At 45.5% G+C, this 139,678-nt stretch overlaps 12 protein-coding genes and 1 long non-coding RNA gene across 20 annotated transcripts in view; 7 read left to right on the top strand and 6 right to left on the bottom strand.

The window, feature by feature from the left end:
* The first annotated feature begins 27,305 nt into the window (after nt 1–27,305).
* LOC6597671 lies at nt 27,306–43,763 on the top strand. Its single transcript, XR_003409162.1, has 3 exons — nt 27,306–27,325; nt 32,900–33,053; nt 43,647–43,763. It is a non-coding gene; the product is annotated as an uncharacterized LOC6597671 (long non-coding RNA).
* Nucleotides 33,360–33,936, bottom strand: LOC6597670 (RING-box protein 1). The gene has a single exon (XM_026993094.1). It carries the CDS (start codon nt 33,908–33,910, stop codon nt 33,458–33,460), a length of 453 nt encoding a protein of 150 aa, XP_026848895.1. The 5' UTR covers nt 33,911–33,936; the 3' UTR covers nt 33,360–33,457.
* A 309-nt stretch (nt 43,764–44,072) lies between the features above and the next one.
* On the top strand, nt 44,073–48,437 carry LOC6597669. Its single transcript, XM_026993155.1, has 2 exons — nt 44,073–45,606; nt 46,706–48,437. Exons 1-2 carry the CDS (start codon nt 44,073–44,075, stop codon nt 47,914–47,916), a joined length of 2,745 nt encoding a protein of 914 aa, XP_026848956.1. The 3' UTR covers nt 47,917–48,437.
* Nucleotides 48,438–56,900: 8,463 nt separating this feature from the next.
* Nucleotides 56,901–60,992, bottom strand: LOC6597667 (N-alpha-acetyltransferase 16, NatA auxiliary subunit). The gene is made up of 6 exons (XM_002022808.2): nt 60,810–60,992; nt 59,973–60,461; nt 59,101–59,888; nt 58,501–58,928; nt 57,775–58,427; nt 56,901–57,705 (listed from the first exon to the last, which is right to left on the bottom strand). The coding sequence occupies exons 1-6, from the start codon at nt 60,864–60,866 to the stop codon at nt 57,448–57,450; spliced, it is 2,673 nt and encodes an 890-aa protein (XP_002022844.1). The 5' UTR covers nt 60,867–60,992; the 3' UTR covers nt 56,901–57,447.
* A 633-nt stretch (nt 60,993–61,625) lies between these two features.
* On the top strand, nt 61,626–62,186 carry LOC6597666 (28S ribosomal protein S14, mitochondrial). The gene is made up of 2 exons (XM_002022807.2): nt 61,626–61,720; nt 61,783–62,186. The coding sequence occupies exons 1-2, from the start codon at nt 61,658–61,660 to the stop codon at nt 62,104–62,106; spliced, it is 387 nt and encodes a 128-aa protein (XP_002022843.1). The 5' UTR covers nt 61,626–61,657; the 3' UTR covers nt 62,107–62,186.
* Nucleotides 62,187–62,949: 763 nt separating this feature from the next.
* LOC6597664 (probable ATP-dependent RNA helicase DHX34) lies at nt 62,950–66,957 on the top strand. Its single transcript, XM_026993085.1, has 7 exons — nt 62,950–63,545; nt 63,603–64,139; nt 64,203–64,573; nt 64,648–64,845; nt 64,965–65,881; nt 65,940–66,172; nt 66,240–66,957. The coding sequence occupies exons 1-7, from the start codon at nt 62,993–62,995 to the stop codon at nt 66,797–66,799; spliced, it is 3,369 nt and encodes a 1,122-aa protein (XP_026848886.1). The 5' UTR covers nt 62,950–62,992; the 3' UTR covers nt 66,800–66,957.
* A 510-nt stretch (nt 66,958–67,467) lies between these two features.
* On the bottom strand, nt 67,468–73,258 carry LOC6597663 (5'-3' exoribonuclease 1). The gene is made up of 13 exons (XM_026993154.1): nt 73,120–73,258; nt 71,955–73,049; nt 71,566–71,880; nt 71,042–71,506; nt 70,715–70,983; nt 70,323–70,642; nt 69,373–70,266; nt 69,142–69,303; nt 68,498–68,670; nt 67,925–68,437; nt 67,767–67,868; nt 67,613–67,708; nt 67,468–67,536 (listed from the first exon to the last, which is right to left on the bottom strand). The coding sequence occupies exons 1-13, from the start codon at nt 73,192–73,194 to the stop codon at nt 67,468–67,470; spliced, it is 4,548 nt and encodes a 1,515-aa protein (XP_026848955.1). The 5' UTR covers nt 73,195–73,258.
* A 398-nt stretch (nt 73,259–73,656) lies between these two features.
* LOC6597662 (NADH dehydrogenase [ubiquinone] iron-sulfur protein 4, mitochondrial) lies at nt 73,657–74,418 on the top strand. Its single transcript, XM_002022803.2, has 3 exons — nt 73,657–73,733; nt 73,800–74,117; nt 74,178–74,418. The coding sequence occupies exons 1-3, from the start codon at nt 73,687–73,689 to the stop codon at nt 74,356–74,358; spliced, it is 546 nt and encodes a 181-aa protein (XP_002022839.1). The 5' UTR covers nt 73,657–73,686; the 3' UTR covers nt 74,359–74,418.
* A 475-nt stretch (nt 74,419–74,893) lies between these two features.
* LOC6597684 (protein kish) lies at nt 74,894–75,394 on the bottom strand. Its single transcript, XM_026993072.1, has 3 exons — nt 75,363–75,394; nt 75,193–75,302; nt 74,894–75,133 (listed from the first exon to the last, which is right to left on the bottom strand). Exons 1-3 carry the CDS (start codon nt 75,363–75,365, stop codon nt 75,028–75,030), a joined length of 219 nt encoding a protein of 72 aa, XP_026848873.1. The 5' UTR covers nt 75,366–75,394; the 3' UTR covers nt 74,894–75,027.
* Nucleotides 75,395–77,025: 1,631 nt separating this feature from the next.
* On the top strand, nt 77,026–103,256 carry LOC6597682 (6-phosphofructo-2-kinase/fructose-2,6-bisphosphatase 1). 4 transcript variants are annotated; one of them, XM_002022800.2, is made up of 6 exons: nt 77,026–77,192; nt 94,656–95,004; nt 95,074–95,150; nt 96,067–96,272; nt 96,328–100,155; nt 101,335–103,256. In XM_002022800.2, the coding sequence occupies exons 2-6, from the start codon at nt 94,820–94,822 to the stop codon at nt 102,598–102,600; spliced, it is 5,562 nt and encodes a 1,853-aa protein (XP_002022836.2). In that variant the 5' UTR covers nt 77,026–77,192; nt 94,656–94,819; the 3' UTR covers nt 102,601–103,256. The 4 variants fall into 4 exon arrangements, with proteins under 4 accessions (XP_002022836.2, XP_026848872.1, XP_026848871.1 ...); XM_026993071.1 differs by lacking the exons at nt 94,656–95,004; nt 95,074–95,150; nt 96,067–96,272; nt 96,328–100,155; nt 101,335–103,256 and adding an exon at nt 89,803–91,958 and having other exon boundaries at nt 77,174–77,192; XM_026993070.1 differs by lacking the exons at nt 77,026–77,192; nt 94,656–95,004; nt 95,074–95,150; ... (1 more) ...; nt 96,328–100,155; nt 101,335–103,256 and adding exons at nt 87,708–87,762; nt 89,803–91,958.
* Nucleotides 103,257–105,043: 1,787 nt separating this feature from the next.
* LOC6597681 (probable isocitrate dehydrogenase [NAD] subunit alpha, mitochondrial) lies at nt 105,044–110,821 on the bottom strand. Of its 2 annotated transcripts, XM_026993089.1 has the most exons (6): nt 110,742–110,812; nt 110,390–110,476; nt 109,613–109,780; nt 106,435–106,829; nt 106,242–106,377; nt 105,044–106,171 (listed from the first exon to the last, which is right to left on the bottom strand). In XM_026993089.1, the coding sequence occupies exons 1-6, from the start codon at nt 110,766–110,768 to the stop codon at nt 105,833–105,835; spliced, it is 1,152 nt and encodes a 383-aa protein (XP_026848890.1). In that variant the 5' UTR covers nt 110,769–110,812; the 3' UTR covers nt 105,044–105,832. The 2 variants fall into 2 exon arrangements, with proteins under 2 accessions (XP_026848890.1, XP_026848891.1); XM_026993090.1 differs by lacking the exon at nt 110,390–110,476 and having other exon boundaries at nt 110,742–110,821.
* Nucleotides 110,822–112,114: 1,293 nt separating this feature from the next.
* LOC6597680 (REST corepressor) lies at nt 112,115–119,916 on the top strand. Of its 3 annotated transcripts, XM_026993074.1 has the most exons (11): nt 112,115–112,559; nt 112,906–113,214; nt 113,292–113,339; nt 113,394–113,528; nt 113,737–113,951; nt 114,029–114,202; nt 116,793–117,190; nt 117,488–117,707; nt 118,158–118,352; nt 118,423–119,115; nt 119,185–119,916. In XM_026993074.1, exons 2-11 carry the CDS (start codon nt 113,001–113,003, stop codon nt 119,251–119,253), a joined length of 2,361 nt encoding a protein of 786 aa, XP_026848875.1. In that variant the 5' UTR covers nt 112,115–112,559; nt 112,906–113,000; the 3' UTR covers nt 119,254–119,916. The 3 variants fall into 3 exon arrangements, with proteins under 3 accessions (XP_026848875.1, XP_026848876.1, XP_026848877.1); XM_026993075.1 differs by lacking the exons at nt 116,793–117,190; nt 117,488–117,707 and having other exon boundaries at nt 112,119–112,559; XM_026993076.1 differs by lacking the exons at nt 116,793–117,190; nt 117,488–117,707; nt 118,158–118,352; nt 118,423–119,115; nt 119,185–119,916 and adding an exon at nt 114,801–115,798 and having other exon boundaries at nt 112,119–112,559.
* Nucleotides 119,917–124,541: 4,625 nt separating this feature from the next.
* The window catches only part of LOC6597678 (ALX homeobox protein 1), a 20,537-nt gene continuing 5,400 nt past the window's right edge, over nt 124,542–139,678 (bottom strand). Inside the window, exons 2-6 of one of the 2 annotated variants that reach the window (XM_026993105.1) lie at nt 137,251–137,429; nt 135,448–135,555; nt 125,588–125,764; nt 125,413–125,518; nt 124,542–124,765 (exon numbers count right to left, since the gene is read on the bottom strand). In XM_026993105.1, the coding sequence (XP_026848906.1) occupies nt 124,659–124,765; nt 125,413–125,518; nt 125,588–125,764; nt 135,448–135,555; nt 137,251–137,429 (677 nt within the window). In that variant the 3' untranslated portion in view covers nt 124,542–124,658. The remainder of the gene's footprint in view (nt 124,766–125,412; nt 125,519–125,587; nt 125,765–135,447; nt 135,556–137,250; nt 137,430–139,678) is intronic. The other variant, XM_026993106.1, reaches the window with a different exon arrangement.

Genomic DNA, 139,678 nt, shown 5'->3' with positions numbered 1-139,678 from the left:
GTAGATTCGATTGAGAACTTGATAAATATAGCAAATACATATGCTTTGAAAGAAAGATGTAGGGATTTGATAGCATTAGAGTTAGATATGACACGAGAGCACGACGAGTCAGTTGGCCTAGAACGATTCAAAGGCGATAGGGGTCTAGAATCCAAGACGAAGTGAGTGCCAGGTGCTTGCCGACTGCGTTCAAGGGCAGGCGGGCAAGCGGGGATTCGTCACGAGCGCAACAGATCGAGAGAGCGAGGCTTCGTCAAGCGCGAGGCTACGTCAAGCGCGAGGCTTCGTCAAAGGCGCGACAAATCGAGAGAGCGAGGCTTCGTCAGGAGCGCATCAGTTCGAGACAGCGAGGCTTCGTCAAGCGCAAGGCTTCGTCAAGGGCGCGACAGTTCGTCAGAGCGAGGCTTCGTCAAGCGCAAGGCTTCGTCAAGAGCGCGACTGTTCGTCAGAGCGAGGCTTCGTCAAGCGCAAGGCTTCGTCAAGAGCGCAACAGTTCGAGACAGCGAGGCTTCGTCAAGAGCGAGAGCAAAGGCGTAGGAAAGAGAGAAAGACGCGAGTCAAAGACAAGAGATTGAACGGCGGCTGCATGGGCTGCTGCCGTCCCGTGTATCGGAAAAAGCTCGCCAACGATCCGTTAGACACAAACTGAACGCCCGAACGGCACAAGTATCGTATTTCTATCGTTTTGTCGGATTAAGTCTCGCATTTGACTCGTTTCGTGCCCAAAACAAACAATAATAGGATTTATACGCTACTGCTGCACCACTGGCTATAATCTAAGGATTCTTGGCTAACATTGGGGCTGCATACAGTACAGTTTTTTCGACGGTTAGCACGCCCGTAATTATTTGCCAGAAAACTGCCTTACTTTTACGAGTATGTATCTGTATCTGTCAGGGGGTACATGGGAAGAAATGCGATAGCAGGAAATACAATTAATATTTATTGCCTCACACATGTGCCACGACATATGGATATGCATATGTATGTGTGGGTTTTTGTGTGTGTGTAAACAACCAATCCGATCGCTCCTTTCCAGGAAACCGCGAAGCAGCCACGAGGACACACAATTGAAAGAGGAACAGCGAGAATAGAGGGAAACTTGGTCGAATGCAACTCTGGGCAGAGAATCCACTCGAGAGCGAAAGTTCTCGACCATTGAGTGGATGCTGCGGTCGACTCCTGCATCCCTCCATGACATGGCACTGTGAAAAACTTTGCTTTAATTAACAGCATATCGTTTCCCCAAAAAGCTCCGCCCTGCTCTGCACTTTAAGGGAGAAGTGTGAGTGCCCTTTAGAGGTTAAGACATAGCTCGAAATGTTGGTATCTATGCTTATGTACCTAGTACTATGTAAGTGTGCGTGACTGTACTTATGTTTGCCAGAGAATAATCATATGATAACGAAGTCATCGATCTGGGGCTCTAATCTGTGACCCCATCAGCCGCCCCTCTGATTGACACGTTTCAATAAATCATTCCAAATATTCATTCGCAGTGCATTCGGTTCATTCGTTTGTTCAATCTTTGAACTTTGGACACACACCGAAGCACGTGTGTGTGTGAGGGACCAGCCATTGATTATCCAGGCAAAGGGCATTCCCCAGCCACACCCCACAGCTCGATGTGGGCGCCCTCCTTCGTCCTTGGTCGTCGTCTTTCGGCCTCCTGTGGCTGGCAGTCAAGTCGCTCTATTATTAGTGGCATGCATAAATAAATTTATTGGCCACAACACAGCGCCGCAGTCCACTTTCTGCACACACACATGATAAATATTTATCCGCCATCCACCAAAGTGTTAATTATATGGGCGTGTTCGAGTGTGAATGGTTGCAAGTAGGTTTTTGCTATTTGCCACTGAGTCTGGAGTCGGGAGAGCTGGTGGCATAATGAATACCGACCCCAGCAGATGTTGGGCACCCATGCCTTTCCAGGAAACCTTGGCGCCTTCTGTGCCACCTGGACTTTAGTTTGTGGGAATTGCAATCGAGCCGTCTCGAATTAGGGGGAATACCAGAGATGCCAGAGTTACCAGATATGCCAGAGTTACCAGCGTTACGGTATGCGTTTCGAGTTCATAGAAAGGTCTAGTCCCGGGACGATTCCATTGAGAGAGGAAGGTCCTCCATGGAGAGAGCCCAACTGGAAGGAGGGAGTATCTTCCATGCGCTTAATGGCTGGTTTTATATCCCTAATTAACGTACGAGCTTTGCCCAGGAGAGAGGTCTAAAGGGGCCAACAAATTAAAACACAATTGAATGCACATTTCCATTTAATTTCCTACCAAATACGTATCAGTAGTATTTTGTAAATTAATTGATATTTGGCTTATTTCAACAATTGAATTATAATTCAATCAACTTTAATGTGAAAATTGATTGATATACATATGTATACATTTTTTTCACTATATTTCGAGTACTATTATTGCCTATGAGAAGAATAACACACTGATAGTTGCACTTAAATCTAATCCACGCCATGATTTTCACTTTTAAAGATAGAAAGTAACATCATTCGCCTTCGAATAACATTAAATTGTTGGTTAAAATAGGTGGCCAGCCCCCGCTGAATCGTCATAGCTTAAAGAGAGGGACTTTGAGGGAAAACTTTCATCAAGAATCCATCTTTCTTATGGGAGGAAATAGTATCAAAATATCAAAGAAAACTATCGAAAACCTGATAATAATATTCACCACAAAATGAACTTTCTATAAACTAAGAAAATAATATATTTGGACCGAAGTATCCTATAATACCATATCCATAATACCCTTAGCGATATCCCGATATCAAGCCTGACCGATCCCGATGCTCTAGTGCGATACGTCTGAAGGGATATGCATTCTACGATGGACAAGAGCACTGTTTAATAGAATACATTCAAGAATATTGTGTGGTCTGTATTCCACGTTCCATGTGCCTTATCTAAACGCCGCAACTGATACGATAGTTCAGGTATATCGATATATTAGAGATTAGCAAAAGGTGAGACCGTTTCTGCTGTTCCACTACCAGCTCCCAGTATGTGTTCCATGAAGCTATTATCTTGTTGTGGCTCCAAAAGGAATGGCTTCCCCTAACAGAGGAGTTTTTAGTGAAAATATCACAAAGTAGTAGACTCTACGGAGAGTTTACCACTGGTTTGAGCCCTATTTTTCCAATCGAATACGTTTAAGATTAGTACAAAGGGTTTTAGGGGCTTTGCTTTGTTTCAGGACTAGCTAGTCCTAGTGCCCAACTCCTCGCTTCACCGAAAGCGAACGTACTCCAGTTGCCTTTATGAATTCATAGCATAATTGACAGTTGTGACAAAGGTCACGTTACGGATCACGGAACAAGCAACACGGAGGGGGGGCATCGGAGCCGCACCAGGACACGGACACGGATACGGATACGGACACGGACACGGCCAGTACGGGAACAAACTAACACGCATATCGAGTACAGTCCGCGACCCAATGCTGCGCTGTATGAAAAGCAATCAAGGAGTCAAGGAGCCAGCCCGATGACTGTACAGCAGACACTCGGCTATCCCCGTGCCCACGAATGGGGCAGGTGGATGGGACAGGTTGAACGAGTTATTCGATGTTGCGGTATGGCGTGGCGTGTCGTTCCGGGCAGACCTTTGAACCCAACAGCGACTGGCTACGTCCATCATACATGACCTACATTCATACAAATTGAAGTGTGTGTGTGTGTGTGTGTGTGTGTGTAGCCCGCATACCGACCTGTCCGGTGGCATCTCTGATTAAAAGCAAAGAAAATAACGAATAGATTAAATTATTTTCTAATTTGCTTCCCATTTGATTGGCCCCGCTACATACTGAAATATATACCGAAATATATACCGAAATACATACCGAAATACATACCGAAGTCCTTTCAGTATGTGTGTTGAATATTAATTATGTTCTCCCGTTTCGTCTGTTTCGTTTCAGGTAGTTAATGACGCTTACTTACAGAATCATAATTGCTCGCCCTTCAGTCCCGCCTTCTGGTCTTCGACCTTCACCCACTCGTACGTGCTTCTGTGGGACTTCTTGGCTTCCACAGAAAGCCCAATTTGTCAGATGTGAGTGAATAATACTATAATTAATGCCCCTCCCACCCCCTCGATGCTGATTGGCAGTCAATGGCGGCGTAAATGCGGGTCAATGGGATAGATAGAGAGTGCTGGGAGGTCGGCCTAGTCGTCCGTAGTTGGCCCGGAAATGCCCTGAAAGCCAGCCAGTTCATTATCAGGGTAACACCCATTGGATACCTTAATACTCATCACAAAGAATTGGTTTTTTTTTTTCCAATTTAAATTTCAGTTCCCATTCGCACAAAATTCTATACAAATTCCCTCAGTGTTGAGGACTATGAAGAACTATTATGGAATTTATTGCTCGCTGGTGGGGGGATGTGCCCAGTGAAACGAGAGTGGCTCCAATTCCTAGACAATAGCTCTGAACGTGCCCAACATCAACATGTGTTTGCTCGCTCATTTGCTCCCCTACCCCCCATGTGACCGGGTATCTTGTATCTGGTATCTGGTATCTGGGTGTGGCCACAAAACAGTCGATCTAGCGGAAGACAACGGCTCTTTTTTTATACCATATGTAACATATGTTTTCGTAGGTGCATTCACACCATTTCCCCTCTCGTTGACTTCTTGTATCACAAAAATGTGTTTTTATTTATTGTTTCTGTGCTTTTCAGCTTACTCCTGTTTTAAGACCTTTTCATTGCTATTTTCATAAGAAAAATAATTTGATCCCATAAATTAATCAATTTTCTATTAGCTGGGCTAGTTTTTTTAAGCGCCATTTTATTGTATTATTTTTTCTTACATTTTTAAACGAAAAATGGTCTCTTAAATGTATTCCACAGACTATATATTAGAAATATTGAAATATTACAATACAATACTTTTTTGGTACAATTTTTTTTTTAATTAAAAAAGTAAAAAAAATCTTTTTGTATTTTTTTGTAAAAGTTAAGAATATTTAATAATATTAAAAAAAATATATATAGTCGTTGGAAAAACGTGCTTCTGTAAGACTTTCGTGGAGTGCATTTTTAAAACGTACAATAGACTCTGACTCTGAATAATTATTTGCTTTATTTATGGGTTAAAATATAAGTTTTTGTTTTTATTTATATTTTTTAAGATTGTTTTTATTTTTTGTTTTTATATATTTTTCTTAGGAACCGTTATTGTTTCAACTAAAAAGTTTTCAAATAAAAATTGCATTTTAACAATTATTTCCCAATTTGTATTAAAAAAAAAAACCATTAAAAATAACACTTATTTCTGTTTTTTTTTGTTTTAATAAAAAAGGGAAATAACATTTATTTTTTATTATTTCAATAAAAATAAAATCACAATTAAATATGATTTTTATTTGAAAACTTGTATTTTTAAAATTAAAAATAAAAATTAAATTGAAGGCACAAAGTGGTGTAGGATTCTTAATGTTCGTCCTTGAAGGACATGCGATATATCATAAGATCAAGCAGATCAAGAACCACTTGGTTCAAAGGTTCCAGAAAGGATATTAAATTTAACTCTTACAAAAACATACAAAAATATTTTTTTTTTAAACTATTTAATTAAAAAAAAAACATTCTACCAAAAAGTATTGTGTTGTATTATTTTAATATTTATATTTATATTAAATATTTGAGAGATTATGACTTTTCTTGGCACCCTTGGCACGAGTGAAGCGATATCCATAGATAAAAGATACGATAGTAAACTGAAACCAATTGCAATTCCAATTACCACTGGAGTTAGTCATCGAAACACGTTTGTAGATTTAGTTACGTGAATGGTGAACACCCCTGCCTCCTTAATGACCACGCTCGATTACGGAATTGCCATATTAGCCGACCTAATTGGATTGAGGCAACCCATTTGACCAGCCTCGACAGCCTTTGTGCATAGACTACAGAAATAATAGTCACTCATTCGTTTTCCTCTGGCCCTTATCAAGCACACTAATCCTTCCCCCAGGCCTTACACAATTGACTTTCCACAGAAAAGACACATCGCAGCACCTAATTTCGTTGCGCGATGCTCCGGTTTTCGCAAACTTTTGCGCTTACGATTTAGTACAAACCGATTTGGTTCTCTGGCCTTCTTTTTGGTTAGATCTCTTTGCAAAAGGACAGATTGATGGGGTATGCGGATGGCAAGCGCTTCTCTCTCAATTTTGTCATGACTCACGCGAGATGATTGCTTGACTTCTACATTATATGCATATTAAAATATAATGGCAATTAAAAGTGATTCCTGTTTATTGGCCTGCAGCCACACGGAAGGACAAAACAAAGCACAAGATGCACTGAAAGAAAATTGTGGAAACAGGTAGAATACTGCCAAATTGTCTACGGCTTTCGCTGCGAATTTCGGCTGAGTGGAGCTGCTTTCAATTCCATTATAACAATGCTGTTCGGGGGAAGGCCCATAAGGTACAGTTGTCCGTTGTCCAGTCCGGTTTCCTGGAGCTGCAGCCACATTTGGCCCCTGTCATAAATTATTTATCAGACTTCAAATGTCAAATTCCCTAAAAAGAAAACTCAGCAAGACGTTGGACTTTATTTACTGACGAAGCTGTTGTTGGCCTCTCATCAGAGCTCCATTCGGAAAATTGGCTGCCATTTCACAGTGAGCGAAGAGCGAAGAGCGAACAGCGAGACAACTTTGGCTGTCATTTAATGGCTTATTATTTAATGTAATTTTGTTAAATGTAATTACATTAAAATGCGTCCAAGTATCGTCTGTTTTGGCAGCCCTTCCACCGCTCCGAAACAAAAATGTTCTACCTTATGTTTTACACTAAAGAATGAGCCTTCAATTTAAAGTTATGTTCAGCTCTGGTGCTCTGGTGCTCTGTGGCTCTGGGCCCTCGAAAAACGTACATTACACTGCGTCTCGCCAGTTGATTGACAGCCTGCTCTTAGCGGTTTTTGGCCAAACTTTGTTTTGGGCTGGTATTTTGCTGTTGCCCAAAGCTAAATTCTGTCCATGTGGTCTGTCTACTCCTTTCAAACCCCAGCAAATCGGTGGGCCGATGATCGAAAGGAAAGCAATAATGGTAAACATTCGAAAAGTGTTCTAAGAGACTATTTAACGCACGAAAATCTATAAGAAAATCAAACCTTAGTTCTCCTGGCTGTCACGTTATGCTTTTGAAAATATTTATAAATAGCCCTTAAAAAACGTGTCCTGGCAACCATAAACATTCTTGCTATATTGAAAATAAAACAATCTATGGCACAAAAATTATTTCATATAAATCGGTAAAATGGTTAAAAAGATATAGCGGTTTGACTTTTGAATATTGAGCGGGACTGTACACTGTATGTGCCTAAAGTAACGGCCATGTTGTGGGCAAAGAAGTCGATGAGATGTACGGCTGTGGCTGTGATTTCTACGACTATTTAAATCAGAAAACCGAAATTGGATAATTTGAGGGGTGGACATCCCCCATTCCCCATCCCCCATCCCCATTCCGTTCTGGGAACTGGGAAAACAATTAACGACAAATAATTCAATTTGTTTACTGCCAAAAGCTGGATATAATTGCCTATTTCTTATAATGTTTGTATCTATTTTTCCCCGCCTCCGCTCTTAGGTCTTCTCCTCCTCCTCCATCGCTCTCCTCCTCCTCCTTCGCTCTCCTCCTTCGCTCTCCTCCTCCTCCTTCTCCACTTCTTCATTGTGAAGTCTAGGGGACTTTGTCCTCTCTGGTTTACAGTATTTGTTTATTCTGAAGTACGCCGTCAACCTCCTCGCGCCCACGTTCCAGCACCTACCCAAAGCCCCCTGCCCCCTGCCCCCCCTCTGGCCCCCCCTCTGCCCCCTTTGTGCCCCATCACCATTTAATGCGCTTCAACGCGTCTCCATTCGTGGATTTTATTTATTTTCATATAATTTTTTAGTAACTTTGACAGATTTATGCGTTGTTCTGGCGTAAATTATTGCATCTTTTGTTGCCTCAATCACCGGCCACCGTTTATCGTGCGGTTGGCTGCCTCCGAGCGAGCAGCTTAGGTGCAAGTGAAAATTAGCTGGAAAAACTTTTCCCTCTTGCCGCCGCACAAGATTGGATTGTGGGCGGGCTTAGGGACGGGGGGCAAACCATAAATTCCGTTCATTATACATGCCACATACAATACATAAGTACCGATATAGTGCTCCGATTTCACCCAGAACGCAACGATAATGGACATAATCGAGAGGGCTGGAAGATGGTGGATACCGAGAACTATCACCGGGGCATTATGGTCCTTGTGGCATCCTTGGATGTACGATCTGTAAACGATGAATTTCGCCCAGGTGAAGGCTAGGTTTTAGGCCAAACTCCGGCGAATAGACCTACCTCTCCACCCAGCCATAATCATTAGAGCCATATTAGACTAAGATATGCCTCATTCAATAAATAAATATCGCTCCCATATGACACCATTGTTCTTTAGCCCACAGCGAAATCGAGTGTGGGCCTTTTAAGATACAAGCCAGAATATCACCTGAAATTTTGTTACAAAAAAAAAAAAAAAACAGCAGTGGTCTTTGGTCTGTACAACATGTTTTGTGCATTTACTCGTATATGAAATATTCAGTGCTAATTTTCCAATTCATTAAATACAACGAGGGGGGCAGGGGGCGCCTAGAGCTTATGCAGAGCTTATAATTTATGTAATGTATACAATTGTATTTTATATGTCACAAAACGAATTGATTTTCCATCAACAAAGAGAAATTTTCATAAAAATCGATCGAACCGTTTGGCAGATATTTAAACAAGACTTTATCCTGTTACCATTTGTGACTTTTTTTTCACCCCTGCTCCCGCGAGCAGGGAGGCGCACATTGCACGAGGAAGAGTGCCTGCAAGATAGGGAGAGAGAGAGAGAGAGAGAGAGAATGGGCAGACGTGGCTCTATCGACTCGGATTTTGATATATATAGTTTATGGGGTTGGAAACGCTGCCTTCTGGGTGTTACATACATCCGCTTCTGGCAGAAAGTGACTATAAAATACCAAAAAAAATACTGCAAAAGTGTACTTTAGCTTGTTTTAATAGCAAATAATGAATTAATGAATTTAAAACCAAATATCGTGGATAAAAGTCTTCTCCTTTGTGGCTTCTGCTGGAGGACATGAAACCCGAATGTTTCCCGGCAATCTATGTTATTGTCTTTGGCCTTAGATGCACTTTTCCATTCCATTCCATTCCATTCCGTTCCGTTCCGCTGTCAGGGTTTGTGCAACCCTCACGTAATGCATTAAATTGGCAGCAGGTGGGCGTGTGGGACTGTACCCGAGCACATGTTCCTGCTGGCTGTGCTGGCTGTCCTGGCTGTCCTGGCTGTGCTGGCACCGCTTATGATTAGTATGGGATGCAGTGTGTGTGTGTGGGCGTGACTGGATGCCATGTAGGTTACATCGTGGCCATGTCTGGGAAGGCATCGCAAACATTTTACGACGCTAACGGGCCACAAAGTGCCATGACAGACGAATACCAAGATTGCCAGCCATGCGGATGCAGGAGGCACCGGGGACGCCAGGGACACCAGGAAAGCCCCTGCCTCCATTAGCACTGCAGCGCCAATCAATATCTTGACAACAGACCAGGGTCAGAGGCAGTCGGAGTCGAGCAAGAGGTAGTCATAAAAATGCATGCAAACGCCCACCGCCCGCACACAGAACACTGCACCAAAAGAAATCAAATCAAATAATGTCCTGAAACCGAAATGCGAATACCCTCTACCGATGAGCTCTCCTCCACCCCTTTTGGTATCTCAAAAGCTAATGTGTGGCATACTTAATCCATGGGAAGGGGGTGGGGGGGTCGGTGTGGAGGCCCCAGAATGGTTGTGTGCCTGCCACCACGCAGGACTCCTCCTGTCGCATGGGACTCCATGTTTTTGTGGCGGGAACCGCAGGAAATCAAAACGTATCTGGAACAGCAAAATATCAAGAAAATAATAAATAAAACGTTGGAAGAAAGAGCTCAGATAGAACGATGCTTCTACTGGATTCACAGACTTCCCAGTCCCAGACTCCCCAGTCCCAGACTCCCAGACTCCCCAGTCCCTCCTTCTATCGCCCCCTTGGGCTGTGGGCGGGCGTTCAGACATCGAAACTGAAATATGCGCATAAATTTCATATCGTTTTTATGATTTTTCTCCTCTCTCCTCGTCTTTATTTAGTTTTCTTCCTTCATGCATTTTTAATTTATTTTTTTTTTCTTTTGGCTTTGTTCGATTTTGTTATTATGGTTTATTTGCTCTTCAACCTTTTGCTGGCATTCTTGAATTTCCTGATTTCGTTACACTTTTTTCCAATTGGTTTTCCTTCACTTTTCATTTATGGACGCAAAATCCCTGGGGGGGTGGGCGGCGGTAGCCTGATTACGATTCAGATTCGACACCTCCGATAACACACCAAAGCAGGTGGAAAATTTATCGAATTCCCATACCCGATGGGTGGCGATGATCGATAGGCACACGATAGGGCAACAGTAGAGGCAGCGTCGTGTGTCTCTGTATCCAAAATTCCACTGAATTCCTCTCTCAATTCTCCTGTGTTCCTCTTTCCTTGCGATTGTCCTCAACAACAGCTCTTGCAACACGCTATGCTCTCATCTAAACCAGATTTATCGAGCCAGCTATCGTTGTGTCTAATATTTATTGACTATCGATTAATTGTTCTACAAAAAAAAACACTTTTAAACCCTGAAATATGTATGTGCGGAGATGGCAGTCCTTTAACCAGCTGACGAGTATCGTTCTATCGCTGGGGATAGCCCTTTAACCAGCTGACGAGTATCGATCTATCGATCGGGTTGATATCGATAGCAGATAGCGAGTTTGTCGCACTTGTTTGTGGAGTTTATGGAGTCTCTGGAGCGGATTACCACTCACTTGTGAGGAGCTCACTGAGGCTTACCGCCCTCGCCTGCCAGCTTGAGTTGTTTTGACCAAACTATCCGCTAGCCGGCCATTAGACACTGAGTAAATCTGTCAAGTTTCAAACGAATCGAAAATCGATTATGACCGCACAAGGACGGCAGTCAGCTTCAAACACACAAACAGAAGCAGGAGCACAAACCGAATCAAGGACTCACCAGAAGACAGACACTCGGATTTGTTTGCCCGGGGCCCACCTAATGATTTATCTTGTTAGTGGGGACCCCGCCAGAGCCCTTTCACTGTCCACTGGCACACGGTCTCTGCTGGAGTTTCAGGTCGTTTGGTCCAAACTTTTACGACTAATATGGCATGGGGGTTCGGGGCAGGGTTTTTTAGGAATGTTGGTGAAAAACGCATTGAAAGGAACGAGACTCCACAGAGAGGACAGAGGACAGACAGCAATGCATGTACAAAGTTTGGTTTTGTTTATGATTTTTCTTTTCATTGCGCTCTTTTGAATGGGGAAAAGGAATAGACTACGTGGCGGCTGTGACGAACAGGCTGAGGCCACACTCGTTATGGCATTACATTTACGCACATTTCAATGAGGACAGAGCAGAGCACATGGCATCCGTTTCGCCCAGGTAAGCGGCGTTTGTTTGAATGCAGCACGAGACGGAAGGATCCAGCTGGAGGATGTGTGGAGGAACCTCTCGCACACAACACTAATTAGAGGACTGTTTCGATGGCCCGATTCTGGGCCATTCAAATGACTCGAATCAATCAAATAAAATAACTTTTAGACTCGTGTGTTTCGGCTCCCACTGCCGCATATCCTGTCGAACTTCCGGACCAACTCTCCGCCATTTGAGTGACAGCTGATATGGGTATGGTGCTGCCCCTGCCCCTGCCCCTTCCACTGCTATCCATGATTGAAATTTCGTAACATTAGTTATTTATGACCCTTCAATTTGTTTGTGGTTTCTCTGACACAATTGGATCGCCACGAAAGCCACGAAAGACCTGTCGAAAACTATTCTCTTGGTATTTGGACAGCTCCCAAGGCTTGGTTTAAACCAGAGATCACGAATAATGGAGCTACCATGAAGGAAGTGCCTTGTTTGCCATCTTTTAATGCATTCACTTCGTGCCTCTTCGTTTGAATGTTGTGCGAACGAGTCAAGAGAATCCCACGGCGACTTGAGGCGACACAGCCGATGGCAGGATGTTTGCGTTTAGCAGGACGACGGTACTCACGTCCGGAGAGTGACTGCGATGGGGTATTATTTCTAGAACTGCAGTTGGAAAGTGCAGCGCACAAAAAAGTTGAGCTAAGAGCGAGGAAAGCCAGAAAAAGTTTTACTTCAATTTCTTTGTTTGACGCCGTCGATGGGTCTATGGGGGCATGAACTTTCCGCCCCCACGGGCCATACTTTTCACTTTGCTCGTACTTAACGCTTACTGTCATTGCAGAGTCGGAGTCACTCCGTCCGGGCACCCGGCACCCAGCACCCTGCTCCCGGCTCCCGGCTTCACTTTTGGCTGGCAATAAAAAAATAATTTACCATCTCCAGGTCTACCCGCCCCCCTAGACCTTTGGAGGGTATACTTCCGGGTGCTCTAGTAACTATATGAAATATGGAAAGGAAAGGAAACGAAAGGAAAGGCGACCCTAGCCCCGCGGCACCGAACAAAATGGCGCTCGAGATTTGCTACGCGTTGCGCCCACGGGGACGAAGTTTCAAGGTCAATGGGTAAAAGTTTTTCCACATTTTTCGTTGGGTAATACTTGTTCGGTATAAATAAATGCTATCTGGCATCGCTGCGGGCTGCCGAAAGAGCCGGAGTTATTGTCACAAAGCCACAGGCCACAGGCCACAGGATTTGCAGAGCGCTCTCGTTGAAGCCCACACATATTGCCAGACAATACGGGCGATGAATTATATTTAGAATTAATTAGACCAAATCTCTAGCACTCCTCATTCCGAAGGGTTAAAGTCCGCCAGTCCGTCATGGAGGATTCGTAGGCTCTTGGGATTCGAGTTCTCTGATTCAGGGCAGAGTTCTCTGATCACCATCGATAAGACCTAACCGATGAGTGGCTATCGATACGAACCAAAGTCGAGAGCACAGAGTCTTTAATTTCGTCTTAAAAATAATTACTAAACGCTACTTTAATACTCGTATAATGAATGAATAAGTGTCTGCATTACGAGTGTACACACGCTTTATCCAGGAGCCTTCTGGTGCGACGTCTCCGGTTGCTGGTGAATCTTTAATCTCGGAAAAGCTTCGACCACTGACAGTAGCTAGTACCTAGTAGCTGTGTCGACTGTCGACTGTCGTCTGTCGTCTGCCTCCTGCCTGCAGGGCACTTAACCCTTTGATGGACACCCTACCGACAGCAGCCGCAAATGGGCTGGACGCAGGGCGGGCAGTGGGTGACCCCGACAACAGGAGAGGCTTGCGGCAGAATGGAGTGGAATGCAACTGTAGTTGCAGTGTAGCTGTGTGTTTACACAACTTTCGAGCGGCCACAAAATCTGTTATTAGTGTCAAGTGGACTTGAGAGAGACTTTGCACTCTGACCTCCATTGCCGCAACCGTCCATCTCCAGCCGCAGCTCCATCCGCAGCTCCAGCTCCAGCTCCAGCTCCACTTTCTTAGCACCGTGTACCCCCTTTTTCGCTTGTTAGTTGTTGCTTTAATAGGAATCGTTGCTTTTGTTTTTGGAAAACTTTTTGGGAGATGTTACAAAATATTAAATTGCGGTCAGCGCAATGGTCTTGCCGGTATCCGGTGGTGGCCTAAGCGGAGCTGAGGGAACGCCAGGCCCCCATGTCCTGTCCTGTCCTGTGCCGCCTCCCGTTGGGCTGCTAAAAAGTTTGGCAATTTCCACACAGATTTTGCGGCAAGTGCCCGGCGTACGTATCCAGCGTAGACAGCGGAAATCAATTTGGCTCTCGGCTACAGCATTTTATAAAGTCCTACACGGAGATGGCGATGGAGTGCGTCAAGAGGGAACCCCCTTGCTAGTGCTTTAGAAACGAGAATATCCCCAAGTTGTACACCATTTGCCGGCGACGCAGGTCTGCCGATCCCACTCGTGGGATTTACGGCACCCACGGCACCCACGGAGGCCACAGAGTTCAAGATCTCTTTGTTGATTCTCCGGCAGGCTGGTCGATCAATCAACCAATCAGCGGCGAAGGGAACAATGCCAACAGGAGGGCACTCAAAGGTTTAACTAGGCGGAGCCTCGCCCCACCGCCCCTCGACTGAGCGGCAGGGTGGCTGAAAAAGTGGTAAGTGCGCTCAAGACGCATTGTCGCATCAGAAGTGCCCTTTGCCCCAGCCTCCTGCCTCCTGATTCGCTAAGCCTCAAGGCTTGATTCTAGAGCCAAGAATCTCAAACTCTGAAGCCCCCTTTCCCCTAGCCGAGAGGTTGCCCTTTGAACAGCGGAAACCGAAACTGAAATACAAAACCATCTTTGTGGTGCTCTGCCGTTTGTGCGGTTTCAATAAGCAAACAACGACAACAACGACAACGAGGAGGGTGCGGGCAGCCCATGACGATGATTCTGTTTTTGACTTTATGAGCGTATTTAATTAGCCAAGAACAGCCAAAGAGCGAGGAGCAGGGAGCGGGGAGCGGGGAGCTCGGACCGAGGAGCATTGCTGCCCGGGTAGCTCCACTTTGATGGCAGATGCTGGCTTTGATTGATTGATTGAGGCATTGCCTGAGTGGCAGCTGAAGTGCGGCAAGTGAAAGTGGCATAGTCCCCACTGTGCCGCCCCATAGTCGCTGTCAAGGCCCATGAAGATGCCTGCCTGCGAATGCTGGCCATTCAAATTGTGGCTGATTTATTATGCGTTAAGACAACAGATTTACTCGAATCGTTGTTGGGTGTTTTAAGTGGGCGATGAGTGTATGTACAGCCCAACCATCCATCCATCCAGACAGCCTAGGCTCAGAATCGGTGGCTGGTGGGCTGGTTGGATGCCTGCCAGTGGGCCAGGCACATCTGGAGGTGGTGTCTGTGGACAGCGAAGATTTTGGCCAATGATACGGTGGGGTAAGGTGTCATGGGGCATAATACAGAGAAGAGACAGTCTTGTCACAGTCGGATATCGGCTGCAAACTACACAGATAATATTCGCCATTCGACGAAACAATCAATTGAGTGGCGTGCAACCACAATGCGGGGCACAGTTGGCAATTGGCGGCGGGGGTGGAGGGTTGCGTGCTACGCATCTTCGACTGCCCGCAGTGGGGTGCTCTGAGGTGCCGTGAGGTGCTGTGGGGTGCTCTGAGGTGCCGTGAGGTGCTGTGGGGTGCTCTGAGGTGCTGTGAGGTGCTGTGGGACACAGTAGGGCTCGTCAAACAGCCGTGCTATCAGCTTCCTTGTCAGATGGTCAGTGGTCAGTGATTACGGCCACCACCTGGTGGAGCACCTTCTCGGCTGGCCGCTAGCCAGGATAGAGCCTTTTCGTCCTTCCGCCTACTACACATTTCGACGGCACGCATTGAACCGTTCGATATGCCGGTCCCCCTGGGCAACACCGGGAAGAATCCAGCCTGGGAGCCGGCTCCCTGCCAGCTCCCTGCCAGCTCCCTAGCAACCCCTCCCATCTCCCGCATATTATTGTCTTATTCATGATACATTAGTGTGTTATTTATGACCATTCCCAGTCCCAATCGATCCCTTCCCTGCCCTGCCCTGCCCTGGGAAAACTTTTCGTCTGGCGTGTGAGGGACTCCACCCACGCCTTACTGCGGCGGAACTTCCGGTGCGGCTATAACCGCAGTCTCGCCCCGTCGCTCGGCTACCCGTGCCTTATCTGTGGGTGGGTTTGGGTCGTTGGCAAACACGCCTCCGCATCCGCATCCGCACACCGCACTGCCACTGGCATGTCACCTTTGTGGCTCCTTCCACGCACTGTCACTGGTCAAAAACGTAACGTCCTGTTGGTATTTACACAAATATTAGTGAAAGAAAAAATGTTGTTGAATTCTCAAATATTTTGGTTCATTTTTGTTGCTTCATTGACATCTGTCCCATTTCCCTAGGTTAATATTTCAATTTTGATTCAATTACTTTTGGTTAATGGGGGAGACCCTGAGACCCTATCGCTTCCCTAGCGCCTACCCCCGCCTCACTCGCTCGCTCCGATATGAGTTAAACATTGCACGACGACACAGTAGTTTTGTAGCTCCAGGCTTTGTATGTATGGCTCTCCTCCCCTCACATTGCACGAAGTAGTGTGAGAAAAAGAGAGAGAAAGAGAATCTGATATAGATTCTGCTCTCCAAAAGATATGGTCATTCTTTACGATTATGCGTATTCTCTCTCTCTCTCTCTCTCTCTCTCTCCTGTTTTATAATGCCACAGATTTTCGTTCTTTGTGGGGGCGGGAGAGAGCGGGACCAAAATTTTGAAACAAACTAGTTTCAGTGTGATATCACAGGAGTCTGGATACTAAATTTGGTTGCTCTAGCTCTTATAGTCTCTGAGATCTAGGCGCTCATCGGGAGAGACAGCAGGACAAGGCTTTATCGACTCGGGTATTGATGCTGATCGAGTATATATGCACATATCTACTTGATGGGGTCGGAAAGGCTTCCCAGACACTCAACTGGGCCTCTTACCACCAGACTCTTACAGGCCTCGGTTAAAGCTTGGCCTAAATGGAGCACCTGAAGCATCCCCTAAAATGATAGCATTTAATATTTACCCTCCTCTCGAACTATCTAATTTCTAGAACGGTTCTGATTATTGGCAGTTAATTGATAATTAAATACAAAAATACTGAATCGGTATTCAATTATGTTGGCGGCCCTTTGCCGGGGGGGGCCGGACTTTGCTTTATTTCCGCGAGTAGGCTATCAATATTTAACGTTGAATGTTTGCTCGTTGCCGGCTTTTGTTTGCCAATGCGATAGCTGGACTTGCAATTAATTTAATTTCATAATTAAATTTCTGAGTGGCCGGGGCCGGGGCCGGGGAGTGAGCGGCCTCCGACCCCACAAGGGTTTTTTGAGCGAATTTTCAGCGAATTTTCGAATGCATTTTATGCAGAAATTGTACCAAACTAGCCCGGAGCTCCGGCAGGTTGAATAAAAAAAACAATTGATAGTTGGAAAACCGCCAATTATTTACAATCGAAAGGGTTTTACACTCAAAGGAGGCTGAGCGGGAGAGCCACCGATCCGGTTATCGCAACGTAAGATTCTTACGATTTCAGACCGGCTGAGTGGGACACACACAGACACAAGGGAAGGAGATGCACCCGCACCACCCCCCCCCCCCCCCCCCCCCCCCCCCCTGAAGCACCGTGTCAAGATAGATCCTGTCGATTCCCGACTCGTTGCACAGCGTAAACATGTCCTTATTTGAACAAGGGTCGTATGCGTGAAGAGTCTTTGCATTAGATTGATTTATTTTTGATGCACCATCATGCAGGCATCAGGCTTTATAAAATATTTGAAATGCGAGTAAATGGGAGTGAAAGTTATGCAAAACAGCACCAGGCACAAGGACAAATGCTATCCCCCCACATCTGCCCAAAATCCAGCCACGAGAAGGACATTTCAACGCATTTCAAATAATATTAGGGTTTATACGATGATTTTTTTGTCTCATAAACACTTTAATAGTGAGAGTTATAGTTGCATATGTATGCGGTGGAGTGATGTGGCATGTTGCATGTTGCATGTTGCTCCTGCCAACTAATCATCGAAGGTAACGAAGCGAAGATGCAGTCGATCCCTGCCGCCCCGACCTCCCGACCTCCCGACCTCCCGCCTGTGCTGCGTGCTGCGTGCTTAGGCATACTCGTATTTGTCCCATCAAGAACATGGATGAGAACATGCTGCTTCTGCTGCCGTCTTTTCAATTGCACTCCATGTTAGGTGTGTGTGTGTGTGTGTGTGTGTGTGTGTGTGTGTACTCCATGTACTCCACCAGTGAACGAAACTCGAGAGCAGACGCTGAGCGCTTCTGGCAGCTGAAGAACTTCGAACAGCAACATACATATTCATGCCCCAAACCCCCCACCGCCCACGGCAGCACTTGTGCATATTTATGAACAATGCGAAAACTTTGCATTTTCAGTGACAAAGATTGCTTATTTGATATTCCCTCATCCACTCTCTATCTGTCTCTCTGTCTCTCTGTCTCTCCCTCTCTCATTATCGTGTTAGGGCAATGACTGGACCATTAAGTGAAGGCATTGCTGGAATAGTTTGCGTTGAATATTTTTTTCTATTGTAGAGAAATGGCTGGGAAAGAAAGCTACCATTATAAATATATTTATCTTTATGTATTTGTCGTGTTTTTCAATGTTTCGCGGGGTTTTAATGCTCACATTCCAAGAAAACGGTGCCGTGCGGATCGTAAGAGAGAGAGAGCGCTGTAACTGGATGTTAACCGAGAACGATAACAGGCTGTTAACCTGGAATTCTAACAGCGCAATGCCCTGTTACAGCTGTTCCCCCAGCTTTATTTAAGGCTTTAAAATAGAGCTTACAAAGCCGAGAGAGCGAGCGCTAGGCAGAGGGCGCTGTAAGTGGCTGTTAACTGAGAGCGATAACAGGCTGTTAACCTGGGGTGCTAACAGCGCGGTGCTCTAAATGCTTTAAAATATGTTATGTAGCTGCTCGGCTCTGCTCCTCGCCGAAGAGAAAGCAACAGGTACGATCGGTCTGCAAGTGTACTCGGCCGTGCCTTAATGGGTGAAAGCTTTGCCTGCACTGGGTCGTGCATTTCGGGCTGAAGCTCCAGTCCGCTGCTTGCTGTTTAATGGATATTTAATTAAATACGACCAGCCTCACTTCGAGGCACACACTCGCTCGGCGGTCGCGGTCCTGTATGTTTTATTAGCAGGTATTTGTTTCAACGAAGAAGAAGCGTCGATAGTTAGGTCAGACGTGGAGCATGCCGAGAGGATCTACTGGGCAATGCAGAGAAGCAGCAGGGCACCAGCCGCCGACTGCGCGATGGCCCAATGCCACTCAATGCCACTTGCGGTGCAGACCTTTGCCCGTACAGACACGTAGTCGGGTTACACTGTTTTCGAGCAGATTTATGGGGGGGGGGGGGTTGGAGTGGAGTACTTGCAGCCCATAAACAGCCCTGCATCTGTATGTTTGTGTATGTGTGTGTGTGTGTGTGTGTGTGTGTAACCTCGCTCGTGATGAATGGCTAATTCGAATTCTGTAGAGCTCTATCTCTCTCTCTCTCTCTCTGTCACGCCCTCTGGTGTGGATCGAGCAAAGCTAGTGTATCCGCAAAGTGGACAGTGTCGCCAGCAGCTGCCGCAACCGGAGGAACAGCAACAGCAACAGCAGCAGCAACAGCAGCAGCGGCAGCAATTGTCACGTTTGCAACAAATGGTGCATGACACGCAAAGTGCAAATGTAATTCCTGTATTTTAGTTAATTTCACGTTACGTGCACAATCGGCGAAATCGCAAGGCATCGGATTGACAGCCCCGACTCTCTGACTCTGACCCACAGACCCATAAACCCCCCCCCCCCCCCCCCCCCTACCGAACGCAAAGCCAACCCTTTGGCAACATGCAACCTGCAGCCGGCGGCTTTGTACACCCCCCTCTCCCCTCTCCCCCCTTCTGGAGCAGCACCTGGCTCTCTGCGCCGAGCATTAGGCGACGCATTTGTTAGAACTTTTATGGGACCATTTTTTTGTTCAAGATTTCCAAATTTTCGACGCTGCGAGGCGAGACTTTTAATTAACTTTTTGAATGGTACTCCCCCCCCCCCCCTCCCCTCGCTGGAGATTGTGGGTGTGGTATTAGAGCCTTGGGATTGGGCAAAAGTTTTATAATTTTAGTTGGCTCACTTTTTGTGGCTGTTTCTACTCTTTTTTTTTCTTTTTTTTCTGAGCAAAGTTGCACTCAAAATTGGAATTTGATATGCAGCAGGCAGCAGGCAGCCGGTCCCCTCGTCCCCAATCGAGTTCCAATAGTTTTGAGGGATCATCGAACTGGGGGACTAGACACTGGCCGGATTCAATCGGAGATGCCATCAATTTGGAACAGCATGTTATTTGTCCGCAAATTGCCTTGAATTGCCGGCCCATGTGAATCAGTTGAACAAGAAGTGCAATTAGGAGGGGTCGTGGGACAGGGGCGGGTGGGGGGGGTGGGCAGGCACTCGTTACACGTTACACATTTCTTGCATGCACTCGATTAAGGCCCATCGGAGGACGTCCCACACATTTACAACCACAGCATAATGCACAGTTTTTGCTGAGATAGAGGATAGAGTATGACCTCTAAGCCAGCAAAAACTCAGCTCGAAGACCTTCGGCTGGTCTGCAGTTCCAACCAAGCATTCCCCTGGCCAGCGAGATTGAGAGAGAAGGGATGAGAGGAATGCCCCCCCGATCTAGGGGAAGAATGAGTACACACACACTTCGGGGCTCAGAAGTGAGTCTTCTGTTCCATTTTATTCCCCTTAGTATACCCCAAATCCCAAAATTGGGGGGGACTCTTCTGGCAACACAGCATCTGCCTCTTGGAGGGATCAGTCGGAGTGTAGAGCTGCCCTGAAGACACAGTGGGTACCGCAGTGGCCTGCCAATTGTTGGCCCTCAATGGCAGTCGTTGGCGGTTCTAAATGCTGATCGGTGGGGTTAAAGGGAGACCTGGAATGCCAGAAAAATAACCAACATTTCGGATTAGCGCATATTTTTTTAAACAAAGAAAAAGCCACCACGAGCAGAGCTCGAAACGAATCTAGCACGGATGCTGGGGCAGGAAATAAATTTCATTCCGATGGATTCCATAGATGGCTGCTCGGGGAATTTCTCCATTAAGCAGCAGGTTACGGGCCTCTTTCCGCCCGTCTAAAAATTGTTCTTTAAGCACATTTGAAGAGCCCTCTATGCCACGTCGAGGCCCAGAGAAAGCTTCGGGGTGGCCTCAGCCGTCGCATAGTGTGGCCTTTGAGTATTTTGGATGGCAAAAATTATAATTTCATGCAATACATTGGGCACTTTGTTTGTGCTTATAAGTGGAGCTGTTCTACAGTCTTCGAGTCTTTTCCTCTAAGAATTTAGGGATAGTGGACTTTCAGTTCAAGTCTCATTTTGGAATGGTAAAGCCAACTCCATACATCTCCAATTATTGCCAGCAATGGAGAAATGGGCACTTGCCTTCCCATCCAAAAGGTCCTTACAATTGCAATTAGTATATCATACCTCATACAGGGCCAATCGATAAGAATAGATCTGCCTAATGGAAGAGACCAAAAGGAGAATCATTCATAGCATCGAGTACTTTTTATTCCACTCGAAAAGTGCGGTCTGTGCATGCAAATTGAGCAATTGAAAATTTCATTAAGCTTTTGACTTTTGCCACATGATTTCGACTAAATCCCCCACTGTGCGTCGGGGGAGACATCAGAGTGACATCAGCGACATCAGCGACGCCATTGAAAGCTTCCAGTGTTTGGCTCGAAAATGGAGCATTGGGGACACGAGTGTCATACACATGCAGATGCATACTTGAAGCCAGAGATTTACCTTCAAGTGAGCAGCTTTTTAACGCTTTTACTTTTAGAAATGCCAGGGGGGGGTGGTGCAACATAATCAACGCAGCAGCAACTGGAACGGCAACTCATTTAATTTGACGCCCCACAGTACTGTCTCCGCACCGCACCGCAGCGCACCACCCTGCAGCCCTTGCCTAATTGCCGTATATCTCAAGTCGGCAGAGTCTCCACCGCCAGGCCCCAGGCCCCCCGCACACACACTGCCTGCCTGCCTGCCGGCCTTTCAGTGTTTGCTGGCTCAGCGCAAAACGCTGCTGCTCTAATTATAATGAAACGATTTTCATTTCATTTTGCATTTTCATGTTGTCGTCGCTTCCATAGCCGTAGTAGTCGCCCTCGATTTTCCAGCTGCTGCTGGTATACCCTTTGCAGAGGGTATTTTTGTTGTGGCAAAGGGTTTGGCAGTAAAATCCACTCCACGATCCGAGCTGAAGGCACGCCAACAAATCATTTTATTTACTATTTTAAGCTTTAAGCTTCGGCCATTTTTGACGCGCTTTTGCACAGCCTCTCTACCTCTCTCTCTCTCTCTCTCGCCCATTTCGATCGGCTCTCTCTCGTTCGCTATCGATTTTTCTTACCCGATATATACTATTGGCAAATCCCACAGTGTGTATCGATAGTATGGTAGATACCAAAGCGCGCTGTGTACTCGGCAAATCGGATCGGCTAACGATCGGCTAGGGTATGCGAAGCTTCGGCCTCGGCAGGAAGGCCAGCCCTCCCCTCCCCTGCTTTCTTGTAATCGTAGTAGTTGCTGGCGTGGCCCAAAATGAATAAATACCGCTGCCGCTGCCGCTGCCGCTGCCGTCGCCGCCGCCGCCGCCGCCACCGCTCTGCTGCTGCTTCTGTTACTGCTGCTGAGGCAAGCAAAATCCATAGAAATTATGCGAGTCTGGTGCCAACCGCACAAGCAGATGATTTCCATTTTAATGTAATTTTAGTTTTAATCGCAACCATGTACATACGAGTATGTTTTAGCTCTATCCACAGTCCACGCCAACAAACAGCAGCAACACCAACCGCCCTCCTTGGCCGCCTTGTCCATTGAACGGCTGGAGGGCGGCCTCTCCACTTGTGTCCAATCTGGAGATTGGGGCTGCCTACCAGCCCATACACACAGTTCAATTGGTTGCAATTGGTCACAATCAACGGATTTCACTTTGTGCTCCATTATTTATTAATGATTAGAGCTGGTTTGTGCAGTCCGTGGGGATCATAGTTCATAGTTTGACAGCCACTGGCTGGTGTTTAATCACAAGTGATTCAGAACAGAGAAAAAGTGATTGTCGACCAGGCCTGAGTCGTTCCAGCATTACACAATCTGTAACAGATTGTGGCATGAAAATTTCCAATTAATTAGACCTGGATTGTCCTTTCGCCCACTGTGCATTGCCGGGAAGAAGTCGAGTGTACACTTTATTTGTACTTTTACTTTCACTGAGTGTTCCATGAGGTGTCGATTATTGATTGAAGAAGGCATAGTAGAGCTTCAGCCGAAATCAGGTGGCAAAAGTCAAAGAAACAAGCAAAAATGCCCGAGGATCCCACTGTGCGTCGTGGGTTTTCGAGAATTTAAAGACTGGAAAAGCTTGTTGTGCTTTCAGTGCTTCGAAAAACTCTGCAAGGGGGCTTTGGGTATTGGTAGACCTATTTCTGCATCGGCTTGGGGTTTTCCCAGCCTCAAAGGTTGGGTCTTGCCGCAATGTCCTTGGCAATCATTTTCCGTGCACGATGAACGGCAAAACATGTGTTCAGGCAAGCACATCTCGCAGGAGCAGGCAGTCATGACACTCGAGGAAGGCCACTTGAGCAAAAGGACGCCTACTCGTAGAGTTATGAGCCGTACGTTGCGTCGAAACCGTATCCATTAACACATGTGGTACGAGTGTGCATGGCATTAGGTGTCAATAAGGGCCGCACATCAGGACATTTCTTGGTTTTTGGAGGGGGGCTGCAGGAAATCCAAGATGAGTCTGCGCTGGATTTATTCTCTGCGGGTGGGAACGTAACGGCGAGCGCCGTGTGGATCGTAAGAGCGCAAAAAAGAGAGCCAGAGCGAGAGAGAGTTAGCAACAGAGCGCTGTTAACAGCTTTACAGTGAGGTGGCAGCGCTGTTCTGAACTGTTAACAGCTTAACAGTGAAGTGGCAGTGCTGCTCAGAACACTTGAAACTGTTAAACCTTTGAGATAATAGAATAAATGAAATGATTGAGACCGGAATGATTGGTCGAATGAAAAGAGAGACCGATTGAGTAGCCATTCATTTGATTCAATTCATTCTGAGTCGCTGATTTGTTGGAGGGATAATGGGGCGTAGCCTTCATGCTTCGCAATTATTTCTTTCAAAAAATTAGTTTTTTCTGTAGAACAAACACATTCTAGAGGCATTCTCCCACTGCATTGATTGGTGCACTGTTTCTATTATATAATATATATTTATGTATACAATGTCTTCCAATGATTTGTGCTTTTTGTGGCATTTACATATGTATGTATTGTAACGTTCGTCCTGGCCCCCAAAATGCCCAAAATGCCTTAGTGCCTTAGTGCCTTTTGTGTTAATAAACAAATAATCTACTGGGGGGTGCGACAATAAAAAGTGAGAGTCACTGAGTCGCAAAAGGGGGAGGGACACGCATAGAGAATTGGGTTAGGTTAGAGGGAGCGAGAGTGTCCCTTCTACGGGCCGATTATGTTGAAGCATAGAATTATTTCCACACAATTTGGTCTCTAGGAAGGTGTGACATTCTCAACATTCAACATACTTGCCCCCCAAAGAGCTGGATGCCAGGACAGCGGAGCCTTGCCCTCCCGCCTCCCGCCACCCACTGGCCCCTGATTTATTGGATCGCTTCGGGTCTCAGTTACGCTAATGCGACCCCTAACTGGAGCTCATTAGGCACCAGCCAGACCCGTTTCGACCGGACAAGGATCCTCGCCATGATAAATGCCCTGCCAACCACCCCACCCACGCCACGCCACGCCACCAGTGGTCGCTAATTAGGCAGCCAGAGAGGGAGGGAGAATGCTGTGTTGCATTGAGCTGCATTGCCCTTTTGATTTACATAGGCCGCGATAAGCGATAAGCTGCTCCTTATCTGTCGATTTAAATAGTATTATCACTGCGTGAATGGTGGCTCCCTTGGAGGACCTTGGAGGCCCTTAAGGGACTTAACGCCTCTCTCCATTTGAGAGAGACAGGTGTCCGGCCCTGCCGTCAATCGAAGAGTTTGGGGGCCCATTAGGTTTGTGTACACGCAATTTGGTTGTACTCTGAGCACGGGCCTCCATACCGGCCCTGGGCTCTGGCTGGAGCACTGACATCCATCCTCGGTTCGCCTGCTACGTGGCCCACTCCATGAGCCCTAATCGTGATGTGCAGCAAGAAGCATTTTGTCTGTCAGAGGAACAGAAGGAGCAGCAGAGGCAGTGCGCTTGACATTGTTTTTTGGGGACGGGAACGGAGCGAGAGAGGGACCAAAAACATTCGTACCACATGGCCCCATGGCCCCATGGCGGTGGGGTGAGGGGGGGGGGGGGGGGGGGGGGGCAACAGGAACAGAAACAGAAACAGAACAGCATTAACATCCAGACAACGTGGAAGGAGCAATAAACTGGAAAAATTTCAGCAAAGCAGAGTGATTTATTTGCATTTACATTTATTTATGATGCGGGCATGCAACATTTTTCAAAATGCGATTTCTGTGTTGCCCCTCGACGTGGGCATTGGGTCCGACCTGCACCACCCCCCCCCTCCCTCCCCCCGCCCCCAACCCCAGTTATCGTTGTTGGCTGTGCCGCTCGTCCGTCTTGTTTGGCCAAGTATTGGCTCAACTCTTTCTGTGGAGCCCCGGGACACACCCCCCCCCCCTGGAGAGACACGAGATACAGTGAAGCCCACGACCACGCCCACGCCCATGACACCTGAATGCTGCACAGTGGGTGGAAGGGACAATAAAAAAAATACGGACAATAAAATAAACCGTCTACAAATCTTTATCTTTTTATTTTAAATCTAATATAATATGAAATAAAAATATTAAAAAACGCAATAAAAAAACGCACAATAAAATTTATTGTCTACAAATATTTTTTTTTTTTTTTTTAATTTAATATAATTCAAAATAAAAATATTAAAACGGGCAATAAAATATACCGTATAAAAATCTTTATTTTTAATTTTAAATCTAATATAATATAAAATACAAATAGTAAAAAAGCATAAATAATAATATAAAATAAAAATTTTTAAAAGGGCAATAAAATATATCGTGTAAAAATATTTTTTTTAACTTTTAAAGTTAAATCTAACATAATATGAAATAAAAATAATAAAAAAAAAAATAAATAATAATATAAATATACATAAATATGTATATATAAATAAATAAAATAAAAATGCTCAAAGTGGAGATGTATAAGACCCTGAAGGAAGCCTTGTCGACCCCATAAAGTATATATATACTCGATCAGCATCAATAGCCGAGTCGATTGAGCCATGTCTCAGAGCTCTCAGAGGCTATAAGAGCTAGATCAAACAAATCTTCGCACCGCTCCCTTCCGCCCACTCAAGAAGGATGAAAGTCTGTGGCACGCGCAATTTTGAAGAAACGAGAGAACCATATCTTGCAGATTTCCGAATCTGACTCCAATTGGTCTATTATTATAGCCAGCGGGAACAAATGAAGCGCAACGTCTTCCACGCGCTTGCTGATTCTCTTTCTCGCTCTCACACACACGTTTCCTCGTGCAATGTGCGTGATCTAGAGGAAGGGAGCGAGAGCGGCAGGGGTGCGAGTGAGAATGGAAAAGAATAGAGACTGATGCTGAAGAAAAATGTCTAGACAAGCTAAAAACAGATTAAATGCAATCTATAAAAATCTCCTAAATATTTCGTCGTATTTTTATAAAAATATGTGTTCAAACGACGTATAAAATTGTATTTGTATAAATTCCACGAACCATAGCTCACACCGAGCCGCGGCCCTTGCCGGGGAGTACAAAATCAACAAAGAAAATGGCGACGGAGACAAGCGTGCTGGCACATAATTGACACTCGCAGAGTAAAAAGAAAAGGACAACGCCAAGAAGTTCATCCAGCATTCACCGTCGCTGCGTTCCTTCGTCTCGCATTCGAGTGGGGCCCGGTATTGAATATTTTGCTACTCCGGAAGTCAGTCAGCCCTAATGCCATGTCATGCGCTCAAATTGAAACATGAGTCGGATGGATGGTGTGTGTTGTGCGTCAGGAAAAACAACAACCACCTGAAATTGAGACGCCAAAAGAACGATTGAACGGCAGGGATCAAGATTCGAATCTGTTCCTGAAGTCCATTTCAAACGGCATTGTACGGAGCATTTTTCGAGTTTCGAGGACCAAAAATAGCACACTTAAATATTCGGAATACTCTGGAAAAAAGTGAACAAAACAATGGTGTTTTTTTTTTAGGACCTTACAAAAGGATTGAACAAATGACCAACTGATGCTCTTTTGAGACTGGAAAAGTCTTTGTCTTTGCCCTTTTGAAAGCCTACAGCTATACAGCTCAATAAATATCGATATTTCAGCCATTGGAAAGGTCCTTGATGTGTGTATGTACCCCTCTGTGTGCCAGTAGTTAGTGTCAGTCATTGATCGCCTTTTTTGCGACTCAAGTCGCAAGTGCTAATCCCGCCATCATCCTCAATCTCTCGTTCCAGATGACGTCCCCGCTTTGACCCATAAGCCGCCCCAGGAAACGAGACTGTACCCAAGAGGTGTACCCCAGGCTGCCATTCAATTCGTGACTTGAATGGAAGCGCGGACCCATAAACTTGCTCTGCTCTGCGATCTGGAGGTAACTATCTAGTGTCCTGATTACATTTCCATTTATGTGTCTGTCTGTGTGTTTGCCAGAACAAAAAGGAAACCAAATAATAGCCCCACCGTCTGGGTTGTTGAATATTTTCGTTTTCGTTTTGGTTTATGTAATTTCCAAAATGGATTATGTCCTCGGTAACGTTGTCCTCGATGTTGCCATAGTTGTTGCTGGTTGTTGCTGGCTGTTGCTGCTGCTCTTAGCCGTGTTTTGTTGCACTTGTCGTTGGCTGTTGCTGTTTTTCCGCTCGCTATCATTGCTATCATTGTCCAAAGCTTAGCCACACGTTCACTCCGGCACTCCGGCACTCTGGCACTCCAGTCTGTCAGCCAGACCCCGAGCATTCCCTACCACTCCCTACCATTCCCTGTCATCCACTCAATCCACAAAACAGAATTGTGTGTTTGTTCTTGTGTGTTGTTTGTGAAGCATTTTGGCAAAATGCCATTATAATTATATATTGGGCTTGGGCTGTATGCACATACATCCATACATACATACATACATACATACATATGTACATATATGGAGTCTGTGTGGTATGTTTTGGAGCAGCGGCGACGGCGGCGACGGCGGCAGAAGTGGCAACAACTACCACGACACCGGGCTGTTGTTGCTGGCTGGCGTTTGCATGCCAAAGCAAATAAATCAAATTGTTTTTTAAATGAAATGACGAGACGAGACGAGAAAACCCCAACCAAACCGAACAAAAATCAACAAAAACGAAACGAAAGGAAAGATTCTCTCAAATTTAAAGCCGAAAAGCAGAAAACGAAAGAGAAATCGAAAAAGAAATCGAAATCGAAATAGAATTCTAAACAGAAATCGAAACGGAAATCGAAACAGAACAAAAATCGAAACGGAAATCGAAAAAAAAAATCGAAACAGAAATCGAAACAAATCGAAACAAAAATCGAAACGGAAATCGAGAGAGAAATCGAAACAGAAATCGAAACAAATCGAAACAGAAATCGAAACAAAAATCGAAACAAATCGAAACAAATCGAAACAGAAATCGAAACGGAAATCGAGAGAGAAATCGAAACAGAAATCGAAAAAAAAATCGAAACAGAAATCGAAACAGAAATCGAAACAGAAATCGAAACGGAAATCGAGAGAGAAATCGAAACAGAAATCGAAACAAAAATCGAAACAAATCGAAACAAAAATCGAAACGGAAATCGAAACAGAAATCGAAACAAATCGAAAAGGAAATCGAAAGAGAAATCGAAACAGAAATCGAAGCAAATCGAAACAGAAATCGAAAAAATAATCGAAACAGAAATCGAAACAAATCGAAACCAATCGAAACAAAAATCGAAACAAATCGAAACAAAAATCAAAATAAAACGAAACAGAAATCGAAACGGAAATCGAGAGAGAAATCGAAACGGAAATCGAGAGAGAAATCGAAACAGAAATCGAAAAAATAATCGAAACAGAAATCGAAACAGAAATCGAAACAGAAATCGAAACAGAAATCGAAACGGAAATCGAAAGTGAAACCAAAATCGAAATAGAAATCGAAACCGAACCCGTGAACCCGATTCTAGGATACCCAATACTCAGAATTGTTCCTGTTGATCGATCGTTTCTCTGTCCTCATCCGACCAAAATCATTATACACCTCCCTCAGCACCTGGAACTCTCGTGGGCGACAGCTCGGAAAGTGAGCACTCCGGGCCATCAATTAGGCGAGTGGAGAGAGGACGGGTGGTCCCCTCCGGACCACACCAGTCCAATGCTAAGCCTCCTGGAGCCCGCCACCTCTGCCGGCCCAACGCTGACCTACATCCGAGGCGATGGCCATCACGAGAAAATGTTTAATTCCCCATAAAAACGCAGCAACTACCATAAAATGTATATGTGAATTTGTGTTGGCACAATGCGATTTTCTTTAATCATTTTGTTATTCATTTGCTACGTTGTGGTGCCTACACAAGTCGCTGTCGACTCCACTGCCACTGCCACTGCCACTCCCACTCCCACTCCCACTCCCACTCCCACTGCCACTGCCCAAGGACTCCCGGTCGTTTCGAGGCTTGCACGCAACTCGAATGGGGGCCTGGGCGGGCATGTCCCCGACCCGCTTGATTAAATCACAAAGTACAAATCTGGAGGAAGCACAGTGTCCCTTATCAACGACGGCGCCACAATACGTTACATAAAGCACAAAACTCCATTAAGATCAGGGTAGATTGTAATCCGTTCAACTGGAAAAGCCCAACTGGGTGCTCATGGTGTGCTTATTGAGAGAGAATAAGCCTCGAATGGATGGCACATGCAAATGGTTTTCTGGGATCTCTCCTTTGACTCGATTTTGGGTCTCAGCACTACCATTTGGGAGGTTCGATCCATTTCGGATGAAGTACGAGTATCTCTTTAAGAAGACTGTTCATTCTTATCGAGCGTTATTCAGGTATTCGTGTATTCTGGTCTGTTTTTTGCTCGAGTTTGGGACACATTCATATCGCTCTAGGAAATAGTCGAAGAACATTTAAGAACAGAAGATCTCGCAAGTTATGACTAGCCTGAACCTTCTAGGGTTTTATTCCACAATTATAGCGCTCTTGGTAATGCCTTATCCCCTGAGCTATCCCTTATGAATGTAGCACTTGGTAGGTTGTATTATCCTACATTTTTACGTACCTTTTTTACGATTATTGGTGTTTACCTACAAATCCTATCCGAAAAAGTATCGATGCAAGCTATTGTCCGATAGTTCTAGTTTTGCAGAACTAAAACTTTGCGGAACTAGATCAGAAGAGAACTACAGAGCGGAGCTGGTTCAAGAAGTGACTTTTGGTGGAGCGATAAGACGAAGGGGGAAAAAATCTTAAAAACTACACAACGTTCGTGGACTTTCGGCGTCAATATTCTTAATATTTAAAAACTGAAACTTGAAAATTTTCTAAATTCTGTTTTAAACCATTACTAGCAGATAATTCTTAATAAATTAATTAATTTTAAACAAGTAAATAGTTGGAAAAATCGAAATTTCTTTAGGAGTTCTACCAACAAGTCCATTTCTTTTTCATTGAACAATAAATACCCCAAAAAAAAAGACACCCAAACAATAATCATACGATACAGATACCATATTCTACAGATACAGATACAAATACTATAATCATACGATACAGATACTAAATACTACAAACACAGATACAGGGTATACATTTTTATTTAACCAGAAAAAATGGTCGACTTGGAGGGCTCATTTCTCCCAAACCAAAGAATTCGACTTACTCAAAGTTTCACATTTTCGAAGGCCTTGGAAAATTATCCAAAAGCGCTTGCTCAAAAAAAAAAAAAAAAAAAGACTTCTGGCAAGTTTTTTTGTGGGCTGAGGCGCCACTGTGCGTCGCCTGCAGCCATTTTGGGTCTTAACTTTTAATTTGGTTTTCACCTCGAAAGGTACATACTCGCACAAACCAGTATTTAGTATTTAGTGTGGGGAACAACAGCAACTGAAAAACGTACTAGTGTAATAACCATTTATCCGGAGTTGTGGCCCCTGCAAAGTGGAGCATGCCTTGGCATGCCATACCCGGACTATGCCTTGGCACCGGCCCCCACCCAAAATCGGTCTAGCGTGGGGCGAGAGACAGGGATCCAATAGCGAAAAAATTCGAGCGGATTTAACGACTTAATCCGTTTGCCTCGAAACAGATAAACCGGGCGTAAATCTCTGGGGTCTCTTTATGTCTCTATCTCGCGCTCTGTGGCGCTGACGCCTGCAGCCATCGCTGGAGTGCATGAGAGAGAGAGAGAGAGAGAGAGTGCTGGGTGGTGGGTGGTGGGTGCCAACAACAAAGTTACATTTTTTGTGCGAAATTTGTATTGTTTTAAATTTGTGTCATTCTTCTGGGCAATCGCAATTCTCTGGCAAATAAAACAAGTTCCCATAAAAAAGCAACGGACTTAGTTTCCCCTCAATACCACCTACTTTCGGAGTGGGAGCCGCGGCAAGGGTCGCGGCTCTACTGGAAATACCCGATACTCAGAGGTGTATGCAAATGCGATATATTTTATACGCTATTTTATCGCAGCTGATGATTGTTCTCTCTTTCTTTTGTTATCGTTTTTGGCCAATGAATCGGTACGCGATCTCTGTCAATTTTGCTTGCCCTTGTCATGAGAGAAGGCTAAAACATAGAGAGAAAGGGAACTACGACTGCCAGCTGTGCTCTAATGCTTCGCTTATTGCCTCTCCATCACATGACCTATTTGATTAGTATTATAGAACTATCGTATGCTCACGATCTTATGCTGGGACTATGATTCCCTCTACCATATTATATCCACCAGTACTTCCCTGCCTCTATCTTTCCTGGACGTTAGCATTCGATTCGGTTAAGGCGTCGCGCGTCATGCGGCAGCACCCCTCGGTCAGTTTGGATTCCTGCCTGGAATCCAGGTGGAGAGATCGTGGGTCCTGGGCGGTGATGCACAGCTTCAAACAGAAAAGGACAATGCATTCTTGCATTTCGCTTCCACGCACACCAATGGGCCAGTCGGAAGGGAGAGCTTCGTTTGAAAGTTATTTACATTTACTTGGCTCTAGTCCAAGCCGAGGGACGGGTGCTCGCTCCCCGAGAGACAATGAAAATGCGCGGGACCCGTGAAGGACGAGATCAAAGCACTCTGACACAGGCCCGAGGAGAGGAGCCTGAGCTCGGGCGCATTAGCTTAAGGGCCACAAAGCATGCACTTTAGAAGAAGAATGGATAACGAAGAAACAGCGGAAAAGGTTGTATACATTGTACAGCCACTCTGGAGTCTAGTCTCAGACAAAGACCATCCAATGGAGAGCCGATGCTGCTCCCCGGCCCAGTGCCTTTCGCCAATTTGTGATGCTTCAAAGCACGCAGAAGAAACGAAAGTTGGGGGCAGCTGAGAGCTAGAGACGATGAAACATTGTTGCACTCACGGATGGGACTTGACACACGGACTGACGGACTGAATAAGTGATTTCCGAAGTGCCTCAATGAAGATTAGATCGATGAATGAATACACAACAAGTTAACGAATCCGAATGCCTCTGGGATTCAAGATCCATCCATCTCCGCAAATGCTGTGCGATGATTCGTAAGATGGGAAGACGTGAAGTGGCATTGAAAGGCTGATTGACACATTTCAACTGAATCAGTTTCCATCGAGTTTCCGCATCTCTCACAATCCCATCCAATCCAGCAGGGAAAGCCTCAGTTTTCACTGAAGCTGCTGTCGCAAGGGCCACATTTCCACTCCACCATCACACCCGGCAGCTTTCGATGCCTGTGTGGCACAAACAGCTGCCACGCATATCAGAAACAGTTGATGAAACAAGAGTCTGCCTCATAATCATGCCTCATGACTCATGCCCAACTGTCCAAGTAGTCACTACCTCTGCGATGCCCGGCCGCTTCCAATCAAGACTGTACATCTTTTAATGCTCAAGCGTTGCCAAAACTGTGGCCTTTAAGCCTTGAGTACTTTGTCGAGATATCTGCATTTAAGTTTACTCTTTTAAGCACGTTTCTGCTTCATCCACGTCCTTTCTCTCTGCAGCCATCTGCTCTTGCAGGTCGCCTTTGTCAGCAGACCCATGAGGTCCAGTGAGGTGGCTCTAGCCCAATACCAAGTCAGCGAAAACACGAGCAGCAAGGACTGCATCAGGAAGATTAGCAAGAAAGCATAAGGACATTGAATACAATCGAAATTGGTAAGTACTTTTAAGCACTGAAAATGAACCAATGACCCAAATGGATCGCATAAGTTCTCGTATATAGATGGTGGAATCATTCGACTAGAGATGAGTCGATGATCATATGTATGTGGGAATTTGAATCTTATGGGTAGCATAATGGATTGGGTTCAAAAGTGCTTAGAATGGCCAGCGTCTCTTTTTATGTGATCTTTCCTCCCTTCCGCTGACAGCTGTGCTCAGAATGGTTATCGATAGATGGTTATCGGCTGGTGATGAGATGTGGACAGGCTTCTATCGGCTTAAATCGCGTACAGTGGAATGGTTTTGCTTTATTCAAATCAATCACAATTCTCTTGTTCCCCTCCCCTCTCTCTCACACACTCTTCGTCGTTATTGAATGTCTGGGCTCTGTCCAGTGGCTAGCGTCCATATTTCAGGAACTCCCACTCGCGATTATCGAGCGGACAGACGTGGCGCGTCTTGAGCCAGCGCGAAATGCAGTGAAAGTGAAAGGCGTGATTGCACACGCCCCAGGCCACGGTGCATTCCTCAAAGGAGCTGAGGTTCGGGTTGGCCTGGCATTCGATGCACAGGTCCATGATCGGGTTGCGGCAGATGGCACAGTTGTCCACCACTATGTCCCAGGACCACAGGGCCACCGCGTTCCACTTTTTCACCACGAAGCGTACCGATCTCGGACGGCAGTTTGCACTGCACGAGGGCTGGTTGTCGGCATCCACCCTAGTATTATCCGTACTATCAAGATTAGCTGCAGTGGCCGTGGCTGCCGATCCCGACCCCGCGGCGACCTCGTAGCCCCCGCTCTTCCGGGACTGTTCCTCTTCGCAGCTCTGTTCTCTTTCGTCTTCCATATCTAGGATAAACAATATCAATAATTTTGGCTTTTTTTTTTGTTCAAAATATTAACGTTTTAGGTCCATACGTTTTTGTTCTACACCTGACCAGGGTTTCATAGGTCACTAGATCGTCTGGGATTTCCACAACCGAAAGAAATCAAATCAAGAAGCTACCAGAAGCGGAATAGTACTCATTCAGACGCCCAGAGGGAGCCTTGCCACGCTTCTCTTCGAGGTAGGCCCAGAAAATGTTGGAAATTTGATTAGTTTGTTGGCATTTTCACTCAGTTTTAACCGAGGCCCAGACACAGCAAAGCGTCCAGCCAGAGAGCCACTGAACTGGTTCCATTATGACGAGGTCTGAACCGAATGAACCAGAAGCCAGAAGCCAGAAGCAGTGTGTGCACCAACTTTTTGACCTACGTTGGTTGACCTACGGCATCGCTCGACTGAAAATAACAAAAATATATGAGCCTCAAGTTTCTTTCGTCCATTTTCCCGCCAAAATTAGCTTTCTTTCCTCGTCTCAAATCAGTTATCCTCAAGACACAGGCTCTGCCTATGTCTATTGCGATATCGAGAGGAAGCGCATTCTTATCGATATGTCAGCTATCGATATAGGCCAAAAGCAATGCCTCATGCTTAAAGCAAAGAAGTGGCAAAGGGCCGCGGCTCTACTTTATGCCCGGTACTCGGTCAGTATGTGTTTTCATGTGTAAAATCTTCAAAAATGAATCAATTCTTGTGATCTTTATTTTTATATATTCCTTAACTGTAAAAAAATGAAACAAAGCAATAAATACATTTAAAAGAGATCGGCTTCCTTAGGAGAAGGGCCTTAGCTTTCGTTACTCCCTCCTCAGGCGGTCTCAAAGCTCGTCCTCGTACTGTGCCCATCCATTTTCCATGGGCTACTGATCTGGCATAGTTATCCATTATCCTAGGGGGTATTCTCTAGCCCCTAGCCATCACTGTCGCCGCTCGTTTGCTGCTGGGAGTGCTCCCTGCGCCACTGCTCGAGGATGCGCTTTTTCTGGCCAAACCAATGGCGGGGTCGCACCGTACTGGTGGGGGTGGTGGCGGTGCTGGGGGAGGTAGAGCTGGAGACCGTTGACGTTGACGATGGGGCGTCTTGACGGCGATGACGATGATAGTGTTTTGGTTGTCTTTTCTTTTCGAGGCGATGACGGCGATGCTGCCTCGGCTTGTCCGTTAGCAGCTGCTCCAGAATGGAGACATTGCCCAGCAGCTCCTCCGCCTGCAGCATATCCGCGGTGTGTCCCGGCCTTGTCCCGCCTGGAGTTCTTCTTGGCCTTCTTTGTCTTGGGCCTATGCCTGTGCGTGGGCGAGGGGGGCTCTGGCTGGAAGGACTCTTGATCGATAAGCACCGGCATGCTGGGCAACTGCTGGACCTGCTCTGAACGCTCCTCGGTGCGGCGCCGCTTGTTCTTCCGGGCCATGTCCACCTGAGGAGGGGCAGCCGTCGCCGTTATCGGCTCGGTAGGGGGGGGCCTGCTTCTGCAGGTGCGCACCTTTCTCTCCATCCGCCAGGCACGGGCTCAAGCAGCCAAATGAGTCCGCCCATCACCCGACTCTTTCTGGGCGCTGACTCACGGATTCCCATGCTCCAGTCCAGACGCCAGCTTGTCGTTGTCGCCGAAAAACATTTGTTCGATCTGGGCCCAGCACAACAGTTGTTTACCGCGCTTCCAGCGAAATGCTGCCAGACCCTGCTCTCCGACAAGCTATTCCGGAACTTTCGGGGAAAGCCAGCCACAAGGCCTCGTCCAGGCCGGGCCAGTCGGGTAGCAGCAGTTGCGGGCAACGATCGCGCGTGAGTAGCATTTTCTTGGCTGGTTAGGATCATAGCAAACCCTCCTCTCTTACGATAAACAGAGTCGCCAAGGATCGGGAGAGTACAGCACGAAGATTATTCATAGATCTATGTGTTCCTTGGCACAATTGTAGCCCATTATTCTTTAGCCAACTTGGCGTTTTGCGGCTCTTTAAGCGACTAAAGAACATCACACGAAAAGTGGCCAAACTATGATCTTGTATGGGACAGGCCCTCAAGGCGTTCTTACCACCGTTCCAGATGATATTTCATTGACAATTTGAGGGAATATGGCCTTGGAAGACATGGAATAGATCCTTTTCTGCCAGACTGACGATGGGGTTGTCCCTTGTTTGTGAGGATTTCGTCTTCCTTTCACGATTTTCTGCAAGACATTTAGAGAAAAAAAAAATACCAAGCCGAGTCCAAGACTTTTCTCAAAATATTCCCAAGACTTTTTTCTACTCTTTGAAGATTCAAAACAATCTTCTTCCAAAGAAATGTTGTCCTTTGCAAGGCAGCAAACCTTTAACCGAATCCCGATCAAATCTGTACCAGCACCAGCACAAATTTAAGCCTGGAGGCCTCCCAACTTTCACATTTGGCCACACTGCAACCTTTAAAAATACAAACCACTGCCAGTCATGCATACAACAAATATGCGATCTACATATTTCGCAACAAACTTGTTATTTTAGCCAGCAGTGTGCTGGCCAAAGAAGAGTTCTGTATTCCCATAAATATACAGATTTAGGGCGTGGCTAAGCACTACACACTTTTATTTTTTAAGCCAGGTGTTCTGACGGACGGATATAGCCATGCCTGAATGGAGTCATGCATTCGAACAAACACAGTATATATTACCAAATATTCAAATCCGCGTACATGGTTGGTTTCAAAAGTTTTCTATGACTAAATTTAGACCAAACGACAAGTTTGAAAAATGTTAAAAAATAATGCTATAAAGTCAGGCCTTTAAAAGTAAGACCATCTTATAGAAAAGTGATTGGAAAAGCCCTTAAAACAGCAGTAAACTGATGTATCCGATGTATTATACATATGTTCTCTACCAATAAAAGGTATCATTAAAATTTCAAACGACCAGCGGTGACAGTAGCATTCCAGGGCATAAAGAAAAATCTAAAAATACTTCCGTTCCACCCCGTATCCATGTTTATTTATTGCTCGAAAACACGTGCAAAATGTGCAACCACGGAATAGTGATTCCGTTGGCCAAAAACATGGTGTTCCCTCTCTTTATTTTGGCCGCAATGGTTTTTGTGTAATTCGCAAATAAAAGCTCGGTTTCCTTTCTTCAAAATGATGCCAGGATACCCCTGATTATTTGTCTATATTAAGTACAGTCTCAAGGGGAATACGTACGTTGTTTGGAAGTCCGTAGAAGAGATCTACAGGGACCTTATCCGTATGGTTTCACAAGACTTAAGGGTGCCCAAATTATCATTATTGAATCAATCTTTTGATGAAAATATCCAAACCCTGCTCTGAGACTCTCTTTCCTCGCTCCTACCTTGTTCCCCTGTCCTTGTTCCTACTGCCCCTTTTCGGGCTGTTTCTGTGGCATTTGCTCTGCCAGGGCTCTAGGGCTCTGTCCGGGTGTCCAGCAATCCATCTCCCACTGCCTGGGTGCCTTCTGAGTTCTAGCTGCTTGATCGGCAAGACAGACTTGGCTATAACGACTCGGCTATGGATGCTGATCAGGAATATATATACTTTATGGGGTCGGAAAGGCTTCCTTCTGGGTGTTACACACATTTAAACGAATTTCCTACACCCTCTGTGCCAGGGGGCCAGGGTTGCCGTGTGTGCAGCAAATAAAAAGCGAACAAATTTCTGAAATCTCTTCGAGTGCAAAATGCCAGCAACACGCCCCCGCGGCAGGCCGAATCGGGACTGATAATAAAAATAAGCATAAAAGTTAAATGCAGAGAAGAGAGAAAAACTGCGATGTGGGGTTGGAGGGTTGGAGGTGAGTGGAGCGGCGGCGGCGGCGGTGGCGGTGGCGGGGGAACAATGGTGGGGACTGGAAAAGTTTTGGGCGCACTAAGGGTGGGGTATTCTGGGGTATATAAATCCAAATAAGCTTAGTATGTGTAACTTTGGTGGCAGGAAGATTTATTGTTTGATTGTGCAACGACCACGCCTCCCACACCGCCCCCAAGCCGCGCCCCAGTCGATTTTATGAATTGTTTTTAGCTTTTGTTCTGAAACCATAAAGCATTTAAATACGCAGCAGCCTTCCCTCCGTCGAGCCAGTCAAATGCGAATTCGATGGAAATTGAATTTTTACGAAAGAAAGTATCAATTTTCAATGCCTCCTGAAGCACTCAACCGCATGGGCCAGTCCTTCAACGCAATCGTCTTTTAAGGAGGGCCACTAGTCGTCCCTAGCTTGGGTCAATAATCCATGCATATACGGCCACTCTGGGAAAATACCAAAGATACGGCCACATGAAAAGGAGGTAGATCGAGGCTCGATCATTCATCAGGAAAGTCAAGACGTGTTCGGGGGAAGTAAAACCTTCAAAAAGTATTTCTATTGCACTCTCTCACAATCTTCCTCGTCTCCTGGCCCCTCATGGCAGAGCCAGAGCCAGGTTGTCGATCATCAACACATTTGTGCGAGTAAATGCGCTTTTTTTTTGGGGTCAGAAGGAGCCAAGGAGCAATGCACGTACCCAGTCCAGACCCACAGCTCTCCGGCTCGCCTTCTCCTGCCGTGGCATGGATAATGAGCGGCGCTCCACTTGTGCTTCACCGCCGCTTCACCGGCCCCGTCTCCGGCCTGCTCCCTTGGAGGCACTTTGCCTGCAAATTGCACTCAATTTGCATACTTTTCGCATGCACTATGCTGCATTTCCAGGTGCTGGTGCTGTGTCGTTCGACGTATCGTATGTTTATTAAGAGGCAATACCTGATGTCCGGACGGTGTCCTTTTCAGTGCCGGGAACACACCGTATCCATATCGATCGATTGGCAACGGAATACATAAACCTTATAATCGATGGCATTATTGTCAAATAATCCAATCAGACCTATAGTTTCCAAATAGACTTGATTCTTGCTTTATAAAAAGCACTCGGCTTCAGGCACTTCGTTGTCATTTGCCACACTCAAACTGTGCCCATTCTCTTGTCTAACTAAGCTCCTTATTACTTACATAGATAGTGCCTACTTGAACTCTGTCATCAGCATATGAGACACCACATTTGGTAGATCATTTACATGTAAATTGAGAGCAGACGAGGGCCATATGGAGCCTTGGGTATGGGACGAAGACCGAGGGGCGTTCATAATGGATTGGCATCTAATAGATTTCACATGATTTTCCAGCTTAGTGCATAAAATCTCGTATGCCCAACAAGTAATCTTAAAAGTGACATCACATTACTATTATCTGGCTGTTTTCGTATGTCTTTGACTATTTTAGGTGTTCATTGTAACAATATTTATTATGTCGAATGTCATACCAGAGAAAGTTTCTCAGAGAGACTTATCCCGTATCCAGCGAGGCATTTCAAAGTGTCTGAGGCCGATAGAAGTACATCGATATACAGGGCACAAGGGCAGTGTTGCTAGGGATCGATAACTCCTTATCGTCTAGGCAATGCGAGACAGTGTGGCCAGATTATTGTTGCTTATCCAAATGATAATATCGATTATATTTTGAACACAACTCTAGCTGCTATCACAGTTATTATCAGTTACGAGTTTACCCTAACTGCTGGTACTTTTGGGCCCCAAAATCGGGCTCAACAGAACTCCGAGTGCCTACTCCTGAATGGTTCAGTTTTGTCCAAATTTGACCAGTGCTTATTGCTCGTGGAAAATCCAAACTACAACTAAATACTTTTAATAAACTACGATATATTTTGAGCTGTTTTTAAGGATGTTGCTTCTTGTCATGTGCTTGATTTCGAAGCCAAGCACGTGGTTTCTACCTTGAGTCGAGCAGAGATATTGTATATATCTTGTGTAGGCCTTGTGCACCGTCTAGCCAACAGTCTAGAAGCTACCAGGTCTATCATTGTCCCAGCAGGAGAAGTGACAAAGAGTCATCAAGCAACAAGGCACCGAAACCACGATAATAATATAATTTTAACAGCATGATAATAATGGCCATCATCCTGCCCTGCCCTGTCAAAGAGGTCCGAAAAGCTACTCCTGAATCATATCAAGCAGCTCCCACCCATCAACAGTGCAATGCCATGAACCATTGAACCTCTGAGATACGAATAGCACGTGAAAGGCGAGAGTATGGCTTCGCTTTCTTACTCCCAAGCAAAACAGAACATCCATAAAGTATTGGAGTTGCATTGGGTAGCGTGGTTGGGCATATCCACCGCATATCATCTACCCAGGAGATGTGCCGAGAAACAACTCCGACACTCGCTGATGAGACTGCCTTGCCCAGACGCTCGAAGTCCCTCCGAACCACTCATAATCCCATCTGGTGGCCCTGGAGAAATGCCTTCCCACGACTCTGCGGGACATACAGGCTAACGTTTATGTAAATAATGCGGCCATTAGAGCGCGGATATGATCTGAAAAGAATGTGCTAACATGCCTCCAATGGAGCAGCAAGTCCGCTGAGAGCTCTTCATAAAAGGGCAATAACAGTATTCGCACGCCCTTGGCCCCAAAGTTTGTTCGCCTTTGATGATGGGACGCCTGTACAAGGACAGGCGAATGGGATGAAAGAAATGCGCCTAATTTTGCATCACACATTTGATGTTCCCACGCTCGTCGCCCGGCACTCAAAGACCAAAAGAGGGGGATAGGGGCACATCTAATCGGATAACATTCGGGGAAACCCCGGGCCGGAGAAGTCAAAAATGCCTCAAATTTCAGAGTGCGGCTGCTTTTTGTCGCCTGAGCCAAAGCCACCGCATTTTGTGGTCAGGGTCCTGTGATATAACACTCCCAGAAAGGTCGTAGACAGAGAGATGGATGGAGATGGAGAACGATGGACAGATTAAACAGATTACACTCAAATTAATCTGTAGATGGCTATCATCAACTATCATCATCTATTAAATATAAATAGTTTTACCACAACCAGCTCTGTGTTTTTTTCGAGGGTACAAGAACCGAAACGAAATTTAAATGCCGGAAAAAAAACGCATAAAACAAGCCATATCAATTAGGTTTGTTCAAATCGATTTAAGCTGGCAATAGACAAAGGCTTTCCATGGCTTTTTTTTTGTTTTTTTTGGACAGTCAGTGGGGAGTGAGGGGCGCCGCCATATGCCAATTACAAGCGAAAATATAACCGGCAATAAAATGACAACGTAAAGTCCCACAGAGCAGTCACTGCAGCACAAAGGCCACGTCAACGGCAGATCAAAATTGCCTTAGATTGGGAGCTCGTTTAGCTCATTGAAAGACAATGGACTGAAGGGCGCCGCCACAGACCATACAAATCGTTTCTAGAACCAAGGGATTTTAATTTGCGGCCAGATCCGGGACTGTTAACAGGATTGTGGAATGAGGGGCCGCGATGGAACCCCTTAGAACCACTAGACAATATACATATGTACATATTTACATATTTCGCTCCGGCAAGCTCCACGAAAGTTGTTTGAAGGACGCGGCTAATGGTTATTGATTGCCCACCAGAAAGTCTAAGGTGTTACACCGACTCCGCCCTGCTCTCATTGACAATCAGGGAGCCGGGGCATACTCGTAGAACATTTAACAAAGCGCGCAATTGTGGAATTTCTCGCTCTCTTTTATTTGCATATTTAATTTGTTTTGAGTTTTGTGCTGCTGACGCTGTTGAAAAACAAAAAACCGCTGACAAAACAGACAAAACAGACAAAACAATCACGGAAATTCTTGACAAACAATCCGTGCACATCCCACATCCCAATCACATCGAATCTGCTATCTGCATCTGATTTAAGGCCCAGTGGCTTGCCCTCGAACCGACTGAACCTTTCAAGAACTGCAACAATTTGTATGAGTGAAATAACCGAATATCTGCTTGTGGGACCAGAGTTTTTCGAAAACCAATCGTTACGGTCTGCTGTTTCAGCGCAGCGTCACACCCAGCACTCTGTTATATCTCGCTCACTTCGCCAGAGGGCGCCATTGTACTAGGCGAAAAAATTCCCCGTTTTTATGCCCGATACTCAAAGATCTTGAACAGCATCAAGAGCCGAGTGGATCTCAGAGCAGGACTAAATAAAATGTTGTGTCCAGACCTCTGTGCTATCAGAAACGACGAAAATCTAGGGCATCAAAGATTTTACAGATTTTCCAAGAAACCCAAAACGCAGAACCTTAAGGAATAGCCACTTCTACCTGAGTATTGGGGCCATGCGCTTACTCCCTCTCTCGCTCTCGCACACACTCTTCTTCGTCCAGTGTGCGCCCCTGGCGGAGAGGAGCTGGAAAGTGAGAAAGAGAGACAGAGAGTCGCAGCCAGGTCCGCGGCTCTACAATGCGTCGATCAACAGTCGAGCTAATTGCCGGATAGCTTTGATCCTTCGAATGTGAAATGGAGTTTCCAATGCCAGCTGCAAAAAAAAGAAGACCGAACCTTGCTCTAAGAAAAATCGATGCAGAGTTGCCTCCTGTTCGACGCATCCAGCAAAAGGATTTAGCTTTAGTAGCCTTTCCTTTTGATGGCAGACAAAATGACGCTCTTGATGGAAAGTACCAACCGCGAGTACAATGCGAGTCTCGTACCGCAAAAGAAGTTTTCGGTTAAGGCTGACGACTCCACTGGCCAACAAATCCAATTATGGTAGTTCTCTAGGGAACAAAATTTAACGCTTACCAGCTGCGATGCAGCACCCACCAATAGTGCCATTGAAAATGGAATAATTCGAAAGTTTGAAGTTCTGTTGAATAAACCATGGCATTGATTTGCGTGCTTGTTGCATTTTAACGAACTTCCACTTGGCCATTTGTTCAATGCCTTAGAAAATGCCGCAGCCACAGCGAGTGGGACTGGAGATCTGGGCACAACTTCCGGTGAGCAGAAAGTTCTGAGCCCAACCGCACTTTGAGCCCACTTCATGGGGGAATATGCCTTCACCTGTGGATGGTAGAGAGGATCACAGCCTTTCAGGACGAGCAGCCAGCGAGTTGCTAATTATATCCTATGCCATGAACCACGAAGGCTAAAAAACAGAGACTCATTTTAGTTAATTAAAGCCCCTTTTCGCGGAGTGTATCTATTAGAACATCTATTGGACCCATCGACCAGTCGTATCAGCTTCAGACCACAAGTAAAACCGCTATGGGAAAGGCATAGTGTGTGATGGAGAGAAATACTGAAGCACTAAGATGGATAATAATATAGGCTGTCCCATTGGAGGCTCAAATATATGAGAAACGAGGTACCTGGTACTCGAAGAGTTGTACGATGTGTGTAACACCCAGAAGGAAGAATTTTCGACCCCATAAACCATATATATTCTCGATCAGCATCAATGTGCGAGCCGATACAGCCATGTCTGTAATCCCATAAACCCCCATAGGCATTCATTAGCAATTTTTAAAGCCCCAAATCTACCGTATGCGCATTTGGGTCTTGCCAGACGGCCAGAATAAATCGTTATCGTCACGGCTGGTGGCGTTTCGTCACGGCTAACTGGGATTCGGAACCGCTTATTGTACGTAACAGAATCCCAATCCTCTTATCTACATCGTTACGATTTGCCATCGATACATCGTTATCGTTACGTGGCGAGCCGTTCGATACAGCGGGCCACGGGGCCGCGGGGACAGCACTAATTACCCATCCTTAAAAATGATGCATAATCCGTAATACTTGATAGTACTTTTTTCCAATCCGACCTGCGGTGCCCTTCCACGAACCATCCTTTTCGAATCCATTCCTTATTGAGCGAACTAACTCTTTGAATTGTTGCGTGTTCCTTTCAGGTGGAAGTGGCAGCTGCAGGACTCCAGGACAACAGCCATTAATTAGTCGCAGCCTTGTCTGTCGCACACACAGCCACACAGCCACACAGCTTCGGAGGCGAAGGACGAGAAACAGAAAAACAGGGAAATCCGGACAACAATACAAGCGCGTCAAAAGGATTAGCCGGCAAAAGGACGATAAACAGGAGTGGGAGATTGGGGAGATTGGGCGACTGGAAAGTGAGTTTAAAAGTTCGCGAAACACTGACACCCAAAGCAAAGCGACCCCAAACAGTGGGGCTAGGACCCACAGAGGACCCGCTTGGAACGGGGATTATCGAGGGCCGCTCAAGTCCGCCACGTGGCACATGTTCAGCGGCCTGCCGCCGTGAACTGGCCCCAGCACTAATGACAGTCGGACAGCGGCATAGCCCAGGACCGAGCAGGATGGAGGCCAGAGCGAGGGTGGTGCTCCTGGTGCTGCTGGTGCTGCTGGCCCTGGCACAGGAGGCACTGGGACACGCGGACTGGATGCAGAGCTGCAGCAACTGCCACTGCCACTGGAACTCGGGCAAGAAGAGCGCCGACTGCAAGAACAAGTCGCTGGCCAAGATACCGCAGGACATGAGCAACGAGATGCAGGTGGTGGACTTCGCCCACAACCAGATACCCGAGCTGCGCCGCGAGGAGTTCCTGATGGCGGGACTGCCGAATCTGCACAAGGTCTATCTGCGCAACTGCACTATCCAGGAGGTGCACCGGGAGGCGTTCAAGGGCCTCAACATACTGATCGAGCTGGACATTTCGAGCAACCGCATCCGGGAGCTGCATCCGGGCACCTTTGCCGGCCTGGAGAAGCTGCGCAACGTGATCATCAACAACAACGAGATCGAGGTCATGCGAAACCACCTGTTCGTCAACCTGAGCTACCTGTCGCGCATCGAGTTCCGGAACAACCGCCTGAAGCAGGTGCAGCTGAACGTCTTCGTGGGCGCCCTGCCCATCAGCGCCATCTCGCTGGAGCAGAACCAGCTGACGCACCTGCACATGGAGACGTTCAAGGACCTGCAGAAGCTCATGCACCTGTCGCTGCAGGGCAACGTGTGGAACTGCAGCTGCGAGCTGCAGGCCTTCCGCGACTACGTGATCTCGAAGCGGCTGTACACCCCGCCCACCGCCTGCCAGGAGCCGGCCCAGCTGCGCGGCAAGCTGTGGAGCGAGGTGCCCTCGGAGAACTTCGCCTGCAGGCCCCGCATCCTCGGCACGATCCGGTCCTTCTTCGAGGCCAACCAGGACAACATAACGCTGCCCTGTCGCATTGTGGGCACGCCGCACCCGAACGTCACCTGGGTGTACAACAAGCGACCCCTCAACCTCAACGACCACCGCATCCAAGTGCTCAACTCGCTGGAGCAGCTGCCCCTGCAGCAGCCGTCCCAGGTCATGACCTCCGAGCTGCGCATCTTCGGGGTGCGGGCCTCCGACAAGGGCTCCTACATCTGTGTGGCCGATAACCGGGGCGGCAGGGCGGAGGCCGAGTTCCAGCTGCTGGTCGACGGCGACTATGTGGGAGCGGCCTCCGCCTCCGACGGCCTGGGCGGGCTGGGCATGAGCGGGGCCATCGGCGCCTCCACCAGCGATCCGCAGACGAATGTTTTTCTGATCATGTGCCTGATCACCACCGCTCTGCTCTTGCTTCTTATTGTCGTTGTGCTGACTCTGTTCTGGTACTGTCGACGCATTAGGACCTACCAGAAGGACACCACCATGATGAGCGGCGATGGCCTTATATCCACGAAGCTGGACAAGACCCACAACGGCTCCATGCTGGAGGGCTCCGTCATCATGGAAATGCAGAAGAGCCTCCTCAACGAGGTGAATCCCGTGGAGAAGCCGCCCAGGCGAACGGACATCGAGAGCGTTGACGGCGGCGACGATGGACACGAGATCAAGAAGACCCTTCTCGACGAAACAGTTTACGGTGAGTAGCGCTTGTATTCCGTATTAAGGGGCATCGACTCGGGGTAGCCTTCGAGAAAGACTCGTTTGTATTGGTCATATCTAGCAGATTGCCGAATCTGGATCAGATCGGATCATTATTATAGCCAGAAGGAACAAATTGCATTGCAGTGGCTCTCCCTCTCTCTCTTACACACTCTTCGTCGTGCAGTGTGCGCCCTCAAAACGGATTCCGACCACTCTCAGTGGCAACGACAACGCCACTGCGGAGAACAGCCAGCTACGTCTGTAGCGTGCTCATTGGGTTCGCTATCCATCCCAGCAGTAAATAGACCTCCCAGAACCCCGGATATTGCCATCATCGGTCCGGATATTGTGGTGCCAAAACCATTGGCGGAGGTCCCAGACCTCGGACAAAGCCAAAAATAAAATCTTAAGCCAGGAAGACAGCTTCCTTTACGAGAGGGAGCGTTTTCCCGCCAGAGCATTGATTGTGGAGTATCGGCTGTGGAAAAGTACAGAGTTGCATATGGAAAAGAAAAGGCCCCCATAGCTCTCCCTAGTAATCTGGCCAAAGCTCCATCCTCATTCTCCCGATCTAATTCCACCTAATTAAAGTAGGTTCCCTTTTTTTAACCCATCAGTATGCTAAGGACTTTCGCAGCAAGCTCTCGCTTTCGCACTCTTTTCCTAGAAAGACAGACATCCAGAGCTCCGAAGCTTTGGCGGGTCGGTGCAGAACCCTTAGACCAGGACGAGTCGTACTTTATTGAGGGCTATCTTGACCTGTCCCTGCAACAACTTCCTTGGGTCGTTTGCTTGATCTGTGCCTTGTCTCGGAGCCCGTGCCCTCAGTTCACCTGAAGACCCTTACCATCCTACCTGTGAGGTGCCTGTGGATGGTGAGGGCGACGTAGATAGCCCCAGACTTATTGAGCCACGACTCCTATGGGATCCTCTCGAAACTATACACCATTGTCCCTTCCTTTTTTGTAGATCGAGTTCTATATCAAGCAAGGGTCCGATGCTCGGACTACCACGGTTCTGCCACACATTTCCTTCCTCTAGCTCGATTGAAACCTAATCGAACCTCCTCTCTTCTTTCTTTTCTTGTCTTGCAGTGGCGAATCGGTCGCGTGACGATGAGACGCATTCAGTGGCATTGTCGGACACGACGGCCACGCCCCGGTCCAGGCACACCTACGTGGACGACGCGTATGGCAATAGTTTGCCGCCGGATCTGCTCGCCTTCCCGGCCCGCGTGCCACCCACCTCGCCCTCGATGCAGTCGTCCCAGTCCAACATACCGGACCAAGTCCTTTACGGCATACGCTCGCCGCCGCTGACCAGCCCCGTGTACGCGCACATGACGCCCCACGGGATCTACGGAACCACCACCACGGCGGGCACCCACAACGGCTTCATGACGCTGCAGCACCCCAAGTCCCGGAACCTGGCGCTAATCGCCACGGCCAACAGCTCGCGGCAACAGCAGCAGCAGCAGCAGCAGCAAATGGCCGCCGCCCTGCACCACCAGCATGCCACTGCCTCTCCGTTCCTTCCGGCCCCCGTGGTGTACTCGCCGACCACGGCCGTGGTAATGAAGCAGGGCTACATGACCATACCGCGCAAGCCGCGTGTGCCCAGCTGGGCTCCGAGCACGTCGGGGGCATCGTCCCACCCGGGCACCCAGCTCAGCGAGTTCCAGTCGCCCACGTCGCCCAATCCGAGCGAGACGGGAACGGCCACCACCGCGGAGCTGCAGGCGGAGCCCGTCTACGACAACCTGGGGCTGCGCACCACGGCCGGTGGCAACTCCACGCTGAATCTGCACAAGGCACTCGGGGCCCAGGGCGCCCAGCAGCAGTACTCGATGCGCGATCGTCCCCTGCCCGCCACGCCCAGCCTCACGTCGGTGGCCTCGGCGGCGAATGTCAGCAAGATCTACGAGCCCATCCACGAGCTGATCCAGCAGCAGCAGCAGCAGCAACAGCAGCAACAGCAACAGCACCTTTATCCCTCAGAAACCGAGTCTCTGTATGGGGGCAAGCACCATGGGATTACCATACTGCCGGGGGCCAGCATTAGTGGGGCCGGCCTGGGGTACGCCGGACCCCTGTCGCCCTCGGTGGCGACATCAGGGTCCCCCACACACGCCAGCATCGGCAGCATGGGCAGCATGGGCAGCTCGGGCTCGCCGAAGATTGCAAAGATACCACCAAGACCACCACCGAAGCCCAAGAAGAAGATGTCCGTGACGACGACGCGCAGCGGGCAGGGCAGCACAAGTCAGCTGTTCGACGACGAGGGCGAGGACGGCACCGAGGTTTAATTTGGCACCCCCCATCCCAGCCCCAGCCCCAGCCCCAGCCCCATCCCCAGGCCCAGAACCGAAGCGAATCGAAGCTCGAAGCTCGAAGCGACGCAGCAGCCTTCTCAGAGCAGCTGCTGGTCCTGCCTCTCGAACAGCCAACATGGAGCATGCCCGCTGCCCGCTGCCTGCTGCCCGCTGCCACATGCCTCCTCTGGATGGCTCCGACGTGTGTGCCAAACGACTGATGTAAAATTTAGTAATTAAACCGATAAGCATACGACTATGCACGACTATACAGAAGCAAACAGATGACTGCAGCTCAGCGACACAGGCAGCCGAGAAAAACCAGAACATCAAATGTGTATATTTAAAGCAAAAAAGGAGGAAAGAAAGAACGAAACCAGATGGAAACCTAGTACCCAAGTTGAACCATTTTAGCATTATCTAATCCCAAATACATATTAACGGAGATATGTAAGAATCCAATTTACTTGCTGCAAACACACACACACACACACAAGTATATAATGATAGAAAAAAAAAAAACAAAAAACAAAATTTGAAAAAGAAAACTCTTAGCTCGAAGAAAAAACTGGCTTCGAGACACAATTACATTCTTGTTATAATTAAAAAAAAAAAAAAACAAAAAACAAAAAGAAAAAGAAAAAGAAAAAACCCTTACAGAATTGTATAATAGTAATGCATACAGATTAAATAGTAACTATTTATATATATAATTAATATACACCTAAGACGTACACACTGTATACATAGGTATGTATATGCAGAGGGTTTTTTTTTAAATGGAATCCCTGTAGGGGATTGGGAAGTATGTATTGTAAGGCGTTTGCACTCGCAACTAAGACAGAGAGGACGATGTAATTGAAACTTAAATATATACATACATATGTACTTGCACTAGCTATTCGAATTCATACATACATACATACATACATAGTATATTAAACCGATCTGCATGTATTTCAATATGTACATGAATTTCTAGGCGGAATATTTATACGATACAATACCATACGATATAGCCGAACCCTAAATGTTTCGAAACCAAATCGCAAAAACACACACATACTTAATATAGACGATATACTCGTAAACAAGAAGAAAGAAACATACGAATAACAATAGAATACCGTTTAGTCAACTCTTAATAGGTCTTTGAATTGCAAATCAATGCGAAACAAAACAAAAGTAAAGATCAGCTGTTAAAGCTATGTATGTGGCCTGCGAGTAGAACAGGTACGACTGCAGTTCCTGAGTGCCCCTCCTAGGTTATGTTTTTCCATTCAGTAGTCGCGAGTCACCCTGCTATTGTGATAGCCATTCGGTCGATGTGGCCGCGGTTACACCTAAAAGCACTTTCAATGAGCTTAATACACGCTTCCCATGTTTTCTCTTCAACTTTATTTTACCTTCATACACGCACACGCCTGTGTACGTGTACTAAGTATTTATGATATATTTGCCAAATTTTTTTTTTTGTCTATCAATTGCTAATTATACTTTCAATTGATTCATGGAACGAAACAGCAGTTATATGTGTGTGTATTTTTATGAATAACTGCCAAGCTAAACCATTTCATGTAGTGGATTTTGAATCAAAAAATACAACAAAAAAAAACAAACAAATAAACAAACAAATGGATAAAGTTGATTTGGGTGTTTCAAATATAGAAATCACAGCCATAGAAAACTGATAGGATATAGGAGACGTTACGCCCATACTTGCCTCTTGAACGACCTTTTGGTGTAGATGTCCTTAAGATCGCGAAAGGAGTATCAGCAGAGGCTGAAAACCCAACCCAAAATCGTTTGATTAATCAAAAGTATTAAATATTTAATAATTATAATTAATTTTTTTTCGTACTGCTTTCCTGTTTGTAGAGATTTGAACACTACAATTGTTTGTATTTATGTATAGGATTGTTTTTGAATTTGGAGCATGCGCCAAATATTCGAAAGAAGAGATCTCTAAACGCGAAAATATATATGTAGTACTTTGCAGGCATCATTTAAATTCACAATACAACAACAAAAATGCATCAGACAGACACAAAATTTTTTATCAAATTAGCCAAAATCCAAACCATTCTAATTTTAAACAATTTTAAACTAAATTTAAATGATAGAAGGGCTCTTACATATAAGTTTCTTATAATTTTTGCATTGTTTGCTAACATTTAAAATACTAAAATTAAATATGAATAAAACGGATTCAACAAAACTAGTTTTTTTTTTTTAATTATATTAGATCTGCTGGGACTTGGCGATCGCAGGCGTACATTCAATTCATGTAAATCCGTTGCACAACCAGAACCCGTATAGTATACACATGCATATTTACATCTGTTCTTGATCAGAATCAACAGTCTGCTTCTGAAGTATTCCCCACCCAACTCGTCTATGCATCTTCAGCACAGCCAATTTAGTGAGCTGGGGACAATCCTTGATGAGGGGCTAGACGAGGCAGCGAGCAACGAAGCCATCGATTAGCCAACCTTGGGCCAGTCAAGAAGATTGAATTTACGGAGAAGAAGCAATTACGAGGCCACTAGCCGTCTAGTGCCTAATATTCGAGAAGGGCGATGCGATCCTGTACGATGCGCGCGAGGCTGTGGCCTTTGACCTGGTAGCCACTGTCATGGCCCTCTTCCTTGCGTCCCATGCTCTTTTCTCCGCGCTTCCATCATTAAATTTGCAAAAAAACGCCCTCATTTCCGTAGTCGAGATTTTGATGCCGTTCGACGGTCTGGACCAACACGATCCTGGGAGAGTGGGTCCTTCACAGATCTGGTTCCATTTGTCTGAGATATAGTCTTCCGAAGATTGGCATACCATGAAAATACTGGTTTCTTCTGTACGCTATATCTCTGCTATACTTCAGCCGATTGGGGCGCGGCATGTCTTCTCGTGATCGGGCGAGTCCAACACGCTCCTGGGAGAGTGGGTCCTTCACAGATCTGGTCCCATTTGTCTGAGATATAGTCTTCCGAAGATTGGCATATCACTAAAATACTGGTTTCTTCTGTACGCTATATCTCTGCTATACTTCAGCCGATTGGGGCGCGGCATGCCTTCTCGTCATCGGGCGAGTCCTGCCAATCGACTGCCATCGGAAAATAGGACATCAATTTTTTCACGATTTTCGCGAAAAATCATGATGTAACCATCATTAAATTTTTCGAAAATCGGCCTCATTTTCGAAGTCGAGATTTTGATGCCGTTCGACGGTCTGGACCAACACGATCCTGGGAGAGTGGGTCCTTCACAGATCTGGTCCCATTTGTCTGAGATATAGTCTTCCGAAGATTGGTATTCCATGAAAATACTGGTTTCTTCTGTACGCTATATCTCTGCTATACTTCAGCCGATTGGGGCGCGGCATGCCTTCTCGTGATCGGGCGAGTCCTGCCGATCGACTGCTAGTGGTTAAACCACGGAAAATAATTCTATTAATAAAATTAATAATTACTCTTGTAGGTCCATTTTATCCTTCATCTGTATTCATCTTATTTCTTCTTCTTCAGTTATTATTTATTCGTTTACTCTCTTTAACTCTTCCTTTCGTTTTAGCGAGTTGCCCCCTCCCGCGGACAGCGTTAAGCCCACCATCGCTTATCAGGGGTTTCCCCCTTCTGGTCTTCCGGTTCATATGAGCGAGTGTGCCCTCGATGACGGACGTCCACTCTAGGTGCCTGACCGGGTGACATCGCACGGGGCCACGATGCCGTGTGCCCCTCGGGAAATGGCCTGGGTAGGATACATGCAGAACCGTATCCTTGCAGTACAGAAGCGTACACTTTGAAAGAAGCGGACCTTAAAGGCCATCTTCATTCTTCGACCTAACCATCGACAAGGACTTTGACTATGGCGACCAAGGGAGAGGCTACGCGGGCTACTAGACTCTAGCTAGATATCGTTGTTGTTAGATTTAAGGATATACCCGTCCCTTTATGTGGATAATAGAAATACGTATGTTTACAGTTGTTTATTTATTTCTACTAGGCTTAGTTTTGATGAATAAAACTATTGAAAAAACATCCTTGCTGTATCCTTTGTTGGGGCAATTATCCCGATTACAAAAAGGCGTGGCACGCCCAGATCGGTTCACAAATAGCGGAGAAAACTAAACATTTTTCATTGGGGAAAATGTCCTTGATCCTTGGGAAGGACTGTATCAGATCCGGGGCTTTTTTTCGATCTCAGGAAGCTTTGGCACGTCCCGATCGGCCCACAAATAGTCGAGAAACCGAAAAATGTATAGTTGGGGTTGTTGAAATCCTTACCGAAGGGTCGAGGACATTATTCTGATCACGGCGAGCCATGGCACGCCCCGATCAGTCCACAAATAACGAAGAAAACAAGATATATATGTCTGTAGGGGCAGTCCTTGATCCTTGATCCTTGATAAGGGCTCCATCAAATCAGGGTAACTTTTCCGATCACAGGAAGCCGTCACACGCCCAGAAAAGCCAACAGATAACGGAGAAAACATCAAAAGTTTTGTTAACAAAATGTTTGTTGTTGTACAACAACTCTCAACATACGACCGCTCAAATGGCCACAAAACCAGAATTTCAGATCTGAGATACCAGGCGAACAGAAATCAGCAGCAAGCAACTGTAGCGATTACAAAAAATTGTGGCATACTTTTGGGGGGCTGCAAAACGGAAGTAAACAAATTTTAAAAATTAAAAACCAAACGTGACCTTCTGCTGATTTCTGTTCGCCTGATATCCCAGTTTGGAAATTCTCGTTTTTGGCCATTTTCGCGGTCGCAGGTTGAGATGTTTTCTCCAATATTTGTGGCCAGATCGGGACGGGCAACGGCTTACTCTATTCGGAATAGCTTCCTTGATCTAATGCATTCCTTATCAAGGACCAAAGATCAAGGATATTTTCCCCAGATATCTATATCTTGCTTTCTACATTAAGTGTAGCTCGACCGGGACGTGCGATGGCTTCCTGTGATCGGAAAAATATCCCTGATTTAGTACAGTCCTTCTGAAGGATCAAGGACACCCCCTGCAGACATATATATCTTGTTTTCTTCGTTATTTGTGGACTGATCGGGGCGTGCCATGGCTCGCCGTGATCAGAATAATGTCCTCGATCCTTCGGTAAGGACTTCAACAACCCCAACTATACATATTTCGGTTTCTCGACTATTTGTGGGCCGATCGGGACGTGCCAAAGCTTCCTGAGATCGAAAAAAAGCCCCGGATTTGATACAGTCCTTCCCAAGGATCAAGGACATTTTCCCCAATGAAAAATGTTTAGTTTTCTCCGCTATTTGTGAACCGATCTGGGCGTGCCACGCCTTTTTGTAATCGGGATAATTGCCCCAACAAAGGATACAGCAAGGATGTTTTTTCAATAGTTTTATTCATCAAAACTAAGCCTAGTAGAAATAAATAAACAACTGTAAACATACGTATTTCTATTATCCACATAAAGGGACGGGTATATCCTTAAATCTAACAACAACGATATCTAGCTAGAGTCTAGTAGCCCGCGTAGCCTCTCCCTTGGTCGCCATAGTCAAAGTCCTTGTCGATGGTTAGGTCGAAGAATGAAGATGGCCTTTAAGGTCCGCTTCTTTCAAAGTGTACGCTTCTGTACTGCAAGGATACGGTTCTGCATGTATCCTACCCAGGCCATTTCCCGAGGGGCACACGGCATCGTGGCCCCGTGCGATGTCACCCGGTCAGGCACCTAGAGTGGACGTCCGTCATCGAGGGCACACTCGCTCATATGAACCGGAAGACCAGAAGGAGGAAGCCCCTGATAAGCGATGGTGGGCTTAACGCTGTCCGCGGGAGGGGGCGACTCGCTAAAACGGAAGGAAGAGTTAAAGAAAGTAAACGAATAAATAATAACTGAAGAAGAAGAAATAAGATGAATACAGATGAAGGATAAAATGGACCTACAAGAGTAATTATTAATTTTATTAATAGAATTATTTTCCGTGGTTTAACCACTAGCAGTCGATCGGCAGGACTCGCCCGATCACGAGAAGACATGCCGCGCCCCAATCGGCTGAAGTATAGCAGAGATATAGCGTACAGAAGAAACCAGTATTTTCATGGTATGCCAATCTTCGGAAGACTATATCTCAGACAAATGGGACCAGATCTGTGAAGGACCCACTCTCCCAGGAGCGTGTTGGACTCGCCCGATCACGAGAAGGCATGCCGCGCCCCAATCGGCTGAAGTATAGCAGAGATATAGCGTACAGAAGAAACCAGTATTTTAGTGATATGCCAATCTTCGGAAGACTATATCTCAGACAAATGGGACCAGATCTGTGAAGGACCCACTCTCCCAGGATCGTGTTGGTCCAGACCGTCGAACGGCATCAAAATCTCGACTTCGAAAATGAGGCCGATTTTCGTAAAATTTAATGATGGTTACATCATGATTTTTCGCGAAAATCGTGAAAAAATTGATGTCCTATTTTCCGATGGCAGTCGATTGGCAGGACTCGCCCGATCACGAGAAGGCATGCCGCGCCCCAATCGGATGAAGTATAGCAGAGATATAGCGTACAGAAGAAACCAGTATTTTCATGGTATGCCATTCTTCGGAAGACTATATCTCAGACAAATGGGACCAGATCTGTGAAGGACCCACTCTCCCAGGAGCGTGTTGGACTCGCCCGATCACGAGAAGACATGCCGCGCCCCAATCGGCTGAAGTATAGCAGAAATATAGCGTACAGAAGAAACCAGTATTTTCATGGTATGCCAATCTTCGGAAGACTATATCTCAGACAAATGGGACCAGATCTGTGAAGGACCCACTCTCCCAGGATCGTGTTGGTCCAGACCGTCGAACGGCATCAAAATCTCGACTTCGAAAATGAGGCCGATTTTCGAAAAATTTAATGATGGTTACATCATGATTTTTGAAGTATAGCATGAAGTATAGCAGAGATATAGCGTACAGAAGAAACCAGTATTTTCATGGTATGCCATTCTTCGGAAGACTATATCTCAGACAAATGGGACCAGATCTGTGAAGGACCCACTCTCCCAGGAGCGTGTTGGACTCGCCCGATCACGAGAAGACATGCCGCGCCCCAATCGGCTGAAGTATAGCAGAGATATAGCGTACAGAAGAAACCAGTATTTTCATGGTATGCCAATCTTCGGAAGACTATATCTCAGACAAATGGGACCAGATCTGTGAAGGACCCACTCTCCCAGGATCGTGTTGGTCCAGACCGTCGAACGGCATCAAAATCTCGACTTCGAAAATGAGGCCGATTTTCGAAAAATTTAATGATGGTTACATCATGATTTTTCGCGAAAATCGTGAAAAAATTGATGTCCTATTTTCCGATGGCAGTCGACTGGCAGGACTCGCCCGATCACGAGAAGGCATGCCGCGCCCCAATCGGCTGAAGTATAGCAGAGATATAGCGTACAGAAGAAACCAGTATTTTCATGGTATGCCATTCTTCGGAAGACTATATCTCAGACAAATGGGACCAGATCTGTGAAGGACCCACTCTCCCAGGAGCGTGTTGGACTCGCCCGATCACGAGAAGACATGCCGCGCCCCAATCGGCTGAAGTATAGCAGAGATATAGCGTACAGAAGAAACCAGTATTTTAGTGATATGCCAATCTTCGGAAGACTATATCTCAGACAAATGGGACCAGATCTGTGAAGGACCCACTCTCCCAGGATCGTGTTGGTCCAGACCGTCGAACGGCATCAAAATCTCGACTTCGAAAATGAGGCCGATTTTCGAAAAATTTAATGATGGTTACATCATGATTTTTCGCGAAAATCGTGAAAAAATTGATGTCCTATTTTCCGATGGCAGTCGATTGGCAGGACTCGCCCGATCACGAGAAGGCATGCCGCGCCCAGATCGGCCCATAAATAGCCGGGATATAGCCAAAGACAATTTTCAATATATGTAAAGCCGACGTCAAATAGCAGAGGACTATATCTAACAGATTGCACTCTGGATCAGATCGGATCAATATTTTGGTCAGAAGGAACAAATGCAACTCCCAGCCACGCGCTGCCTCACACTCTTCCTCGTTCAGTATGCGCGCTCTGGCATGGGGGAGCAAGAAGAAACACACACTGATTATCGGTACCGGATAATGTTGCACACTGCGTCTGGGTTATTTTGAATATTCAGAGGCAGCTTTAATGCTGAATGAGCTGTCCTGCCTCCCTCCCATAAATGTGCTGCAATGTCAGATGATCCAACGGCCAATGCGATGAGAAACTTTTTGCCAGTTCCACCTGGTGCACCAAAAAAATGTTTATAACTGCTTGATACACTTGCTGGCGTTTTCGAACATTTTCTCTGCCTCTGTTTAAATTTTCTTGTTGATCGTGCCTCTTGTGATTGAGATTCCCGGAATTGCGACATGCTCACACGCAGATTTTCGTTATCTTGTTGGATTTCTTCGTCTGTCCTTCCTACTCTTTGCATTATTATTCAGATTATTCAGATTGACCAAATTGCTGTTCTTACTGATGAAAATACTGATTGAAAACCTTAAAAATTATAACTAGACTATAACTAGTTCTCGGTGGACAACTAGTTGTCAGTTGCTGGCGTTCCACTGTTAACTAGGACGTAGCCAGCTGCTGAGCAAGTAGCTACTGATAATCGAAGAGTAAGCCGCTGAAACACATTGTCGGTAATCGATCTGGAGCTGGTGGGGGGCGGTACCGGTGCCGAGCATGTTGTCTAGTCTACATATGCGTGCTGGCCACTGTTTTAAAGCCAACAAAGTTATATAGAGCCCCGATATTGTGCACAATTTGATGTACTTTAAATAAGTACTGAATTTCAGTCACGGATACGGTCAAGTGTGCGTCAGTTTTCCTCGATTTAAAGAAAAGAAATAAAGAGTATCATAGCAAGGTTTGTATTACATAAAAAGTCATTAAAAATTAAGGTTTAGATTTGCGTATATTTAATTACGACTTTATATATACAAACACAATGCGCATGTTAAAAATAGTAAAAATAAATGTATTTAAAAAGAAACAAGCAGTAGTTGTTCACATTATGGTATGGTATGGTATGGTATGGTATGGTATACCTACATACGAGTATGTTCACGATGCAGGAAGAGATATACGACACCCGCATATCTTTCCGCCAGCACGCAGTTGTTCTATATTGTTGCTAAAACACTTGCTGTCTGTGAGTCGGGTGTGTGAATTGATGTGTTCAGGTGCTACCGATCGGCTAGGCGTGACTACATACATACATATAAATGGAGCGCGATCTCACCTTGTCGCAGCTCGCCCCACCACTGAATTTCTACATTAGATCTATTTCATGTTCGCTCAGAAGTTGGTTTCGATTAGCCCACGCTTTTTAGAGGTTTGTATTTCGTTAATATTGATTTTTATTGTAGTTGCTGTTTTTTATAGAGTTCAGCTCATTTCTGTTTGAAGGGTTTTCTGTAGTTATTTGTGTTGCAATTTCTGGTGTTGATGCTGTGGTTGTGGTTGTGGTTGTTTTTGTAATGTAGCAGTCTTGTTTGTCTTAAGACGCTGTCACTGCAGTGGCCGAAACGGAGATCGCTTCACTAGAATCGACATGATTCAATTGGAGCTGTTCCTCTTCAGCGCGTAACTTGGCTGCCTCTTTCTCTTGTAGCTGCGCCTCTAGTTCCTCTATATTGCGAAAGATGCGAGCGTACTGGAAACGTTGTTGACACGCTTGCTGATATGCAGCGGCCTCCTCCTCACACTCCCCAAACACATCCCCGTCCCGCAGCGCGGTGTAGACTTTGATGGCCTCCTGTGGAATTGCAAAAATTAGTGCCATTAGTATCACCACGTCCTTGGGTTCGGTGCCACCGAATATTACCTCTAAGCGCAGCTTGTTCGGATTGAAGTTGGTGACCAGCTTGATAGCGGTATCCTTTTTACTAGGATCTAGCTCGAAGAGACTACGAGCCCCCTCGTACAAGTGCAGTATGGATGCGTTGTGCTTGGCAATGAACTCATCGTTGAGCTGCTGGAGCGTCTTGCTGCCTATCAGTTCTTTGGTGGCCTTGTCAAGCACCTGCTGGACGTGTTCGTTGAACCGCTGTTGTTTAAGAGCGCTGGACAGCGACTTCATGAATCGAATAATGCAGCTGTGGACCTCAGGGTGCGCTGAATTGACGGCACGGGCACGCTGTATCGACTGAAGCATCAATAACGGCTTATTTTTACGATAGTACACCTCGAAGGCCAGTAAATGCGTCTCAATGCGTTCTTTGGCTAGCTGCTGCAACGGCTTTAGGAAGTCAATGGCTCTTTCTAAGGGTTCGTCCGTCCGCTCCAACTTCTCTGCCACGAGCTCGTCCAGTTGCGGCGCATCAGGGTCGGTTTCCTGGCTAGCCTGCTGCTTGGACTTCTGGTGTTGCTCGCGCTTCACTTGTGCTTGCGCGGCCTGCGCGCTTTCAAGCTCGGCTTTCTTTTTTGCTTTGCGCTGTTTGCTGCGCAGCTTCTTCAACTCAGACGGAGGAAGGTTTTCTGTTGCAGAGCAGAGAAACATGTTATTCAAAATTCACTACCTGGCATTATAACTTGAACAGTGTTAACATACCAATGCCAATCTCTTCAATAGCCGCTTCCGACTTGAGAGGTTTATCATATAAATGTAGGTACACCTCAATGGCGCACTTTGAAGCCTTGAAGTAGAACGGATGCTGGCGCAGGACATCCTCCAGCCGCAACAGGCCCACGTATGCCCGAAGCGTCATCTTGCGCATGCAATATGTATGAAAGTCAAACTGATCCTCGACTATCTCGGCAAAGTGACGCTCTACTTCGTGGCACTTCTTCAATGACTCGCCCCAGCGACCCATGCGCTGGTAAGCTAACGCACACTCCGTTTGGAACCACATGCACTGCATCTCATTCAGATTATCCATTGCTGAGACACCCTCTCGAGTGAATTTCGCACAAATTTCCTCCGCCTCCTGCACCAGGTTAGCGCGCAGCATGTACTTGGCGCATTTTGAATTGATGTAGCTAATTAAAATAAAATGAAATGATAAATAACATTATCAAGGAGCATAGTTACACGAGTATGTAAATATTATAAGAGACCAATCAATTTCTCGGTACAAACTGCAAGCAAATCGCTTTTTGTAGTATCGCGTTTCACTTGGAATTTGTCTATGATTGAGATTGAGATTCCTACCGATCGGCTGTATCCATACTCTGAGCCTCCTCCAGCCAGACGTAGGCTTCAACGGCATCGCCGGCATGCTTGAAAATACGTCCCTTAGTTATAAGAAGTTCGATCAAAGTAGGCGTGTGGTCGATGGCGACATTAATGTAGTCCAGAGCGCGATCTGTGTCCCGCATATAGTCATAGTGCTGCGCCAGAAACAGAGCCGTCCATACAAGCGCAGAGGCTGGCTCAACGGCCGCCCCAGCATCGGCGTCCTCGCGAGAGAAGTGGCCAGAGCGTGTCAGATTCTCAAAGTAGTCCAGCGTGAGTTTCTCAATAACAGTCGCTTTCTCTGACTCCTGGTGCAGGGTGCGTACGTTAACGAAAAGCGGTGGAATGCCCTTTCGGAGGCCGCGACGCAAGTACTCGTCAGCTACCGTACGGAACTCCGAGCCACTGGCAACGTTCAACGGCAAACGGCGGGGGCAGAGCGCGCGTGGATACTTCTCCTGGAACTCACGGTAAACGGCCACCACAGCGCTAGACTCTGAAACCTGCCGAGCGGACAGGTACTGTTCGTAGTAGAGGACATTTTCGGGATTGCGACGAATCAACGATTCAAAGATGGGCACCGCCAACTCATGCTGCCGTAGCTTAATGTATAAATCGCCCATTGTCTCGCGCACGGCCAACTTATCCACAATCTGTGCGTTGTACTTGATCAAATGGTCGAGGGCCTGCTCCAGGCGCGATGATTCGATGAGTATCTGGTTCTGGTAAAGAAGCAGCTCTGAATGGCGATAGTCGTGCGCCTCCTGCCAGTGGAGTGAGATGGAAAAGATGGAAATTGGGAAACAGATTATAAGAATGGAATTAAGAGGTTGCTTTCTGCTACATACAATCGATGTCTGAGACTGGCTAAACGTTTCCAGTATGTTGTTGGCCATTTCGTAGTCTCTTAGTAGATGATAGCTCATGGCAAACCCAATCCAGGAAGCGTGTTGAGAAGGCCGCAACGTGAACAGATGATGACGGGTCTCCTTGTACCCCTCCAGATCGCGCATTTGTATCTGAAGCAGCGACAGATCCTTCAGAATCTGCAGATTGTCCTTTTCCCACTTGAGGGCATTGCGGTAGCACTTAATGGCCTCGTCATATTTCTTATCACTCCTCTGGAGAAGGCCATAGACATGCCAGCAGACATGAGAGCGTAGATCATTGCGGAGACCCAAACGCACATACTTGTATGCCTCTTCACGTCTCCCCAGTCCGTTCAGAGTGAGACCTTTCATCGCCAGTGTCTCCCCGTGTTCCATGTACTTGGGGTTGGATAGTATCTGCTTTGCCAGCTTGAGGCCATTTTTGTACTGCTTTAGCTCGTAGCATTTCTGAGTAGAGGAGTAGAGAAAAAAGGCAAATAGTAGAGCCACTGCATTGGTTCACTAGTCAATAACATTTTATACATCCCGCCCAACGAAAAAGTTTGAGGTTATGCGACCGACGAAAACCCCAAACAACCAAACGTAGTTCAATATAAGTTGCGGATTCAAGAGTACGCAATTCCAAGTTGGGAATGTAGCTGGTTGGGTTTCAGCTTGGCCTATTTCTGCAGCAGTGCCTAAAATAGGCACGCCATAAAAAAAAGCACATGGATGTTGACGGCGAGCGCTGCAGTCGGAAGCCGGCAAGGAATTTTTCCACTGGCAAGTGGGCGGAAAAATATTTGTACAACTTACTAGTAGCTTTCGGAAAAGCGCACCCTCCTTGGGCGGCAGTGGATCACTGGAAGGCATCTCTGCAATGCTTCTTCTTCAGCTGCTGACGGTTGTCTTGCCTTTACACCGAACTGAGCTGCGTGAGCTTTGTTGTTGGCAATGAAAATGCTTGGACGCGGCTGCCGACTGCGAGTTCTGCGGGAGCTGCGTGAAAGAAATGAACGAATCGGTTAATAATGTCAAAAATTTTCACACACCAAAAATAAGCACACACCGCGAAAAAAAAAACGTTTGCTAGCACGAGCAAATTTTCTAACTTGACGGTGAGACAGCAACACACCAGGAACTAGAACAATACACATGCACGCGACGTGGGCGCGTTTCCCCGTGAATGCCAATGAACAAGGTGACGGTGATTCGACTTCGCATGAATCTCGGAATTATCAATTAACTTTAAGCTGCAGCGGCTCAAATCTTAAACATCACGCTACCTTAAGAAAACAACCCAGCTTTACGACTTTTATAAAGACAATTTAAAGCAATAAACTATGGGGGTGCAGTAAAAAGAAGAAGAAATAGCCGCAAAACTTGTTATGTAAAACGTTGGGTTATTAATTAAAATTAGCCTATACCATGAATTTCATGAAACCGGCAAACAAAATATATGACTTAAAATATACCCGCTTTCTCTTTGCTCACATTGAATTCGAAACAAAAACACAATTAAACACAAAAAATGTCAGCAGCAATGAGCCATTCACCATAGGAATCGGCATCAGCTGTCGTCATGCGCATATCGATAACTTAGCTAAAAAATATCGATATGACCTAAGCCTTGTGTGAAGAAACCAGAAATTAACAGCAGCAGCATGAATTCTCTGGCCAGAATTGGTGGTTTCGCTTGCCAAGCTGGGAAATTAGCTGGATTTGGCGTAAGTTTATATCGATGTCAATCTTTTAACTTTACTGACATTCGTATGTGGTTAACCCATAGTTACAGCAAGTGCGAACAAAGTATGCCGACTGGAAGATGATCCGTGATGTCAAGCGCCGCAAGTGCGTGCAAGAGCATGCCAAGGAGAGGCTTCGAGTTAATTCACTTCGGAAGAATGACATACTGCCCATTGAGCTGAGGGAAGTGGCCGATGCGGAGATTGCTGCTTTTCCACGCGACTCATCATTGGTCCGTGTTCGGGAACGTTGCGCACTTACGTCACGGCCGCGCGGAGTTGTCCACAAATATCGCCTCAGCAGAATTGTATGGCGCCATTTGGCGGACTATAACAAGCTATCCGGCGTGCAACGTGCCATGTGGTAGAGTCTAAATCAATACAATATTCTTTGTTTATGTTAACAATTTACACAAAAACCAATAAATACATACATAAGAACCGTAAACGTATAATGGTCGTACTTCAAGTTATACTCCAGTACTCAAACGCGATACACTTATCGCTTCGAAAACTGGGATGATATTCCTATAGAAACGATAAGAAATCATCCCTGTTTTTGGGCGCCTAAAATAGTGGCTACTGTTTGTCTGCCGACTAGTACTCAGATATATGTATTCTAGTACCAGCCGGCTAGATAAATGCAATTACGATGATAAATTTAATCAAATTAAGACAGTCGCATGAATACCGATTATATGAATATTATAGTTGTATACCCTGTTCTCATTCTATTAATTTACTAAAATTTACAAAGCAAACTTTTCATAGCAGTTTAATTTGGCAATACGTATGGGTATGCAATATTTTTTGGCCGTTACCGATTTCCCACCATATCGGTCCCCCGCTACTACTCTTGATGCTTATAGCATTTTATATATAGCCTAAAACCACCCTGGGACTGAAAATTAATGTCGAGTCATGACGTTTTTAAAAAACCATCGAATCATTTTTATATAAATATATATAGAGACAACGACAACCATTTTTATTGCATTTCTTTTCCCCAGGCTAGATTTACCCTATCTTCGAAAGGTTTCTTAGTTCTAGTTCATAGCCAAATACCATCTTTGCTTTTCTAGTATGTATCGGTTGCCCTTTCAGTATTAATCGGCTATTTATTTTGCTTATCTGAGCCGGCTACGAAAACTAATGTTTACGTTTTGTCTATGATGCTATCTCGCTCTTCGCACGAAATTTACCAGGCTAATTTCATACAGTTATTGATGACAATGTTCACCGGTTGGATCAGCTATGTCAAAGAAATCAAGTAAATCGCGGGGAGTGTTCAATCTAGTGGAGTTTAGTTTTTTGGAGCTAAAGGCTGAGCTCAATGGCGTTCTGAAAGTCAAAAGCCGTCAGCAGCTAAGTTTTGTCGAGAACGAGGCCGACTTCTGGAAATGTGTAAACAAATATGAGTGCATGTTGCGCAGTATGGGCCAGCCAGTACTTCCGAAAGTTTTGCAGAAGCCAGAGCTGGAAAGAGCACAGCCATATCACAGGAGCAAGCACCTGTCCATTCAACTGGATGAGTCCGCCCTGCGCCAAGAACAAGATAACGTTAGCGAGGTGCAGGCGCAGTTCCAGCAGATACTGCTTATCTACCTAGACTTTAAGCAGAAAGAGAAGTTTAAACGTATTAAGAAATTACGCCAGGCGCAGAGAAATTTACCAATTACCCGCTTCAAGGATGATTTGCGTGCGGCCATGGACTCGTCCCGTGTGGTTATTATCGCCGGCGACACTGGATGTGGAAAATCCACTCAAGTGCCGCAGTTCCTCTATGATTTTGGATACCGCAGCATAGGTAAGTGTTCTGACACCATGCCATTAGCCAAGCTAATTCCTTTTGATAACTTTTCAGCGTGCACTCAACCGCGCCGCTTGGCATGCGTGTCGCTGTCGAAGCGAGTGGCTCATGAACTGCTAGAAGACTACGGCAGTAAGGTGGGCTTCCAGATTCGATTCGAGAGAAGAAAAACACAGCACACGAACATCCTGTTCATCACGGAAGGCCTGTTACTTCGCCAACTTGCGGTTTCTTCTAGCCTAGATGACTATGACGTGCTCATTCTGGACGAGATACACGAGCGGAATCTGTTTGGTGACTTCCTGCTAGGTGTAAGCAAATGTCTGTTGCGGAGCAAGCCGCAACTGAAACTAATCCTTATGTCGGCCACCATCAACGTTGAACTGTTCCAATGTTACTTTAAAGAGGAGGGGGCGCGGTTTCTACAGGTGCCGGGGCGCTTGTTTCCCATAAAATTGCGCTACATGCCTCCCCCAGCGTTGGAGATGAAAGCCGGACAAGCCACGGCTAGGTCTAATCGTTCGCAGGGAACGCGCATGGACCCAGCTCCATTCGTGCAAGTCCTTAACCTGATCGACCAGCAGTATCCATGTAAGCCTTTTGGACCTCAATTAACGATTATATATAATTGGGACCTTCGACTTTCACTTACAGCCAGCCAGCGCGGGGATGTCCTCATCTTTGTTAGCGGCGTTAACGAGATCGACACCGTATGCGAGGCCATAAAGGAGTACGCCGCCCAGCAAACGCACTGGCTCGTCCTGCCACTTCACAGTGGACTGGCACTGGCCGAGCAGGACAAGGTGTTCGACTATGCACCCGAAGGCTCGCGCAAGTGCATAGTATCGACGAATATTGCCGAGACTTCACTGACTGTGGACGGTGTGCGGTTTGTTGTTGATTCTGGAAAGGTCAAAGAGATAAGCTACGATGCAGCTTGCAAGGGACAACGCCTGAAGGAGTTTTGGGTCTCCAAATCATCGGCAGAACAGCGCAAGGGTCGCGCAGGTCGCACAGGGCCGGGGGTAAGCTCAATAATCGACCGACAGGTCTAGTCCCTGGTCTCATGCAGGTCTCCCCTTACTTTCTGTTCTTCCAGTTCTGTTTTCGTCTCTACTCGCAGCAGCAGTTCGATGCGTTCGAGGCATATCCCACTCCAGAAATCTACCGCGTCCCACTGGACACAATGTTGCTGCAAATGGTATCCATGGGGCTGCCTGATGTCAGGGCCTTTCCCTTCATTGAGCCTCCGGAATCAGAGCGCATCGAACAGACCATTCTGGCACTAAAGCAGCATGTAAGCCTCCTTATTTTTGACCAAACTTATTCTAGGGTGACCTTTTGGGGTCACTACCCAATCAAAATAGGAGGAAATAGATGTATGCTTATATCTTGTGTCTATCCACCATCCACTAGGGCGCCGTTAGCATGGAGGAGAAGATCACCCCTTTGGGCAGCTCGTTGAGCAACCTGCCAGTGGAACTGTCAATTGGCAAAATGCTGCTAATGGGCTGCGTGTTCCCGGAGGTGGATCAGCTGTTGACGCTGGCCGCCATGCTCAGCGTACAAAATCCGCTTACCAGCCGTGCTTACACGGACGCGCACTGCGAACGGGAGCGCCAGAGTCTGGAATCCACTCAGGGAGACCTCTTCACCCTGATGAACGCCTACCGCGAGTGGCTGCAGCTGAAAATGGCCCGGGAGAACACCAGGAAATGGTGCCATCGTCGAGGCATCGAGGAGCAACGCTTCTACGAGGTCAGCAAGATGCGCCAGCAGTTCCAGCGCATCTTGGAGAGCTGTAACATGGCTCCACCCAGCACGTCCGGCGCGCTGACCAGTGCCGAAAGAGCCAGCCGTCACGGAGAAGTGCGCCAGCTGAAGGCTCTCAAACGGCGCCAGCGGTTTGAGCAGCCCCGACACCCCAAGCTACTAAAACACCAGCACAGCGGTGGGCAGTACGAGGAGCCAGATGAGAACTACGAGGACGTGCGTGACGTGGACTTTCGCCTGCGCCACGATGCCCGCCAGCTCGCCCTACTTGAGCGCTCGGCGCGTCTGGAACGCAACAGGGACGTGGTTTTGCTGAAGCTGCTACTGGTAAGCGGCTTCTACCCGCAGCTGGCCATTAGTGATGAGTTCAACTACTGCAAAGGAGGGGGCCAACAGTTCTTTCACACTCGAATGAAGCCATTCATTTCCTTGCATCCGAACTCCCACTTCGCCAAGTACTACGAGTGCCTCAAGCTCGCCGAAAGTGACCTAATACCGAAGCCGGCCTACTACACACCAAAGCATCCACTCAGTGAGCGCCATCAGCTGCTGTGCTATCAGTAATTAACCGGCAACGACGCCCGAGAAAATAAATACAATACAACCAGTCACTTGCAGGTCGCTACTAGAGACAGCAAAGCCATACCTGATGAGCTGCATTCGGCTTCCAGTGGCCCACACGCTTCTCCTATTTGGCTTCGCGATCGATACGAACGCAGACCTGACACAGATGGTCTTTGACGGCTGGCTGTGCCTGGATTTCCCTGTGCCCGACAGCGGGATGAAGCTGCTGTGCCGAGCCATCAAGCTGCGGCGCCGTTGGAGCAGCCTGCTCTGTAGCAAGCTTGATGGTACGTGGCCCCTCCTGGGGAGAACCAGTTATTGCTTTTATTTTCACGTTAATCGAATCTTTTTTAGAGCTCAACGCCAGCCAGAAGGCTCCAGCTGTTACTTCCAAAAACATCACGCTCTGGCACGAGCTTATCGACTTCATGGGACTGGATGTGCCGTACGCCGTTAGTCGACTGCTGCCAGCTGATCTCAAGAGGCTCTACACACACCAGACTCCAATGCCGCTCCTTGAAAAGCTGCAGGGAAATCCCTTCGACATCGACTATCCTCCGAGTCCCAACATGACGAAGGGTGGCATCAACGTCTCCGAAAACGTTGTGTACGGCTGTGTGGCGGACCAGCCGTGGACTCTGGCTATGCAAGCGGCCCTCCAGGCACGGGCCTGGCAGTGCTCAAAGTGCGACTTTCAGCTGGAAAAGTGTGATATGCTCGAACAGCTGGTGCACCGTCAAGAGTGCAAGAAAGTGCGACCGGCCAGCCCAGTTCACGTACAGCAGCCACCCACAGCTCGCGTGGCATCTAACTCTGGGAACTATTTCTGTGAGAGCTGCAAACGCCATTTGAACATTTGTTTGCCGATCGACATTCTACGCCATCGACGGCAGTGTGTAAAAGACAGAAAATAGTGTTAGCCATAGATATGAACGAAGCTCCAGCTAACTAACCTCAAGGAGATATTGCCTACTGCATGGGGCCCCCTATTCAAATGGGTCCCTGCAAACAGAAAAAATGCTGAATGGTTTATAAATATTCTACAGTTGGTGAGAGTTTAGCGAATCAAACATTCAAGTTTACTACTGAAGACTGTTGCTTAGATGTCCAAAATTAAGAGGACACTCATACGACAACGCATCGTCTGCGATAAAGCATCGATGTTTTTCGATGTTTTTTCGCTTGAAAAGAACCCATTAAGGGTATAAAAGTAATATTCATATAACAAATTGTTGTTAAAAACAGAGTAAAATGTTTTCAAAAGGAGTATTTTTATGTACTCTTACAAAATTAAGGCTTGAGATTTTTTTGCAGTGTACACACCATCATCGATGACATCGTTTCTCAAGCTCTACAAAAAAGGTGTTGTACTTTGTGGCATCGTCGTGCTTAACTAAAATGTATACATCACATAATTTGTTTTGTTTTAAAGAAGAATGTAGGCTTTTTGAGTTTATTTATGGGTGATGTAAGATGATAACAAAATGTATAAGTGGCTATATACACGTTTTAATATTTATGATAGTTTATTTGTGTGAGCTGCCTGTCACTTCTAAGTCTTCTTTATGTTCGGATTTTGAGCTCAATGGATAATGTAATCCAAGTCGAATTTTGCACCAATGCGAGGCACTCGCTGTTTCCTCGCCTTTAACTGCACAAAAAGAAGAGAGAGAGATACACAGAGCGAGGTTGAGTGAGCGAAACAGCCTTCAAGGGGTTCCACCTACCTGGGCTGGAGTGGATCCTGCACCTGGATCGGCAGCTGGATCAGCTTCGACCTTCGCAGCTACGGCGGTACTACGTTCAGCTTGTGATGTTGATGGCTGGAGCAAAGGGAATCACATTATTGAGATTTCGTCCATGGATTGCTCTGACTCTTACCTGAATATTCAGTGTTTGCATCAGTCCGACAGTCGCATCGTTTGGTACTTCTTCCCGATGACTAGGGCGGGAGTTCATTTCTCCAGCTGCTGTTGACGACGGCTATGAAAGAATATGATACATTGAATTACCGAAGAGATTTTGTTCGATTAACTCACCGTCTCCGTCTCTATTTGCCCAATTGGTTGAGAGCGCTGCGATACCTTGGGACGATATGCCTGTATGGGCACAAAGTCCTGTATGGACGAGTAACGAGGTCTGCTACTGGCTATATCCTGCAGTTGGTGGTAATGTTGGGGATGCTGGGTATGCTGGGTATGCTGGGGATACTGGGGATATTGTGTCTGATACTGTTGGTGCTCCAGTGTTGTCCGAGTGTTGTTGTTGTTGTAGACTTCATGCTCCTGCGAGTTGTTATAGCATGATTGGTTTCCGTTCTTGTAGGGCACTTGATAAGTGTGGGGGGGTGGCATCTGCTGAAAATGCCGCTGTTGTGGCTGTGGTGGATTAGGCCGCTGCCGTAGGAGGCACTGATGAATATCTACCTCCTGTGGCTGCATAGTCCTGAACCACTGTTGGGTCTGAATGTGGATGGCCTGTTGCGCTTGTTGAGCTTGTTGTGCTTGCTTTTGAGCCTCCTTCTGCCAAAAGATCGGAGGCTGCGGCAGTTTCTAGGTCAAAATAAGGAGGTTGCAATTGGAAAATAATTCATCCACACACAACTGACTCACAGGCATTTGTCCAGGTAGTGGTCGCTGAACTATTTGCGACTGAGATTTCGGCGGCTGCTGCTGCTGCTGCTGCTGCAAGGATGTAGGAGTTACTTGACCAAGTGGCTGCTGCTCTTTATTCATGCCCAGCAGCGACTTGAGAGCCAGAGTCTGTTTATCCGACACCACGAGCGCTGGCGATATTGTGGTCGGTTTTGGGGCTGCGCCAACATTGCCTCCCTGGTGTCGAGCAGAACTCTGGTGCCAACTTTCGTTTGCGTCCTCCAGGTGTGAGTTAGTTGGCAATGCAGAATGGTGATGCTGATGCTGCGACACTGCTTGAGCTGTGATGGGCTGGTTAGATCTACCCGGGAGGTCGGAACGCGGCTTGACAAAATCATCGGATATCTTCGTTTTCATCGTGATATCATTAAAGATCGACCCTGCTGCCGTAACGTACCGGCTGTTGGTTTCCTGCAGCTGCTTATGCTGCTGTAGCTGCTGCTGCTGCTGCTGTTGCTGATGCTGTTGCTGATGCTGCTGATGCTGTTGCTGATGCTGCTGCTGTTGCTGACGCTGTTGCTGATGCTCGTGCTGCTGGTGCTGTTGCTGCTGCTTTTGTAGCTGCTGCACCTGCTGCTGCTGCTGTTGCTGCTGCTGTTGCTTTTGTGGCTGCTGCTGCTGTTGCTGTTGCTGCTGCTGCTGCTGTTGCTGCCGATTCTGCTTCTCTCGCTTCTCCATGCGCGGGGCATTCGTTTGGTTGGGTTGATGATAGCTCTGGCGCGTTTTCTCAAACTGCAGGCCTGACTGCTGGTTTTGTCCATTTTCTAAGCGAGAGAATTAGGGGGATTAGCAGACATCGATATCCGTGGAGGGAGTTACGCCGAACTACTCACCATTCAAACAAATCACTACGAGGGCATTTTCTGGTATCTTGTAAACACGCTCCTCGGCTATGCCGTGGATGTCGTTGCAGTTGGGAACGGCCTTGTCGAAGAGCACCTCGCAGAAGGTGTCCACGGCATGAACGCACTCTAGTCGCACAGGATTGGGGTCGGTGACGGGGTGTACGCCGATGACGGTGCCCTTGATGCCAACCGGCACCATGTAGATGGTGCGGACGATGACGACGCGATCGAACAGGCGCACTGGGCGACGGGACTTATACACTTCGGGCAGTGTGACATTTGGCTTGATGAGGAGGTGTGGCTTCACCTGGAGCTTTACATCCTTCACGGGCATCGAACGCAGCTCCTCGACGGCGCCCATCAGCAGTTCCACGGTCTCCTTGCAAACTGTCTTGGAGCCACAGGAGATGCGATCCACCTTCATGTGCGGTTGCTGACGGACCCAGTTAGCCAAATCCTCGATATGGTGTTGGCCCACGGCATCCGGGTAAATGTCCTGTTCGAAAAAGTACTCGTTCCTGTCGTTGCTCACGGCGAAGTAGCTGACCACCTCGGGGAAGCGCTCGCAGTACCTTTGCATGAGCTCGAGGGCTAGGCTGGAGTAGAACCACTGGTTGTTCAGGCGACGGCAGTAGCCGGCCCGCTCCTCGTTCTGGCGGGGAAACTTCAGCTGCAGCCCGATGTTGTGTTTGGCCACGTTCTCCATCTTTTCGCGCCGCGGTCCGAGCACTACCCAGAAGGTGCCGGTCAGACGGCCCAGGGCTCTTCCATTGATGTTCAGCTGCCGGCAGACGTCGAAGGTGTTCATATAGTCCTTGTCGCGTTCCTCCTGCTCTAGACGCGCCTCCTCCAGGTTCGGCTCGGGATGAACCCGAATACAGACTACAAAACACTCAGTTATTGCTAGAATTACTAGTTATTATTGCTAGAAGGCTTACCCTGGATGCGTCCACAGCTATAGACGAGCAGTGGGTCCAGCACAGTGCCCTCGCTGCCGTAATAAGGACTGCCGATGAAAAATACCAAGCTGCCGGCGGGAAAGAGTTGCTCTATTTTGGAGAACTGCTGGCGCATGTTCTTCTGCACAGACAGCTCGCCTACCACGCCCTGAGCCGGGTATTCTGTAATACTGCTGCTCCAGGCATCCTTCATGTGCACGGTGCCCTTGGCGCCGAAATCGACGGAGCTTCCCGCGTAGGTACGCGCGTACACGAGAACGTCGTAGTTGTCGAACTGTATCCCCATGCGCGTACTGAAGCTGTGTACAATAGAAGGAATTGCATGGGCATTAGGACCTGACAGCACCTGACAGGAAAGGGCAGCACTCAACTGTTCTTGCAACGCCTTGCACTCCGCATCGAAGCGTCGCGACTCGTTCGAGGACCTCCCATCCTTGTCGATGCACTGATCACGCGTGGCGACCTTCACAACCTTGGCCATTATAAGATGGGGCCATCCAATGTGCACCACCTGTTCCAAGTATCGTGCAGCCACTGCCTCCAAGGAATCCTCCGTCGCTTGTCTTCGTGGCATCAGCACCATATTCTGGTTGCGGCTGACTTGCTCGAAGACTTTCACCCGACCGTGACGCAGCTCAAACTAACGAAGCCAGAGCGGTGGATTGATTGTCACACAGAATAATACACGTTGAACTTACATTGAAGGCCAGATGCTTCATAGTGGGAAAGCCAGGGAAGAAGACGTGGCGCGCTGCATTCGGCATTTCAACGCAAACGCTATGGGGGAGATTCAGGGCAATCTCTCCGGCCCACCGGGCCACTTCTGTGCAGTTCACGTGCTGCAGAGCCTTCAGCGGGGGCAGGGCTGGCATCGAGCCCACATCCTGGGGACTGTAGTCGTACTGGTACATCGGTCCGTGCCTGTTTCGGGCTCTCTCTGCGGTCGACAGATGGGCTTCGCACGCCCGCATTACGCTGAGCAGTAGGCACTCGTCTATGAAGGGTATGAGTACGACGGCCTCCCAGTCGTTTTTCTTGCCATTGAGATCGCTCTTAAAGTCCGTGGGGTAAAATTCCGCCAAGGGGCTGGTCGGTTTCAGCATGAGGTCGTGGTAGGCAGTGGGAAGGAGCTTGAAACTGGCTGCCGGCAGAACACCAAGCAACTGAAATGAAAGTAGCATATGAGAATGTTGGACTACAACTGGGCGGGAGCAACGTAAACCTGTTCGAAGGGAAGAAAAGGCGTCCCTAGCTGGAACTTGATCTGGACAGTCGCGATATTGTTGAGGTCACTGATGAAGGGGGCATAGTGGAAGGGGTAGTACCAGTCCCACGACTGCACGCCGCGGTAATAATAGTCCAGGATCCACTGGAGTGCAGTCACATAGTGGTGGCCCAACTCTTCGATCAGCTGATTCGGTGGCCGCGAGCTGAGATTGAACTTGTTGCGGTAATAGTTACGCTTGTAGTTTTGGAAGTCTTTTAACACGCCAGCCTCTTCGTCGCTCAGATCCTCATCGCTGTCGTCATTGTAGAGCTTCAAGAGAGTCGGAAAAAACAAGGAATAATGGGGCTACTCTTGATAGGGGATTCAGGGAAGGACGGTCCAACCTGTGTGCTGTCATCGATCAGGGCCTTCAGGTCGGAATCGTAGTCTTTGGAGGAGGATATCTCTCCAACGTCTATGTCGAAGGCCTCTGTATTGCCATTCGCGTACTTTAGATCGTCGGCGTGCTCCTTGTACTGCTCCAGCTCTACCTCGCTGAGAGCCGTCATGAAGATCTGCAGTCGCTGTAGGTTCAGCTTGCCGTGCTCGTTGATGTTGCCACCAAGGGAATGGTAAATGCGTATGTACGTCTTGTACAACAGCGGCAGGGCATTGGAGGAGATGTGCAGGCAGGGCAGATGAGGAATGAAGTCGTTGCCGACCATGAAGCCCATAAGGACCCAGTCGTCGATTAGCTGGGCCACATCTAGCTTATGTTGAGCGGTGTTCAGCTCGTGGAACTCCAGCTCGAGATATTCCCGAAGCAGGCCGAGATGCAAGAGGAAGAAGCGCGTCTCCTCGACGGAAGCCCGCTTTGCATTTCTTCCAAACTTGACCTCCTCGCGTAGCACCACAAAGTGCAGCTCGTGTGTGCACAATCCCAGGATGATGAGATCCGCGTCCAGGCCGTATAAGCAGTGCCTGGTATTGGGGTCAAAGTTGGGCTGGGCCTTCATATAGCGTATGTAGTCCATAATCTTGTGTTCACCCTCGCCGGGCGTCTCCTGGCCGCTGAGGATCACAGAGCACTTCTGCCAGAGTGGGTCTGTGGAGATCTTTGTCTTGAGGAAACAGCGGAGACCCTGTTGCAGCCGCTCCATGAAATCAGTGCCTGGCGTGATGCAGTTACTATCGAAACGCTCGTGCTCCCGACGTTCTCCTCTTTGCAGGGCCTTGGCCTCCAGCATTTCAGCCTCGCGGGCAGAGCGGAAGCGGCGGCTTCTTTGCTGATTCATTTTGGCCCGCGGGGCAACACCATCCACAGCCAGGAAAAAAAGTTTCTGTGGCTTAATCAGGTAGAACAGCTTGTCCACATAGTTGAAAATATCCTGAAATATCTGCTGCTCCTCCAAGTGAAAGTGTATGTTGTTGTCATCCGGATGGGAGCAGTTGTGGACGATGCCATTCATGTCCAGGTATAGGTTGTCGAACTCAGGGATCTGTTAGCATGAAAAGGAAAGGAAACAGCTGATGACGTGGTTGGGGAGACAGCGTTGACCCATAACTTACGCTATGCTCGCGCGCCAATTCGCTCAGGCACGGATACCTTTCGCTGATATAGCGGAAAAACTTCGGAACACCCATGTCAACTCAAATAAAATTTTGTTTTTACTATGAAAATCACAATCAGATTAGAATTATAATTCTACGCAATGTCGATGTCCTTGGTCACTGTCAATTTTGCAAGGAGTCAGTGATGGTCAGTGTGACCGTGGACTTATGGATAAAACATACCGTCCGACCCTCAGAAATATACCAAAATACACCGTCTCATTTTAAAAGTATACCGTAAATATACTGACGAATTCAAGTTCTATATTCCTCTATTTAAAAAGTTTAACTACTTGAGGTAAATGGCGGAAAATAATAGCGATTGTAAATTCTTCTTGTAGATTTATGCCATATTTCGTCTGAACTTAAAAAAAACCACCATATCTTTCACCTGAAAAAAAAAACGATTAATTGGAACTGTTTTAGTTCATTCACTGCAGTGAACGTTCGTTCGTTCATGAGCGACCACACTAAACAAAACCGATTGATTTCTGTTCCAAATTTTACGTAATTCTACCTGCGAAAATGTCGCTTATACGCCAAGTAATGTGCAGGACTACATCCTTTCAGCTGTAAGTGTCAATCATCGCACATCTTAGAAATGCTAACCATTCATTCGTGTTTTGGTTGGTCTGTAGATTAAACGTCAATAAAATCACAACTTCCCGCTGCGCTTCTACCAAAGATACTGCTCCATTGGATCTAAAAACGGCCTTGGCCCGTCCTGAGGAATTGGAACAGCGCAACAAATTGAGTGGAAAGATCACCGTGCCCACTGCCGTAAATCTTGGTCCCATTTCCGGAGTGCCCGGGGAGCAGCTGAAGGACCGTCGTGTGCGCATTCACATACCACCTAAGAATGCAATGCAAAGCGGCACAGACAACATTAACACTTGGCAGATTGAGTTCGACAATCGGGAGCGATGGGAAAACCCTCTAATGGGCTGGGCCTCTTCGTAAGTAGCGCGATTAGACTTTGAATGGCCTAGTACACATTTGTCTTGCTTTTTCCACAGTGGCGACCCGCTCTCCAATTTAAATGTGCAGTTCGGAACCAAAGACGAAGCCATCACCTACTGTGAACGCAACGGCTGGCGTTGGTATATCGATGGCGAAGAGAAGCCCAAGAAGGAGCGCGTCAAGAACTACGGGATCAACTTTTCCTGGAACAAGCGCACACGTGTCTCCACCAAGTAGATTGGGCAGTTTAATCACTCGATGAACTATCACTGTTGAAATACATGAACAAAAAAATCACGCCTTGAGATTCTTAATGTCCTTCTTGGGCTTCTCCATTGAATGATTTGCACAATTAAGCTTGAAGGGCTACAGGATGTACGCGTAGGGAAGAGACATTGGGCGCGTTCACCAGCACAACTGGCTGAGTGATGGATTTCGGAATGTGGAGCGTACTATTATTAAAGGCACTGTCGTATGCAATCCATCAGTGTGCGCTGAGCAAGTTGCGTTGGTTTCACCAGTACACGAAACCTAATTCAGGGCTGAACTTCCTAGTTGAACACTATTCAAAATCCGTGCTGCGATGAGTAATGTAGCCGTCGGTGATCCAAAAGCAGCTAGCTCTGGAGCCTGACTCCTCTGCGACTTTGCTGGCTTACCTCTCCCACGCCCTAATGCAGGCGCTCATTCATTCTTCTGCCGGCCACAACACACGCTCCTTTTAAGCGAAACTGCTAGTCATCAGTCACAATCACCATTAGTTTACAGTAAATTCCAGTGGTAAACAATGCATGTTTGTGCATGCATATATTTAAAATCCGTACATTTCAGTTATACATATATGAAAAACATTTGACTGTTGCGTTTAGGCCATGAAGATGTCAGTGACATTACTAAAACTTAGGGCTAGCTCCAGAAGAGAACAGTGAACGCCATCAAGAGGCAAGCGGCACCGACCCAGGGCGACTTTCGCTCACCTATGCGCGCCAACTTCCAAAACGTACCAAGCAGGCTGAAATGAAGAGCTATATTTGGTAATTGAACGGAAAGAGGTGGCTTGATGGGTCCTACCCAGTCTTTTTCCGGTCGATGATGCTGGGGAACATAGACCGCAAATAAGCACAGGTGCAGATCAGGAGCAGGATGACGGACAGCAAGCTTTGGAAATTAAACAGGGCACTCTGGGGAAGACAAAGATTTTAGGATTACTGTTTTTCACGTAGGACTATGGGAATCCAAACCATTGCACAAATTTATGGGCTATCTATGGTTAACAACAGAATAGGAAACTAGTGACGTGCCATATACATATGATTGTGAACTAGTTCGTGATCCATACAAAACAACTGGGTCGATAAAAGGAACAGAATGCTTCATTGGACTTTTAATCTAACAGTTGGTCTAGTGATATAATAGTGCAAATTTTTTTAGAAATCCCAGATAGCATAATATTTATTTGGATCGCCCACAGAAGTTGTTCCCTCCAATTTTGAATGGTGACGATGGCAATGGTAACCTTCCAGGTTTCCTCCTTTTTGAATGTGCCGCCTGTGCGGAATCGATCGAAATTTCATGCGTTGAGGGGCTACTAATAAGTATTAATTTAAATACAAAATAACTGCATAGGGATTTTCGATACCCCATCATTATAAATTTGAGGAAATCTCAAGAGATGTTTGCTGGGCACACTTATGCAAATAGATTTATGCAGGCATGCATACGTACTTGAACATTTTTTTCTTATTGACACTAGTCACCTTGAATACTTGAATAGTAAACATAATTGTTTCGTATTCATATCACACCCTTAATGGGTTAATTTCATGCAAAAATTCGAAAAACATCGATTTTTCATGTACCATCGTTGCTACTCCAGTATGTATCGGTTGCCTTTCCAGTATTAATCGGCTACCTAATTTGCTAATTTGAGGTCTCGTCAACACCTACTGCAAAATTGTCCAAGCCTTTTATCGTTTCCAAACGATGGAAAATGTTGCTGATCTGAGTGGTTAGGCTTTAGTCGGTATTTAATTTTTCTGATCTGAATGAAATGCTGAAAAATCCCAAAATTTATTTTATGAACTTTCCAATTTTATTGACAAATATTATTTTTTAATTGAAGGTTCTCGAAAATACCCCAATAATAATTATTATGAATAGCCTCTCTATTACCGATACTAGCCCCAGTGTGTGCAGGCTATACAGCAAAAAAAAAGGCTTCAAAAATACCATAGATGTGTCTGAAAAAGACTGGAAAAGTTGGCCATCGATGTATTGTAGCATTTGGAGTTCAGTAGGGACGGGGCTATCGATAAAAATAACTCTCCAGTTATACTTCGCACGTCTTTCTTCTAAATTTTTAGTTTATTAATACTAGGTATAATTTCGTCGTTGCATTGCATACTATAACCGTGAAAAACGTTCGATTTGTGTCGAGAGGCAAAAGTGGCAGAAAAATTTCGTCTAATAACACATTTTTTACGTTCTGTTGTCTGTGCAATGTTGTGTGCCATGTACTGCATACAGCTCTGAGTTTGATTTGTAATTGATAGTGCGAGAGAGAGAGAGAGTGAGAGAGGACAATTGGATGGATGCCTGCTGAGGAATTGGAGTGGAAGATCCAAAAAATCGCCTTCATCTTTTTTAAAGTCAGAAGAGGCTTCAGTTCCACAAAAACTCGCTTTTGCATCACCCAGCCAATTGTGTGCCTGTAGGGGCGGTTGTATCAAATCAGTGTCTACTTTAATTAAAAGTACAGAGCATATATACATACTTTTTTAAAATATTCGAATACGATTTCTCGTTTCGTACATTTGTGTGTATGTATTCGCATATATATATGATATCCAGACATATACAAATGTATCTATTATTTGTTGTGTAGTGTATGTGTGTGTAACCAAAGCGCGCTGCGTTTTTTATGAGAGTTCTTAGCCGCTCGTCGTTTTGTGTACATATGTGTCTGTGAACAAAACGCAGCCCAACCATAAAAGAAAAAAACCTGAAAAGCACCTAACAGTTACACCACTGTCATGCTGATGCTGCCTCGCAATTGTTGCACTTGTTAAGGGGTAAGTACAAGAAAAGTTCCAATAATACGTGTTCATAAGAAATAAAAATGCACATATACATACATATGTACATACGTATTTATATAAGTCCCCCTTGCACATTTGTGTGTTTACCGTCGGTCTACCCAAAATGAAATTGTTCAAGGTGGTACATTCCCGCAACGTGCTCTCTTTTCTGGGCTTATTTTGCTCAGTACAGCAGCAAATACAACAGCAAGCTTCGTTGCGATTGGATGTGTGTGCGTGATGATTTGGATGTGTTGTTAATTTAAGAGTATGAAGACCACCTTGTATAGTTTCGTCGTGGGTCCGTCTCCCGACGGCAAAAGAGTGTTGAGTAATGCTCTTAACAGCACACCAAAAGAGAACCAAATAAATATGTACATACATACACACACACGATGCGCCGCAGCAGAGAGAACACTTTGGTCAGCGTCGGGAAAACTCAATATGAAGTGCAAAAGTGAATGTTGTGAGAATAAAAATTGAATTGAAAATTATAGAACGGTGTTTTACACATGTATGTACATATGTATTTGCCGAGCTGTTGTTGATATTCTCGTAGCGGGGCCAGCCCACTGCTGATGCTATCGCTCGCTATCTCCATCTTGCTCGGCAACGACGTTGGGAGAGACGTTTTTCCAACAGACACGACATTTACCAAAAACATGTTGGAAGACCATCGACTATTAGCAGCGTCGTGGAAATCGACAAAAAAATAAAATAAGGAAAAATAAAAAAACGCCAGTGGAAGGATTGTTCGTTCGGTTGAAACAAAATAAATACGAAGGATAAGGTGAGCTGCATTTTACGTTCTTCAAAGTTGCCTCTGACACGCGCATCCCCACACACATGCAAAAAATGCAACACACAAATAGCCCCAGAGAGGGGACACTCGAACCCAAGGAAAAGAGCTTGGCAGGCTCTCTTTATTTTTGTTTTAAGTGTGTTCTTTACTCTGCTTTCTACCATCGTGCGTGACTTAGTGAGTGCGGGGTTGATTTGTTTTTTTCGTTGCGGGTCGCCGAAAAATAAATTTGCCTTTATCGGGTTGTGTATGTAATATTTTAAATTTTATTAGTTGCAAAAACTAGTTATAAGGTGTGCTATGGAGGGGGCGAAAATTTACGCAATGTTTTGACATTTCACATTTTGCCTAGTTCGTAGTCGCTCTCATTAGCTCACGTACACAGTCTACAGGCTGTCACACGTACACACATACACACATACGCTTGAACACCGCCATCACAGTATTCGGCCATTGCTTTAGTAAGTTATAGCAGTGTTGCATTTTGCGCACAGTGTTGTGTGCTGCTGGAGTGGAGCTTTTCTTCCGACAGTAGTGTATTTAAAAAAATGCATGTTTAAAGCGTAAGAGAGGAATAGTATAAATATGTATGTATGTATATTCTTAATTAGCATGAAGTCGATGTAGCGATGTCCGTAGTTGCTAACAAATGTACTTTACTTGTGTGTATTTATGAAGACGACATTATATTAATGTATGATGTATGTAACAGCCAGAAGGCAGCGTTTGTCGCAAAGTTCTCAGACACTAAGCAATCAAACAATTAACAATTTAGTAGATTCGAAAAATCGAGATATTGATCAGATGGGCTGGAATAAAGGCAATAATTTCGCGTAGCCGTGCGATCGCTCTCCATCTCTTTCTCGTCCAGTGGCTCCACCTTGCATGGAGAGTGAGATATAAAGGTTGATGGTACATGGTGTGTGGGAAGAGAGATTGGGAGATACATATAACGGAATGTGTGCTGTGGAAACAGATAAAATATTTGTCATTAGAGGGAAAGAGCATAGACGGAATGGAGGAATATACTTTTACAAAATTACACTTAAATTGTAATCATAAAATAACATGTACATACGTACGTATGTATGTGTGTACTGACTGAGTACCGGGTATTGTGGTGTTGCGGCTTTGGAACCACTAAAAAAAATGTAGATTACATCTGTTGCTTGGATGGTTTTTTTTTTGTTTTTTTTTTGGCGCGCTTTTTGCATTTTTGTGAAACTAATTTCGTACGGCTCCTGGCAAATAGATCGTTCACATGATAGTTCTATGACATAGTAATCCAATCGCAATAACAATAACAATTATTTCAATTATCTTCAGAAAGACTTGTGATAAAGTTGTCTGAAATCTTAATCTAAACATAAATTCCCAATATCAATTTTACACATACATATGCTTTTGAAGTGACTGTCCCCAAACATTTTCAAGTGCACATTGCTCTTTTTGTTGTTGTTGTTTTTGTTTATTGTTCTTACAGGTACGGTTTGTCATGCTATCGGCTTTGCGCTGTGCCAGAATAGAGGCGCAGCGCATGAGCGAGCGATAGCGCAGTGCTGTGGACTTGGGCATTTATTTATAAATCCAAAAGAGGTGTGTGTATGTGTGTGTGTTTGTGCGCGAACATTTCAACGAAATCTGCACAAATACTAATTAAACGGAGATCACGTGATCGTGCTCTGATCGATTTGAAAAGAGAAGCCAGGGACCAGTCGTATCAACATATCGGCCCCTACTGCTGACCAGGGCTGCGTCTTGTCCATTTGCATCTCTCGCTTATTTTGTTTACAAATATTCGCGTGTAGCTTTTCTTGGTAGGTATGAATAGTACACAGAAGTATGCCTACAAAGGCCAGGAGCAGAAGAGAGTCTATAGCTTGCTGTCCATGCTTACCTATTCCCGTTCTCCCGCTCTCTCTCTTTCTCTCCCTTCTCTCACTCTCCTTCTTTCCCTTTCTCTCTCTCTCTCTCTCTCTCTGGCTTATTCAATCGATCGAGGGAAACAACTTGTCAAAAATAGTTTTGTTGGCAAGCTGAGCACCTCTGTCCCTATTGGTTTGCTAATTTAATTAGAAACCCGTCCTATTCGCTGTGTGTGCACTTACAAAAAATATTTCCGCCAAGCCAAGAGCCATTTCCTCTCCCAAAACGGTACCTTACCTACTGCTATTGGAGCAATTGGCAATGTTCATGTGCATGTGTATATATATGTGTGTGTATAATTACCGTTGGCAGGCAGTAGTGTGAAATGTCAATTAAGAAAGGTAGAGAAAATATACCTGTATATGTATAAAAAAAAAGCCGAAAGGTTTTTGCATTTATTCTTACCAATAGCCAATCAGAATTCCGTTGATTTGGGTGGTGGTACTTTAAAAATCATATTGTAAATTGTTACATCCATAGAGGGAAGAAATTAGATTACTGAGATAGTTGGCGATTTTTTTTTGCGGCAAAATATCTGAACTGGTAGCACTGTTCATAATCTGTGCCTAGACAAACCCACCGATTGCGATTACCGACAGCACAACGGACGGCGACGGTGACGGCGACGGCAACGCCGACGTCGGATCGCGCGCGTGCCGTTTGCTGCTCTACCTTGCCTTTTGCTCATTCCTATTTCGAAAAGCGACAAGCGACGTGTGCGGAACGGAACGCATTGCGCAGCGGTGATTTCGATCTTGCTTTGGATCGATTTTTGTTTTTTTTTTTCCCCCCTCGTGCGTTCTGTGTCTTTGCTTTATTTATTATTACTGCGACTTTCGTGCGGTCCCGCGTTGTTTCTTGTTGCTTGTTCTGGCCGTCTTATCGATATACAACGATCTAATAAAAGGAAAACAAAAAACAAACCAAATCAAATCAAAATAAAAATTAACTCTGCTCGGCTTTGTGCAGCCATGGCTCAATGCTGCGGGAGCTCCTCGCCTTGCAGCATCTCCAGTTCAGCTCCCAGCAATGCAGCAGCGCCAGCACCAGCCCCAGCCCCAGCCCCAGTCCCGAACCAGATGACGGGTCAATCGCTCTTGTTGTGTATGTATGGGGCCAGCTGACGGCAGCTCCAATACCGTATAAGCTCCCATTTCCTCCCGCATTTAGCCCACTTTGCACTGCTGTGTGGCTGTTTTTTTTTTTTTCTTTTTTTTTTTTGGCTTTTGACGCGACTTTCTGGCATGCATGTATACATACATACACACATACACACACGTATTACGTACATATATAGTTTATGCATTCGCGCATTTAGCATTTATTTGGTTAAATTAAATTTACGTTTATTAAAATACATATTCCATATTTTTTTGACGAAGGTGCTGTTCAGACTCTTCCCATTTCTGATTGAGCATCGACACAAAAAAAAAACATTGTCGTTGGATGTTTTATTTTGCGAGTTTATTTCTCGGTTGCATGCGATTTTCCTCATCTTTGGAGACTTTTCGAGCAGATTGAATTCTCCTCAATTCTCATACACTCAAATTAACCACGTCGATCCGATATAGGCCTTACCACAGATAGGTCCTTTATAAACTAAACTTTAGTTTATTTTTTCTTGTTTTATTCAAGAGATTTAAAGAGTTCCAAGCGCTCATTAAATGAGATAGACATCGGGATTCAAAGTTCAACTTAATTTAAAGTGCATCCTCTCTCCACAATTTACATATGTATATGTATGACACAGGATAAAGGAGTGCAAGGATTAACATCAGAATACAACAGGCGCTCGCTCTTTCTCTCTCGCTCTCTCCTCTTCTCTCTTTCCATATTTCACACATCATCGTAGCGTCATGTCCCAAGACAATCACCACCCTCTCCTCGCATTAACCAAGAAATTAATCTGGTATTTTTTATTTTTTTTTGCAAATAGCGATACCATCAGAGAGATAGAGAGAGTGCATGCGCCACCCATCGGCTCCGATTCCCATTCCGGCGTTTACGTATAATTACGTATAAAATACATTGTCTGATGGACATAAATCATAGGATCACTTGTAGATATACTTACCGACGACTGAGTCAGCCACAGGTCTAAGCAGAGGTGCAATGAAAATCTAGAGTCGTTAGTGAATACTTCATTTTATACTCATTCGATTTGAGGCCAGATTTTTCGGATAGTAACGAATTGGTTTCACATTTAATAACTTCGGAAATGAACATTCCAGATTCGCTGATTTTTTGTTAGCCGTGTCCAAACCATTCTTTTGTTTTTTGTAACGTCACCTTAGGGTATATTTATTGAAAAGAGTTTGATTTTCCATAATTTCTTCGAACGAATGTCACGTGACGGCGAAAGGTGCAAAGGCCCATGCACTATTAAGTTTCTGGAAGTTTTTTTTAACAAATATGGTTCTCTGACAGCATTGGATTACCTTTTCAACTAAAAATAGATCCGCGTAATCCCCATCGGCTTTATTACTTCTTTGTTTTACTTGAAGTTCCTTTGTTAATCGGAAAAGTGTCGACATGGCGTGAAAAAAGAAGAAAGAACAAGTCCCTATTGGCTTGCGACTGATAAACAATTTTCAAGGGCGTTCAAGAATAAAAACCTTGAGGATTTCGAAGATATTAGGAATATGAACCCTCAAAATTAACATTCAATTACTCCATTTCTATCCACAAACTGCACTTTTAAGGTCAAATTAAAACTAACCCAGGTATCGTAGGATTATCTTTTTGCTCTCTTTTATTGGGTGTATTGAAATTTATTCATATTCAATCAAAAGAAGGAAAATCTATTTTCCAAGCCATCTAATTTTCGGGCCTTGAAGTTGAACTTTACTTTCGAACAAAAATATATGGTAAATCTTCTAGACATCGTAGCACCATGTACTCGTGCAGAGTCCTTTCGAACACAATTTATTTCATTAAAATATCATAATTCTTCAAGAGCTGAAATGATCGAATGCCCCCAGTGCGTGCCTGAAGTTTGAGTGAGTTTTTTCAGCGTCCTCACGTTAGACTCGTACGCAGTACATTTAAGCGAAGAGGTACGAATTGAATGAGTGATAGTGGGGGAGTGTTTCTCAATTAATATCGAGTGCACTCATTTGTATTTGTTTTTTGTTTGCCTGAATTTGTGTGTGTGCACACATATGTATGTACGGTTCAATCAGTGTTCCCCTCTTTTTAGAAGAAAAAAAAAAAAAACAACAAATCATGACAAAAGCTGCATTTAAAAAAGACAACCGAAAGCTTTTAAAAAAAAGAAACTGTTGGTTTTTTCTTCAATAGTAAAATATTATCAAAATTGAATGTTTTTTGCGTTCAAGTTTTGCACAACTTTTGCAAAACATAGATAAATATTTGTTTATTTTGTTATATTTATTTTATTTATTTTTTATGCGGTAAGCACCGCGATTCTACTTTTTAACCGGTACTCAATCAGTATATATAACTTATGTAATTTGTACAATATATTTTATTTATTTTTATTATCGCTGTTCGCAAAAAGAGACGAGCCGTGACGAGAGATTTTTATATATTAGATTTGATCTGTTCCCATTTTTGTTGTTCTTCGTCCGCCTCTTTATTTCTTTTTCCGTCTCACCAACTCCAGCCGTTTATCTCGATTCCTTCTGCTCTCTTACGCTCCCTTACGCACACTGCACGAGAAAAGCTTGCTTGTGTGTGAGTGTGTGTGTGTGTGTGAGAAAGATAGAGGTTTAAGGTTTTACCGTATCTTAAGAATTGTGGACGCCATAGATTTTCGTCCGTTGTGCGACCGAAAGGGGGCGGGACGAAATACACTTTTAAATGTGTGATATTTTGGGAGTGTGGGCACAAAATTTGATTTCTCTAGCTCTTATGATCTCTGAGAACTAGGCGGCAAACAAGACGGACGGAGGCACAGACAGTACCTGATCGACTTGGCTATTGATGAGGAATATATATACTCTATGGGGTCGGAAACCTTCCTTCCTTCTGGGTGTGACACACCTCCACTTGCACCATAAAACTAATATACCCCCATACCCTTCGACTACTGGGTATTACTGGTATTAGCCAGAACTTGCTATTAAACAGCTTTTAAAGGCCTTTTAATTGTTTTTGGTTTGCGGTGAGTAAGAAAAATAATAAAAACACCAAAGTGAAGTACGTAAATCGAAGTAGCAGTGAAAGAACACAAAGAACTGAATGTCCATGTCGTTTCCTTCATTTCATTTAACTCATAAATATGTATGTGCATATGTGTATGTGACTGAATGCACACACTCGCCCACACACCCACACAAACTCAATCCAAATCGAGTGCATTCTGTTGGCGTGGAGCTACGGTACACACATACAGTGACGGACAGTGAAATGTGGACACTCAGGCCGGGAACAATTTTTATTGTTTAGATACATTCATTAGCTTCTAATTAACGTCTCTTTTTCTTACATAAAATCAAGAAGTTTATACAAAAAAAAAAGCCGATAGGGCAGCTGTGTTGGCATTGGGATTGGAACACATTGGTTCTGCCACTATTGGCCCCAACCTTGGGTATACAACATTTCTAAAAACTCGGGAGGTAAGAGCGTGAGCATCGAAAATCGGTTCAAAATGTCATAAGATATCGCTAGACAATTTATTCAGACAGGACTTAATGGTCTTCGGTCAGCAAATATGCCACATCCTTTCGATAGAAATGCTCCACAAAAGACAAATATGGTCCCAATTCAACGAAACTTGGACCTTAAATGATTGGAGAAACGTAACGTTTTAAATGGATCTTAGATAAACGGGTTGGATTGGCGAAAGTATGACGAATGATAGCCGCAAAGTCGGAGCCCTCATCTTCTAAGACGATTCCGTATTCCAGATTCTGATTTTATTTCCGGACTTAAAGCCTAAGATTAATTTTTCCGCACAACTATAAAAGTTAATCCCAAATTGAATAATTTTTGATTTAAGGGTTTTTTGGAGCACAAGAAAATTTGGGTTTGTGTTTTGTGTTTGTTTTGTGTGTTTTTATGTGATTTCTATTTATATTATTTAATTAGGTGGATGAGCTTTTTTTCTTTCTTGAGAAACAAGACAGAACTTTGTAAACACACGAAAAAATCACTTTATTTCGACTTGTCCACATGTCGCTGACCGCTACTGTATGTACATATGTATGTATGTGTGTATGCATGTGTGCCTGGATATTCCCAGGAAGCCCTTGTAAGCCCATACCCAAAAGTGGAGCTGAATCATGACATGCTGTTTCGGTCCTGGGATTGCACTTTTTCTAGGACGATTTCCCTCTAGGACAGAGGGACACACAGAGATCTGTCCAAGTACCTAAATTTGCACAAAAGTACTCCATTGTCTTTCAGGTCTACACTCTAGAGTTATCGGCACTCACATCTATTTCCCATGGGTGGAAACGCTATCATATGTACATATGTAATGGGTTCCAAGGTGTTTTGGAGTCCGCTTGGATATTTCGCACGATTGATGGCGATTGCGTTGGCAGTTCTACTGATAAGAGCCACAGCTGTTGACCCGCCACAATATTTGTACATCATTTGATGTGCCCTTTTGGACGGCTTCAGGTCTTATCAGGGTTCGTTCGGGCTTGGCTATTCATTTTGTCGATAGTGGGTGTTGTTGTTTGTTATTTCTTCTGTTGGAAAATTTTTGTGTTTGTTTTTTGAGAAGGGTGTGTGGGTCCAGAGTGGGGGGGACCTTATATGTATTATGGCCGAGATGCATATTTCAAGGTCAGCGTCAAGATGTGTGCTTCCTCCAATCCTCCACAGCAGCGCACAAAGGAACGGAGGGAAGGGTAATAGACGGGACTAGGGAAGGACTGTGAAAGACTTACATACGAGCTCCGCCGAAGGGTCCATGCCATGCCAAAACGGAGCTTGTGCCGAACGAGGGAGGTCTCTTCGATGGTGGTGCGATCTGGAGGATACTACCCGTAAAAATCCTCTAGGTGTCCTCGTGCTTCCAGCATTATCTGCGTGTTTTCGCCTGTAGCTGTTTGCAGTCATATCCCTCCTTTACGCCTCTGATAGTGGGATTTCCAAGTCGCCTGTCCATTATTTTCGCTGGGGATGCTTTCAGGTCCCGGAATCTGTCCGGAATGTCGCGCCATATGAAGCACCTTCCTTTGAATACTCTATGTCCCTGGTCTCTTAACGCTTAACGTTATCCTGGAGTTTCTTGTAAACGTTGGCTACCTTGATCCTCTATCTGCTGGTCCTTGTCCTTGAGCCTTCATCTGCAGCATCATTTGTTGCAACATCGCCATCCACGGCCGGCTTGGTCTCCTCTGTTGTCGATCTAGAGCCTTGATCATCCAAGAACTCGTAATTCTCAACCGCTTTCAACCGCAGTTGCAACCCGCTCTTCGGTAACTGTTCGACTTTTAACCCTCCGCATTTCCTTTTCTACAGTTCGTATTCCGGATAGAGGAACGGAACAACTATTTCCCGTCGATCCGGAATGGCAGCCTGCTTAATCTGAGCATTCCTTACAATATTCAGCATTCAATTGGATCTGAAAACCTGTTCAAATAATCGAAAGTTCACTTTTTCGGTCATAAGAAAGCTGATTCTAGATAAAAGTGTTTCCGCGGAGTCTCTCTAAAATATTGAAACCTCTCAAGCAATTTCCCGAAAAATTTTGTACCGATAGTCCAAGCCAGTTCCCAGAGTTTTACAACTGTTTTGTTTGCACCGTAACGTCGGGTCATATTTTGGCTTATATCTTTATCTTATCTTTAATGATATGCGTGGTGTTTCTCGCTCGGAGATGGACTAGATGTTGTTTTGAGTTTGGTTGGACCACCTTCGAATCTCCACTGCGGAGTACCCGCACCCCTCGGCCAAGCGAGTCAATGACTCCGTTTTGTAACAAAAGAAAGTTATCGGGCCCTGCTATTGTGGCACCATAGAGTTGCTGGAGATAGCACAAACACAGGCGTAGTCGTGCGTACAAGGAAGCCGTATGCCGTATGCCGTATGCCGTATGCCGTATGCCTGGGGGGTGAGCACTGCTCTACTCCTCTCATTGCACGCCCTACCAGCGTGTGATGTCACCCTGCCAAGTGTCTGACCTTGGATGGTTGGGGTATCTGGACCAGTTCAGCTTCCGTCTCGTTCCAGCCACATATGCTTCGTGTCTCGCCGTGTCAGATAGATGGGCCCGATGACGCACGCGTTGGCTGGAGCGCCGCCTCTAATCTAGTATAATGGGAATCGGTATCGCGTCAAGTCAATACGAAAAAAAGTGCAATTCTATATTGTATTGCCGTACCCGATGTCCGGGCGGCGTTTAATTGCACTTGCAATCGGTTAGGATCCCTCCTCCCTTGTGACGCCAGTCGACAGCCGTGGAAAAAATTGAAATTAATGTTGAAATGAAACGAAGGAAGGGTATATTGTGCTTCTGCAGATGGGGGTCTCGTATCAGATTAATAGGTATCGCAGCCGAAGCCACCGATGATTGCCTGCCTGGAGTTTTCCTTCTATTTATCTGTGGACGATGTCTGATATGATCGGAGGGCATCTCATAGTCGGATATAGGCTATGATATTCCTGTTCGCTTGAATTGGGATTGATTAAATTCTGTTCCATGCAGTCAACATCGACATTGCCTTTGGCTGTTGTCGCCGTAACCGTGTCGCCGTAACCATCGACGTCGCCGTCGCAGTCGGTGTCGATGTCGTTCCCGTTCTCTAGACTTCGGAGTTCAATTTGGCATTATATTTGTTTAGTGTTTCCGCGTTCAGCGTTGTGGCAGCTTCACTATCATTTATTCCGGCGGCTGCAGCTCTCTTCTGCTTGGATCAGGTAACTGCGAATACATACCGTCCGTAGAGCCCTGCATGAATCCATAGTATTCATAAAATCACGCAGCTGCACTCTTTGCAAGTCTCTCTTGTCGGCTGGGCACATTAGCGGGTTTTGTTGCCCCCAAACAAATGTTTAATGTTTCCAAAACATTCTCTGGCTTTATCTGAAATTCATTTGTTTCAGTGTAAGGCAAGAAAACATTCAAACTTCGTGGCGATTGTGTGGCCGGGGGTTTCTCTTTACCTTAAAATCCAACGGAAAGTGAGCAGATTTAACGTGTCTTGTGCTTCCAGTTGACTCAGCCTGGACCCAAGTGAAAGGTGGGAATATAGTTGTTTCTTTCACGCAGCATGGCCACCGAAATAGCTGTTTATCTTCAGTCTTCATCCACTCTGTTCTCCACATAGTCCAAATATTTCTTATTGCTTTACATTTAAATGCCTGGACAGACGCTGCCGCTTGCCAAATAATGAACAGTTATGTTAGGTCTGATTTGGTATATTTAGATGGCATATAAAGAGTCAAACAATTCTATCCTCAAGTCCGCGTCCCACGTTCGAGGGCCGCATATGGCAATGCCGAAAGCGGAGCGGAAAACTTACTCAAAAGCGGCAAAGAAACAACAAACACTGCACTGCTGCAGTGCGCTCGCTGTCGACAGCTGAGCGGAAAGGAAAGCTTTGAAAGCTCGCCCAGATTAGACCGCTGCAGCTTTGCTTGATCGATCCGGTATGGGATTTTAAGATGATTATTTTGAAAATCAAATCAGTTTTTTCGTAGAAGATCCGATCAGCCCGATTCCGACAAAACTATTCGCAAAGTCGTGAAATAAAATTATGTGGAACATTTTTTATTTGAATAGCAACAGTCGAATACATACATATGTTAGCTATCAACTCAGCGCGGATCAAATTTTTGTTTTTTCTTTAGTTCAGCTCCGCTCCGCTTCCCGGTTCCGCTTTCAGCTACAGTGTGGGCGATCCCATATGGCACAGGGATTTACGTACAGCATGCAAATAGTACAGAAAGCAAAAAATACTTTATAGATTCGGTTTATTGTTAAACAATTTGTTATGGGTCGACGATGCTTTATTTCTTGGGTTTTTGATATTACTATACCGTTTGCAGTATTAAATCTTTTTCAATCGGCTTTTCATTAGGTTGCCATTCCTTTCACACTTCTGCTTTCCAAAAATTACAGACACATACACACATACATCTCTTCTGTACCTGTGTATCAGGGTGCATCCAGTGTGTACGTGCAGCAGTGTATCAGCAGCGCCAGAACCTGTGCTACCTGATCGGGCCTGTGTTGGCCGAGAAGATCAGCTATCGCCTACTATCGATTGTCCATAGCCATCTAAAACTATCGATAGCAACAGCAGCAGCAGAGAGGCGGGCGGCATTCGTTCGCCAACTCAGCTGCTTTGCTTGGCTTCGTGTTCGTTTTGTATTGCGTTTGCTTGTGTGCGTTGGCCTGCTCTCTCTCTCTCTCTCTGTCTCTCTCCTCGAAGAGAGCAGCGTACCTGTAGCCTCAAGAGTGTTTAAGTTTCAAACTCATTCTCATTCTCATTTGGTCTTCATTTGCTGGTGTTCACTCACTCGTTCGTGCGTTGCGTGTGCTCGCTTTTGTTTCAAGTTCAAAGAAGTCAAATATCATCGATTCAGGAATACAGGAATATATGTATACAGATGTGTGTATATTTATATGTTTTTGTGTGTTGTGTGCGCGCATGTTAATTTTTACACATTTCGTGTGCCCAGATCTGCTTCGATTTCTGCTTCCATATCATTTCCGATACCCGATACTCGTGTATCCACATACATTCATACGTGTGTGTGTGTGTGTGCACATAATCGGGCTTCTACTGCACTCAGCCACACACACACACACACACTCTTCTTCTTCACTGCTTCACTCCCATCCATCCCATTGCAGAAAGCCTTTTTACAAACAACAACATCAGCAAATCCAACTGAACATTTATGTAAAAATCCTCGACTTATTTCATGTCTCGCCACGCCAACAACCAACAGCAGCAGCAGGAATCACCACAACATCAGCAGCAGCACCAGTACCTGGAGGCCCTGCGTGTCTTCAACAACAACAACAGAAGCAACAATTGACAGACACAGAAACAACTTCTACCCAAATACTTTCAGCCAGCGAGAAGAACATCAGCAGCAGTAGCAGCAGCAGCGGAAGCCGCCATATAAGCTTTGAAAGTAGCCAGAAAAACGATAGGGAAGAAGAGAGCACCACCGGACACGGACACGGAGACGACGGACACGGAGACGTGATCAACGACGACGAGGACGTTGTAGGAACATTGCCATTGTCATTGCCATTGCTTTCCATTAAGAAGAAAAATACCCTCCTATCCCGTCCTTCCTGCGCACCACGCTCCTCCTCATACTCGGATCTGTGCAGCTGCCGAAACTGTGAATCAAGCGCCTCGTCATCATCAGCCTCGTCCACATCCTCCTCATCATCCACGTCCCAGGAGTCGGGCGCAGCGGCAGGCATCCCACGATCCGCCGTTACCAAGCAGCTTGTACGCTCCGTGACCGCCACCAGCATCATGGACATGCCCTACAACACATCGCCCTCGCTACGCGTGCGCACCACCTCACTGAATCAGCTGAAAAAGACCGCCGACCTGGCGATAGAGAACGAGCTTCATGTGTGCCCCTCGGTGATGTCCGAGGAGCTGCGCAAGCTCCTGCCCCCCACCTCGGAGACGGTGATGACGAAGCCCTTCCCCATTCGCGGGGAGCGAACAATCGCTGACTGCACCACCCCGCACGTTATAGCGATGGTGGGCCTGCCGGCCAGGGGCAAGACCTTCATCTCGAAGAAGCTGGCGCGCTACCTCAACTGGATTGGGATCGCGACGCGCGTGTTCAACCTGGGCGAGTACCGTCGGCACGCCACCACGGCCTACAAGTCGCACGAGTTCTTCCGCGCCGACAACGAGGTGGCGATGGCCATCAGGAACAGGTGTGCCAACCAGGCGCTGCACGACTCGTGCGAGTGGCTGCTGAGCGGCCAGGGCAGCATTGCCGTGTTCGATGCCACCAACTCGACCCGGGACCGGCGACAGCTCATCTACGATATCGTGGTGAAGCAGCACGGCTTCCGTCTGTTCTTCGTGGAGTCGATCTGCAACGATCCGCAGATCATCGAACAGAACATTCTGGAGGTGAAGGTGAGTTCGCCGGACTACCTTAACATGAACACCGAGCTGGTGGTGCGGGACTTCCTGCAGCGCATCGAGCACTACGAGGAGCGCTACCAGCCGATCGACGAGGTCACCGAGTCGCATCTTAGCTTCATGAAGGTCTACAACGCTGGCAAGAAGGTGGTTGTCTACAACAACGAGGGTCACGTGGAGTCGCGCATCGTCTACTATCTGATGAACATACACATCACGCCGCGCACCATCTATCTGACACGGCATGGCGAGAGCGAGCACAACCTGAGCGGGCTCATTGGCGGCGACTCGAATCTGAGCGCCCGCGGCCATCAGTACGGCCGGGCCCTGTCCGCTTTCATTGCGCAGCAGCAGATCGACGGGCTGCGTGTGTGGACCTCGTGGATGAAGCGAGCCATCCAGACGGTGGCCGACGTGAAGGCGCCCCAAGAGCGCTGGAAGGCGCTCAACGAGATCGATGCCGGCCACTGCGAGGAGATGACCTACGAGCAGATCAAGGAGCGTTTCCCCGAAGAGTTCAAGGCACGCGATGTCAACAAGTTCGCGTATCGCTATCCGCGCGGCGAGAGCTACGAGGATCTGGTGGCGCGCCTGGAGCCCGTCATCATGGAGCTGGAGAGGCAGGGGAATGTCCTGGTCGTGTCCCACCAGGCTGTTCTGCGCTGCCTCTTCGCCTACTTCCTGGACAAGTCCGCCGATGAGCTGCCCTACCTGTATGTGCCCCTGCACACCGTCATCAAGCTCACCCCCGTGGCGTACGGCTGCAAGGTGGAGCACATCAAGCTGCCCATCGACGCGGTGGACACGCACCGTCCCAAGCCCAAGATACCCGGCGACGTGAGCGAGCCCGGGCTCGACGGTCTCAGCGGTGAGCTGGTGGCGCCCGATGGCGTTGGCAAGGTGCTCATTGTGGGCGATGATGTGGCAACGGCAACGAATGGTAATGGCGGACGCGTCGATGCCCAAGCCCACCAATGACGGCGGTGGCTGCACTTGTTGCGTCCCTCGAAATCCAAGACACTTTAGGCTCGTCATTCGTCGTGGCATGCCCCTCCCCACGCACAAGCTCTTCATCGCATAACCACAACACACAATCGGACATGAACACGGTGCCCCAGCGGTGCCAGCGGTGCCAGCGGCGCCAAGGGTCGCTATTACTTAAACATTCTGTCGACCGACAGTGTATACGTGTCGCCATCCATGTCTCTGAATGGATCGTTGTTTTTAAAGATATGTACATAGGTTTAAGGCCCTGAGCTCTCTTTTTGTTTTCGTTTTGTTCACCTATTCGATGTCTCTGACTGCACACAATTGTTTTATTCACTCCCATAAACCTGGAAACCCGTAAACACGTAAACCTGGAATTATGAACTAAATTGATACGAAGCCTTAAAGGGAGCGATCTAGGTACTAAGTTGATTGTGAGCTATGACCTACACTACTCTAGCTTCATATGTACGAACATATGGACATGTATATAAATATATATGCATATTTACTGTGCGCATAAATGAGTCTTATACTTAAACTACTACTTATACTACTTATACTACTACTGCAAGGGTGCTACCCCTGGATCTGGGTGTCTATTTTTGTATACAATACTTGTTCCATGTCTTGATTTGGTAGGTTCTCCTGTTATCCGGCACTTATAGGCTAGCCTATAGTACGATATACTTACTCTACAGCCACCCCTATGTTTGCTTCATTTGCCTACATGTGTGTGTGTATTTGCGCTTGATATATCATAACGAGATCTAACAAATAAATAACGATTTATCAAACAAACAGCCAACAACTGCATTCTTTCATTTACCATCGGGCAATCCCAAGTCGTTTTCGGAAGAGCCAAAAGTAACATTTGGCTAAATTTACACTCAAATTTTTTGTGGCAATATTTTGGTATTTTATTGGAATTTCAATAAGATATAATATGCATTCACTGGGGGGCAAGCACCCGTCTCTTTTGCTTTAGCAACAACGAAAATACCCTCGATGAAATGCCATTAAGAATATTATTTCCTAAATTTCACTGCTGAAGTACTTAAAACATCCAATAACTTTACACGGCTGACAGTTCCAAAAGCAACCAAAATAAATACCTTTTTGGTATTTTTGGTGGTTTACTGAATTTCGTTCCTGCAGGCCCGAGAAAATTGAAAAAATTAACGATCGGGGATGGAAAGTGTGAGAGATTGTGGAAGCCATGGGCAGTTTTGGGTATGAGAAGGCCTACCGCTAGATGGGTGCCCACAATCGACCACAATGAAGACCTGTCAAAAATCCATGAATTGGGCTTCCTCCCGGATTTACTACCGAGAGATTTACTACTATATCTTGTTTCCAAACCTGAAGAAATGGCTCGGCGGAAAGAGATTTGACTCCAAAGAAATGACTATTTGGAGGACGAATCAAAATTTGTTAGAGAGGCTACAAACATTGGAGAAACGTTGGCCAAAACTGTATAGATCTACAAGTAGACAATGTTGAAAAATAAAATGATTGTTTAGCCAAAAACCTGTGTTTCACTGATTTATTGAGCAGCTCTCGTGTGACTTGCTGCACGCCCTCAAAGCTGCGAAGCGAATGGGCTGGGGTATGCTTTTTAGTGCAGTTTCTCTCACAATTTGTTATATTTTCCAAGACAATATATCCTATACGTCCTATCCTGATTAATTCCTCTCGTCTCTTCTTTCTATCGAATGTCATTCTGGCGGGGCGGAGCTGAATAAAACCAACAACACTAAGCAACCAAAATTGAACTTTTTTCCGCTTTAAAAAAATTGTTTTTTTTTATATAGAATTGAAGCTTTAAATTTGTTGAATAAGTTGTTTTCTCTTGGTTTAGTTTTTTTTTAATATTTAAACCTGATATTTTTTGTACTTTTTTTTTTTCAAATGCAAGGCTTATTTGTTCAGAAACAACTATTTTTTCTATTTTAAGGTTTTTCTTTTCGTTGCAGTTGTTTTATATATTTTTTTTAATATTTAAAAAAAATTTTTTTTTTTAATATTTATTTTTTAAATATTTTTTTTATTTTTGTTTTTATTTATTTAAAAAAATTTTTTTTGTCTGAATTTTACAAATGAAACAATTATAATTGGGTCGTCGACGTCGCCCGATATTGTATTCAAAAGCAAAAATGATCCGCAAAAATGTTCTGCACATTAATTCTTGATAAATCGCGGTTAATCGGGGGTATTTTCGTTGTTGCTGAATCAAGAGAGCTGATGGTTGGTTATAATAAGAATAATATTTTCGCATGGCACTGAAGAGCCGCAAAGGGCTGGAGACCACAATTTTGAGGTTACGAGAAACCGGAACACGCAGAATCCGAGTGGATCTATACGAATATATTGTGTAATCGCTGGAGGAGTTTGGATAAGATCGGATCATTGCGGTGGCTACCAGGCGCCAGTTCTCCAGAGGCTCTCTCTCTCTCTTTGTCTTTCGCTTTCTCTCCCTCCAATGTCCAATCGAATGACTTGAGCGCCTTAAATTGGCTCCTCTGAGAGATCGCATACTGTTCAAGTTATTGCATCACAGCTCATTTGCGGTACATTAAGCGATTATCCCAAATATCTATCTTTATGGTAGTAAAAAATACTTTTTTTTTTTGAGGCATAGAAAATTTATAGAATTCCTGCTCATTTTGTTGTTGTTCTACATTTCAGGTGCCACGAAGTGTCTTCGGATGTGCTCGAGCGTGCCGAGAGGACATAGAGCTACCACTAGACGACTGCACAGACGGAAGGGGCAGCAGGGCGACGGACGCCTTCCTATCGTGCAATCAGGAACCACTTTGGAAGTATTCACAGAGTCCGGCATCATCTGAAAAATGTCACGTTCTCGAAACCAGGAGCCCAACGAGCCGCCGTACAGCGAGGGCGATGTGGTGTGGGTTAAAATACACAACACAGAGATCTGGTGGCCCGGCGAAGTCACCTTGTCACAGAACTTTCGATTCGTGAAGGCCAGCCGGCCCCCCTTTGCAGTTGTTGCCTTCTTCAACGAGAAAACATAGTAAGTCCCAACCCCCGATTGCACTTCTGGCTGGGTTTCTGTATTCTATATTCTGTTTTCTGTTTTCAGCGAGCAAGTCGCATCAAACAAACTGATTCATCCCTTTGAATGCTCCAAAAAGGAGGAGTTCATCCAACGCGGCATCCGTAAGTAGTCCTAGAAATGGTGCATTGGGCTTCTCAAACACTTACGGAGGGGTATACTAGTATTGGGAACGAGTTTGTAGTGGCCTCAAAGAAAATTCACGCGCTTCTAGGCCTCGCGCAGGATCAGGCGGGACCCAGGAGAGATGGTGGGGAGTAGGAGAATACAGTTGCCACGTTCCTGTGTTTTCCAAGGACTCTCCAGGCATCTATGCTCCTCTGTATCTCGAGAGAGAGGCAAGTGTGGGGTCCAGGTCCCAGGTTTAGGGTCTTTCCCGCTGCCAGTGGTGTGTGGGCCGATGTCCTTGGCCTCGCAGTGCAGAGCTCTCCCGGCCTTCGAGGCCCTCTGCTGGGTGGTCTTCATCGCTGAAATTTGAGACCAAAAGTAGGTGTATCTGCCTTTTTGCAAGAATGCAGCTACGTAAAGTCTTGCGTCCCCAGACCTGTTTCCGGGCTAGCGCATGCTGACCTTCAATGATGAAGACACTCCTGGTGCAGGAGAGTCAGAGAGAGAGAGAGAGAGAGAGGCATGAGACCCCTGAGGAGGGTAATCTCATCGAACACGTAGGCCGCCGTGCGAGCGTCTTGGCCATAGCCTGGCTCTCACTTTACCTTGATGCCATCGGCGGCCCTTCTTTCGCCTCCAGTTCCTAAAGGAGACCAGGTGCCTCTTGTCCGTTCTGGACGCCTCTATACAGGCCGGAACCTCCGCAAACGAACGGTTGCAACAGTGTGGTATCACAAGAGTCTGGTTGCTCTACCTCTTGTAGTCTCTGAGATCTAGGCGCTCAAGGAGATGGACTCGGCTGTTGATGCATATACTTGATGGGGTCGGAAACAAAACAAATATATCCCCAAAACTATCCCTAAATTCGTGTATCACTGCCATTCTCGCTTAACTCTCGCCACTCCATTGCAGGAAAAGCCGAAGGTATGAGCACGGAAATGCGGGTCAAGTTCAATGACGATGTCGCGCTGGCTGAGTCCCGTAACCATCAGCAACGGCTGAGTGCGCACGCCGTTGCGCGTCCGGACAGCCTGATCAAGGCGCTCCTCTCGAGCAACAGCAGCAGCCAGAGCGGCAGCACTCGCAGCTCCAACGGGCCGTCCTCGACGCCCAAGCAGGTGAGTAAGCTGGACGCCTCCTACAGCAACTGCTAATGCCCGCCTCCCCCTGCAGGAGTCCACGTTCCGTATTATGGACATTGCGCGCACGGCCGACCCGGTCCCGGAGCGCTTCACCGAGGCCAGCTACGAGTGCAGCACGTGCAGTTTCCGCACCAGCAGCATGAATGTCCTGCTCATCCACCGCCGCGGGCACCTGGAGTCCTCCAGCAAGTACAGCACTAGCAGCAACAGCAGCCAAGACGCCAGCACCAGCCCTAGTCAGAGCCCCAGCAGGCAGACGCGATCGGCCAGACGCGCCAACACCACACATGAGCTCGATTCTCCCACACATTTCGGTAGGCGCCGCCGGGAGAGCAGCAACCACTTCCGTGTCCACTCGCGCCACGTCTCGATTATGGTGGACGCCTCGCTGGGCGACGAGGCCCAGCGGAGAGTGGCCTCTATAGCCCAGATCACGATGGAGAGCATCGAGCGTATGGTGCAACCCATAGTCAATAACAACAGCAACTCCAGGGCGTCCTCGCCCCGCCGTGAACGCTGCCAGAACCGTCGGAACCCCCGCAGTCAGCGCATGAACAGGTTCCGCGCCACGATGCCCGCCCCTGATCAGACACCGGCCAAGCAGCGCCGCCTCACGCGCTCCATGACCCGTCGCCAGCAGGACTTTTCTCTAGCCGATGGGCAGCCGCCATCGCCGCCAACGCCAGCTCTGCCACCGCCGCAAGCGGTTCCGCGGCGCAGTGGCGCCCGCGGCCTGGCTGTTGAAAGACGCCGCACCTTGGCGGCGACCATCACCGAGCAGGCCTTGGCCGTGTCCAAGCGGGCCAGCCAGTCGAGGAAGTCGCTGCTGACAACAACCGTTCCAGTCCAGGTGCGAGATCCCATCTCGCCTGAGAGCAGTGCCCCGAAAGCGAAGCGCCGCAAGAAGGCAGTCGCGAAGATCGAATTTTCGGACGCTGCTCCAGCAGTCGGCGAAGCAAAGAACTCCGAAAACGTTGCCAGTAGCTCCGGAAACACACTTGAAGCACACTTATTGCTGCCGCAGAATGAAGTTCTCCCCAAGGACTCGGCCCAAGGACCGGCAACAGTAACAGTAACAATAACAGCAACAACAACAACAGGAAAAGCGCAGACACCAAATGTAAACTATTCGCAGCCGCACTGCACAGACCCAGCTGCGGCCTCCTTGGAGCTTCAGCTGAGTCTGATGGCCGAGTGGTGCGACGACGAGTGCGAGGAGCCCTTGGGTGGCTCAATCGATCCCAAAGCAACTATGGAAAAAGCCCAGAACCGGGAGAAGGACGTGGAACAGAACAGGGGTGTCGCCGCCAAGAAGCGCATACGCAACATACCAAAGAAGGACCGGCGGGACGTGGTGCTGCAGGAGTTCCACGTGGACAGAAGGCTGGAGACGGGCGACGAACCGATCATCATTCAGGACAGCGATGCCAGCTCCAACGAGAGCGTCGTTTTTATTGAGGATGAGGTTTCGACGCGCGACAGAACCAATGGCAATGACAAATCCAAGGCCCACAACACTTCCTCGTCCTGCTTCGACTTCTCAGAGGAGGAGGACCTGCAGCAGCAGGATGGAGCGAATAGGTTAAGCTACAGACGTCACACCAACCGCCATGAGGCCAATACCAAGGGCACTGGGGACATGGAAGAAGGTCTCGTGTCGCCCATCCTCGCCAAGGAAGCCGTAAAGCTTCCCCAGCCGGGACAAGCGGCGACCGCACGAGCCAGATCCAAGGTCACTGCTTCCAATGACGAATTGTTCAAGGGCTTCGACGATGGGCTACAAATGACAGCCGCAGCCGCAGCCGCAGCCGCCACCGCAGCAGCAGACGCAGCAGCTGTCCAGGCCAGTCGAACTGCCAAAACGATCGCCGATCAGGAAACTGTGCCTCGCTACGCTGAGCCCGAGCCAGATGAAGCAGAGCTCGAGGCCGATCAGCTGAGCTTGCCCATTAAGGAGCGCCAGAAGCGCATTTTTAAGTCGCGCAACAAATCAATACAGGCAGCGCCGAAGGACGAAAGCCATCCAACGTCGGAGTCCGCACTGGCTAGCGACGAGGAAGCCGACGAAGCCGACGAAGCCGAGGGTGCCGGCAGCAACGGCGCCGCCTCTCTTCACCTGGACAATGGGGGAGGAGCCTCTCCCCAGCCCCTCAATAGCGGGTACACCAGCAGCACGAGCGACAGCAGCAGCAGCAGCGGCAGCAGCAGCAACAGCAGTAGCAACAGCAACAGCAACAGCAACAGTAGCGGAGAAAGCAGCAGCGGCAAACGTCATCGCAGCAAGCCCAGGACGGATCCATCCCGCAGACAGCAGCGGCGCTCCAAGGCTCGGTTCAAGCTCAAGCCCGAAGCAACGGTCGAGGAACTTACCAACATTTGTAGCCGGAACAGCAATAACATCTCCAACTGCAGCTCCATATCGAACACGAGTGGAATTGCATCGCCGCTGCTCAGCTCCAGCACGAGCTGCTCGATTGCCTCCAACATAGCGGTGATCTCGGCGGAGGAGGCACGGGAGCTGCAACGAACCGCGTCGGGGGCAGGCCTCATTAATGCAGCCATTGTGGATGCCACACAGCCTGTGCAGCGCGGCGGCGTGCTAATCCTGGAGGACATACGCCTGCCCAACCTCTACGATCGCCTTCCCTTCGGCAGCCTACATTCTTCGGACAGCAACGACAGCCGGCTTCAAAAGACAAACCACGAGGAAGCCGCCGTCGAGGAGGAACAGTCGGGAGACACAGATGAGCAGGATTCGGAAGTCGAAGAACAAAGCGTACCTCATGAAGCCAATCGCCAACTGGCGGCCAATGGCGTCAATATAAGCGAGCAGGTGCTGGACGAAGACCACGGGGAGGAACAGCAAGAGGGGGAGCCTGGCCCAGAGCAAGAGCTCGAATCTGAGCAGGAGCTTGAGTCTGAGCCAGAGCTGGAACCGAACCAGGAGATAGACTCTGAGCCAGGGCAAGAGTCGGAGCCGGAGCCGGAGCCAGAGCCAGAGCCAGAGCCAGAGCCAGAGCCGGCGTCTGAGCAAGAGACAAAATTGGCGGCCGCAACTGTACTAGAGTCGCGAGAGCCAGTGTCCTTTGTGCCCCAAAAGCGGGAGCTGCTTTTGAAGAAGAGAGAGCAAGAGCTGCTGCGCCAGTACGAGGCTGATCTGGTTAGCGGACGGAGTGTTGAGAAGTGCCGAAGGGCGCGGGAGCGCTGGAGCCAGGTAGTACAATCCACAGGGGACTCGTCTCTAGATACAAATGAGGACCAGACACTGAAGTCAGTGTCTCCGGACGTGGAAGCAGGAACGCCCGAGGAGGACGAAACTAGTCAAGCAGAACAGGAGCCATCGCCCTCAGATGTGGATGCGGAGGAGTCCGATGTGGAGAAGCCATCCGCGCTGGACTCTCAAATCGATATGAGCCTTATAGAGTCGGTGAACTCGTTACTAGAGCCTCAGCGCCAGCTCGTTTCAGGAGAGCTGGTGGTGCCATTGGAGCTGTCGCTCCTCGCCCGGCGCTCCAGCAGCCATTCCCGTGCCGATTCATCAGTTACCACCACCACCACCACCAACACCACCACCACCACCACCACCAGCACCACCACCACCACCACCGCCACCACCACCTCCCCGTCCAAGGGCAGGGCCCTGAGCTTTGCCCAGATCTTGTGCGACGACGATGTGGCCAAAGCCCACCAGCAGCTGGAAGACCTCCGTGACGCTTCGCAGCGCCGTCGCTCCAGCTCGTTGCCCATGCCACTGCTGCAGCTTGGGCAGCGGCGCCAGCGCCGACGCTCGCGTAATGTGGGGAGCGACCCCGTCGAGACGTCGTGCGATCCGAAGGAGCAACAGGAGAGTCCAGACAACGTAAGTGTCCCCCCAAAGGGGGAGCTGTTCAAGCGGAAGCGGTGGCTATATATTCTGCTGCTAAGCTCAAGGGTGGCCCTCCCCCTTCACCCTTTCCACTACATGGGGTGTCCATCCAGCACTCTTTCGTCTCTGTATTTGACTTGTGTTGTTGGTATCAGTCTTGTTTTGTCTCTTTTTGGGGGATCCATATTGGGGAAGAGCAATATTGGGCTCCCTTACGGAGCTGAAGGTCGATGGATATACTCCTGTAATCTCCTGACATCCGCATAAGCGGACTCTTGAAGACGCCGTCGAACACCAGAACTCCAAATAATCTGCAGGACCCTCCCTTGGATAGGGTTACGAGGAAAAATAAAGAAAATTCGAGCTTTGGTGGCTACAAAATACCCATTAAGAAACTTTTTAGCCTGCTTTGGCAACACTTTTGGGACGCAGAAGGTGGCACTGTCTCTGAAAGAAGACTTTGTTAGACTCTTTTGGGTGTCGAAAAACAATGAAGACTCGTTTTTTGTATTTTTTTGCTGTCTTCAAGGAAGCCTTGACTCGAAGATTTGGGTGTTAAAAAAATCATTTGGGTGGGCCGATGTATGAGAGCTCTAATTGTCGTTGCAAAGTACAATCCTTATTTTGAATATGGACATTTCCAAGGAAAATCGTACACATTGCAGGTGGTAAAAGGAAAGATGGATAGAGATGGATGAAGATATGAATAGAGATGGACTTTCAATTTTTCTAAAATTATTGCACACCTAGCACTCAAGTCCGGCACTGGATATATCCACGATCAGCCTCAGTATCCAAGCCTCTATAGCCATTACCTCCTGTCCGCATGTCCGCCTGTCTGCCTTGTTCAACGCCTAGAGAGAGAGAGAGAGTCTCAGAGACTATAACATCTAGAGCGACCGAATTTCGTATAGCTGCGCTGAAACAAGTGCGTGTATCTCAAATTTTGGACCCGTATCGTGATTATATATAGGAGTGAAGAATATATACCTCGGTTTCAAGCTGGTACGGTGGCTCACAGCTGAAAAAGCAAGCTCTGTATTTGGTTTCCTTTAACGAGCTGTAACGTGCGCATTTTTTGGTTAGTCGGAAGGAACGTCGACTATAGGGCATCTTTAGTGCCTCTAAATATCAGTCAATGGTTGATAAACGTTATTATCGCTTTTTTTACAGCCGCCCCAGTTGTCCTCTGGACGCATCTGCGCTGTGATGACTACTCCCATACCGGGCTACAATCACACATTTATGCTGTGCTCGCTGGCCAACAACAACTTCATGCCGTTGAACAACGTGGCGTTGTACCTGGACAGCGAGAAGAACCACCTGGTGCCGGTGCCGCGAGAGGCGTTGCGTGAGCCACCGCGACTTGCAGACGGACATCCGATGTCGGCTGTATTTGCGGACATTGACTTCCGCGGTGGCCAGGCTGTGGCTCAGGTAGTGGAGCCGGCGGACATGGAGATGGAGATGAGCGTGGACTTTGAGCAGAACAGCGACGAGCCGTTCGACTCCCTGGAGCAGCAGGTCTCGGTGGAGTCGTCGGCGCAAATCGTTAACAGTCACTCGGAAGAGACCACCAACGATAACAAGCAGGTGGAAATACTGGGCATCATGACGCCCCTAAGCCAAGTGGCCAGCTTCGGTGGGGCCCTCAATGTGGACGAGGAGCTGTCGCTGCACGAGGACCAGCTGGAGCCCAACGTACTGCATCTCAATGTCAACGGCCATCGCCTGGAACTGGACCCTTCGGTGCTTTTCAGCATTGCGGAACAGCCAGACTCTTGCATCGAGCTGAATGTTACTGAGACTGATGCCAGCGGTGGCAGGGCCGTGCTGCATGCCCGCGATATACTCCAAGCAGCCCAGGCGTATCTGCAGGAGCGCGACTTGCAGCTGGTCAACGTGGAAGACATGACCTTAGACGAGGAGGAAGTCGGTGGAACAGCGGCCATGACAGTCCCCGCCACAGACCTGCTGGCCGAAGCACTGGCGGACAGCCAAGTGGTCAACGAGATTGAATATGTCAACGCTGCCAACGCTAGTGTGGCTTTGCTACACATAGAGACACGCACCTCCGCCGCTGGCCTCATGGACGTTGGCGACGACGGACCCGAGGGCGTCGTGTTCGTCTCTCACGTGCTGCCGCCAGCGCCTGCCCACCTCACGCCACCCATCACGGCTCGCACCAACGAAACGAATGCGCTCCTCAACCAGACGCCGATTATGTCCACGCTGGAGAATCCGAGCGCTGTGCAGCTGAGCTGCGTCTCACCCCTCGGCGAGGTTAACCTGGAGGACAGTTTGGCCGTCATCGGCGTCACAAACACCAATGGCATACCCACCTCGCTGGAGCTCCCAATCACCGTCACGAATCCGGCTATAGCTCCCCGCGTGACAGCCCCCATCCCAGAATTAATGCGATTCGCCCCCTTTCAGTAGGGCGACATGTATATCGCGAAGACGTCGTTTTTTTCACCCCCCAATTTGTTTTTTTTTTTGTCGTACACATAAGCGTTTCTTGTAGCCTTAGTAGATGTAACGGAAGCATTTTATGTTGAGCGTAAAAGAGGGAGATACACTAATTTTGTAACCTTTTGCTAGTTTAATTCAACATAAAGAAGCGATCAAATTGTGATGTGGCACAGCGCATACAATCTCGATGTATCTGCATGAGCACGCATGGAATAGTTCCCTAACCTAAGGTTTTCGCCTTGACAACGTTTCCCCATTTACATTGCATTGTACATTGTATGTGCAGCAAAATAATAATAATAATACACTAGCAAGTAAGTTACGTAATGGACACTGTCGCAGGAAAAGCAGCAGTATGCGAAAGAAGAAGCAGCGATTGCGTAGTAGGATTAAGATGCTCCGATCCGAGCGCCCACATGCAACAAGCAAACAGCACATAGACCATATAAGATAAAAGTTAGAAGATAGACATGTACACAACTGAACTCCAAGCGAAATTTATATTTTATATATTACGTCGCATACGTCGATTGACAAAGAAAAATGAATGTGTAAACTAAATACCGCGAAGCATATTGCTTTGACCAGGCAACGAACTAAATAAAGCCAGCATAATCCAAACACCCACTGTAGATCCATACTGGGAACGCCTGTCCAACAGGGTTCTACGACAAGCTCAATGGACAAGTACAAATACGATATATAACATCGCGGCAAGGGCCGCGGCACACCAACATCGACAGACATCGGTCTTGCACGAATTCGTCAGATAGAAATATTGAGAACAGGACTCCATCGGACAGTCGATGCATCACGGTCTGAAAGGGGTACAGGTTAAGTAAATCGTAAGCTCACAGATACATATACTGACTGAGCAGAGGCAAAAACCATACAACACCAGGATATTGCGTCAGGAACAAATTCAATTAAAATTTTTGTGGTACTTCAATGCTCTTATAGGCGATTCTTCGTCTCCGGTCATTTCCCAGCAACAAATGCACAGACTCTAGATCTATGTTGCATTGCTTGGGCATGATTCTTCACATTGATGCTCGACTCGAGTTTCGTTTATAATGGTTATTCTGATGGGCTCCACTTGTAGCCCATAAGGAACACTTCCTAAGAAGAATTAATATTACAAAATCCCATACAGCCAATTTATACTCTCGACATTCGCCTGCAAACCAACCAACTTTTTCAGGATCGATTTACTTACAAAAAACAGCTTGTCGGTAAGGTCTTTGGTTTCTTTGGGATGGAAAAATTCGTACGAATTGAAATTTATGTGCTCCGGTTTTCGTTACTCTTTGCCACCGATAGTGTTTCGTTTCCAAATGGTTTGAAAACATGAAAACAGCTGTTTTCTTTGGGCAATCAATTGATATATTCTTGTTGAATATGTCTTTGGGTTTCGTTATTGCAATAATTCGCGAATCAAAGAGCAGGTGATATCTGCGGATTAGTGCAGCCATGTTGTATTTATTGGATGAAAGGTAAGCCTTAGCTACAGGCCTAAATTGCTAAAGCGGATCACACTGGAAAATCTTCTGGATATTGTTCGGGAAATGTCGGGAAAGTCCAAAAATTGCAGGAGGAGCACCAAGAAACAAAGCGACGGATACTCTAGCAAATTTCGAGCAGCCCAGGCCAAATAAATTTCTAAGCAGAGCTGCTGAAATTTTAAGGGAACCCAAAGAGTAATGCTTATGGTACATAAAAAAGCACATTTAACTAATTTAAAACTCTTAAAATTTCACAATTTAGACAAAAAGATTGTTATTTTATATTCTTCAGCTGCTTTTGACGGATGGTCGATGGTGGATGGTGGATGGTGCTAGTGTGAATTGAGGTTTTACATCTTTCATAAATTGCTTGAGGAATTGCATGAAAACGTTAAACCGTAGAACATTCTTAGTTCCGAAGGTTTGCTAGGTCGGTACACAACATTTAGAAATGATCGTTCGTCCCGACTTGCAGTTGGGCTTCTGATTGCACGTCGGAGCAGTTCACAGTCCAGGTTCTTCCCGTCTTCCCGCCTTTGCAATCTTCAATACTTTCTCGTACATTCCACCTTCTTATGATATTTCAATTGAAGACCAGCAACTGTCGGCTTTAAAAACTGTTTCTGCCTCGCTATCAGATAAAGATCATATGATGGTGCTTGGTGTCTTCAACTTGTCGGGTACTTTTCAAGCAACCTTCAATGAAGCCTGTTCCCCCCGTTGCTCCGGCGAAAGGCAGACGCACAAGTTGGACTGCCCACAAATTCAAAAAGCATGACCACCGCCATGCAAGCCATGTCCATGCGATTTTCAGACATATTACTAGTGATTTCGATCGGGTCTCCGTGATAGACAATGCCCCCGAGTGTGTACAAAATAGTCCCAAAATAAAATGTAAACTTGTGGGATTGGTCTACCGAGTGATTATAGTCTTCCAAGGAACCGCTCAAGTGGTGGCTCCAGGTAATGGGTTTTAATTTGGTTTATTTGATTGATTTTTAACAATAGCCTGATGCTTTTTCATTACATTTAGCTTTATTATCAATAACAATTTCTTAATTCAATAGCTTGTGTTTTTCTGTTGTTTTGTCTAGCTTTCACTTTTTGTGTGTATTCTGTGTTACTGATCAAATTATTGTAACCGTTTTCACTCAACTTTAAACTTGTCTTGCTCTACACTTTCCATTAAACTCCACGAAAAGTCTGCCTTTTACTCTGTGGTGAACATTGCTGAATGCTGTTATGGAAGGTTTAACTTAACACAAAAGGCTTAACAAATCAATTTTCAATAAATAATTACATTTAACTTGTTGCATATTAATTATATAAACAATGGAGCTCGTGTTGCCGCTTGAACGTCGACACAAATAAACTACGTAACTCAAAAAAATTGGGGCAAACTAGCGAATCTGAACGCGTGCAACGCGTGGCCTGAACAAATTAAATAATATACATAAGTATTCGAACATAAAATACTTTAGGTAGCTTTTCTTTCTTTTTCATTGGTTTTGTTTGGTGGTCGGGGAAAGCAAATTTTGGCAGAATTTGAGAAAGTTTAAAATAAAAAACCTGCGGCGAAGTTATGAGTGTTAGCTTTTTTTTCATACTGAGTCCATCTACATCGACCTGCACTTTTTTGGGGCGACCTTTCTATTTTCGTTACGGATTTTATTGAGGCAGGTTTTGCGGGGCAAAATCTACAGCTTTGCGCAGATCTCATTTGTGAACTCGGAGCACTTGGCGCGACCGCCGAGATCACCGGTCAAGTATTTACTCTCCTTGATGGTTTCAAAAGCAGCGCGCTCGATCTTATCGGCGTAGGAGTTGAGCTCCATGTGGCGCAGCATCATGACCGCCGAAAGGAGCAGGGCAGTGGGGTTGGCCAGATCCTTGCCGGCAATGTCGGGAGCGGTACCGTGCACAGACTCAAAGAGCGCGCCATTCAGGCCCATGTTGCCAGAGGGCGTCAGGCCGAGACCGCCAACAAGACCGGCGCACATATCGGATAGAATATCACCGTACAGATTGGGCATGACCTGGAAGCGAACGCTCATTAATAAAACCATAAATACAGCGTTTACATAGTACTAAAAGGTCTCAGCTTACCAGTACGTCGTATTTTCCAGGGTTCTGGACCATGTTCAAGCACACGGTGTCCAAATACCGCTCCTCGAACTGAATATCCGGGAACTTCTGGGCCATGTCACGGACACATCGCAGAAACAAACCGTCAGACATACGCCTGAAAGTAAAAGTCGATAATTTAGTTGGTGCCGACGCTGCACGACGCTCTACTTACATAATGTTTGCCTTGTGCACGACGGTTACCTTCTTGCGATTGTTGTTCTTGGCATATTGGAAGGCATACTCGGCTACGCGCTTGGAGGCCTCCTCGGTGATCAGCTTGATGCTCTGAACGACGCCATCGACGATCTCGTGCTCGATGCCCGAGTACTCGCCCTCGGTGTTTTCGCGGATAGTTACTACGTCCACATCATCGTACAGTGTTTTATAGCCCTCCAGACTGCGGCAGGGACGCACATTGGCATAGAGGTTGAACTCCTTGCGCAGGGCCAAGTTGAGCGACCGATGTCCCTTTCCCACGGGAGTCATTAGAGGGCCCTTCAGGCCGATCTTGTTCGTGTTCACCGAATCGATGGCAGCTTGTGGAATGCCGAATTTTCCATCTGGTCCCTGTTCAAAATCAATAAAAGAATCCACAGATTTTTACGTGATTTTGTTATATACAGGTATTCTAGTAGGTATAAGATGGAGTAAAATATAGCCGAGTGGCTTTCAATAATCAACAACAAATGCAGGAATGCAAGAAAATTTGTTTAGTTTAGGACTATTATTTCAGTGAGCAACAAATTATTCCAGTTTTATTCGCATGTGTACCATATGATGCTGCTTTTGATCGCCTTTATTAGGTTTATTCATTGTTATCAATTCGAGTATTATTAAAAAACTGGTCTGGTGGGTAGACTGTTCTGAAAAAAAAAGCCATCTAATTTTTGACATGACTTACAGCAAAAACAGTCCCGAACTACCCTTGATTTTATTTTTATTTTTAAAATGTTCCTTAAACATGCCTCTATCGAAGCGATTTGGGTATCGCATCACCACGAATAACCACCAAAAAATTTTTAAATAAAATGAAATACTAAACATTCTTCAGCGATCACCAAATATACACCGGCCACAAAGTGCCACTTCCAAGACGTACTGTAAAGCCTCTAGACATGGCAGCAGAATGGACTCGTGTTCCCCCCAAATATAGTTTAGAGAACCGACGGTGGAGAATCACAGGGGTCGATTCTACACCGTCCTTCCCACAGATATGGAGTTATCCTGTACTGGCGACGCCTTCTCTGAACATTGTGCTCCTCCACAGCCGCCAATTCCACAACGAATACATTCCTGCTTGCTTTAATTCTTTTCTAAACAATTTAAGACTTTTTAACAGAATTTTATTCAACAGCTGACGCTGTTAATGCACACCTTATCCCACTCTGAGGTGCCGCTGGAACCCAGCAAAATACATAAATACATGGTTGTCCTTTGGACCGCTTTGATAAGTTTTTTTTTCTCCTCGTTCAGAGGATATATACATATATACAAATAAATGCATATTTCTGTCTATATATGTTGCTCTGTTGGTTTGTAGCTCTTATAAAAACTGTGAAAACCCTGCACCGATTAAGTTGAAATTTTGACATCTCATAAAATTCAGTGGACGGTTATAGGCTATATGTATATCAAATCGGAAACAGGACCGACAAGGCCATGATTCAGTTGGGACATTCGGAACATTGTGCATCAATCCACTGAAGGAGAACGAGAAATCAAACACCAAAGCAGAAGAAATCTTCGCAAGAAGAAAGACATCAAGGGATGACTGGCATCGAGCAGGTTTTCAATAAAATTGCTCAATGGAATAAGCTTCAAATTCTTCCGTTGTTTATGAGCATTGCGTCGCAGAAAAGTTTGCGGCAGGACCGCCTGAATGATGTTGACTCAATGGCAACGTGAAATGAACTGAAGATGGCGGTAGCGGGATGGATATATTGCGTGTTTCCATATCGACGAACCCACAAATATTGTATGCCCATGCAAACCACAATGCGCGCCACCACAATGGACATATATCCATCTACATTTTTGTTCTAGGTAACCGTTAGCAACCAACAAATGTTTGAATAAAAACCGGCAGCGGCAAAAATGTAATGAAGGAGAATAGGAGGTTGTTTCAATCAATTCAATCCAATTCGTGCATTATTTTTGCCTGCATTTGTATTTGTACATATGTATGTATATGTATGCGGAAGCGGGAACGTTGTGAGCCGCGGCTAGTGAAGCTCAACCCACACTTGCAGGCATGTAAGCTCGTTTCATTGTGTGCCTCGGACTCACTTATACTATGAGTACTCATTATACTATACATGTACAAACATACGTATGTTCTTGATAAGGATGATGATCTGAGTCGATATGTCATATGTTTCTGTCTCTATACAAAACATTTAATCAGATTCGAAGCCAACGAAGACAACAAAAGCCAAGTTCTGTGTGTGGACTCCTTTAATAACACACTGAAACAAGTGGGCACGTGTGCCGCTACTCACAACTTTAATCTGCCTTCAACTACTGTCAAATTTATTACTACGATTACAGTTATCATTGAAGATAATTTAAGAGATTTAAAAATTTTCTTTTCGAAGGTAAGCCTACTTTTTGGCATATGGGCCATACCAATCCGGCGTTACGTTGCATTCGCATGACAGTGTTTAAAAGTTTTTGAGTTTGGGGTAAAAAACAGCACAACTCTGCGAATTGGGTAGGTCTATCTGCATAAAACATTTTTTGTGCTGGTATACGAAGTATTAAGTGTTCATTTTCCAAGTTATTAAATCTGCGGAGGCATCTGACGTACATGTGTACGTTACTGGCGTTACGTTACCAAAATTCCGTGCTAATTAAAGTTACGCGAGGGGGTACGTTGTGAGTCGCAGCTACGGCCACGGCTCTACATTTATACCCGATACTCAGTCAGAATGGCTGCTCTCCGCCAGAGGGCGCACACATTGCACTATGAAGAGTGTGTGAGAGAGAGACAGAAAACGAGCAAGCACGTGACGCCGTTGCGTAGTAACTGCAAAGCAATATTGTGGTGCCACAGATGTTCGTCCTTTGTGGCGGCGGAAGAGGGCGGGGCGAAATTTTGAAATACACTTCTATCAGTGCGATATCACGGGAAACTGGACTCAAAATTTGGTTGCTCTAGCTTTTATACTCTCTAAGAACTAGGTGGCAAACAAGACGGAAGGACAGACAGACTGACAGACAGACATGGCTCAATCAACTCGGCTGTACATCCACTTTTCGCACAAACCCAATATACCCTATACCCTTTTTAGTATCGGGTATACAAATATGGATTTTGTTGCATAGTCTTATGAGAAACAGGTGATACTTACACGCACGGGGGTGACATCGACGGCTTCCCATTCAATGGGCACACTCGCCGCAGCGAATATTTTTTGAACGGCTGCGGAGATCTCAGGACCAATGCCATCGCCGGGGATCAGTGTAACCTTTTTAGATCCAGATGAGTAGGCGCGACTGGCAGACGGAGTTGTGTTGACCTGCAAACAACAATACGTTATTAATGCACACATACATTTGTTCCATTTGGAAAAGCAATATGAAGCTACTGGTTAGCTTCTGAAGATAGCTATTGGAGGAGTTAGTAGTCATAACAAAGACTGAACTGTTTCTAAATAATTTAGAAAAAACTTAACATATGCTATAAACATACACATATGCACAGATAGATTACATAAGAAAGATATACAAAGACAGCTGCAGCCTCTGTCCACTGTGGGTACTCGCTATTCATCTTCGTGTCGTACTCTACCCTGGCCCTGCTGCTGCAGACAACGTAAAGTTGAGGTTAGAGAGCAGCAGCGTATTGTTGAGAACAAATGATTACCCTTTTGGGTACTAACTAAATTGCGCTGATAGTTTCGTTTCCAAGTGCCATCAATCGCAACCCGATCTACGCCACTGTGTTAACACCCCCCACCAGCAGGTTTCGGCCACGCAATAAGAGATAGAACGCTGGCTGGTTATGTAAAGGGGGATCTTGCTCTTTTTTATTTCGCCAAGATAAACCAAACTGTATGCAGACATTTTCGAGTTTTGGGCGAAGATGGGACTGATTCTGACTCGGATTCACTTTTGTATAAACGAACCTTGGCTTTAAGTGTTGTTTCAGTAAAGACCGTTGACGCTGAAACTGCTGCCGGATCACGCGCAGCCGTAAGACCCAATTGATTGAGCTGGAAATGTTTTGCGTAATGTGTTGTGGTTGTATTGAGTGGATGTTTTTGAAACGCCATCCGAACGGAGAACAAAATGAGTTTATTTTCATTATTTTTGTAGACAATAACCAAGAACGTAATCAATAGTCGGTCTTAAATGCCCCAAGGGGTGGTTGCACAAGGGGGTGGGTGGGGTGGTCGAAGAGGAAACTTCGAGGCGATGTTTCGTTCAGAGAAATAATTTGCTAGAACAGTGTTCAATTAAATTTACACATATTCTTACAATTTTCTGTATGAATCTAGCAGCCATTGCGTTGCTTAATATATTTTCACTTGCTCCTTCGTGTATAGAAAAATAGCCACTCGTTTGTCTGTCAGTTTAGTCGCCACCTTGCGGAAAACTGGCGAATCTGCCGATAGACTCGAATATCAGAATGAACGCTATGCCTGATATCGATATTAAATGCCCCGTGCAGCTGTCTGTAAAAAACTAGCCCCCTTGATTAAAAAAATGTTTCTAAATAAATTAATGAAATTAGTAATGTTTTTTACATATAGTACGAACTGAAAATTCGATTTGAAAAATATCCAATCGACCTATAGCAAAGTAGGCGAATGAATGAAGGCTGTAGCTTATTATTCATATCTATATTAAATTTGTTCCTAATGATGCAGTTTTACAATCTGAATTATTTATACAAGGCACAAACGAAATTTAAATAGGTTTCTAACAATGGAATCATAAGTAAAATGGTCATATTCCACTGCACTTCAGCTTAATGCAGTGAGACCAGATATAAAAACGTTATTAGAAAAAGAAAACAGTGTAAACGATATATGCTTCATGGCCATTCATTCCAAACAATTATTTTAGTATTTTTAGTCGATTTGTTGGCTGCAAAAAAAACAAACTTCAAGGTAATAAGATAGATTAAATAATCAGATTAGATTAATCTAAATCATCTCTGAGTGTGGGGAACCATTTTCACTGACATTTACACCACCTATCGATAGAATTCGTGCTAATACTTCAAAAATTTTAGGTATTGTGTAATTGAGTTCGAGATCTGATAGGTGCGTGTGCTCCCAGAAAAATTTTACAAGTCATCCACATATTAAAATAGTTAATCTAATGATTTATGATTTATTTTAATGATTACATCTATATTTCCTTCTCTTTCCTTAGCCATAATTTTAACGCGCCAAGATTTGATTTTTGATCTGTTTGTTGTTGTTGCTACTAGTGGTGATACTTCAAACGATAAGCAGGGCAGGGTTGAAATACTCGGGAAATCGAAGAAACAACTGAATTTGCACCATAACTCAACTTTTTCCACCACTAGGCCCCTATGCCTATCCCATGTAAAAAAAAGAGTGTCGCCCAAAACTCTATATCTCCACCCTAGTGCAAATAAGTGAACCACAAAATTATCGTTTATATGTGTTTTTTAGACTAAATTGATATTGAAGTGTGGTGGAAAAAGACCATTAAGAACCTGCATAGCGACCCCCCCAGTTAATATATCGAAACATTCGTATCGATAGTATATTAGTATCCTTTGCAACCATGGTTTTTTCAGCCTTAGTTTAAATTATATTCGGGCATTTCGGCAGTTTTTCATATATATTGTTAAACAAATTCCAGTTTAAAGATATGCTAAATTGAATTCGCAAATTGTAAAGTTTTACGCGGAACGTGCAACACAAACCACCAACGCAAAACACAAAACCAGATATATCGACAGACAAAGCTACGCTACGGTTGTATGAGTCAAAGTGCGCTGAGCTCGAACCAGCCAGAGAAGTACGCGAGCGATTTTTTTTTCGCATTTCAGTTTTGGTGTCGGTTAACTGCGCGAAACAACCCCGTCGTTTTTGTCGTGTTTTGTTGAGCGTCCCAATGACTCGAATTTAAAAAAAAAATAATTTAGCCACAGTTACTGCCTGTGGTTCTGTGCATTGTAGCATTCTGTGTTCTGCGACTACGAATTCGACAGATACGTAAGCGATAGCGAAAGTGAGCGTCCATTTCTTTTGTGCAGCACTCTAGCGCGGGTTTTCAATTGTTCGGGTGGCACGCCGCGGTCGGTCAGGCTGAAAGGTAAGTCATCCCCTCCGGGAAATACAAATTTCGCATAATGATCTTGAAAACTACGATTTTTCGCTAAATCCAATGCATCTGAACTTGTGCTGGCTTAGCCATTCGCGCGAGCTCTCACCCATGCACACACGTACATATAGTTTAATACATGTCTGTTTGACAGAGCAATGCTGCGGTTGTTTCAGCCAAAGTACGCACACCCTCGATGAATGCCCTGCAAACGTTTTAGAGTTTCCGTTTAACACTTATATTTTCCCCCTGGGTAATCCAGATTGTTGCAGTGGATATATGCAGATAAGCAGGATATTAACGCATCGCTTTTTTCTTTTTCTCTTTTGTCTCATAGTGTTACTCATAGTATTACTGTTTGAGACGGCAATATTCGTTTAAACTAGCACACTGGAGAAGTTAAATAAACGCACCCAGCTCATACGGGACAAAATGGTGTTGGCTGAGCGCAACACCACGGATGTGGTGCGAAACGGACGTCGGTCGCGTGGACCCAGCCCCAACACGAATACAACTGGTGGTGTCGCCTCAAACGCAAGCCTAGTTGTCGGCGGCGGTGGTAACCCCACAAATCCCACATCCAATGAGAAGGCCTCAACGACCGTACCGGGTGCGGGCACGCCGGAGAGCTCAGACGACGACAACTGTAAGTACTTACACTTAGCCCAACGAATGAGCAATTCAGCAAGTTAACTGCTTCTCCTCTCTTCTGCAAAATCCTAGCCACAAAGCGCAACGGCAAATCAAAGACCAAGCAGTCCGAGTATGAAGGTAAGTCAGATCCTTGCTTCTCTGTCGCCTCTCATGCTGAATATTTTGTTGCAGAAAAAATTCGCGTAGGACGCGACTATCAGGCCGTTTGTCCACCGCTTGTCGCCGAAGTGGAGCGCCGCCCAGAACAAATGAACGAACGCGCCCTCTTGGTCTGGTCGCCGACAAAGGAGATACCAGACCTAAAACGTACGTTGCATAGCAGGCTCGGCGGCATAACAATACCCAATCCAGAAGCTTCTGTGAATCAACATTTGACCGATTGACCTCTGCATTTGTATACTCGATAAATTGATAGATTTGCTCTCTTGTACGCGGTGTTGTTATGTCATGCCCACCCCCTGTTTATGTCCTGGTGCTTAGTCAATTATTAATGTGAAATCCCGACGACATGCAGTCGAGGAATACATTTCAGTGGCGAAAGAGAAGTACGGATACAACGGTGAACAGGCTCTGGGCATGCTCTTCTGGCACAAACACGACTTGGAGCGGGCCGTAATGGATCTGGCTAACTTCACACCATTTCCTGATGAGTGGACCATTGAGGACAAAGTCCTATTTGAACAGGCGTTTCAGTTTCATGGGAAAAGCTTCCATCGCATACGTCAAATGGTAAGTAATCTCTGCCGCGGTGAAATGTGAGCCTAACTTAGTTTCCTCCTCCCCCCACCCACCAACCCATCGAACAGCTACCGGACAAATCAATCGCCAGTTTGGTTAAATACTATTACTCGTGGAAGAAGACGCGTCATCGTAGCAGCGCCATGGATCGACAGGAAAAGGCCATAAAGGTTTCTGTCAAGGATGGCTCCGAGAACGGCAGTGAAGTGGGCAGCAATGAGGAGTCTGACAACGATGATAAGGTAATTATTGGGCAGAAAGCTGCCTTTTGTGTAACGATATTAGTGTAAAGATCCTTCCCTTCTATCTCATATCCATACATATGTACAAAAGCTCTCGAACAGATATAAACGCTCCACTCATCCACTCAAACAACACACACACACACACACACATACATAAAGTGAAAGAAGACGGCACCTCCCTTCCGCCACCCCCCATGAGCCCAGTAAATTATGTCTGACAAAAAAACACAGCCATTTGTGTGTGTAGCGCGCTCGCATTTTGAAAGAACTAGAAATCTTTTCCCTAAGACAATAGAATAGATACTTACATATTTCATAGCTGCGACTGACCTTCGAAACCTACAGTTTATCTTTCGTTTTTGCTACTTTTCGAATACAGTTGGGGACCAGCTTTTGGGGACCAACCTTAAGGGTGAGCAGGGTCCTGAACCTGATTGTTTCGTACTGCTACTCCTGTCCGAACTGTTCTTCAAAAAAAATCAAATTTCGTACTTGTATGTGTATTAGTTGGGCCTGTATCTACTGCGGTTCCCAGCTCTTCGCACCCAGCTATGCGGTATACATCGTTACAACGTATGGTTCATTATTCTTTCAGATGATCGCCGTGCCTGCATACATCTCATAAACATTTAACAGAGCATACACACACGCACACACACACACATACACACACATATATATACTAATACTAATGCCAAAACCAATACATTGACCAGCATCTACGAGACTTTAACGTACATTAATGATAATACTTCCTACGCGTACAAAAATGCCAGTCGAGAGCATTGCAGAGTTGACCTGATTGATTGAATGAACTATGATTTTACACATGCTAAATCGAAAGATCAGCGTCACCCTAGACTAAGACAAACAAAAAGAAAATTATTTGTTCGGTTAAAAATTCTTCTTATTTTTTTTTAAATAATGATAAACATAGATTTGTAAATTATTTTGCATGAATTATTAAATTGTGTAAAGACATTGATCGACTTAAACGAACAAAAAAGCTAAATATAAACGTTACAATTAATCCACATACATATGTTAGAATAGTTCGAAGGAAAGAGATATGCATACGCATAGATATACATATTTATATGCACATACATGTGCAGGTTTGGGGTTCGGCTTAGTTGTTGGAAACCAAGGTCCTTTTGGTGTGAAACAATAAAATAAAAGAGGTGCAGATTTGAGCTGAAAGTTGAAAATCAAGTCTTTCGAGAAGTATAAGATACATTTCAGAGCTTATCCCTCTAGATAATACATCCATAGTCTAGTATGGAAAGTGGAAACTTAACTAAAACTTAAAATAGATCTAAATACTCACAACAAACATACGAAATAAAATCCCATCGGGGCTGCCATAGGAACCATCGGCCAAAGATCATATTTTCCACTTTCAGGTCAAGTCTGCCTCCTAAGCCAAACAGAGCCCCAATAGTACACATGTATACTATGTATCGAGGGTTATAGAAAGGTAGGAACGATACTCAATGCACGACCACAAATCACAGCACCCTTATCCCGTATAAGTTAAATGTCTTGTTTTTAAAAAGATTAAAAAAGAAAAGAAAAAGAAAACCGTAAACCAAACTCTTATGCGTGTTTCCTATTTATAGAGATGTCCATGTCCGTGTTTGCCCATTAATTTTACGCTTACGCATTAAACCACACAGAGACCCGAGCATAAATGTTGCATGTACATAAATACATTTGTAATTCGCCATTCGCCATTCACCACTGAATTCCCTGCCTAATCCACTGTGAGCGTTGCCCGGTACGCGTTAGTATGTATTCAAATTATACTTTACTTAAAAAGGTGGAAATTGGGAGTGTTCTACTCTTAAGGAAAATGCAGTACGCCCCTTCCCCTTCCCTCATTCGCAGAAAACACCCAAAGAGAGAGAGAGAGAGAGAGAGAGAGAGAGATACACAATCATCTATTGGTTCACAAACACTCAGACACACACTCAGACACACACACACACACACAGACACACCAATGCAAAAAACAGCGCAATTAGTGCGCCTCATTCTCAATTATTTGGATTTTGATTACTCCTCGGGAGATTGAGGAGCCAGCGCCTCACGTAGAAACAGATATGTTTTTGGAAGGGCTTTGGGCGGGTAGAGCGACCAGTGGCAAGCCGGGACACCGCAACACCGCAGCACCGCAGCACCGCAGCACCGTGCGGACTGCCAATCGAGAAAACCAATCCAGCAATCTGCCCACAGCAAACAATTCAATTACAACCTCTTCTACTTGTTAAGTGTTACCAACTGAACTAAAGCAACAACCCAATACGTTTTTTCTCTTCTCTTTGCATTTACTGTCAATAAATCCAACACACTAAAAAATAAACCCCACAATCCAAACTCAACTCAAAATTGCCCGAAACCGAAAATATATCTTAAAAAAAAAAAAAAAAAAAAAACAATTCGAAAATCAAATCAAAATTATTGATCATAACGTAACGTGTGGGTACCCATTAAATTAATTCCAACAACCGAACAATCGAAACAATCGTTGCTGCGTTGCCTTGCATCCGAAATGAATGAAATCCTTGCCTGGCCTGTGCGCCACCAGACGGGCCACAACAACAATGGCACCACCAACACCAATGCCAACACGAACACCAACAACAGCAACAGTACGAGCAGCAGCTGCATCAGCCACAACAATAACTGCGACAACAATAACGGAGGGAGCAACAGCAGCAACAACAGCAACGACGTGGACGCGGATCAATTGTGCATCTACACGACGAGCGCGCTGGGCGATGATATGCTGGGCTACGGCCTGCCAGCCGAAGGCGCCATCAATGGCATCGGCAGCAACAATGGAAACGGCGAGCCCGGCACCGACGACAATTCGACGCGGCGCGTGGTTGTGGGCGGTTTTTGCAAGACATGCAACGTGGTCTGCCACGTTCTGTACGGTTCGCCCATGGGGCGCATGTGCAAGAGTTGTCATACGCATTGGAGGTAGATATTATGCCATGGATAACTGTATATGTATACTCTACTTTATTTGTATATATACTATCCGCTATAAGTTTTACCAACCATCAAAATAATGCTAAGTTTTTTATCTCTCTCCTCCCTCTCTCTCTCTCTCTCTCTTCTCTCCTCTCCGTTCTCAAAAAATATTGCATTCAATTGAATCTTGTTTATGACAACAATGTGCCCCGCCCCCCGACCAACCCACACACACACACACACACACACACACACACACACACTCATTAACGGTGTTCGTCCCGAATCGCGACCCTGCGATAGACGCACGGGCAATCTTCGTCCAATCTCCGGTCCTGAGAGCAATGTACCCAGACGTTCTACTCACAACAGCGCCGCCACTGCGGCGGCCGACCGCTCCAAGCGCAAACCACCCAAGGGCATGTACATCAATCACGACGATATCACGGCCCTCGCCACCTGCAAGAACCGCAGCGTGTATTTGGCCGAACGCGGTCGCAAGAACAGCGCTTTGATGGCTGAAGTAAGAACAGTGCTAAGCTCTCCCTCCCTGTCCATGCCTGACCCCTGATGCTTGCCTCCACACTCGCCCTCGCCCCTTGCCACTAGGTTAAACTAGGTTTAAAGCAGTTTATCTTATCTAGATATAGTAGGTCGTTAACTTAAGCTAAAGCTGGAACAATGCAAATATCAAGCATCTTTTCGATAAACTAATATAAAATAATCTCGAAAAGTTACAAAAGTGGTCGAAATTCTTTATTCGGCGTATTACACTCGCACGGAGAGAACCAATCCCATAAGGATAATCATGAGAGTGGGGCGCACATCACTGCTTTCACATTCACCAACACGCACATAGATATACTCACCCGATATACATACGTTTACAAGTTAACCAGACCCAACTGTACCTACACATTAGACCCAATGACAATTTTCAATTGAATGCCCCCTGCGCCCTGACCCATTGCAGATACAAAAGAATAGGCAGCATATGGAGCTGTTGGAGAAGGAGTGCGACGCCATCAATGTGGAGGATGTTGTATCGAAGCCAGCGGCAGCGATTTCGGAAGCGCCCACTGCGCAGCCGCGCACCTCGGCTCGTTGGACTTCGGATGAGATCCAGGTGGCGCTCCTGGTCTTGCGCGGCCACGGAAGGAACTATCCGGTGAGTGTGACCTCTTTCGGTCGCGGAAATTAAAAGTCATTCTAAAGATATGCCCTTGTTGAAACTGCAGATGATAGCCAAATACGTGCCCACCAAGACCGAAGCGCATGTCCGTTCCTTCTACCTAAATAATCGGCGCCGATACAATCTCGACCAGATCGTGAAGGAGTATGAGGCTGGCAAGTCTGAAGAGTCAGGTGCTGAAGAGCAGATTGAACAGGTCGAGGATGGATCCGCACCAGCAGCCAGTGCAGGCGACTCGGCGGCCAGAGCCAATTCAGGCTCAGTCAGCAAGCCGTTCGCCGACGCCAGCAACAACGGAAGTAACACCGATCAGGAGTCACAGGCTAAAAAGGAGGAGAAGCCCGAACTGGTAACAGCTTCAGCAAAAAGCGACAGCAGTGATACACCAGTTGTCACTGCCATTGCAATACCCGCCGCGACTGTTAGTTCAGACAGTAGCCTCGTTGCTGGCGCCGCCGGCGACAAGTCTGCTACAATCACCATTTTGGATGAGTCCGATACAGCCACTAACTGGAGCAACGATGTGGCCACCAGCAGCACCAATACCGGCGTTGGCGCCTCATCCTCGTCACTGTCGAGTGCCAGCACTCCACCCGCGCCAATATCGGTTGACCGCAAGGAGCCCGACAGCGAAGAGCTATCCACACCCAATCACAGTTCATGTGACGCAGTCGCTGCTGGAGCGAATGCGGCCGTAAGCACAGGTGTGGCCAATGCCAAACGCGACATCTCCGCCGTGGTAGGTCCCCCGTGCCGCTCCAGTAAAAGCATTTCTTATCGCCACTTCATTTCTTGTATCTGTCCACAGACGTCTGCCGAACAGCCCCCAGCCAAAAAAGTAGCACTCTGCGCCAACGTGGATTCCCTCGGGAAGTGAGGGACCTACGCAGCTCGGTGACGTGTTCACATATGATATATATATATATATATATATACATTTAAATATATACCGATACATACATATATAGCAATCTGTTGTGCAGCCGCCTCGACCTGCACTCAGCTGCGACATCCTGCTCGAGCCGAAACCACTGGTTATTAACACTGTGCTGGCTGGTTACTGGCTACTGGCTACCATGCTGTCAGTCTGGGTGTGGGGGGTATTTCTAATGTTTTTTTTATATTATTGAATTGACTACATTTATTTCGTTTTTGGGACGCATTTACTACATAAAAAGCATCACAGCATGACCTAGACCTAAAGCAATTACATTACATTCGTATTCCGAATTACACTGAAATTGATTGGACAGGTGCAGATATGTGCATACTTGGATTGGAGTTGGATGAATGGGGTCGCACACGTAGATAAAACGATGAACAGTTTTTTACAGAAGTTTCAAAGGTCAAAGATGTATTGTTTAATGGCAGAACGGTTAAAATACTTTCCTATAAACTTATAAGTGCTGACTCGGGGCTGCGCAGACCACGAAAACTAACGAGAAGTGCCCAGGGAAGTTACTACAGAATCTGTGTGTAATATTAATATAATTTTAATACGAGTATAAACGAATTACACAAGTGTAAATTATAAACCTTACTGTCACACTTTTTTTTTGAGCTGTAATTAGCATGTAACGAAGCACTTGGCACAGTCTTGACCACATCAACACACAGCAAGACAGCAACATGGATCTATTCCGAAAGAGATGGGACCGCTGGATCCAGTCTTTCCACATATGAGAACGGCAAAGAGATTGCTCGACTTCAACTGCTATTAGATAAATTACAATATAACTGGACAAAATGTATACAAAAGCGACATCCACTTAAGATCATACAAATAAATACGTTAAACTAAATAAAAAAAAGGTATTCTTTTAACAGAGATCTGCGTGGCTCTACTCAAATGTAATGCATTCGAATTGAATTGAGTGAAGTGAAGTGTGTGTTGCGTTTCACAGCGTTCACCATTCAGTTTTACGAGTTGGAATAAACTAGAAAGAACGGCGAACGGTGGGATTCGGTGTCCGCTTCGGTCGATCTGTTATAATCAGCGATTCAGCTTGCTCATAACTTCGAATTTCTCGCCCAAAACGGACTGAACCTCGGCTAAAGTCTCGGTAATTTTCACTGTGTCAGATCTCTCACCATCCACTTGATTTTCTTGTAGAGCGAACGAGAAAGCAAGACAAATTTGCTGGGTTTTTGGCATTCCTTCTGCGCGTGTGCGTACGTTTCCTTACTTTACACTGAACAAAATAAAACTTAGATATGGCAAGAGGACGTTTTGCGAATGTTACTTGTGCCGAATTTTTGCATATAGCCGAGGGCACGCGAACTCATTTCAGAGACATGCGAACGAACCTTGCTCGGTTGTTAGGGATTCGGGGGATTCGGAACTGACTGCAGGCTCGTAATGCTCGATCGTAATGATCGAACGCATTAAAGGGACATATGTGATCCGCACTCTGTGTAGTCGTTCATGGCTACATGGTTTCTTCCTTTCCTTGCTCACTTTCTGGCTATTTTCAAAGCTCCATAGCTGGGGGAAGTGTGCTGGTTGTGGGCACCACCGAAACTTGAACAGCAAGCAGACGCAGTCGTGTCCTGCGCCACTCTGGTGATTTTCCCGCGCACGCGCTCTCCTCCGGCGGCCTTACCCGTTTGGGTGTTGCCAGACCGATACTGCATCCCCGATCGTGTGCATCGCGCCAGCAACGGGTACATTAGGCATGTGCCTTGTAGGTCCATACATTACAGACATCGTCTTCCCACCTGCATCATGCTTTACCTCATCGGCTTTGACCGGATAAGTTTTCCTTGCTTCCACCGTATTCATATTTTCCATTGACAATTTCTTTTTGGTTCTTCTTCTTCTTTCATTTTTGTATTTCCACAAGCTCTATTGGCCGAGACCCTCTCTGGCCACAAACTGCTATGCCGCTTCCGGTTCATATGAGCGAGTGTGCGCTCGATGGCGGCTGTGCAGTCCAGGCGCCTGACCGGTTGACATCTCGAACTCCCCGCCGACTCCAGTGCACTCGGCCACGATGCCGTGCCTGATCGACGGCGAAATTGTTGGTTCACGCCCAAGCGCTGGGATATATTTAAAGAGCATCACAAACTCCATCACAGAGGACTTATGTACCCTACGCATTGCCAGGACGGAGTCCTATCCAAGCATTATCGAGGCGTATTCGAGACAAACCGAGTCCTATCCAAGCCAGACAGAATCGTATCACAGCAGGACAGAAACCATCGTCATCTTTCGACCTGGCCAACGACAACAAGGACTTTGACTATGGCAATCGAGGGAGGGACTACGCGGGCTACTGGATACTCTAGATAGATCGAGGTAATAAATCTATTGAAAAATCATCCTTGCAACGAATCGGGGAAATCTGACTGGCTGGGGTTGTTTGAGTTCTTACCAAAGGATCAAGGATATTTTTCCAATAACAGGAACCTATGGAACGGCCAGATCGGAGCACAGATAACGGAGAAAACAGAATATATATATGACTAGAGAAGATATCCTTGATTCTTGGTCCTTGATACTTCATTTTCATCTGCTCAAGGATGTCACAACGATCACAGAAGCAGCATCCACTTTTAATTTAGTGGAATTCAAAACCGAGATTTATAGATTTTTTGATACCAAGCGAACAGAAATCAGTAGCAAGCTTTAGCGAATTAAACAAAATTTGTTGCATACTTTTGAGGGATTAAAAAAAGGACAAATTATTTTTCGTGGGTGTGAACCAAAAATTCCGCTGTCGATTAGTGGTCCATGCTGCATTGGACGCAACGCCACATAGTCGACTCAGCGACACAGCAGCGGCATCATGGGTATGGCCCGCAGCAGGACAGCCAGTTGCTGCCACTGTCCAGTCAGGAGCACATCCCCAGGACCTCCCGAGAGGACGAAGAGCAACGGTGGCGAGCGGACTGGAAAGGCGGAGAAAATAGCGTGGGACGCAAGGAAGAGGGCCATGGCAGTGACCCAAAGGCCCAGGCGAAAGGCCACAGGCACGGCATCATGGCCCCGTGCGAAGGAGCCGGCGGGGAGTTGGCGATGTCAGCCGGTCAGGCGCCTGGAGTGGACAGCTGCCATCATCAAGCGCATATTCGCTTATATTAACCAGAAGACCAGAAGCCGGGTGAAGCCACTGGTATTTCTGGCCACCGGAGGGGGTGACACGTTAAAATTAAAGCAAAAGTTAAATACAGAAAATAAATAAATAATAACTGAATAACTTTACCTTGGTGGGATAAGAGGAGGGGATCGCGGCTTAGCAGTTTGTGGCCAGAGAGGATCTCGGCCAAAAGAGCTGGAGGGAATAACAAAATAAAAGAACCCATGAAAATAGTCAACGGAAAAGATGAATAGGGGGAAACATGGAAAACATACCCGGTCAAAGCCGATAAGGTAAAGCATGGTGCAGATGCCGGATAATCTTGTGGATGTATGTAACGCCTAGAAGGAATCGTTTCTGGCTACGCATGTCTCTCTCTCTCACACACACTCTTCGTCGTGCAATGTGTACGCCCTCTGGCGGAGGGGAGCCATACTGACTGAGAATCGGGTAGAAATGTAGAGTCGCGGACGTAGCTGCGACTCACAACGTCGAATTCGAGCAAGTTTCGTTCGCATCCTAAAGGGATTCGACACATACTACAGAGGAATCCAACATTATAGCACACACGGAAATGGGTATCTTGCTTGTACAAAAATCCTGTGTACTCGGCACCCACGACTCACACTAAGGCACACACACTAATACATTTTTCCAGGCTGCTTTCTCGTTCTCTTTACCAGAAAATCTATTAGAGAGTGAACGAGAAAAATAGCGAATTGATTCGGATCTGACACAGTAAAAATGACGGGACTCGCTTCATTCGGTCCGTTTTGGGCGAGAGATTCGAAGCTACGAGAAATCTGAATCGCTGATTTTGTCGGACCGAACGAAGCAAGTCCCGAATCTCACCAAATCGATTCTGTTTCCCGCTCATGCAGGGCTCTAGATATATGTACAATGTTCATACCAACTATAAGAAACAATTTGTATTGAAATTAGTCGAGCCGTTTGAGAGGAGTTGACCCACAAAACACCGTAACACTGTTAGATATATTAGATAAATATAAAATAAATGATTTTTTTTTTTAATTGTATTACTTTTATTATTTCCATTGATGGTGTGTCTGGCATAATTAATTAAAAATTACTTTTGTAGTTTTGTTTTGCTGTTGGTTTTTTCCTATTTAAATATACATACAATATATGGTATATGTACTTTAATTGGTTTCGTGTTTGGACTTAGTTAGTATTACAATTTAATTTAACTGTTTTATGAATTGCTTAGCTAAAAAAAAACCCCTTAGTATAACTAAGTCGACACATCTTGATATAGTTCGAAAGCTTCATAGTTTTTTACGATAGCTTGGTTTGGATTCTTCGGGCCTTATCTCCCTTGATCATCGGGGAGAACGAGAACGAGTTGTGTGATAGTAGAGTGGGCTACTGGGGAGGATTTTCGACCTATTACGACCTACTATGTACGTATGCTGCACGAGCGAGTATTCGATATTTAGTATATAGTAGGCAGGCAATTAAAAATCGTTGAAGAATGGAGAATGAAGTTTCAGTTGGAGCACTGATCACTGATCACTGATCGCTGAGTTAGTAGCAGATTCGATCAGACCATACTTGTCTGCCTCGTGTGGAGTGGAACATACTTAATCCTATCGCTAATGTGTATTGCTATAAATATATATATATATATATATATATACATACATATATGTATATATATTTATTCGTGATTTTCGGTTTACTTTTATTCTTAATAATGTCACGCTAAAATCTCAATACACAATTTAAATAAATTCTATGACTAGTTTCTTATTACAGTATATTCAATTTCTATTTGTTTACCTTCCCGTCTGGTTTCGGCTTACTCGCTTTCCTTCTAAGACATTTAGTGCACAAAAAAACAGGATAATATCAACAAGTCTTATAGGTACATCTAGCACGGAGCTAGAAGTGTAACCGAACGATTTGATCGAACTGCGATCTGACCGGTTTGGTTTTCTTTACGGATCTGTACTCTAGAGCTGGGGCGTAGGGCTGAAAGCTACCGACTGCCGCTCTCTCGTATTTATACTATATACATATATACACAGATATATGCATAGATATAGATAGAAGTATTCACGGATGCATGCGTGTGTTGCGGGACACCATTTGACGTACTCGCCCTTAAAACACCGCACATCAACCGCCCGCGACTGGGCGGCTGTGGAGCGATCTTTTAAAAGAAGTCGTCAAAGGTTTTTGATTATGTCTGGTATTGGAGCATTGGTGCCGATAGGTTCGGATGATGCGACGAGTTCATCCGTAGGGCGGATAGACTCTTGTTGTACCACTCATCTTCCGGGGACATGCCTGAAAAAGACGAGAACAAAAAAACACAAAATCATCATCATTTTCAAATTGATTAAATTTACTTCGGTCAGCTTTGTTTGGCAATTGTTACTGGTGTTTTTCCAGGCTTTTCTTTTGTAATGGAAGAACATTTTTTTGCTGCCCAAAGACACCGTGAGAGAGGGTCGATACGGCGGCAGGGCCAGGCCAGGCCAGGCCCGGAAATTTCTTTCAGATGCTAATATCCGGTTAGGCTCTTAGCCCCCATGCTCTTGCCCTGCCATGCAAAAGCAGCAAATTTCCTTGCACATGCTTCTTCGATCTAAATAATCCGGTAAATACTACGATTATGGAAGCGCCATTGTCGAAAGCCTATAATCAAAAATCGCCTCCACAGCGGTAATTCCCTTAGATAACACATTAAGCAGGTGGCGATGGAAGGAGAGAGAGGGAACGGCATCTTCGTGGTTGGATCGTAAACTATTCTTTGAACTCTAAACGAATTCCACTCGAAAGTGGATGTCTCCTGTTGGATGCTCTTTCTAACTGAAAACTGAGCGAAAGAACGCATAGATCATTCTACCGGTCGCAGATGAACAAAGCCAAGTCCAAAGAAAGTTGTGAGATGCTGCCGCGGGGATATATAGATACTGTAAATAGAAGCTTACCCATCGAGTCCTGACGCACGCCAACAGACCCCATGTTTGTGCTATGCGCCATTGAAAATGGTTGCGTCATGCCCGGATACGAAGAGGCGCCCATTTGGAAAAGATCCTGTAATGGATATACACATACGGGATTAGTTTACGTTGTGCTATTTGCCGAATTCCCTTTGTGGCCTACCTGGGGATACCGATTCATGGTATTGTGATGGGGATATGGCTGGTACCCACGCGACACACTGTAGCCCTGAATATTTCGCATCATTCCGTTGCAAGATGGGATTACAGACGGTGCCAGCGCCTTCTGGAGCTGTTTCTCCTGCTTGCGATACTTGGCGCGTCGATTCTGAAACCAAACCTGCGAACGGAAACAAGCAAGAGAAATAAGTAAATTTATATTCAAGTTTTGGTCCCTTTAAGCTGCTCCATCCCAATTTGATGTCTCCCCTGCCCGTTCCTCCCCGTTCCTCCCCGTTTCCGAAAACTCCTTGCAAGAGTCTGTGGTGTGTGTGTGTGTGTGTGTGTGACGGACGATGAAGGAAAAGAAAACGGCGAAGCCAAATGGCAAACACTGAGCCCTCTGTCGCTACGTATGCTTCTGCCTCTGGCTTTGGCAATGGCCCTGGTCCGTCCTGCCTGAGACGACGACGCCAACGTCTTCTGAGTGAAAAAATCTTCTAAATTGAAATTGAAAATAAGTTGACGGTGCTATTTGCTTCGAGGGTCGGGTCCCGCCCCAGCTCCGGCAGCTGGCAGGGGGGACAACTCCTCTGCTCAGATATTAAAAAAGGTGGCCCTCATCCTGACGTCGCCCGTGTACCCTGTCCTCATCTGGGATGGCAAAAAGAAATTGCTAAGATGAAAGCTATGCTCTGCCCTAGACAACAGCCAGTGCTGCCACGGAGGGTGCACGAGGGCCCGGGGTTCGGCGGCGGCGTGAAAAAATGTCCGACATTTTGAAAGATGCTCAGCTTGCTTTGAGTTACTTACATAGGAAGACAAGAGGTTACGGCGCGGAAGGGAGGAGGCACAAGTAATGGCGGCACTGAGGGTGGCGTCTGAGGCGCGGGGGTGGAATGTTAATGGGGACTGGAGGGCATCACGGTGGTAACTGTTTCTTTCTTTTCGCCGCTTCGTCGTTTCGTCGTTTCGTCGTTTCGCCGTTTCGTCTTCTGGTTTTTTCTTTCATTTATTATTATTATTTTTTTCATTATTATTATCTTTGTCCATGGCTATGTATACGCACTATATAAAAATTAATAAGTATATATGTGCATAAATACATACATATGTATGTACATACATACATATGTTTCTGGGTGCGTGTGCGTGTGCGTGTGTTAGCTTAAATGAAAAATACAAGCATGGTCATGTCCTGGCCTGGCCCTGCTTGCTTTCAGGGGTTGTTTTCAGTGCCCACTTTATTGCTCGTTCGGTTTCATTTGGTTGGCTGCCAGCATAAAAATTCCAGTCAGAGCATCATCGTATGTACATATGCTTGTTTGCTTGCCTGTGCCTGTGCTGGTGCCCGTGCCTGTACTGGTGCTGGTGCTGGTGCCTCATGTTGTGTGTATGCGAATGTGCTGCTGCTAAATAATGCTCTTAACCATGAGCCATGGATGGCGCTGCCAGCTGCTCCTCCTGCCACCTCGAGTTCTGTTCGAGGGATGAAAAGCGTTGTCTGAATGTTTCTCTGTCTCTGTCCGAATGTCTATATGCCATTCAATTTCTAGCTGCTTGTGTGTGTGTGGGCGGAGTAACTCAATTAAGGATCCATTTGATGGCACACATATATGTACGCATGTATGTATGTACATAGCACATACACATACACATGAATAGATACACATACATATTCTTACATATTTACGAGTATTTGCTACGAAATAGCAAAAACGTTATCCAATATTTTTTTTCCATGGCCCGTGAGTTCTCATTTCTTAAGGCTTTAACTCATCTGGCTTAAAGCCGTGACCCCCCCCCCCCCCCCCCCCGGTGGGCCGACCAGCCAATCAAGAAAATTTACAACAAGCACGCAAACCCATAACTCCGAAGGAAATGCGACAATTAAATTTATTGCTATTTTTATTAGCATTATTATTTATTGGAATTTTTGTTTTATTCTTTCAGACGTAGAGACGTTTCCAAAGCCTTTCTGACACTTTTGGATATAAGTTTGGAGTTTGCGACTCTTTGAAGAGCTATTCCATGGCGATTTTCCAAAGAAATATAGTTTTATCCGTTAAATTAATCAATTTTCTATAAAATTTGATACTTTTTTTTTAGCGTAATTTTATTGCCTTATTTTCTATAATTTTTTAAACGAAAACAGGTCTAGAAGGGGAACAAAATTATTGGAACACTTAGTATATGATTACCACTTTTTAATGAGCCATGGTCATATAATTTGGCCATCTGGTCATTTGCTTTGGACAAGGATTCACACCTATGTACATATGTAGCTCCAGTTCTGTGGATCTAGGCAATATTTAGTCTCAAAATACCTCCTTTGGTGACCAGAGAGGTCGCCTTTGAGTGGTATCTCAAAAGAATATCATTCTGCATTTCCCAAATGGAGCCTCAGTCGTAGCATCATTCAATGTCTACACGTAATGCTGTGCCCACATCTAACTCCGGCACATACAATATATGGCATCACAACAAATCACGACATATGCTGCCAGTAAAGCTATTAAGGCCTGTTGTGGTACCGTCCACAATAATATAAAAAAAAAATATATATATCCAAGTGGTAGCTCCTCCGCATGCAAAAAGCACGCAAACCACTTCGAGGATCGATTAAGATTTGTTTCAAGTGTTAACAGAATTTCCATCACATCCAATTGCCCCAAGAGAAGAGCGATATTCATATGTTTCTTCTAAAAACTTGACCATATTATTCGCAATGGTGGCTACGTTTACCGAGCCCATTGAAAGATGAGCGATCTACTCTGAGCCCGGTTCAGATATTTTCGAGATAAAATACATTCTGAGACAGGTCATGAATAGAGTTTTGTCCCTAAGACCTACAAAAAGATAACCATCATAGGTTTACTTCGATGGCGAACTATTTGGCTATTCGGGATATGATATTTCAAACCATCTTCAGGCGGAACCCCAAGAAGAAGTGATAGAACTTTGACTTTTTCCACATTTTTACAGCCGTTAATCAAAATGTGGTGTAACACCCAGAATGAAGCGTTTCCAACATCATAAGGTATATATATTCTTGATCAGCATCAATAGCCGAGACGATATAACCATGTCCATCTGTCCGTCCGCCCGTCCGTCTTGATGAGCGCCTAGATCTTTGAACCTATAAACGCTAGAGAAACCAAATTTTGTATCCAGATCCCTTTGATGTCACGCTCTTGGCTACTGCCTTCAAAATTCCGCGCACCACTAAGGACGAGAATCTTTTCAAGATACTTAGAGAATAATCCTATCTACTAGATTACCGAATCTGAATAAATCAATTTGCGAAGACTCGTTTACTGATTATCTCTCTCACTCACGCTCACACACTCTTCCTACACTACGATTATCCCCAAACTTTTCGAGTACCGGGTATAAAAACCTTCTGGGTAAAACCAGGTAATGTATACGAGACAATACAGCAGGGAACGGGCAGAAATACTTTATACTTTGAAAGTATGTATACTTTTCTTCAGTTTGCTGGGAGCGTGAGCCCCGCGGAGACGGTCACCAAAACTTGAATAACCCAAAATAACCCGAAATATTTCTCTATATTTTGTATTGGTTTCAAGAATATTAGCTGTTCAATTTATATGCACAGTCAATAATTATGAAGTAGATGAATTAGTGAGCCGCCGGATAAAGCCTTGTTTTTCGAAAACTCGCTGCAAATAATCTAATTTGTCGTTGTTGCATTTAGCAAAGCTTTTGTTGAATAATTAAATAATTCAAACGTTTGAAAACGTGAAGCTTATAATATTTATAACTAAATATTTATTTCAATATTTATATATATACTCGTATGTATGTATGGTTGTACAATCGCCAAAAAAGTGGTTAAAAGGGAACAAATTAAATCCATGTCTCTGGAAAAGTACCTATGAATGGAGTTACTGAGCTAAAGGATGCTTGGAGACTACGTTTTTTTTTCGAAACCGATTGGCATGCAGCCTGTACGGTATGAGGCCTTGGGTGGCCGATATTTCGAAAAAAAAACCTTACCTTTCAGGCAAAAAAATTTGTTTAAGTAGAAGCGTTTTTTCGAGATGCCTCCATAAAGATTCGCTGGATCCGATGAATCGGAAAGCGTGTTAAAAAATACTCATTTTAATGCTCTTGGGAGATTCGTCGTGAATTGGTACATATATCTATATTTTTTTAGTTTTTGTTTGATATTCCTATATCTATCTATCTACGAATCTCTCGCACACGAGGTTTTCCTCAATACACCTTCCTTTAAATTCTCGATAGAGACGACCTGGTACAGGCAGACTTTAGTTTTTCTTGGAAGCATTAAAAAACGTTTCGATACTAAGTATTGACTGTTGCAAAAAGTTCAAGAAATTGATAATTGGATAGATCCATAATTTTACTTTTAATTCTTGAAAGTTTTTACTTGCGCTTTTTTGGAACTTTGCGGACTCCAATCCTCTGAGCAGCTCTATGTAAAAATCGAGTGAATAGAATGGAAGCTGGTTCCCGACAGAACTCTCAGGGCAAATAGTAAGCCCCCAGAAATACAAGGATACTTAGCTTATAAGTGGATTAACTTAACATTGAAAATGGTTTTATTTTTACTTTTTTTTTTATATTTTCCAGGACGATGAATACCCTTACCCATTTGAAACTTTCCGACCTATATTCGCAGCACTTTTAGCACTTAAAAGGCACCACTAAAACAAAATTTGATCAGCCTCTTTGGGTGTGAAAAAACGACTACATTTTGTTTGTATAGCTGTCATGATTCGATATTTTGGGTGCTCAAAAAATCTTTTCAGTGGGGCGCTGTGTGAGAGGTCGAATTTCCGTATTCGTAGGCTGGTTTTCCTCAATTCTCCAAAGTCCCCCTGCCAAAAACTGGTTATACAGCACCTAGAAATTATCTTTTTACTTTTCTCTATAGAAAAAGTTACAAATGTTCATTGGTTGGTTTGGAATAGCTCTTTGCGAAAATTTGTTTGGCCTTTGACTCGTTTTAGCCGTCGATTGCAGGCTCTTATTCATACATATATTGTATCCATAATTCTCCATCGGCTACGATATCAAAGACTTGACTTGAGCAACAATGGCTGTATTTCATCTCCATCATCATCTTGATTGCACTAATTGACAAGAGCTGATTTTTGGGCGAAATAAAAAGATGCCTCTACCGTACTCCTTGTGATGTTCTTTGCCACAATTGAATCTTTTTACCAGCTTGCAGTTTGCAGTGGCCATGCATGGCGATTCAAGGCAGATCCAAGTATTCTCGTCTTGAAAATCCACATCAAAAATTTTAGAAAAATAAGCAAATTTTCATGCGCTAATCTCAGTTTTTTCCTGAGATTAATTTTTCGTTTAACGTCAAACAAAAAAAAAGCCATAAGCATGATTTCATCAAAAAATATTAGAAAAAACATTAGAAACATTTTTTCTAATTGATTTGGATTTCATTTCATTTTTAATGAATAATGGTTTTTTTTTTCTGTATGGTTATGAATATTTTGAGGAATTACAAAAAATTGTATTTTTGGTTTGTTCTTTTTTGTAAGGTCAACTTGGGCTTTTCCATATAACTTGATTATTCTTCATCTAGTTTTGAAGAACTTTGCAATTCTGAAAAGCTAATGAATGCCCTGTACAGGGTGCGCCATCTTTTTATTAAAAAACCGAATAACTTTGACAATTATGAACCGATTGAATTGAGTGAAACTTTAACCATGCATCGCTTTACACCGAACCAAATTAAAAATAGTCTTTCACTTGCGGGAATACGTGAAAAAATATCTAAACGGTTATTGGTCTCAAAAAAAAAAAAAAACAAACGCTGTACATCAAACAATTCTGGTTCTGGTTCTACAATGAAAATTCCCTAAACGTCTGGCAACAAAAAATGGAAGATATTGATTGGACCCAGACCTCCAGATTTGATGCCTCCGGGCTTCTTTTTTTGGTATCTATGGGGGTAAAGCTTACGCCAGCAAGCCTCATACCATTGAGGAGCTCGAACAAGTATTGGAAAACCCAGCAAAAAGGGCATGTTTTATTGTGTCCAATAAAGGTGGGCACTTGATTGATCTTGTGCTTAAAAACTATTCTAAATACATTTCAAAGAACCAAGCCATATAAAAATACCTCGTATTTTAAAATCGATTGGGTTTTTTCAAAGCTATTCGATGTTTACATGGCGGACCGTGGCGCATTTTGTATCTCAAGTTTACCGTCGGGAAAATACAAATTTAATTTTTTTGTTTTTTTGGAAATAAATTAGATTTTGTTTTATATTTGTTTGTATGTGTACGTTAATTAGGCTTCGGTTAAGGTATCGTTTAAATGGTTACGCGGCATCAGACAATCAGGCGAGCACAACTTCAGGTGGACATCCACAAAAGTTTCCACATTTTCTCTCCATCATTTACCCAGCGTTTTTTAATTTCTTACAAAATATTATTCTTTTAATGGCTTTGTACCTACAAAATGCGAATGTGTATTATGTTGTCGCGATTCCAATGGCTAGATTTTTTTCTATCAATAAAGTTTTGAGCACTAAAAAAATCCTTTTTTTACCCATTAAAAAAAAAAAAATGGAGCGGAACTGCATCCGATCTGGATCTCTTGGTTTTCTGGTATTTTTCAAATTTTTGATGACACAAATTTTCGTTTTTTGTGGGGGCGGATTCAGTGATTCCTTGAGATATCACAGGAGTCTGGATACAAAATTTGGTTGTTCTATCTTTCGATAGACATGGCTCAATCGACTCGGCTGTTGATGCTGTTCAAGAATATATATCCTTTTTGGGGTCGGAAACGCCTACTTCCGTCGGTGTTTCACACATCGACTTTCACCACAAGTCGAATATATACCGTGTATACTCTTCGATTACCGGGTATACAAAATGCAACATAATATTTAAATATACATATATTTAAAATATTCTTCAACCATGATTCAATACCTTTCATATGATACATCACATGCTCTTCAAGGACACATAGTAATAAGGATCCAACTAAATTCCATTTTTCTTCTCTATTCTGTTGTAGTATTCATGGGCAAACAAAATACCATAAGATACTAAATACATACTAAATAAAAATACTACAAAATTATCTCAAATATGTATTTTGCTAGTTTTTGCGACTTTTTCGACTTTTCGGGGGTTTTATTTTAAATTTTTCTTTAAAACATTCAAAAATGTCCACTATAATTTCACATATTTAGTATTTAGATATTTAGTTCTTACTCCACAGACTACAAGGACGTTGCATTGCATAAGTTTAACTTAATTTTAGAAAGCACAAATCAACGTTTGACTAATGATTCAAATGCCGCATTTTGTCGTTAAGCACCGTTTTATTCCCCGATTTATGGCAGAAAAGCAGGAGCACTTTTATATTTAATAACTTGCAAAATGAACTCTAAAAACTTTATATATTAGCCCGAAAATGTTATACCTGCACAATTCGCAGAGTTTTTTGTAATTTTGAAACCCAAACTCAAAAACCACTTCTGTTTTTTAAAACGTATACAATATTTTTAGTAATTGTTTTGTAATTTTCTTTTGGGAATATAGGGTAATTATGTAAATTACTATCTAACTAGAATAATTTGTTTTTGTTTTCAAAATTCGACTTTTTCGTTCGTTTTTTAACCTTATTTTTGCATGAAAAAAACGTAAAACCAGAGCGGAGATGCGCAATGTATTAAGGTGGTCGCTTTTTGATCAAATCTAGACGAAAAGTTGTGACCTTTTATTTGAAGATATCGTCTAAAGAAAAATGTGGTTTAAATAGCTTTAGAATTGAGAGATTCTCTAGCATGCTGATCTAGAATATTTATACTCGTACTTTATGGAGATGTCCCGAAATTCTGTCCAATTTTAGAATGGAGGGGATAAGAAAAGGCTCAGATACAATGGTTCCCATGATCCATTCCTCCTGACTCCCGGCTTCAAAAACATAACTTCTTTTATTCCCTTATCACGTAGCTCGCACTCGTCTTGAAAGTGGAACACAGTTATACAAAATAACAAGCAAATTCGAGTGTGTTTGGTGGAGAGGGTATTTGTTAGCATTCAGTGAATTTTTGCAATTGAGAAACAATTTTGGTTGACAGATTTTCCGGGCAGATGTGCTAAGTAACGCCCTTTCATCTCCACCAAATGGAGTGGTCCCTGTCGGGCCACCCTCCTCCTGGCCGGCACAAGTCCAATTTCAGCAGGCGAGACGACCCCTGGGCAGGCCAGACCGGGCCAGACCGGGCCAGAATGAGCATCAAATTTTTCTACGATGTAAAATTTGTCGGCCTCTGCGACATCTACGAAAAGCATGATGTACCCGTAGATACGGACTCTGTTAGTGTCTCTGCTCTTGTTGTTGCAGCGTGCTAAGTGAGTGCCAAAGTTAAGTTGTAAGCGACGTCGAGAACTAGTCAAATTACCAGCAGCTCTGGCCGAGGGGAGAGGCCATGGGCACGGCTCGAGGGCTCGAGGGCGGGGAACTAAGACGTCAAGGAGTAGGCGAGGGGAGTGGAGTGTGTATTATCGCGCTGCGGTCGCGCCCGGCACGAGGGTTGCACCGACTCGTTCCAGTGTAAATATTTGAACATTTGTAGAAAAATATGGTTTACGAGTTGTTAATAGGCACACGGGGTCTGTGTCTGTGTCTGTGCCTGTGCCTGTGTCTGGGTCCGGAATCAGGCCGCTGCCTGTCATTTGATCGTGAACAGTTGTTTGGAACCGGAGAAGGGGCAGGGGTAGCGGCAACGGGCAATGGATAGACTCAGATACAGATTACGATTCCCAAGTCCATCTGTATATAAATTTGTCATCAGTTTTTTATTACACACAGCTCTCGTAAGATACGACCATATGCATTGGCATAATTTCAAAAGATCCCCCCTTCTACGCTTTAAGTCGTACCCAAAGATGTTCCTCAGTATTCAGATCTTGCTTTTGATTTTTTAGTAATCAGGTTTGATCCATATTTACCAACTTTCTGATAGATTGTTTTTCATGAATTATTAAAATTACTTTAAAAATTACTAATTTTTAAAAATTACAAAAAAAAAGAGCCCACACCATGAAAAATCAAACGTAATTATTGTAAAGATCAATTCAAATAAAAGCCCGTAAAAAGGAAAACTGTAATTTGCAAAACCTTTTTGATTCCTTCTTGAGTGATAAAACATTCTTTGATGAATTTTACATGTACATTTTAGATGACTAAAAGAACATCCTGTTTTTCAACAGTAATTGAAATTTTAGAAGTTAATTTTCTACTTTGCAAACTGCAAAAGGAATGGAGATTTTATCTTTGAGAAGTTTGATATGTTTCCAGTCCGAACGCGACGATATACGTTTGAGACGAACGAGCAGGGCTGCTGCAACCCTCCGTGGAAATTCTCCGGACAAACCCACCCCGTCAGACATGGGCAGCCGGGACCGCCGCACTCACTTATTTCGCAGTCATGATAAAACTATAAATTAATTATTGGCGCGGCGCACTTGAAAGCGCAGCAGAGGCAAGCCAAACCGAGCCGCTTCCAGCGGGGAGAAGGCCTGGCCGAGTCGCGGAGAACCCCAGGGGCATTCGACGAGCACTTTAGAGCAACACCAGGCGTGGGCCGAGTTCAGTCGGTTGGAATAATCGCACGCTAATCGCAGACCAAGATCAGCCTCATCAGCCTCAGCGTCATCTTCGTTGGGGGCTTGATTCTCAAACCGATTCTAATTCAGATTTCGACTCAACAACTGTTGAAATAGGAGTAATTGGCTTTGTTCAAGGAGCGGGCAGTGGGCAGAGGGGAGAGGGCAGAGGGGAGAGGGCAGAGGGAGCTCTCATTGATGATGCCATGTTATTACTCACTTGAATCCGTGCCTCGTTCAGCTTTGTTGTGCGCGCGAGCTCCTCGCGACAGTAAATGTCCGGATAATGCGATTTGGCGAATGCAGCTTCCAGTTCCGCTAATTGTTCCTGAAAGTAAAGTTTATAATTAGCCAATTTTGTTGTGCGGTTCATCGTCATTTTCCTGTTCTATCTAACTATCTTTTCGGTGCAGGGCTTGCATTTAAGACGGCCCGATTTCGGGCACTCCAGTAAAATTTAGTAAGCCTCGAAGAGCTGCCCAAGGATGCCCTTTTGCTAATGGGGCTATGACATTCAACTTTGCCGACATTCGCAAGGACGGAGATGGCTTGAGAGACCCAACGATAAATAAGTGTTGGTACTCGACTTTAGGGCTATCGAAGAGCCGATGTTTTCCAACACGTACAGCCAGTGGAGTCACCAAAATTGGATCTGCTTGCTAGGCTATTTCTGTTTTTCAGTCTAGTGCCATACGGCCATGAGCGGGTCTACACTTTCTCGGGCTGTTGCACCATTCTTTCCATACAAAAGTTTGATAAATCTTTCGTATCACTACCTGGCATATTACACTATGCAACAAAATATAGAGTTTTTCTATAGACTTGGGCCTCAAAAAGTTTATTTTCTGCATTATGATTTTTTAGGTGAATGATTTTTTTCCTACGTCTTTTTTATTCGATAGGTAAAGGCTCATTAACTAGTCGTCACTTAGTCTACGTTCCTCTTCAAACTACCAAAAAATTAGCAAAACAAAAAATGAAAGGGACTTGGAATTTAGCGTACATATGAGGTTGCACCCAAAGCGTACTCATTTCTTTCCACCTATTCCTATCTATAGCTATGCCTCAGTTTCAGTATGGTTCAGACTTGCTTGGGTTTCTTGCAGAACTTAAGGCAAACATTCGTTCCGAAATCAACGCTATAACACCAGAGATAACACCAATTTGTAATTACTATAAGACGCGGCCACTTAATTGATATTGTTTTCAAAACATTGTCCAAATTATTGTAAAGAACCAAACCAAATAAAAATACCTCACTTATGGAAATCGGTTGTTTTTTTTTTAAGTTATTCGATGTTTCCATACCGTACTAAAAGATGGCGCACCCTGTATATTTTTGTAATTTATTAAAACTAAACGAATTCATTCAATTGACAAATAATCTCATTAGCTTTGATATGAAAACCTATCAACGTAAGCGAAAGTTTACTTTTTCGGTATTTTTTTGGGATTTTTATAGTCATGTTTTCCTTTTGTATTATCTTCCCTAACAAAGATGATTCTTGATAAAAGTTTTTCCTCAAAGAGTCTCCGCATATCGAACTATCTAAAAAAAAATCCCAATCTCGGCTAAAGGAATATTTTTTAACTTTTTGCCTCCGCGGACTTACATAAAGCCACAATAGAAATGCCCCTATGTGCGATACATCTACACGAATCTAATATACTCCTGTAATATACTCTTTAAGTGCTGTTGTGGATACTTGCGGCCCCGTACTCCCATACTTGTAAGCCCTCTTCTCTGTTTCAGAGTGGCTATAAGCCATGATCCGCTACATAAACAGGACTAGTTGGCAGGAACGAAGAAAAGTCTGTATGCTTTTACTGAAGCTTGACCTTCCTTTTGTTGTTGCTCTTGTTGCTGCAGCTTCAAAGTTTTAACTACAAGAGTAACCTTAACGAAATCTAATTAAAATGTATCATTTAGGTAGGACGGAAAGGAGGGGCGCGATGGGAATGGGAAGGGGCATGGGGCATGGGGCATGGGGCAGTGGGAAAAGGGCCTTCAGTGAATTCTGACCTGTGTGAATGTGGTTCGATGTCTCCGCCTGGCTGGCGTAGGGCAGGATGCTGTGGTTGGGGTGTGGCCAGCGTGCTGACTCAGCGTTGATAATCCGCTTCCGGGCGACGTGATGCCGGCGGAAACTGTCGAGAGGCCGCTGTTGGGTTCCGGCTTAAGCTTCTTGAATGCACCTTCCGCTGCAAAATAGCACACACGTAAAGGAGAACGCGTTAATTAATGTTAGAAAATGTCAACTAAATCCAGAGACCCATCCAGAGTCCGGTGCCCGAATGTGGGGAGCGAAATCTGCTTAATATGCGTAAAAAGTTAAACCTCAGGGCGGCGCCCAGCGACTCCACCTGACCCCAGACCCCTGACCCCTGACCCCTGACACCTGAACCCCTGACCTCTGACCCAAAAATGTTTCATAATTGCCAAAGACAACAGCAACCGCGATGCGGCCACAAGATGCCGACGCTGTCGCCGCCGGTCGACGACGGCAAAGGCAAAAAGGTGAAAAGTTTTGAGCTTGGGTCACGTCGTTCACGTTGGCGCCGTTGACGATGGTGACGATGATGCCAGTCGCATGAATATGCAATATGGGATAATTTATGCAAATGTCTAGCACATTAATATAGGTAGAAGTCCCGGGTCCCAGGTCCCAGCTCTCAGAGCTCCGGCCGGGATGAGGCTTGATCTGCTGGCCACTTCAGCTGAAGTCGGTTACCTGCCGCCTGGCCAGGGCCCAAAAAGGCGTTAAACAACCTGCAAACGTCACAGTAGGGACACAGGGCCTTGGACACTGGACGGAGCACGGAGGACGGGGAACGCAGACCCTGACCTGTTGCTTTTGGCGTTTAATTGGCTCGCTTAGCTCGTCAACAAAATGCAAACTATGTAGAACATTTTGAATGCCGTCTCACTAATTAAATCATATACAATCTCCACCGATACCTCGGACCACACCGCCAATACCGTCATTTATGCTGTGTCGCCGGCTAATGCAATTGACCTTGTTGGGGCGTGCCGGGATGAGGTCCAACTTAATCTGGCCTGGTTGTTGTTGCCCATCAACCAGGGTCAAACGATCTCAAATCCAGATCCAGATGCAGATAGCCTGATGCACATATGGGTCATAGATTTGACAGATAAACAAATGGATGCATCCATTATTGGGCTACAGTAAAAAAAAGGATAAGGTGCATGCCGAATGTACAGATATACTATCCGTCTGCATGGATAGATACCAGAATCTCGGATACCATTATATCTGGAACAACCTGCTTCTAAGACTTCTTTTTTCGTTTTTTTTTAGAGCCTTTCCATCGCCGAGATTCAAGGAAACCAAAATCAATTGAAAATGTTAAAGATATATGGTATTTTTAAGAACATCTATACATATGTATATTCGTGGGATGCGCCTGAAGTTCAATTTAAGGCTAGCTTTTCAAATTTTCCGAGCATTCGTTTCCATGAAAGTTTCTATGAAAAGGTTGCCCAGTCTTGAAACGGCTGAAACCGTTCCCTAAGTATGTAATTAGGGACCGCCAAGTTCAGGTAGAGTGCTCTAATATATATACCCTGTAACCCGCACTTGACTCTAAAAAAATCACCAACTAGTGTCTAGTCTAGGCTAAAAATGCTTTCAATCAGGTGGGCTCCAGTTTTTACTTACTTTTGGGTATACTTTTTCAAATAAAACTTTCCGTTTTCACTTTTAGGTGCTCCCGTTTACGTAACTATTTGTCATCGATATGTATCCGATGTATCAATAACCAAATCGGGCCATGACAGCTGTTAGCACGAAAACGTAAAGTGTTGTTGCATTGCCCAATTATTTCAAAGCAAAATTTGGTACTGGTGTCAAAAAATACTAATGCAATCCATTAATCATATAATTTGTATTCTTTTGCAATTTGGATTTGGTTTGTGGCATTAAATGCCGTTTACTTTGTATTTTGGCAAGAACAAAATTTCCGTTCTAAAACGTGGGTACCAATTTTTGCGTTTTCAAAAGTAGAACTGAATTTTTCTGTGAAAGTGAACACCGGAGCCTATTTGAATATATATTTTTGAATACTTTCTTTAGTAAAAAATTGTAAATGTTTAAACATTCCTCTTTCTAGCGACACGACAGACCTCATCGGAATTTCGTCCCCAATTTTCTGCAATTGCTAAAAATCATGTTTATAGGCTATTGAATTTTCCCAGCTTGAATGGTACTCCAATGGATTCTTATCCGGAACCGGATAGAGACCGGTTTATCCAGCGGAAAATTGCATGCTTTTGAGAAAAAGACATGCAATGGATATGGCTCCCAAAACAATAACAGACTTCGTACCTCTCAATTGCTCTATAACTAGAATGTTTACCGTGCAACCTAATTTTATCTGATCTGTGGTTTCTCTACAGCAGGAACAGCTTTCTGTTACTTTCAGCTTACCAG

The sequence above is a fragment of the Drosophila persimilis genome, unplaced genomic scaffold, assembly GCF_003286085.1.
Source record: "Drosophila persimilis strain 14011-0111.01,24,50 unplaced genomic scaffold, DperRS2 tig00000804-arrow-arrow-pilon, whole genome shotgun sequence".
NCBI lineage: Eukaryota > Metazoa > Arthropoda > Insecta > Diptera > Drosophilidae > Drosophila > Drosophila persimilis.
Note: the sequence above shows the minus strand (reverse complement) of the source record. Positions and strands in the feature narration are given on the sequence as shown.

What these genes read in the sequence shown, in the direction of transcription:
- LOC6597670 (XM_026993094.1), bottom strand. Translation starts at nt 33,910, where the DNA reads ATGGAAGACGAAAGAGAACAGAGCTGCGAAGAGGAACAGTCCCGGAAG.
- LOC6597669 (XM_026993155.1), top strand. Translation starts at nt 44,073, where the DNA reads ATGGAGGCCAGAGCGAGGGTGGTGCTCCTGGTGCTGCTGGTGCTGCTG. An exon ending in TCTCGACGAAACAGTTTACG is followed by an intron (nt 45,607 to 46,705) that starts GTGAGTAGCGCT and finishes CTTGTCTTGCAG; the next exon opens with TGGCGAATCGGTCGCGTGAC.
- LOC6597667 (XM_002022808.2), bottom strand. Translation starts at nt 60,866, where the DNA reads ATGCCTTCCAGTGATCCACTGCCGCCCAAGGAGGGTGCGCTTTTCCGA. An exon ending in TATTGAAGAGATTGGCATTG is followed by an intron (nt 58,428 to 58,500) that starts GTATGTTAACAC and finishes GCTCTGCAACAG; the next exon opens with AAAACCTTCCTCCGTCTGAG. An exon ending in CGAACAAGCTGCGCTTAGAG is followed by an intron (nt 57,706 to 57,774) that starts GTAATATTCGGT and finishes GCAATTCCACAG; the next exon opens with GAGGCCATCAAAGTCTACAC.
- LOC6597666 (XM_002022807.2), top strand. Translation starts at nt 61,658, where the DNA reads ATGAATTCTCTGGCCAGAATTGGTGGTTTCGCTTGCCAAGCTGGGAAA. An exon ending in GGAAATTAGCTGGATTTGGC is followed by an intron (nt 61,721 to 61,782) that starts GTAAGTTTATAT and finishes GTTAACCCATAG; the next exon opens with TTACAGCAAGTGCGAACAAA.
- LOC6597664 (XM_026993085.1), top strand. Translation starts at nt 62,993, where the DNA reads ATGTCAAAGAAATCAAGTAAATCGCGGGGAGTGTTCAATCTAGTGGAG. An exon ending in TTTTGGATACCGCAGCATAG is followed by an intron (nt 63,546 to 63,602) that starts GTAAGTGTTCTG and finishes ATAACTTTTCAG; the next exon opens with CGTGCACTCAACCGCGCCGC. An exon ending in GCTCTGTAGCAAGCTTGATG is followed by an intron (nt 66,173 to 66,239) that starts GTACGTGGCCCC and finishes AATCTTTTTTAG; the next exon opens with AGCTCAACGCCAGCCAGAAG.
- LOC6597663 (XM_026993154.1), bottom strand. Translation starts at nt 73,194, where the DNA reads ATGGGTGTTCCGAAGTTTTTCCGCTATATCAGCGAAAGGTATCCGTGC. An exon ending in AATTGGCGCGCGAGCATAGC is followed by an intron (nt 73,050 to 73,119) that starts GTAAGTTATGGG and finishes TCATGCTAACAG; the next exon opens with ATCCCTGAGTTCGACAACCT. An exon ending in TGCAAACACTGAATATTCAG is followed by an intron (nt 67,709 to 67,766) that starts GTAAGAGTCAGA and finishes CCTTTGCTCCAG; the next exon opens with CCATCAACATCACAAGCTGA.
- LOC6597662 (XM_002022803.2), top strand. Translation starts at nt 73,687, where the DNA reads ATGTCGCTTATACGCCAAGTAATGTGCAGGACTACATCCTTTCAGCT. An exon ending in AGGACTACATCCTTTCAGCT is followed by an intron (nt 73,734 to 73,799) that starts GTAAGTGTCAAT and finishes GTTGGTCTGTAG; the next exon opens with ATTAAACGTCAATAAAATCA. An exon ending in CTAATGGGCTGGGCCTCTTC is followed by an intron (nt 74,118 to 74,177) that starts GTAAGTAGCGCG and finishes CTTTTTCCACAG; the next exon opens with TGGCGACCCGCTCTCCAATT.
- LOC6597684 (XM_026993072.1), bottom strand. An exon ending in ATCGACCGGAAAAAGACTGG is followed by an intron (nt 75,134 to 75,192) that starts GTAGGACCCATC and finishes TCTTCATTTCAG; the next exon opens with CCTGCTTGGTACGTTTTGGA.
- LOC6597682 (XM_002022800.2), top strand. Translation starts at nt 94,820, where the DNA reads ATGTCACGTTCTCGAAACCAGGAGCCCAACGAGCCGCCGTACAGCGAG. An exon ending in TTCTTCAACGAGAAAACATA is followed by an intron (nt 95,005 to 95,073) that starts GTAAGTCCCAAC and finishes TTCTGTTTTCAG; the next exon opens with CGAGCAAGTCGCATCAAACA. An exon ending in GTTCATCCAACGCGGCATCC is followed by an intron (nt 95,151 to 96,066) that starts GTAAGTAGTCCT and finishes ACTCCATTGCAG; the next exon opens with GAAAAGCCGAAGGTATGAGC.
- LOC6597681 (XM_026993089.1), bottom strand. Translation starts at nt 110,768, where the DNA reads ATGGCTGCTAGATTCATACAGAAAATT. An exon ending in AAACAACACTTAAAGCCAAG is followed by an intron (nt 109,781 to 110,389) that starts GTTCGTTTATAC and finishes TGTTGTTTGCAG; the next exon opens with GTCAACACAACTCCGTCTGC. An exon ending in CTGGAAAATACGACGTACTG is followed by an intron (nt 106,172 to 106,241) that starts GTAAGCTGAGAC and finishes GTTCGCTTCCAG; the next exon opens with GTCATGCCCAATCTGTACGG.
- LOC6597680 (XM_026993074.1), top strand. Translation starts at nt 113,001, where the DNA reads ATGGTGTTGGCTGAGCGCAACACCACGGATGTGGTGCGAAACGGACGT. An exon ending in CAAGCAGTCCGAGTATGAAG is followed by an intron (nt 113,340 to 113,393) that starts GTAAGTCAGATC and finishes ATTTTGTTGCAG; the next exon opens with AAAAAATTCGCGTAGGACGC. An exon ending in ACAGCGCTTTGATGGCTGAA is followed by an intron (nt 117,708 to 118,157) that starts GTAAGAACAGTG and finishes GACCCATTGCAG; the next exon opens with ATACAAAAGAATAGGCAGCA.